Genomic DNA, 116,423 nt, shown 5'->3' with positions numbered 1-116,423 from the left:
TGGACATCTAACACTATATACAAGAATGATTTAAAATACACAATATTGGGTTTACCATGTTCACTGGTAACATTAGAACACTTTCACTGGGGATGCTTGCTACGCAACGTTAATGATAGGATATTGGAAGTAACATAGTTAACATAAAGTGATTAAGAAGTGTCATATGTAAGTTCACATCTATTTCATCACCATTCGAGTCTCTTTAGCGTAATCAATCCTTCAGCTGCAAATTATTGTCCTTCACTTTGTTCATTTCGGCAAAACATTTTTTAAACAATCAATTTATAGTTTGTTCATAGGATAGCTCAAGCATGAGTGTGTTGACAAGACAAGCTTTCTCTAACTGTCAACTGGGAAATGATGCTTCCAATTACAGGTGTGGGAATATGCTATCAGAGTTCATTCTCACCTGCTTTTTGACAACTCATAGGATGCCTTATCATTAAGGGGTAGAACATAGGGAGTGAGTTTAGTTTCTTCTCAGTATTTCATTTTTGGAATATTTTAAGGCAAATACAGAATTTATTCTCGTCTAAAATTGTTCATTTATGTCTCTTATAAAATTGTTAGCTCATTGCTTGCGTCTATTAACATTTGCGGTGATTCCTAGGTTAATCACGGGGGACTTGAAGTTTGGTTTTGGAACAGGTAGACATCAAACTATAGTGACTCCTTCAACATATTGTCTTTAACTTGTGGGAGGGGTATATTGTAACTGAGGGGTTGGTCACTGGGGTTAATTTTGGTTTCCAGGTCCATTTTTCAGAAATTATCTCGTAACATTTATGGGATAACAGAGATACGAGGGGATAGGATGGATTCCGAGATATGGTCGAAAGGGATTCGACGCGTGAGTCTGTGACACATAAATAATTTTTGGGGTCATCAAAAATCATAACTATACGGTGATATGGTAAATGGGTCCATAATGATTATCAAAGGCGATATTTATGTACTTATATCTTTTACTGGTCAATGGTGTTCTCAGAATGTATGTGATTATATAGTTCGATACTGCACTGTATACTGAGATTCAAATATAATGTTACCTGATACGTAATATGGTTCATGGTCGAGGAAACAACGATCATAGGTAACTGTTGTTTTCGTAGACGAAGCTGGGATGAAAATCGCCTGGAGTGTATGATGAGTACTCTTCGTTGGTAGAGGTTTGATGAAAATAGATGCTACTAGGTTGTATCTGCATTGGAATACGTATTGCAACAATCAATTTCCAATATGTCAATCCGCTTCCTGTAATAAAAATAACGAGGCATGATCAGACGTTTTATAAAATCAAATAGTCTTAATACATAATAAAAAATGAAATTGGGTGCATTTTGGGTTGAATGTAACCCTACAAGACAACCTTAAATAGATACACTAACCTTACTACATGAATATTGGCTTTAATAAAACGAAATTATTATCATGTTGGTTTCATATACATTTGAGAAAGGAAACAACGATAAAAGGCTTATTTAATTCTTCAATACTTATTAAGTTCTCTCTTAGATTTAAAATAATCCTTTAAACATAAGTTAGTCAACATTATTAAGTTTGAGGTCTAATTTTACAACATATTTCATGCCTGCATTGTTCACGCAGGTCCGTGCTGTTTAAGCAACGCATGTTGCAGCGTCATAACCACACGGTTTTACGTAAACAACCTTACAATGAGGGAAGAAGACATAGCAAGGACGAGTGGAGACCTCTATACTCACTCGTTTTCTAATGTCTTCCCTTTTTCTTGGCTTAGACGTTCTCAAGGGGTTCTGGGTTTAACCTTTGCATTTCCGCCGCTTCTCCATGTTTTTCTTTTGGTCTTTGCTTTGTTAGTCTCAGGGTTTTTCCATAAGTAAAAGTCAATGAGGTTCTTATGGTCAGTGAAATCACAATTACGAAACATACGACCAGTAATATGCTCCACCAGAAATTGGTTGAGAACAATCCGTATCTATTAGCCGCGTACGTTAACCTCTAGTCTTCATTTGTAAATAGGGGAATATGGGAATCTAATACTTCTCTTATTCTTGTAAGCCTTAATGTCTCTTTATTCTTTTCTATTTTGGTCCATATCGAGGTTTTCATTTCCTCGTTTTATAAATTGAGAATAGTGTACGACAGGTTAAATGCCTTGAAGTTGATTATTTTGGGACTTATTATTTTTGTGCTCGTGGTAATTAACGGCGTTCGGACAGTTGACTCTCTAGTTGTGAGTCGACATCCTTGTTTTATGGTTATCATACCCTCTTTTTGTAACAATAATTATGTTTTGTAACTTGGGTCTAATCTTTCTGTATTAGTGTAACAAGACAATGTTCCAACAGTTTCTCTTGGAAGAAAAAATAACCAAAGATCATTTCTAACTTGTATGAATATTTCTCGCTTAGTACTTCCTATCGCGGCTTCTTTCAGTTAGACTGGATGCATCGTACTGGAATGGTACGGGTAGACTTTTTATATTAAAGGAAATTATTCGAATTAATTATAAGCAACTTTTTAATTAGAATTTGTTTTCGGGAACTGATACATGTTGAACAGACGGTATCAGCCGGTTTTGATTCATGCGAAGCCATGATATATGTTGAACAAAATTTCTGTACAGAATTTTTATAATTGTATAATTTTTACTCTTAAATCAAAAGTTTTAAGATTATTTTTTCTTTATGACACCTATCCATTAAAACATCTTAATCATGTGCTGATTAGGTACACGTTCATCTATCGGGTCTTTTAAGATTTCGACCTGATTGTCTCGTTAATTTCTCCTCAACTTCTTGCGGTTCTTTCTTTTTCGGTTTTCTAGCGAAATAAGGTCAAACTTTTTGTATTGTTTTTCAAAAATTCTTGCCCTTTTAATTTTCTTTTTCGCGTGCGCAGCAGCTGAAGTCGGTCTTGATTCCCCTATTTCTTTAACTACTATATGGTCTGATTCGCCGTCAGGCTCTTCGGAACTAGTTTCTGATGATTCTGTATCGTAAGTTTTAAAAGTTGCACCTTGCATTTTTGAGGTATCACCTCCCCTTCCTTCGCAAATTTCTACTCCTCTGGAAGTAGAAGGTTTGTTCCCTAAGTCCTCCCTTGAATTTTCAACTTAGGAGATTTGAAAGACTCTTGAGGGATTTGAGAGGAATGAATAGTTTTCGAGGGGTCCTTCCACTGTTTAAATGTCATATCCTCAGGAGGATGGGATATTCTTGGCTCAAAGGTTTCTTTCCATGAAGTCCACTGAATAGGCTTCATCATGGACACAGTCCTATCATGATATTGTCCTTGCTGATCATCCTTGGGAGTTTTATTCTTGGGCAAAGTACTTTGACTCGTTTTTATTGGGTAATTTATTAAATCCATAGCTTCTCGCAGATTTTTTTTAGTTGAATCTTTGGGAGGAGTTTTTTACAGTAATACCGGGGGTTGCTACAGCTCTGTTTAATTCTTCCTGCAATGACAGGGGCCTTTCTATTGGTGTTGCAGGGGAAACCATATCGTCTGGAAATCTTTTGGGGGGACAAGGGGTCGAAATTCTATCGGGAAAAAAGTGGGTCTTTGGAGATATTGTATAATCCAATTCTCCCGCGCTCTCTGATGATGAACTTTTTCAGCCTTTTGGCGTTTTTATTCTTACTGGTATTAGAGATTTTTTTGGAATAACTAAATTTGTCATTGCAAAACATTCTTCAATATTTTTCTCATCGCTCCTGTCCTTGAAATAGTTTTGCTTGGAATTCAAGGGTTTTAGATCTGCCAATCTTGATTTAGGGGGGCTCATTTCCTGCATCTGACGAATCAGTAGAGGAGGGATGCGGTACCCATCTTTCCGGAAATTTGGCTCTTTTTATTTGGCTAACACGCGCCTTGTAAGTTCTTGCACTATCGGGGTTTAACATTTTAAGAGTGTAATCTTTATTGTAATTTTTGATTATTCTCTATGTTCCGGAATATTTGTTGGAAAGTTTTTTGCCTTCTGTTTTTGCTCTGTTCTTTAGCTAGACGCAATCTCCTAATATTAAATCTACGCTTCCTTTGACTGTGGGTTGGTTTCATAGCTCTTGGTTCATTTTACATTTTTCCAACTCTTGACTAACTATTTTGTAAATTTTCCTCATCCTGTTTATGAATCTTGTTTATAATCCTTCGAGTTATTAAAATACTGCTGAGATTCAATAATCTCATCATACGGGACTCTAAAATCACAACCGAGACGTAAATCAAATGGACTATCTTTAGTTGTTTCTGAATAAGCAGTATTGATCACGTTAAGTTAAATAAGGTAAGAATTGATCCCGATCGTTTCTATTGTCTTTTGTATAAATGCTTAATACGTTCGAAAATATTTTATGCCTATTTTCTATTTTACCATTAGCTTGTGGGTGGTACAGAGTTGTCACCATTTCACTATGTTAAGAAAACTCATTAAATCTTTTGCTACCTCAGAAACAAAATTGCTTCCGTTGTCACTTCAAACTTTATTCGAACCGCCTAATTGCAAAAATAATTTCGCTAACGCCGTATTGGTGGAATAAGCACCTTGACTTTTCAAAGCCTTTGCAAAATTAAATCCTGAAAAGTAATCTTTAACTGAAATATTACAAGTATGACCTCTGCTGGAAAGACGCCCCCCTCGACGTGTTCCATATAGTTCGGATGATATAGACTCGAAAGGGTACGTTGCTACCGAGACCTTTCTAACCTGAGGATAAATATTAGCTTTGGGGATTTTTTAAATTTACATGCTTCGCATGTACTTACAAATTCTTTAAATTTTATTACTGCCGACGGAAAGTAAAAAAATTGTTTTAAATTATGTAAAGTTTTCGTTACTCCTAAGTCTCCCCCTGTATCTGAATGAAAATATTTGAAGGCAGGTATTATTAAGTTCTGTGGCAATACAGGTATTATTTAGGTTTGGTTTCCATTTGTCTCAACAGTTATGATTCTACTTAGTATTTCCTCATCAAGATCATAGTAAAAATTATCTATCTCTTTTCTAAGTGTTTTGAATTTATCCTGTAATGCATCGTCATTCACAAAATAATTGATAAGTGCTACACACATTTCGTCCTTTTTTTGCTTTCCTTTTATATTTTCTAAAGACAGGGGACAATAGTTAACCTTATTTTCTTTTACCGTGTCCTTGACTTTGTTTTTCTTATGTCCATGTTTGCTCTTAGCATTGATAGCGTTAACTTCATTTTCCTCAGCTTCCGACGGAATATTGTCTGGGTATCTACTCAAAAAGTCACAAGCTGCATTTTGTCTACCTTTTAAATATTCAAATTCGTAATCTAGGTCTTGAATTTTCATAATCAATCTAGCTAGAATGCCCGTGGTGTTTTTAAATGTGCGCAGGTACTGCAAGCTCTTATGGTCTGATCGTAGTATAAATTTTCTACCAACTAAATAGTGTCTAAATTTGTCCAAGTGGTGGATTATAGTTGATAATTCTAAGTTTGTGGTGGAATAACTACTTTTGCCTTTTGATAAAGTTCTACTCGAATAGCATATAACTTTTTCTATTTGTTTTTGTTTAGGCGTTCCCTCTAGAGGATTAGGGTTTTCTACCGGGATTATTTGCGAAAGAATAGCGCCAATTACCTTTGAACTAGCATCGGTTCTGACCACAAATTGTCCGTTTTCTAAATCAGGCAGTCATAATATTGGTTCAGAAGTGAGCACCTTTTTGAGACGGTCTAGGGAAGTTTGAGCTTCCTGGGACCAGGTAACATTTTGGGAGTTCCCTTTAGTTAATTCCGTGAGGGGTTTTGCAATTTGGGCGTAATAGCACACGAATTTTATAAAGTAGCCAATTAAGACCTAAAATTCATTTTAATTCTCTCATAGTTCTAGGGGGCTTGAGGTTTTCAACACATTTTATTTTGTCGGGGTCTGGGGATATCTCTCCTTGTGTCACTACTACTCCTAACAATTTAATTTTTGGTTGAAATAAATTTACTTTTTCGGGCCGGCATTTTAAATTGCCCTGTCTGAACTTCTCGAATACCTTAGCTAATGTTGCTAAGTGTTGTTCAGCGTTTTCTCCCACGCATATAACATCATCAACAAAATGAATGATATTCTTTAATCCTCTTAACAGGTGTAATAAGGGCCTACATAGCGCGCTCGAACTTGTTTTAAGTCCAAAAGGTACTCTTAAGTATTCATATGAGCCACATTCAGCCGTTGAAAATGCAGTTTTATGGACATCTTTTTCGGCTTTTTTCACTTGGTGGTAACCTTGGGTAAGGTCTAAAGAAGTAAAAATTTTGTTTTTGCTTGAAATTGAGTCAAGAATTTCATCTATTCTTGGTAAAGGAAATTTATCACTAACTACGTGTTTGTTAAGTGCTCTATAATCTACTGCAAGTCTAAGATCACCATTCTTTTTTGGTACCAAGGTCACTGGTGCGCTATACGGACTTATACTTGGACGTTTAATTTCATTTTTTTTTCTTATTCATGAATCTTGTTTTTTAGCCACTCTTTGTGCTTATACGGCACACGATATGGCTGTTTCGCGACAGGACCACCCATCGTTAAAATTGAATGTTCATAAAATGGTATCAGTCCGATGTCATCTTCAGATGCGGAAAATACATCTTTAAAATTCCATAATAATTCGCATAATTTTTTCTTAAGTTTTAAGTCCGTAATATGATCCATATTAAATTTGTTTAAGAATTACGATTTAGTTAAAAAATATTTGTTATTAGAGGATTTAATGCCGTTAACTAGGTTTATTTTAGAGTTTACCCATCTATTTAAATCATTCTCCGATAAAACTTAGATTTAAACTAAACACATCCCCTTTTTTATTGTAATTGTATCATTTTCGTGGTTATTAGTTACCCAAATAAAACCTTCTCCTTTGTCGTAAGATATAATCTGTTCCTCACATAGCAGATTTTCAGGAATTTCATTTGACGGGGTCGCAAACCATATTTCGGATTTGCTAACCACTGGTTCAATCATCTGTGATATTTGAATTTTTGCATCGTTTTGGGAGGGACTTTTGTTTTCCTTATCGCGAATCCGTAATATTTCTCTTTATTTTCATTGTTTTTTAGATTCATACTGGCGCAATGCTGCGCCATTGCGGCGTCACGTTGGATTTACTATGTTTTTCCATAATTCCGCTATTTTCTTGATTTCGTTTGACCTGTACTGTCGCATATCTCCTATTTTTATTTTTGCGGATTCAATACTTTTATTTTTTAAATTTACTTCATCTCTGCAATGTCTCTCAGAATAATTGAAAAAATTGATAACTATTCCATGTCCTTTTTGCGAGACATGAGGCTCAAAACATTGAGACATTATACCACCAGAAATTTTGTTTACTGTTACGTTGTCTTCGTGACCGCTGTTACAATTTCTTAAGGTAGAAATTTCTCCCCCTACCTTAGCCGGGTAGACAAGTCTTTCTTTCGCTACGTCTAATAGTATTCTATTAGACCTTAAGAAATTTGCACATATAATTGCTTCATAAGGAAAGTTATCGCATATTATAAAACTTGTCGAAAAGATTCAATTATCCCTTTTTATGTTTAGGCGAATTGAACCTCTTGCATCTAATTTATGCCCTGTCACACTAGTTAAATTGGGAATATTAAAATTACTCGTTATCCTAATAAGCAGAGTCAGTATATTAAAAACGTCTGAATTTATGAAACTAACTGTAGCTCCGTTGCCACCTACAGTCTTAAAAAAGACGTTTGCTACCCAAAAATCATTCGATATAGCTAGTTTGTTATAACTATCCCTATAAGGCGAATATAATTTAAGTTTGGATCTATTAAATATTCTGGGCGTCCTTTGGGTAAAATTTATGTTTCTGAGGTGCCTGAAACGTTTCCCTGAGGATTTATTATATGCGTCAGTGCCTATAATAGATATTCAGACATATGAGACTCCGTAGGCATATCTAATTGATTTACAACTGTCTGTCTTCACCATATATTATTATAGTAACTTGGATGTCTGGCGTCGGTGCTGCTTGCTGGTGCTGATTGCTAATGCCGTCGGCTTGCAAAATTTTTATTTCCCGTCGGCAAATTTTCGTGATTTCTATATACCATTCTCGCATTATATTGGCTTTGGCGATTATTTGGGTTGTCAAATCGGTAATTAATTTGTCTATTGGGTTATACAATTTGGTTGGTACGCGTTGTAAGGTACTGATTGGCGCAATCTTCCCTGGCTATATTCTAGTGCACCACCGGCGCTAAAATTTGTTCTTCCGAACAAATGGTTGCCATAATTTTGCGTACTACCGACAGCAATTCTTGGTGTGCTATTGGGGACATAACGGCACTCCCTCGCGATGTGCCCAGGTCGATTACAAATATAGCACCTTATTATTGTAGGGTTATTTTCGTAACTACATTGTTTGATGGGCTAAAAACGTACTGTTTTCTGCCAAGCGGGTTCTTGCGTTTTATTTATTTGTGGTACTGGGGAGTTATCCCTTGAAAAGAAATTGGTAGACGCTTGATCGCCCTTGAAGATTAGGTTCGCGTTTGAATCGCCTAGGCTGTTTGTTTTTGTTTTACTGTGATATGCGACCATCGTTTCGACTTCGATCAATCGATCTACCTCCTGAACTGCAAGATTCAACTTCTGAATATTTTTTGATATTACCATTCTATATACGGTTGGGGACAGCCCTTGCAAAAAGGTATGTAGTATGACTTTTTTATAAAGTTGTCCTTAAACGGTTCCGCATCTTTCCTTTACCAAATTGTGTATATTATCGAAATATTCTCTTAAATTTTTTAAACAGTCGAAGCACACCATTCCGTGTTTTAATTTATTTATGGAACTGGTTTCAATGAATTTTTCTTTAAATGCCGTTAACATTTTCTCAACCGTATTTATTGAAAAGCTGGCGTCGTCACCTATAGTATGTTCAATCTACTATAGAAAGGTTAAGGCCTGGCCTTTTAATCGTAATAGAAGCGTGTCGACTAACGTTTCTAGCTCTGTTTTTGTTAGTTCTACAAACTGGGCCAATTGGATATTAAATTCGTCAATATCTGATTGAACACTGTACTGCGGGATAGACTTTGCTATTTCTATATTTTTCGCGACCAACTTTTGCGCCATTAATAAATCGCTTAGATCTTCCGACATTTTTTTTTGCGTTTGAATTAACTCAAAATAAATTTATTATTTCACTTAACCTATTTTGGGGGAGGCTATTGTCTCCTATGAGATATTCTAAAGGGTTTTTCTGTAATAGCTTAGCGGCAATAGGTTTAATCACTATTCTTATATGTCTGTATCTTTCCAATGATTAAATTTAAATTACAAGGCTTATAGCCTAACTAATTCGCAATTTTTCCTCCAATTTCCGGCTGCGCCATATGTAGCGATAGAAAGAAATCCGCGCCATATGTAGCGACAAAAGAAATTTGTAGCGGTAAAAGAAATGACTGAGACAATTGCGGTAATGAAGATTGACGGGGTCAAGTCCAAAATTGTACTTTGAAACTGTGAACTTACACCTTATAAGTTCTCCGATAGCGCCGCTTATAGCGCAAAAGATTGTGCCATCAAGGCCTGCGCCACTGGTGTTCCCTCTAGAGGATTTGTAGCGATAAAAAGAAATTTGTAGCGATAAAAGAAAATGACGGAGACAAATGTTGTAATTAATATTAATCGTGTCAAGCCTGAAATTGTACTTTGAAGCTGTGAACTTACACCTAACAAGTTTTCTGACGGTCCCGCTTACAGCGCCACGTATTGTGCCATCAACGCCTGCGCCACAGCAATGGGGAGTGAAGTAAATGTATGACCGCGCCACCCTCAATTATTGAGAGAAAATAAAATGTGTAGCCATATAAATGTGACCTCTTTTCCTCGAGCTATCTGGAGATCAGTTTCCCTGGGAACGTACCTTGGAGACATACGAACTAATTACCTGTCGTGTGACTAGATACAGACATATAAAATAAAATAAGCATATAATATAAAAAGAGAGGTTTTTTAAAGACCTAAGTTCGTAGGTGTACAGCAGCTTGTCACTTCAAATAACTGCAAATAATCACCAAGTCTCTGCAATAACCTTATAATAACTTGAATCACAATGTCTGAACGCCAAAATAATTCTGTCATCAATAATGAGAGCAAGAAAAACACTTTTCTTCACTATATATCCTAAGTCCTGATCAAGTGCCTTGGGAGCTACCCCACGATTGGCCTAAGTCCTGAGGCGGGCCAAACCCTCCGCCCAATAATCTGTCTTAAATTTTTCTGATGATTCAAACGTTCACACGGCTCTTATAGTTTAAACTTCCTTAGAAATATTGTGTGTAGCATCTTTTTATTGCCCACTATCTTAGCGAAATCCAAAGCAGGATAGCGCCGTGTTTTGTCTGAGGCTAACTGCAATTTTTCTCTTTGCTGATTAAGGACTTTTCTTTTTTTTGAAACTAGATTTAAACTTAATTAGAGGAAGTCGGAATTATCGTTAGAAAGAAGGAACTTTAGTTTTGTATTTTAAATATATCACATTTTACTCACGGTACACGTCTAGGGCTAAATGGAAAGAAGGTCGTCCTCGTCTGGGGTGGGAGAATGTCATCAGATTTAAAAGAAATGTGAACTTCCTGGGAGGGAGTAAAGAGGGAGACTTTGAATAAATTGGGATAGAGGAGGAGCGTGTGTAGCTGTGTTGGCCTCAGGTAGTTTGATGCTACAGTGAGTTCTTAGTAGTAGCAGTAGTAGTTTTTTTTTAACATCGGATGATAGGGTGCTTACACATGTGGATCATAAACATTTTGTCTATGGCCTTAATGTTCAGAAGAAAGCATATTTTCTCAGGATTGTCGATCGAAGCCAACACTGTTTCTTCTGTTTTCAAAAATCTACTTTTTTCTTTTTAAGAAATGCTTGTTAGAAACGTAGTCCGACAGCTTGGAAATAATCCTATTTCTAGGTTAAGTTTTTCAAGAGTATTATCAACTTCTCAATCTAAAAATGATACAATTGCTGCAGGCTCGGTAGGTGCTCCCCAAAGCCAAGCCAAAAGTAATGAGGAAGAAAATGAAAACAAGGTTAGTTTAGGCCTTATCTCACTATTTTGTGAAGATAATAGTCCATATTGAATTGGTTAAATTTCTAGACTAGCTAATTTTTTCTATCTAGAAAAGGTGTTAGGTTAGGAAAATGAAATTTCCTGGGATGGATCTATAGATTAAAGTAACCTATTGCTTTCAATGGCAGATCCTTGGGGGGAGGGGTTAAGGGGGTGGGCCCGGTAATTTTTTTGTTATCTATATTGTTGACTTATAAATAAAGTGAATATACCACTTGATGCCTTTTTTTATGTTCTTTACAAATATAGCCTAATAATCATTTTTGTTGGAAATGAATTTTAGCCCCCACCCCTATATATACCAGTTCAGGGTATATATTTGCAGATTAGGGTAAATTTCTACCAAATCATATTATTGAGTTAGAAATAAAGTGAAAACACCATTTGATGCCTTTTTTTATGCTGATTACGAATATAATAATCATTTCTATTGGAAATGAATTTCAGCCCCCCCCCCTATATATGCCAATTTAGGGTTAGGTTTTAGAAATATATACCCTGAATTGGCATATATAGGGGGGGCTGACATTTGTTTAAACTTTACCCCCCCTAATGTAGAAATATATACCCTGAATTGGCATATATAGCCTAGGGGGGGGGGGCTAAAATTCATTTCCGATAGAAATGATTATTATATTTGTAATCAGCATAAAAAAAGGCATCAAGTGCTAGGATATATTCACTTTAGTCATAACTCAATAATATGATTAGGTATATATTTACCAAAATTTCTTCCAACAAAAATGATTATTATATTTGGAAAGAGCATAAAAAAGGCATCAAGTGGTAGGCTATGTTTACTTTATTTGTAATTCAATAATATGAATAACAAAAAAAATACCATGCCCCCCCTAACATAGTCTAAAGTAGTGTAATTTACTTAATTAATTCAAATTTGTGTGAGTTAAACTTGCTCCTAACGCAAGCTTATTGAATTAACTTCTTTTGCCTCCCCCCCCCCCTAAAAAAATCCTGGATCTGCCCTTGGTGTCTTTTAAGGATCTACAGACTAAAGTATAGAAGGTTTTTTAATGTACTTACCTTCACTACTTCTCCCTCTAGAGGGTGCTTGGTAAATTTTTCATAGTTCATATCAGTGGCTTACAAATAAAGTAAACATACTACTTATTGCATTTTTTTATGCTCTTTCCAGAAATAACAATAATTTTTGTTGCAAATGAATTTTACCCTGCCCCTACATATGTGGACATTGGGGGGGGGGGTAAATTTTATTTCTGATGTAAATGAGAGGTAAGTTCAAACTCTACCCCCCCCCCCCCAACATGCAAATATATACCTTAAATTGGTATGTATAGGGGTGGGGATAAAATTCATTTGCAGCAAAAATGATTATTATATTCATAAATAGCATAAAAAAAGGGATCAAGTGGTCTACAGACTAAAGTATGTTCTGGGAAAATATTTTGAAGTACTTATCTCTACTCCTCCCTTTAGAGGGCAGTGACCTTTGATTACCTTTAAAAATATTTGTGTTGGGCTATAAAAGTTATACCTTGCAAAACAGATTTTCTGCTTAAATGTAGCACAAGAAAAGTGTTTTCTACCTCGCAACTTTGATCAATCCAAATTTATAAAGTTTGATAGATCTGCAAATTCATTTCCTAAATTTAGAAAACAAACCATTTATATGCCTTCAAATTTTACTCAAATAGAGGAATTACATTTTCAAAACTAAAACCAGAGAAACTGAAACTGAGAGAAACTGAATATTAAGGTATAATGTTGTTTTGTTGAAATTCCAATAGAAATATACCTTAAATCTTAAATCACAGCTTGGAGCAAAATTAAGGATTTTCATCTTGTAATGCTCTGTCTATGACTTCAATGGGTTTGAGGTTGAGGACTAAATTTGTGTTGAGGACTCAGCAGCTTCCCAGTCATACAGGAACTCTTGCTGTAGCCATTCTTTATCCAAATTTTTCTTGAATGCACCTGTTTAGTCAGCAGCCACTGTATTTTCAGAGAGTAGATTCCACAAGTTTGTTACTTATTGGCTGAAAAAATGGCTTCTTTCTTGGACTAAGGAGCGTTGCTTGAAGATCTTTTGGAATGACTTCTAGTGACAGAATATTCTGGGGGAGGGGTAAGGAGACAAGGGAGAGCATTTTTGGAAATAATTTTGTAGGTCATTATCATGTCACCATGTTTCCTCCTGTATGCAAGAGTAGGAAGTTTCAAGTGATGTAAAGGCTCTTTGTATGGCATTTGTTTGAGGCCTTCAACCATTTTGGTTGCTCTTCATTGAACTCTATCTAGAATTTCTTTGTCCTTCTTGAAATAGGGTGATGCCAGGGACATTCCAACCTTTAGGCGCAGGCAAACTAGTGCCTTATAGAGCTTCATAAGCAACCTTGGGCATCTGCTAGAGATAATCCTTTTGATCATTCCAAGAGATTGGAGGGCAGACAATGATACAGATTAAGCATGGGTGCTGAACTTTAGTTGATGATCAACAATTACTCCAAGATCTCTTTCTTCAGAGACTGCAGAAAGGGGGTAACCTTTGAGATGGTATTGCTGATGTGTTGTATAATTACCAAAGTGGATTACATGGCATTTGTCAATATTGAACTAGATGAGCCATGTATCAGCCCAAGTTCCAATAATATTAAGGTTATTTCTAATAGATTGCCAGTCAGAGGTCATGGCTGCTTTACCAACAAGTTTTGAATCATCAGCATAAAGAGTGAGGAGGTTTGAGAGGAGATTGGGTGCATCATTTATATATAAGTTGAAGAGACTTGGCCCAAGAAGCGTCCCCTGGGAAGTAGTGCTTAAAACAGTTGTAGACAAGGAGCAATGAGGGACACCTTGAGAGTCATGAACTTTTACAACTTGTGTTCGTTCTGAAAGGAAAATCTGTATCCACTGGACAATAACGTCATCAACAGCTGCTGCTTTTAGTTTGGTAATGAAGAACTCATGGCAAACCCTGTCAAATAGGTAAAAATCCAAAGAGGGTTAACATAGAAGCTTGGCAATACCTTCCCAGAGTATGTTTTTGGCCCTAGATTCATTACTAAAAGTCTTATTTTCCTAACCTAACCCCTTTTCAAGATAGCAAAAAGTAGCTTGTCTAAAATTTCACCTTGAATTGTTGAACTCTAGGGTTAACCAATGCACACCTAGTACATTAAAAGCCTCAATCTGGAAGGCAGATGTGTCTTCTTGGTAACAGCCCAAAAGAGCAGGTCTTTTGAAGGGTTGTAATAACAAAGAAAAATATAAACTAGTGTAGTTGTTGGCTCACTCAGAAGGAAACACTGTAAAATTCTGAGAACTAGCCTCCTTTATAAATTTTAAAATTATTTGTGTCATTCATAAAATTGTTTCACTTTACCCCCCAAGAAAATATATGCATATTCATATAATTTAGATAGGGAGAAAATAAATAAATCATTGATGCCTTTTTTATACTCTTTCCAAATTTAATTATCATTTCTGGTCTTAAACCAAGAGGGGTAGTTGGGTGGGGTGGGGTGCTTCTTGAACTCCATCACTATTGACTTAAAACTATTGACTATAAACTTTCTTAAACCAACAGTTTAAGAGCACAACTGTGTAGTGAGAAAATATTGCTGTTAATATCTGGTGACTGGTAATTATTATTTTTATTAGGCTTAATAATAAAATGTTATTTTGAAAACAATTTTCAGGGGTTAAAAAAAAGCCCAAAACACCTCAAAAAAGGCTCACAACAAAATAAAAGCATGTCATTGGAATCAGGGGCATAGCTCCAGTTCTTTTATTTGGGGGCAAGAGGGGTCTATGTCCAGAGAGTCATGGGGAAAGGGCTATATACTAATTTTTACTCCAAATTATTAGAGGGACAATTGCCATCCCTTGCCCCCCCCTAAATGATGCCACTGATTGGAATAACCATTGCTGAAAACCCTTAATAGAAAATTTACAGCTCCCACCTTAAACAAAAAGGACAATCACATTTTTGTTTTTGTAGGTAGTAATACATCCTTTTTGTCTGTATTTTTCTTTTTTACTAAAAGGGCATTAAAACTCCTTGGGAGTTGTAATTTTGTAGCTAGTTAGTTTTTAACTAATTTTGAAATTTTGCATCAGAGCCTAAAAACTATAGACAACATAATAAGTTACTTTTGGGGACCCATTAAGGGCTCCCAAATGAAAATTGCCCCAGAAGTGATTCCAGAATTTGGAAAAAGCATAAACAATGCATAATCCAAAGGCACCAACCACTAGTACTAAGCAGTACTGTCAAACAGGTTACTTTGAACTAAAAGTACCTTTTTTTCTCCTTTTTGTCACAATAACTATTGCAATAGTAACATAACAGCTAGAAAAACATTTCCACATGTATTTCTGACTGTTGAAGAGGGTGAGTATTGCAAATTTTTCCTATCCCTTCACAAATGGCCATATATTTTTTTTTTCCAAAATCGTGTTCAAAGTTAACCACACTTCATCCAACTTTGAAAGATGTTATTTTATGCACTGTTTGTGTGAGCTCCTAACTAATTCACAGTTTTCCATGTTTTGAGTAAGTTTGATCAACCTCTTATTTATAGATTTTTTTCTTTTAGATTCAACATAAAAAAAAAGGTAGCATTTTTTGAAAAAAATAAAAAAAAACATGGACATTTAGACTAAAATCATGTTTTAAAAAACAGGACTTGTAGAAAAATCCAGGAAAACTCCAGGCTAGAATTTGTATTCTTAGCAAAGTTTTATGTATGACTTTATATCTTCATGGTGCCCTGTAATTTGGAAGGAGTGTTGTCCATTTTTAACTAGTAGTCCAGAATTTTTTTTTTTCAACAGTACTGACATCATCTTTCTTGTGCCAGTTGTAACTGAAGTCAGCATTTATCTCACATTTCAAAAATTTGAACATCACTATCTCCTCTTGAAAGTCTTCTGCTTGCCCAATGAAGAAAATTTTTCTTATAGAACACAGCATAGGAGTCACACGGTTTGCTTGGGAGACCTGAGTCCTTCTTACAAGCATAATAGTTGTCACTCTCATGTTGACTGTTCTAGCTGGGATAAGTTCACAGGAATCATCTTGCAGTTTTTCTGGCAAGTTTACTGATGTGTTGTCAGATGAGTGGTCTAGATTCAGGGAGTCTTGTATTTTTTTTCTAGCCCTATTTCTTTTATTTGGATTCATTTTAGTTTTGCCAGGTTTCACTTAAATTGTCCCTGAATTCTCCAGATCTTTACCTTCTTCAGTGTTTGATTCAGATGGGGATTTTCCAGGAGCCTTGTTAGGCTTTCTTTGTTTAAATGATATAGTACCCACAATGACAAACCACCTTTTTTAAGAAAATAATGATAGAATCACCAACTGCCTCACAGATTTAAGCATTTGATTGCCTATTGGGAATTTTTTTTTAATGCAATTCTCCCTGTCAAAGCATGCTGTAAACTCATTTCAAAGGTTGATATTGTCATCCTTTGCCAGCTCATCCTAGAGGAGCATCAATGGTTTTGGAAACACTTCTAGTCAGCCCAAGGAATACAACATCAAGATTTTTCAAGAAACAGGGGCAATTTGCTCGTAAAAAAACAAAAGCAATATCTTCTTCTTTGCAGATGATGATGATCTTGTAAAAAGTAAATAAATGAAATTAAAGTTTTAAAGCAATGAATTGGGACTAGATAATCAATAATTTTTCAGATGCTAAAGTAAGAAAAATCAGATTTGGATAATGCTGTTAATAAAGAAAAATTTCATTAAAATTTGGCTTGAAAATTTTTGGGAGGCATGGAAGAAGGGTGCTAATCTATATTTTGCCCTGTGCCCAAGAAAGACCAGAACCATCAAGTAAGTCAAGCTTCCTCAGTGCCATCTCTGAATTAACATCTACCCTGCCTTTGTCAAACTCAGTTGCAGCTATGGGACCTCTGCTGCTGGACAACATGTCACAAAAGTCTCAAAATGATAATACCCTGTGTTCCATCTCCAGCAATGTTGATTCTCTTACAAACAAGCTTTTAAATATCCAAGTGCACTCAAAAGATGAAGAAGCAGATATTGCTGGGTTAGTGAAAATTCTGCCAAAATCTACTACAATACCTGTTACTGAAAGTTTGTTGCAGATATCTGGTTTTCAGTGCTTCACTAATGTTGATTCATTGATTAATGTTGATTGGCAGCCAAACTGCAGAAGAGGAGTTGGTATCTATGCCAGAGAAGGTTTCCAGGTCAGTCTTATTAACCATCCAATTTTCAATGTACCCTGCGTGGAAAGTATATGGCTTGATATTACTCTTCAAGAAAATAAAAAATTGGAATTGGTTGTATATATAGAAGCCCTAGTGCACCCAGTCTTGATGACTGTGAAATATATCTCAAAACTGTCATTGATGAAATTGCGTCAATTGTATCACCAAAGTTTGTATCTGATTTGATAATTATTGGTGATTTCAGCTTCCCATTATTCAAGTGGGTTGATGGTCTTGGTCATGCAGTATCTAGTAATGGAGATTCACCATTTGTGTCTTGCTTATCTGACAACTTTCTTTATCAAATGGTTGTCAGTGACAATGGGGAGCCATTGGTTTGGCAGTGTCCCACTCTGTTTTCCATGGTTTGGTGGACCAATTCTTATCAACAGCAATATTGAATGCATCAACAGAGGTAGCGGTGACAGCTGCATTGGGAAGACTGTTCCAGGGGGCCACCACTCTATTGGAGAAATAGTGGTTGCAGAGTCTGTTGTGAGCTCTCTTCTGGAGCAGCCTCTTACTATGTCCTCTTGAGTTGGAAAGGCTTCTGAGAAGAGGAATTGTCATGTAGTAGCTTGTAAGCCATAATGACATCGCCCCTCCATTGTCTGTAGATGAGTGTTCTGAGCTTTAGTGTGTTTAGGCAAGATGGATGGTTGAGGTTCTTGCATCCATCAACAACTTTGATTGTGCACCTTTGAAAAGAGTCTATTTTCTGTTGGTGACCCTTATTTAGGGGCATGGCAACACACATCACAAATTCCAGCAATGGTCACATGAGGCCCTTGTGCAGCTTTGTCATGACTTTGGAAGATCTGCTATCTACTGTATGCTTAATTATTCTAAGGGTCTGAGATGCTTTGACAACTGCTGTTTGTGTGTATTTGTGGAATTTTAATTCTTCATTGACAACTATTCCCAAATCTCTTTCAGCTGTCAAAGAACCATTCAATTGCCTGGAGCCATCCCCTCCACTCACATGGTAAAGCCACTTCTCATTCTTTTTCCCAAAATGTACTGTCTTGCATTTCTGGACGTCAAACTCGAGCTTCCATTGGTGGGTCCAAAGGGAAAGTGAATCCAGATCTTTCTGTATGGTGGCTTTTGTCACTGTTGACTCCATGGGCCCAATAAGCTTTGAATTATCAGCATAAAGGCTCATCTTTTTTCTTACAGCCCATGGAGCATCATTAATGTAAATATTGCAAAGTTTTGGGCCCAAGATCATTCCCTGGGATATACCACTATCAACTCTAGCAACTTCTCAGAGGAATTTAATCATAATGCGTAAATTATATAACTGTGGGGGGTTGACCCAAGGGCGGATCCAGGATTTTTTTAGGGGGGGCAAAATAGGTTGATCTGATAAACTTGTGTTAGGAGCAAGTTTAATTAACGCAAACTTGCGTTAATTAAGTAAATTACGCTACTTTAGACTATGTTAAAGGGGGGGGGGTGCACGCCCCCCTCGCCCCTCCCCTGGATCTGCCACTGGGTTGGCCTATCCAATAACCCTAAAGATATAGTTACTAGACCATTCAGCTATGCTGAACAAAATGGTTGTCTTAAAATTTTGATTAGAAGTGCCTGGAAAATTGGGAGCTAAAGAGGAGGGCTGATTGCCCTCCAATCAATTTTGACTCTTAAGAGGGTTCTAGAACTTTTAATTTTCAATCAAGTTAGCAACTTTAAATATCAATGATACTACTAGCTATGATAGAGCATTGCTGCCTATGTCCTCATATGCCCTATAGTGCTTGTATGCCCTTTTAATACCTGTGTGCATATAGGTTTTTCGTTTAATTGAAACCCTTCCTAAATGTTCCCTAAATGTTTCAACTTAATGCCATTATTGTTGTTAGTTACAGTAACCATAGAAGTGGCATTAAATGAATACACACAGTGTCTTCTGGCTAGCTCAAAATCCACAACCTATGAAGGTATGAAGGTGACATTTTCAGAGAATACGGATGACAACCTACCATCCATATGCAGGTTGTCAAAAGGGCATATCAGCAATATCTTAGGAACAGTTTCATGTGTAAAATTAAAACTTACAGCACTTGTTCTGGTGGATGTTGAACTAAGCAAAAGACAATATTTGTACATAATACTAATGCTTCTACTCCTATAACTGCTGCTACTGTTACTATTACTGCAACTACTGCTACTAAAATTAAAACTATTACTATTAACTGTACTCCTACTGCTACTTCTACATTTATGGGTGCTACTAACACAACTAATTTAACCCGAGGGTGTTAAGGCAAAAGTTTTGGGTAATATTGTAACTGTATTTAAATAAATCAAAACACACTATACCCATATAGGTTGATGAGAGGACATATTAGCAGTGCTTCAGGACTGGTTGATGGTATTAAGTTAATAATTTAATTGTGTGTTGTTCATTTTATTGTGTGAATCATTTCATGGGATATGATGGGCGTGGGGGGGGGTTCTCTCTAATCACTATGACTCATAAAAAGGGCACTATAACTTCCAATTTAAAATCAAATGAGACCCACCTGAATTTAATACGACAACCCATTCCATAAAACCTTGTATGCCCCCAGGGCATAACTTAAAGCCCTTGCCTCAGAGGTCTGGGGGGCTCTGCCAACCCTAGAAGCATTTTTGTATGTTTTTGGAATATTTTAAACAAAATCGCCATCACACAATTTCAATCAGATGCATTTGGTGAAGTGAGGGGTAGTTGGGTGGGGTGGGGGGTGCTTCTTGACCTCCATCACTATTGACTCTTAAAAGGGAACTAGAACTTCCAATTTCAACCAAATGAGCCACTTCTAAAGCTTATACAACCATCCCTTTCATAAAAACCTTAAACGCCCCTGGGGCATAACATACAATCCTCGCCCTCAGGCTCTGGTGGTTTTTATCAACCTCAAAAGCCTTGTTATATGGTATTTGAAATATTTTGAATAAAAGGACTCTCTCAAAATATCTTTTGGATATATCTCAGGACACAACATGTTTGTGTGTGTGTGGCGGGAGGGGGGCGGGGTAGCTGTGCTCTAATCACTTTGCCTGTCAAAAAGGGCACTAGAACTTATGATTACCAATCCATTGAGTCCCTCCAATGCATATACAACCACCCTTTTTATAAGTATCTTATATGCCCCAAGGGCATAACTTACAACCCTTTCCCTGAGAGCTGTAGGGGGAGGGTTGTCTTCCTCACAGACATAATTTTCAAAACCTTCTACTACAATGAAGGTATCCAACTTCCTTGCTTAGCATCCAACTTTTTCTAAAAATGTCAATATATCAGTAGCACCAAACATCCTAATAATCTTTCAGTTCCTATACCAACAAGGCAGATTTAAAAGGAATTTACGGTAATGGAAATACAATGCTCTATTGTCCTGCATATCACTAGTATGAAAAAATCGCCAGAAACCTGACAGAAAAGAATGGAATAGTCACAATATGTTGTGTAAAGTCTAGTTAAGGCGTTACAAGACAGTCAGACACAATTTGGGACAATTTTAGCATAATCTGCTTTAAGTTTAATTTTAATGTCTAAAAGTGAACAAGACCAGACAGTTGAAACAGAGGAGCAAATACCAATCCCAAGTCAAGGCAACACAAGAACTAGCTTAAAAGAAAAAAAAATAATGTCAAACATTGCTTCAATGTTTGGCATTAACAAACCATTATTCATACTTTTAAGCATTAAGTCCAATTTTTCAAACAGATTATAAACAAACTGGGTCGAATTGATCAGGCTAAACTTTAAATGATTAATAAGTAACAGATCATCTGTATATTCGTAAAGAAGAAAAAACAGGGATATTTCAAGCCAGTATAAATGAAAAAAACTGCAAATATTCCAGCTGAGATTTCTGCTCAACCGTGCTCAGTGTAGAAATGGAAAAATAAAAACTACCCTAAAACCATTAAAATAAAAGAAGACCCTCTTCATACAACGGTGAAAGGGAAACTGAATAAGAATTCATTTCTGTTCATTTTATTTAATGCTTTATAAAAAGTTGATTGCTTACCAGGTGCGGTACCATCTGAAATTTTATTAGGTTGTGAAATGTTATAATGTAAAAGAGAAAAACATGAATTAATAAGTTCATTAAAAATGAGGATCAGACCAGATTAAAAATAAGGACTAGTTTTTTGTATATATTATGTATATATTTCTTAATTTCGACTGTCTTTCTGAAAACCTGCACAAGACCTTTAATAGACAATAATGGAGATGTTTTCAAACAAAATGAAGTGATGTGGGTTAATGTACCCAAGCTAGACCAAAACGGAATCACAATTGCCAGGCCTTTGGCATAGCTTCATGGCTTTTCAATTGAAGATTCGTCTTCCAACATCCTCTCTCCCAATCGTTGGTGAGTCCTTCCAAGATAGAAAAAAACACAAGAACAGGAATTGCTATAAACACCACTGCCCAGAATGGGGCTGGTTTGATCTTTGTCATGGTTGAAAAACTCTGTATTTATTTGAATTTTTGAATGCAACGTTTAGGTTTTGTCTTAAAGAATAAAAATGCAAATATCTATTGCTATGTGTTGGTTTCCCATAAATCAAAAACTCAAGGCTAGGAGACTTCTTGAAAATTAAACGTCTAAACAAAGCAGGTTATAATTTTCTTCTAGTTCAAAGGTGAACTGAAAATTCGAATCTGATGTGTTCAAGATATGTCAAAAACTGTTATGTGAAGCCTCTCCATGATCCCAAGCAAAAAAATGTCATCCACAAGCCCAGTGATTTGCGGTTATTATTTATTTTAGTGGTTGTTTTTTTCTACCACATCCAGAAGGGAAAACTATTACAGCAGTAGCAGTCTACACTATCCAGACTACCAGAAAACGCTGAATGTAAATACACTCTTAGCAAAATGCAGTTTGTTATGACCTCCACTGCTTCAGGCTGAAGTAAGGATGTTTGGGACAGTTTTGAAAAATTTCATTTCAGTTTTAATGTTTTTATGTTATTGTAAGTTTCTTTTCGTTTATATATCTATGTTTTGCTGAGAACAGCTCTTGGACATAGGGTCGAAATATTCACTCAAATATAGAATTCCACTCTCTTGTGAAAAGAATTCCCTATTGTTCTTTGTGTTGTTGATGTTAATTATAGTTAGTTCCATCTGGACCATAGCTCCATCTGTCGTGAACATAGAAAAATTTAAAACATCTCTTACCTAGACCAAATAAAGAGAATAGTCTTTGCTTTTCAGGGTTACTACTCATGGGGTTTTGATGAAGAAAAGTTTTATGATCAAACCCTTGGCCATACACTGTTTTTTAGCCTTTTCACCGTGGGTTTAATTGTCTATCCTCTACTATATATGAACAGACCGGACTATAGGTAATGTATTTTACATTGATGAAGGTAATTTGCTTTAATCCTTTTTAGAAAACAGTAATGTATTCAGAGGTGTACAACAAAGAAAGGAAAAACCACGCAACAAGAAAACAAAAACGCAAAGAACTCAATCCATTTTTGAAGCTCTGATGTCTCAATATATCTGACTCTCAATATGTTTGTTTTTTTATATTAATGAACTGAATTTGGATTTGGGCATCTATTTAAAAGGAACTTGAGCATTGACAGGGATATATCGGAAGTTGCTTTGATGCGTTAATAATGTCCGATTTCCTTTGATAATGAACCAGGTTGTTATGGTTCTATTTGAATTTGTTGATCTTGAGTTTTGCCAGAAACGTGTTATACTTGGCAGTGCTTGTTCTTGTACTTGCAGCAGGACCTGGCATTTCCTGCTTCATCTGGTATCTGAGATTAAGATGTTATGTGGGAAATTATTTAACCATAAGATCCCCAGACTCCAGGTATTATGCTGGCAATCCAGATTTGAATTGCGTACTATTTCAGTGCAAAGAATATTCTCATTATTTGCTCTGATGTGAGATAAAGTGATAAAGTGAACTATTGGTTTCTTATCTTGAAAAAGAATATTTTCTAGCTATATTTGCCTTTATCTAAATTAATTCTACGCCAAATTGGAGATTAATGTTAGTCGTTTTCGGATGTGTTATTTATACTATTAATGTGCTATAAATATACTATAAATGTTTACTTAGGGTGAGGCTTCTCTTCTGATTTTGAATTCAAGGAACTTTTTTCAGATTCAGTTTCTTCAGATTCAGTTTATAAGGATCAATAGTTGCTACTGTACATAAGCTCATATGAACTTATTATTCAAACATTACCAGCACTGTAACAAATGAATTCCCAAAAATTCTTACTTTTGTTTTGTTATAAGTTTCTACTTTTGTTTATGAATATTTTCGTGACATACATCTGCAGGCTCAACTTTTGGTTTGTTGCTAATTAATTGTTTGTATTTTGATTTAAAACTAATTATTAAAATAGATATACTGGGCAATCCAGACTTAAATTGCTTACTATTTGAGTTCAGTAGCCTGTATTGCTGAAGTTGCTTTTTCTGGACTTACAATTTTACTATCTATCCGCCCTTATTAGCAATGACCTAGGCATAAAACAGGTTGTTCGAGAAGCAATTGAAATCAGACTCTTCTTAATCCCATCTTTGGTCGTTTTTTTTTTAGTTTCCTTGGTATTCCTCTAATAACTTTTATAATATTAGGAATAATTCTTTAAACAATTTTTCACAAATGAAGTAGTCTGATAAGCCTTTGGCTCAATTTGGTCCTCATTATAAATTTTGATCTCTGTCACATGATTTATGGTTGATTCCTACTTTTAGTATTTTTAGAAGGAAAACTGCAAAAAGAGGCAAATGGTCTTGAGTTACAAACTATTTGTGTACTGACGACCTCACTTTTTTTTCTTTTTTTCTCTCTTTGTGACTTTTTTATTTGTCTTTTTTCTGTTCTTTTACTGCGTGTGCAAATTAGAAAGTATTGTTGAAGTTAATTGTTATCTGGCTATTTCACGTTTTTCCTTTGGTAAACTTATTGAGTTTTCGGTGACAGCTCATTTTTCAATAAATCTTACCTATTATGTTAATTTTCTCTTTTTCAGTTTGGAAAATTGGGCCCATAGAGAAGCATATCTTGAGCTGAACAGAAGGGAAAGTGAGGGGCTTCCTTTAGTGGATCCCAATTACATTGACCCAGCTAAGGTTGTTATCCCATCCGATGAGGACCTCAAAGAACAAGGAATTCGTATTATCATTTAGATTGCTGTTCTCAATTTTAATTGGATTAAATGCACATATTCGTTTATTACTTTCTACGTTTATATTGCTACTGTATTTGTCTTTTGTGTCTACACCTTTCTGAATTCCCTCATAGTAAGACAAATAGCAACACTCAATTGAGATGGAGCCCCCCTCCTCCACACACACACACACACATGAAATTGGATAGGAAACTTAGTATGTGCATCTAATAAAACAATTTTCGGAATGCGTCCAAAATAGTAAGGATGAAGTTTGAGTTTGGCTGCAATAATTTAGCAGTAATAAAAAACATCAATTGAAAATCGTGTCAAAAATAATTGGAAAGTCATATTCAAGGCCGTACCCAGGATTTTTTTTTTGGAGGGGTTTTTACTCTCCAATTTTTTTTTTTTTGGTGGGGGGGTTACACAAAACAAAAACGCATACAAAATTTGTTAATGTTCATTTTTGTTAAGTTTTTACGAGTCAGACAAACATTGCGGGGGGGGGGGGAGTTCAAACCCCCTAACCGCCCCTGGATACGGCCTTGGTCATATTCATACTTAATAGTATTTTTCATATCATCCCAAAGCTGATTTGACCTAGTCCATAAAACACTGTTGAGATAATTCCGAAAGAAAACATTGGCTGGTTTTATTTTTGATGCATCAACCATCTTGCGGTTAAAAATTACAGGTCTTTTTGGTATGGTATGCGTAGAGAATGTTTCTGGAATATTCTTGATTGACTCTTAACATAACAGTCACAAGAATAATCCTTAGGAGTAGAAATTAATACTTACAAATATCTAAAAGCTAGCTGAATAGAACACAAAGTCGTGTTCCTGTTGCACGATTATCGAGGGAGAAGGAGGTGTCAGAAAGTTATGTCAGATTTTTTTTCAAAATGTAACAAATAATTTTTATCTTCAACCCTTCTTCTCCACCATACTCCCACCTCCCCTTCTCTTCTCAGAATATTGAATAGGGAAACATCATGTTCAGGTATCTTGTAGATTTAGCGTCACTTCTTGCTCTTGAGGTATATGCTTGTGACTGTCTTAAGAGTCAATCAGGCATAAGCTTGATTCCAGTCACAGAAAAAAAAAAATGGAAATTTATTAATTGAAAGCTCTAGTTGAAACTTTATAATCTCTATCATAATCCTTGCTGAAATTAATCTTTAAAAATCACGTCATCTTCCATAATCGAGTTTCTGGTGGTAGTGATAGTTATTTCTCTGATTTTCACTAACATAACAACCGCCTGTACATCATGGTTTCCGCTTACTTTTTCTCTGTATTTCTCTTTTCTTTAGTTTTTGGGTCTTTACTGATTTGCTTTAGATTCATAAAAATATTCATTTTTCTTTTTTCTACACATTTGCTTTTTTTCTTCCTTTGTCTTTTCTCTTTTTTTTAATACCTGACTACATTGTCTCCTACCAAAATTTAGTGGAATATTGGTCGTGTGTTCATTTAATTTACATATTTAGCTTTTGAGTAGACAAGAATTAAAACGAGCATATTAGCGAATTGTTTTCTTTTAGATGAAGGTAAAGAAAAAACACCTAGGAAATGATCACAGCCACACCGTACCAGTAACTTTAAAGTAAAATATGACTAGTTTAGAAAAGATACTTGAGATATACTGAATTCTAGTAGACATTATTAGAGCGACCTTGCAAATGAATGCTAAAAATAGGGTTCCTGAGTGAAGTCCAACTCGCTTATCAAGGACAACAAAGTCTTAGACTAATCGAATTAAAAACGAATATTTACGCCAGAAAGCACTTGAATAAGATGTTTTATTTTCATTCTCTTTTAACTTGAACATAGCGTAATTCCGTTAGAAATTTATCAGAAAAAATTAAATTTAATTCCAATCAGAATGTTCAAATGTTTGTTATTCACATAATTTTGCGTCTCTACTACCACTTAAGGCTACTGTAAGAATGGAAGATTACAGAAAAATAGGGTCAATTTTATTTCAGAAGCTTCTCAGCTGTTTCAGTTTTCGTAGCAACATTAAAACAGTAAAAGCTGTCTATCCCGAGTCTCAAAATTCTCCGCTCCGAGTCTGGCATAGGTGCATGCTATGCCAGGGAACCACCTCTGTTGCTAAGGATGAATATAGGATGCTTTGGCTCCGTTCCCCATTCGAGGAGTTCACTGGCCCTTAGAGTATGTCGTCAATACTTTTGCTAGTCTAATTACAACACAAAGCTTTCTTTTTACTTGATTCCGAAACCAAAACAAGTAGATTTGCGTTGCCTAGGCAAAGTGAAGTATTGTAGAAATCCTTTGTCGGCTTCCCAAACATAAATGTTGCAGCAGTAACCCTTTTGTCAGGAACCCAAGGAAGTAATTTAAAGATATTATGTTGACTTTGCAGCCAGTTGAACCTTAAATGTAAATGTGCAAGGTAACCTTAAATGTGTCAGAAACAATAAAATGTATATGAATAGCATCACCCAATTCTTTGGTTATTTATTCGCATGTGAATCCAAGATAATTCAGTTCCCCGTTTTGCATACAAGTCCAGTAGACATTGTCCGTCATGAGTTAAACCAAAATCAATGCGATCATCCATTCCTTAGTTCTATGACTATCTACCTTAGTTATGCCCTAGGATGGAATGGATGGATGGATGGCTGATAGACTTTTATACAATCCTAAAAAAAATTGCCTCTAATTCAGACTATCTGTCTTGGCTTGTTCTCCATTTTGCTATGGCTTGTATTCAATTGAATTAAAATCAAGTTGCTGACATCAAGCCATGGCTAATTGGAAAACAAGCCAAGAAAGATAGTCTGAGTGAGAGGCAAATCTGGTATAAGCCTTTTTTAGGATTGTATTCAGGAACTGAATATTTTGATAATTTTCTCTGCCAAAAAAGAATTGTCGCAGTTGTTCTTTGTTTCATTCGGAAGTTAGGCAGCTCAGGGTTTACTCCGCTTTTGAAAATTATTTAATAAATTCGTAGGTCAGGTTTTTTTTTCCAAATACATGGATTGCATGATTCGATGTCTACGATCCTAGCTATTCTAGGTAGACCCCGGTGCCGCACTGGCGCATCTGTCAAACGCAGCCGACGAGAGACCCGGTCGACCGCAGCCGGCAGAGGTTGCGGCGATCCGCTGACTTTTAATTAATTTGAGCCAATTCTTTATTGCATCAACCGTAATGATAGAGTTTTTCTTTTCTCATGTGTTTAAGGATTTCGATTTTCCTGCTTAGAAATCAAGTGTGGTTTTCAAAATTAATCGAACAAGTGCGGACACAAATAGTTTGCAAGAATTCTTTGTGCTTCCAGGATAAGTTTTTATTCAGCACTAGTTCTTGTAGCGGTTCCCGTGAATAGAAAATTGTCTTTCGATCATACACCAGACATAGCAAAGAATCAATATTTGTTGAGTAATTGACATAGATAGGTGTTTATAAATGCTGAGGTTTTGATTCCGTGATATAGGAGCATTCCTTGAAACGGGATGTTCTGAAAATTCTCAATGTTCCTAATTGTTACATTCTGAATTTTACATCGAGGGCAATTAACGTGTTTCCTTATCATAGGCAGATCTGGGCACAATGTATTATTTTTTTTCTTTCTTAGACCAGGGCACTTCCTATCGAAAGAGTTGTCGTAGAAACTTGGAAAAGGGTTCATTCGATTGAAAATTGAAAGGGCTATTGTCCTTTTTACTAGTCGAAAACGATTGGAGGGTTAATAACCCCCTCCCATCTAATCAAAATTTTCAGATAGCCATTTACTCAGAAATAGTCCAAAGATCATATAATAAGGCCTTTGGGGTTTACGGAATCCTCCATATTCAGGGGGTAAGGTTTGTTAGTTATGTCCCAGGGGCATATAAGGTTTTTACGGAAGGGGTGGTCGTGTGAACTTTAGATGGGTCTTATTTGATTGAAAATGTGTAGTTCTAGTTCCCTTTTAAGATTCAAACATGATGGAGAGCAACTAGACCTCCTCCCCTCCCACTGACATCTTCTTTTCCCGAAACGCATTCAATTGAAATTGTGAGATAGCCATTATGTCACAAATAGTCCAAAAATCATATGAACAATGTCTTTAGGGTGGACACAATCCCCCCAGAGCCCATGGACAAGGGTTGTAAGTTATGCCCCGGGGCATTTAAGGTTTTTATGGAACGTGTGGTCTTACAAACTTTGAATCGGATGGAGCTCATTTGATTGGAAGTCGGAAGTTATGATGCCCTTATAAGAGTGAAAAATGAATGGAGGACAATCCCCCCCCCAAAGCCTATCATTCCCCAAAACATATCTGATCGATATTTTAAGAGATAAATTTAAAAAACTTTTTCCACAAAATAAGTTTTTCAAAGAAAAGTAAAGAACTCCATTAAACAAAAAATGAACAAAAATAAAATCAAATAATCTACCAAGCGTGAAACTACCACAAATCAGCATCGATAAATAAATGAAACACAAAACGAATAGAAATTACAATAATTAAACGAGTCAAACTCAAAACGAGCAGAAATTAACATAAGTTGGGTGCAAAACCCCTATGCATTCCCAAGGCCAGAACAAAATTTGCACTTTACTGAAAAGATGTTTCTACTTTTATAACTTTAATAAATCAAATAATGTTAACAATGTGATTACTAAATATCAGTATATGTATATTAAACTGACAATGCACATTCATTTGTATACCGCTATTACTCCATTTACAATATTGAGGGAAAATTTGAACAAAATCAAAAGACTAATACTGTAACTGCTATTACAACTATGCCTAAGGCTATGAAGTTGAAATTTTCAAAGAATTTTGAGGGGGGTGGGTAATCCGAATCACAACACGCCGTTTGTATGCGGGTTGTCAAAAGGGTGTGACAGCAATGTCTTAGAAACAGTTTGTGGAGTGAAGTTGAAAATAACAGGGCTTTTTTTGCGAGGGATGTTGAACTAACCAAAAGAAAATATTTGCATCCTACTGCTACTGCTTCTACTCATACTACTACTACTGTTAATATTATTACCACTTCTATAACTACTACTGCCACTAAAGCTTAGGCTACTACAATTAATTCAAATGCAAAAATATAATTAGAGCTCAACTTACCGGACCCGAAAACCAACGAACCTCCAAACAACACCCAACAAAATTACAATAATTATAATCATATTCAGCTGCAACTAAACCCTCCTCAAAAACTTAACTTAACTGGCACAGAATAATCCATCCAAAATATACACATCAAAACAATGGTTCTTTGGCAACTTACGAAATTCCTGCAAACCCCCAACATTCCTCAAATCCTCTGGCAAACTCTCCCAAACTAATGGAGCAACATGGCGAATTGAAGACCTAGACCTGACCATAGCTGGTCTTCGCACCAACTGAGAAGATCGTGTCAAATGATCGTGAATAGTAGACGCAAGACTAAACATTCCTGAAAAACATGAACTCCGAAGCTAAATATTTAAACATAAACAAAGCATTATAGAATACGCATATTCCTGCCAACGGTAGAATTTTATACTTGCGGTGAAGATGCCTCATCGATACAGATAGGTCAACTTGATTACCATACAAAACTCTAATTGCCATATTCTGCGTTACACGGAGCGAATGGAAGCTAGTTACGAATGTTTTCGACCAAACCATACAACAGTAAATGAGATATGGGTGAACCATAGAAAAATACAACATTCTCAGGATTTCACACGGAAAAAGATACCTAAGTTTACGCATAATACCAATATTACGAGATAGTTTGCTGCTAACAGATGCAATATGGTCTTTAAAACTAAGGCTTTCATCAATAATAACACCTAGGTATCTAGTACTAGTAGATCTTACAATAGTATGGTGCCCTACTTCTATCCTATTAATCCATGGAGAATGTCCAGTAATTCTACCATAAATCAAAAAATTCGACTTATTATGATTCAGTTTCAATTTTTTACTCGCATCCACTTTTCAATCGAAGAAATACCTTGTTTCAATATAGTCCCAACTCATTTTCAGTTCTAGCAGCTACAGTAAAATGGGCATCATCAGCAAAACATGGTAGAATTCCTTTAGTACCGTAAGTATAAAGGTCTAAAGAACAAGACACATCACTTGAAGCTCTACAAAGGTCATTTATATAAACCAAAAACAACAAAGGACCCAAAATGGAACCCTGGGGTACTCCAATCGAAATGTGTTCAATTTTAGATGTAACTCCGTCCATCACGACACACTGAGTCCTTTCACTAAGAAAACCAACTATCACATTTAAAAAATCATCACGTATACCACTACTATATAACTTTTGAACTAGTATATCATGATCAACAGAGTCAAATGCTTTAATAATATCCAAAAATATTGAAGCTATCTTCAGACCCTTGTCTAAAGCATCATGAATAAAAGTTGTTAAAAACAAAACTGCATGCTCTGTAGAATGTTGACTTCTAAACCCAAACTGACTAGAACTAAAAAAATTGTCTTGTCTCGAAACAACTTATCATCCTACTATGAATCAACTTTTCAAACACTCTAGAAATAAGTCGCAGTAAAAAAATCGGTCTATAATCACTAAAACAATTCTTATCCCCTCCTTTAAATATCGGGATAACATTTGCGCACTTTAGACAATCGGGAAATATTCCAGCTTTTAAACAATTATTTATCAGTCCTATAAAATGACTGGATATAATAGGTAAAATCGACTTCAAAACCTTCAGTGAAATGAAAACGCCTCCTGATGCACCATTTTTCATATTTTTTATAACATCAAATAATTCATCAATAGTTACAGATTTAAGGTACGCAGACACATCCAATCTTCAGGTAGGAACTGACGAAAATCTCCACCTGGATTAATTACTGGCACCGATGATGACACACGCTGCCCAATAGTAGCGAAGTGATTACACATCTCATCTACAACATTATTATTCATTCCTATATTATCTGGACGGATCAAGACGCTATCAGAGCTAGTCACCGACTTAATCAATTTCCAAGTCTTACTCGGGTTACCCTCAACATTTTTAAACTTAACCTTATAATATTCTACCTTAGCCTGTCGGGGTACAGCATTTAACCTACTATTATAAACTCTATATATTTATTTATCATGAGGATCATTGCTCCTCGTTGAAAACTTTTTATAAAAAACGTCTTCTATTAATTGACTGTAACAAACTCTTTGTAATCCAAGGTTTATTCGGAGACACCAGTCTCTTCTTTATTCCTGACACTTCACAACATTCCAACAATGTATCCTTAATCTAACCGTACCAAAGCTCAAACTTCAAATTTAGACATATTTCTTCTTGCAAAAATTTAAAATCTAATTGTTCTATCTTAATCTTAAATCTTGAAATAGTATTTGAATCAACTAATAATTTCTTAGGCCTTGGGCGAGCATCACTGTTAATATTGATATTCTTCAATATACCTGGAACTAATACTGCCAAACCAAGGTGATCTGAAACATCATTTAACACAACACTCGACGAATCATGGGGAACATTCAAAAATACATTATCAATAGAGATGAAGATGACTCCGTCACTCTAGTACAAATATTTACAGCAGGATGTATCTCATAACCTAACATTAAATTCAAAAAATTCCGAGCTTTTAAGTTAGATACTAACAAATTCAAATCAATGTTAAAATCTCCACACACAAAACACGCCATATTCTTACGAGTTAGAAGGTCTAATAATTCTAAAAAAAAACAATCTACACTAGCTGAAGGGGGCGGTAACAAACAGCAATAAAAAATGGGTCACCATTCTTATTAACCTCCGCAACAAAACACTCAAAAATAATCTCTCTATTAACGGACAAATCATCTCTAACCACATTCAAATCAGTTCTAATATACAGGGCAAATCCTCCATGCTGATGGTGAGTACGGTTCTTAACATACATATTATAATTTAAAATATCAAAAAGTCCAGAATTATTATTCATTAACCATGTTTCAGTAAGTGCAAGAATATGAAAATCAGATAGCATACACAGATCCGACAAATAATCCAATGTACTATTTAACCCCTGACAATCCAGATGAAAAATGCCAAGTTTATCCGGTGCCAGTCTAGCATGTAAATCAACTGGGCACTTATAATTAACCTTCGAAAAAACATCATCTACCCCCATATCAAAATCCCTCTGAAGTACCCCTAATCCTAAATCCGAAACACTCAATAGATTATTTTCAAGCCAATCCAAACGATAATTACGAACAATTACCATTTTTTTTATAAATATACATATAAAAAAAAGAAAAGGAGGGTAGTTGCAACCAAACCTAACCAACTGAATAACTTACTATAACTCGGAGGATCCGTGGTCCCGCATCCAACGTAAGTGAAGCTCCGGAAAAAAAACAGGATATAACCTAAAAATAAATAAAAGTTCAAATAGGGATAAAATCCTTTTAATAGACAGTGTTTTTTATAATAGTGATAGAAATTCACAAAAATACCAGATATTTCGGTCACATATACAGTGACCATCATCAGTAGTAAAACTCTCACTTTGTGAATTTCTATCACTGTTATAAAAAACACTGTCTATTAAAAGGATTTTATCCCTATTTGAACTTTTATTTATTATCATGGAAAGGCAGTGTGGTCTCCAAAATTATCTAAACCTAAAAATAATTAGAAATATATTAACAAAATGGTATAAATAAACAAACGAATGCAAATAAAGTGAAAAAATTCTCTAGCCTGTCACAATACAGGCTTACTGGTTTTATTACTGAATTCCGGAAAATAATAATTGAAGAAAACACAATACTCTACAGGTGTCTACAACTTACCCATTCTAAATTCTAACAAAAACTAAATAAATGGAACAAATTTTATTTTCTTTTCCATAAACACAAATACAAAAATAAAAAAATATCTTAACAAAATCTTAATTCACCATTCATGATATAACCATCTATTGGTCACATAACTCAGGGATAGGCTCATCGTAGGCAAACTTTGCGACCACACTACCGTGGTCGATTTTTATACATGGTGGAACTGTTTTAGAAGCCCTTAATGAAACTCAATTAGCACTTAATATAGATTTATTTACGTACAAGTTCCTTCAAGTTTCACGAACTGATATTGCTGCATCATCGCTAACAGATACATTTCTATGGTATCCAATAACTTTACCTTCTAATTTCTTTTCGTTCTTAAGCACACTGACCTTCGCATCTTGAGAACTAATATCAACTTTAAAATACTTTTGCTCCTTACGGACATTACCAACAACTCGAAACCGCGGGACCATGGACAGACTTAAACCCTCCAAACACAACTGGTCAAAAAACGATTCGGCTTGGGTGGTATTTTCACAGGGAACATTCCAATCGATTAAATTCGTCTCTGTATGTCGATACTCAGATGCCATAAGCCGACGAGACAGATCTGCACACCCAATTTCATACTTTTTCGTTTCACTACTCATAATTGACATTTTATTTCTTAAGCTTTCAACATCAGATTCAAGCTGTGTAACACGCGAGCTCGTAGTATTAACTTCTGATTTTAGCTCAGACTGTGTACTTTCAACTGATACCATGCGATTTTCTAACACTTTTATGCTATCGTTTATAGAGTCTAGTTTTTTACCATTTTCAGTAAGTATTGTTAGCATCTTAGCAAAATCATCCGCCAGAGTCTTCAGTGAAGCGACATCGCTATTTCCTTCGGATGAAACGGTCAAATGCTACAAACTGTTCTCAACAGACTGAGATCGTAATTGGGCAGTTTTAGCAATCTTCCTTTTTCACCCCATAGCAAGTTAAAATAAAAAAAAATATATAATCTTTTTTACCTATTCTGGCACCTATTATTTATTCACGCCAATGCAGACATGCAGTTCGCTAAGCCGCTGTTAATTAAGGCACGGCTAACACCCCTATCTCCTGCACCGACGACTTCCAACAGCGTTTGAATACCGACGCTACCTCAGGAATCACAGCCAACTTTCAGGAATACTCTGTAGCGTTTGCAAAATTCAACTAATCAAATATTCAAATACTTGCATTTCATTCCACCCCTCAGGGCAAGCGGTAAAGAAACCTGAACTACAACTCAATCAGAGCTTGATTCATTGGCTTTGGGGTATTTTCTTTTTTTGTCATAGTTAAATGACGTAATCCAAGGTGTATAATCCCAAGCCAATTCAATGTTTCGCAATATCTTACTATCTAACAAATACACTTTTTCAAACCAATTAAATTCAAAGTTAAATCCAATTTGTGTCCTCACAGTTCAAAGGCTAATTCAGAAATGAAAAATGATTAAGGTGAAATTAAGGTGAATTAAGGTGAAGATTTTAAGGAATATTTAGGTGGATGTTGGAATAAATCAAAACAAACCATGAGCATGTGGACTTTCAAGAAGGTGACAAAGCAACACATGAAGAACAACTTATATTATGAAGTTAGACCTTTAAGGGTAATTTGTGGGGGATCTTTAACTAGCCAGAAGGTACTATGTGTATACTTTTAATGCTATCACTACAGTTACTGTAACTAATGATGTTAAGGGCATTAAAGTGGAACTTTTAGGGGACGTTTATGAGGAGTTTCAATTAAACGAAAAAATTGTACGCATGCAGATTTTCAAAAGATCATATAAGGAATATCATAGGTAGCACCACTCTAAAGCTACTAGACATATCATTGAAAACTTCAAAGGAGCTAATTCGATTCAAAATTAAAAGTTCTAATGCATTATCATAGGCAGCGAGCTAGCGCTGCCTAAGTAAAGAACGATGTGGGCACAATGTGTTTTTTCTCTACCCGGGCACTTCGTATCGAAGGAGTTGTCGTAGAAACTTCGAAAGGTGCTGATTCGATTGGAAATTGGAGTGGATAGTGCCCTTTTTAATAGTCGAAAGTGATTGAAGGGCAACTAGCCCCCCCCCCTGGGGGCATATAAGGTTTTTATAGAAGGCGTTGTCGTAGAAACTTCAAAACAGGCTCATTCGATTGGAAATTCAAAGGGCTAGGGACCTTTTCAAAAGTCGAAAGTGATTGGACGGCAACTCACCCCCCCCCCCTCGCCCATCATTCCCCCAAACACATCCAATCAAAATTTTGAGAGAGCCATTTTGTTCAGAGTAGTTGATTTCCAGATAGAAAATATGTTTTTGAGGAGGACACTCCCCCACAACCCTCCGGGCACGGGTGTTAAGTTATGCCCTGGGGGCATATAAGGTTTTTATAGAAAGCGTTGTCATAAAAGCTTCAAAACAGGCTCATTCGATTGGAAACTCGATGGGCTAGTACCCTTTTTAATTGTTGAAAGTTATCGGAGAGCACCTAGCCCCCCATGTCCATAATTTCCCCAAACACATCACATCAGAATTTTGAGCTTGCCAGTTTATTGAGCGTAGTTGATTTCCTCATAGAAAATATGTTTTTGAGGAGGACACTCCCCCACAGCCCTCAGAACAAGGGTTTTAAGTTATGCCTTGGGGGCATATAAGGTTTTTATAGAAGGCGTTGTCGTAGAAACTTCAAAACTGGCTCATTCGATTGGAAATTCAAAGGGCTAGTGCCCTTTTTAATAGTCTAAAGTGATTGGAGGGTAAATAGACCCCCCCACGTCCATCATTCCCCCAAACACATCCAATCAAAATTTTGAGACATCCATTTTGTTCAGCGTAGTTGATTTCCCGATAGAAAATATGTTTTTGAGGAGGACACTCCCCCAAAACCCTCAGGGCAAGGGTTTTAAGTTATGCCCTGGGGGCATTTAAGGTTTTTATAGAAGGCGTTGCAACATAATTTGCACTTTACTGAAAAAAATATAAATGTTTTTACTTTTATAACTTTAATAAATAAATAATATTAAGATTTTGATTACTAAATATCAGTAAATGTATATTAAACTGACAATGCACATTCATTTGTATTTTTTTCAGTAAAGTGTAAATTATGTTCTGGCGTTGGGAAAGTATAGGGGTTTTGAGCCCAACTTATGTTAATTTCTGCTCGTTTTGAGTTTGACTCGATTATTTATTGTAATTTCTGCTAGTTTTGGGTTTCATTTATTTATCGGTGCTGATTTGTGGTAGTTTCACGCTTGATAGATTATTTGATTTTATTTTTACTCTTTTTTTGTTTAATGGAGTTCTTTATGTTTCTTTGAAAAACTTATTTTGTGGAAAAAGTTTTTTTAATTAATTTAAAAGTAAAAAGAGATTGGATGATAAGCAGTCTTTCTCTCAAGTCCATTTATTTTCCAAACGCATCCAGTCAAAATTTTGAGGCAACCATTTTTTTCAGCATAGTAGAACGGTCCAGCAACTATGTCATTAGTGATACTGGGTATGTCAACCCCCCACAAGTATGTAATTTGCCCATTATGCTTTAAAAATAAATGTTGCTTTAAACTAAACCAAAAGGCATTGTGTTTATGGTTGTCAATAAGACACCTCAGGAACATACAGAGAACGACTGGGATAATAAATTGTAACTTTTAGGGCTACAAATATTACTGCTTCTGCTCTTAAAATAAATAAAAAGAGTGTAAGTGTATCCAGGTTTTCACAGAGCATAGATAGAATAATTTGGGAGTGATAGTAAGTTTTATTTCTCATGTCAGCTTCAGGAGTTATAAAATTAAAAATACTGTTCGAGTCATGATTAAAAATTGAAGAAGTTTCTCCAACATAGAAATAGCAACCCAAGCTGTTCTTATAGAAACAAAACTGAAAAGATGTAAAATATTATTTTTTACGTGAAAAAGACTATGTCAATAAAAAACGAACAGAAATTAATTTCAAAAACTTTTCCCACTAAACATGTTTTGAAGAAAAACTTGTTTGTTGGTATGTATTTAAGAGCGCAGACCATATTGTATGTTGGTCTCTACTTAAGAGCACAGATCTTCATTATCCAAACAATTGGGATTGAAAAGGGTATACCTTCGAAATATTACTAATTATAAAAAAAAGCTACTAATTTTGATAATTAGTTCTGATAGGAATACATAGCTGTTAGATGTTTCAAGTAGTATGCAAGAGTTCTGAAATACCATTTCGTTTCTACCAGAGTTCTACTTCTCTTGATGAATAACGAAGAAGACCAGCGTCCAGCCAGTGACTCGCTAAGTTTCTAACTCGTGAACATGCTGAAATCTGATGTAAATTATAGCTGGGATTTAAGGGAAACTGGTCAAAACATAAATGTTTGCGGTCAACAATGATCGAGCCGGTGGCTTTCCGCCGACATCTCACCGGTGGTAATGCGACAAAATGTCAGCAGGGTGGCAGTGCTGCTTCGCCACTGCTAGTTTTTGCCCAAGCCCCAACTACAGACCAATTAGCATGACAAACCAACCGGCAAAGATCCTCACAAAAATCCTACTTGGCCGACAAAAATGACTGACAGACCTCACTTTAGATGAATATCAGGCTGGCTACCGAAGAGATCTATCTACTATAGTTCATATATTTTCCACCCGGCAACTGATGGAGAACTATATAGCAAGTGTTAAAGAGCAGGTGCTCTTAATATTTATTGACTTTAAACAGGCCTTCAATTTAATATTGTGCAACGGGCTTTGCCACATATTTCTGCATTATGGAGTTTCCAAAAACATTATAACCTTGATCAGATACATGTACTTGAATCTCTGTTGCCAGGTTCTGACACATGAGGTATTAACAGCAGAGTTCCAGACATCAGCAGGTGTTCTCCAAGGCTGCCTCCTATCCCCTTATCTGTTTAATCTGTGTCTTAATGCAGCTTTATCACTCGCTAAAATCATAGACGGTCCATCCATTGGAGGGAAAGTTGTTGACAAATTGGCGTACGCAGACGAGATCGTGAAAATAAACAATCATGAACATTTCCTCCAAACAGACACAAACGAGATAGTGCCAGCAACCGAAGCCTTTGGGTTGGTTGTCAACACAGCAACAATGATTTGATGCGGGTATCTGAAGACTCTGCACCCATAGCCATACAGCTAACCATAAAAAGAGAGCAAGTTGAAAATGCCGAATGTTTTGTCTACCTCGTCAGTCTTTTCACCTTTGACAACGATTGCTCAAAATCTATTATATGTAGACTGGGCCTTGCAACTAGCAGCTTCAAGAGACTACTATCTATTTGGAAAAGTAAATTACTATCAAACTCACTGAAGGTCTGACTTTAACTCTCTCATAATCCCCATTGCTATGTATGCAAATAAAACTTGGTCAATTAAAACTGACTTCGAACGTTGCATCTCCACATTTGAAACAAAATGTCTCCGTTACATAAAAGGGATCACCTACATAGACTGAGCTCTGCTGGCTTGGTCATATCCAACGAATGTCACCAAATCATTTCCCAAAAATCGCGTTTGAAGGGTGGGTACATGGCACACGACCTCGCTGCCGACCCCGCAAGAGATGGTACGACAACTTCAATGGCCAGAACTTCCCCCAACTCCTGCGTCTAGCACTAGATAGAACCAAATACCGTCACCATATTCAGCGACTAGTGAGAAGAGAAGAAGCCCCAATACAGGGACAAAGGTCAGATGGGATATAAGTCAGTCAAGTCAGTCAAAAGGTTAAATGATCCGATTCTGATTGAAAGTTTTGTATAAAAAACCTGTTTATCGTCCGTTTGAGACAGAGTGGTCAAATGTTTCTTAAATGGGTTTTTAGCACTGTTGGCTGTCAATACATGGGTTGCCCTGAATACGGTAACCTGTCCGTCGATTTCCTTGAATGCGGTAACTTGTCAATCGGTTTACCCGAACACAGCAGCTTCTTCGTTTGTTTTTCCCGGGCGTGGTAGCCCTAGTTCGTATTCTCATTAAATGCTGAACCAAGATTTATAAAGGGGAAAAGTTTCTTGGCTCATTTTCGAAGCAACAACAAGCCAATCCTCTTTGCTTATAACAAGGACGGTTGACACTTTCATATGCCCTTTCGTAGTTGTCCTCCTAAAGAACAATATTCCACGACGGTATTCTACAGCTCCATGAAATTTAATCAATTTGTGGGAGAAGGTTTTGAAGCAGACGGAACGTGTCCACACCCTGGTGAACCCAGCTCAGTCTGCTTCAGAGGGTCCTTCTTCTTCCCCAACCTTTATTTATGGCCCCGGGTGAGGGTGCCTCAGCTTTAATTTATGGACCTGCAGGGAATCGGTTCCCTCTTGATTCGCGCCTCTTATTCAATTGAGGTATCCCACATGTCTGTAGGGCATTCTCCTATCCGCCGCCTGGGGATGCGCTGAGGAACCTAAGGGAGGCCCACTATTTATATATCTATGGCTTTCAAGAAGAACTTATCAATAATCCTGCAGAAGGTTTAAATTATAAAAACCTGGGAAGCTATATCACAGAAAGTAAAAATTAAGGAAAATATTTACTTGTTACTGTTTTTAATAAAGGATTCTATGGGTTGAAAGAAACCTAAAAAAGTGCAGTGTAGGCTAAATAAGAGGTAAATTTCTACCAAATCATATTGACTTACGCATAAAGTGAATAGCCTATACCACTTTATGCCTTTTTTTATGCTGATTACAAATATAGTAATCATTTCTATCGGAAATGAATTTCAGCCCCCCTCCCTATATATGCAAATTCAGGGTATGTTTTTCTACAACCTACCCAACCCCTTAATTGAAATATATAGGCTAGGGGGGGGGGGGCTGAAATTCATTAAAGTGAATACACCATTCAATGCCTTTTTTTCTGCTGATTATGAATCTAATAGGCCTAATCATTTCTATGGGAAATGAGTTTCAGCCCCCCCCCCTATATCTGCCAATTCAAGGGGAGGTTAGGTTGAGTTAGGTTAGGTATAGCCTATATAGGGGGGGGGGGGCTGTAAATCATTTACAATATAAAAGCTTATCATATTTTGAATCAGCATAAAAAAAGGCAGTCAATATCTACCAAATCATATTAGGCCTATTGAGTTAGGAATAAAGTGAATACACCATTTGATGCCTTTTTTATGCTGATTACAAATATAATAAGCATTTCTATTGGAAATGAATTTTAGCCCCCCCCCTATTTAGAATGTACCTAACCTAACCCTGAATTGACCTAGCTCGGGGGGAGGGGGCGGAAATAAATTTCCAATTGAAATTATTCTTATATTTGTAATCAGCATAAAAAAAGGCATCAAATGGTGTATTCACTTTATTCCTAACTCAATAATATGATTTCGTAGATATTGACCAAAAAGGCATCAAATGGTGTATTCACTTTATTCCTAACTCAATAATATGATTTCATAGAACTTTACCAAAAAGGCATTGAATGGTGTATTCACTTTATTCCTAACTCAATAATAATGGTTTGGTAGAAATTTACTAATTAAGATTCTTCAAACTAGCCTAGTTAGGCCTATAGGGAAAAGGAAAGCTTCCCTCTACTAAAGAAGAGTATACTTAGCCTAATAGTTTTTTAAGTTGATAAGCTTGACCTACATGAATTTTAGCCAAGATGAAAGTGGACATGTCATTTGATGCCTTTTCTTTAAGTCTTTCATAATTCAAGAATTGCCTCTTGGGCTAATTCCATCTTGAGCCCTTAAAGGTGCCCCAAAGGTATTTTACATGAATAATGAAAGAGCATAAAAAAGCATAAAATATGTTTTCACTTTCATCCTAGCTATGTTATATGGCCCATTGCAAATTTACCCACCCCCACCCCCTAATGTGCAAATATATACACTGAATTGTTGATGGCAAAGTTTTGAATTGCAAAATTCAGTAGCCTCCTTTTTTTGGTAATTTTTTTGCAAATCATATTATTGACTTACAAAGAAAGTAAACATACCACTTGATGCTTTTTTGTATGATCTTTCTAAATATAATGATCATTTTTGTTGGAAATGGGTTTTACCCCCACCCCTATATATCCCAATTCAGGGTATATATTTGCTCATTAGGGGGGTGGGGGTAAGAATTAAACTTACTTCCCATTTACATCAGAAATAAAATTTACCCCCCCCCCCCTAATTTGCAAATACATACCCTGAATTGGTATGTATAGGGGTGGGGGTAAAATTCATTTCCAACAAAAATGGTTATTATATTTGGGAAGAGCATAAAAAAGGCATCAAGTGGTATGTTAACTTTCTTGTTAGTGAATATGATTTGCAAATAATTTACCCTATTTATGTCAAAAGAATTAAAAAAAAATTGAAACAGTAGGAAAACAGTTTATATTTGAGTTGCCTAATAAATGAGGTTTGTATTGTTATAAATAAGTGTTTTTGGAATATATTACTCTTGAACAACTTATTTATAAACTAATTATATGTTTTCAACCACTTTTTGATAGGCCTAATGTAACTAGTGTTGATAACTTCTTTGTGTGGTTATACACATGAAATACCTTTGGGGCCCCTATAAGGGCTCAAGATGCAACTAGCCCCAGAAGCAATTCTTGAAATATGAAAGAGCATAAAAAAAGCAACAAATGATGTTTTTACTTTCATCTTAGCTAAATTACATGGCCCACTGCAAATTTACCATTATTTTGGTATTATTCTAGCTTAACTACTTTTTGCTGTCTTAGAAAAGGATTAGGCTTGAAAAATTAAACTTTCTGGGATTGGTCTACAGACTAAAGTATAGTGTGTTCTGTAATATATGGTCCACACTCAAGAAGTGATATTAGTTAATCCTAGTGAAATATAGCCTACCAAAATATAATGAAAATATAATACAGTGCAGTAGCCTACTTTATTAACAAAATTATAGAAATTACAACAAAGAATAGGCTAATGGAAAGGGGGCCATGCAGACACATTAAATTAAATACATAACCTAACCTAAACCAAAATACCAACTAAATATTTAATTAAAATATAGCTACAAAGTAGCTTTCCACCAAGCTAAAGTTAATTGTCTGGTAAAAAGACCATCAAAACTGGTTATTGTCTCATATTCCCAATCCAAATTCTAAAGGGTGTACCATATAATACAGAAGTACCAAAGTATGTCCTGGTTAGTGTTGGGCAATATTAGATGTCAATATATTGATATATTATACCAAATATTGATATTGGATATAGAAATGTAAGTATTGATATTGAAAAATAATATCATTTTGGCTTTTTCTGGTATCTTCCAGTGAATATCCAGCAGAAAGGATCTAACATAGAAGATAGTTTTACAAATAGAAGAGAAGAAGAATAATCTATTCAATATACTGCCTTATATATGTTGATACAACGCATGCACAGCTGTATTATGCCTGCCCCAATATCCTTTCTGAGAGTAGATTTCAAGCCTGATTAGTTAATAATAAAATAGCATGTCATAACAAACTGTAAGTAAGGAGCAACTTGGCCAGATAGCAACCAAAACTCTGAAAAATAGAATTTTTATGACAGTATATAATGAAATGAATTGGTTTTTCATGCAGACTTCAGGTATATAAAATGTATATTCATCAAGTTTCATGTATCCATTGAAAGCTACAAGCCTAAGAAAATTTGTATATTTTTTTTAGAAAGGGGCAGGAATACCCCTAAACCATTAATGCATCTTAATAAGAATCACATGATCAGATTCAACATATCAAAGAACCATACTGTAAGGTTCTCTAGCTTTGTTCTGGAAAAATGTGAGATTTTATACAATTCACTGGAAGAAAGATCATGTATTTGTGTTAATTTATTCTGTTTTTTTTTGTGTCTGTGTGTGCGTGTTTTTTCTTTGCCAGGGTGATCGTATCACATAATAGTCATGTAACATTGGGAGAGGGTTTGTTTGAACAGAAATTGCAGTTCTAGCTCCCAATTTTCGTGACCAGACGATTGGAGGGCAACTGGATTCCCCCTCTCCCTCCCATGCTCCTTTTTTCTTGAAGTCATCCGATCAAAATTTTGGGATACCCATTTTGATCAGCATAGTTGAAAGAATGTTGAATGAATTCTAGTATCATGCCTCTGGGGATGACATGACACTGAAAGTCCCTGGAGAAAAGAGTTTTAAGTTATGAAGTATGTCTATTGTTTATGTATAGTATTTGTTATTGGGAAGTAAACAAACATTTTTAGGGAAGAGTGAATTTTGTTTGTGGGGGGGATTTTCCAAGGGAATAATTTTCCATGGCAAGGGAAGTTTTGGGGGAAGAACTTTAAAAGGGAAACTATGCACAGGAACAGGGGAATTTACCAGAATTCTTATACAAATTTTTTTTTTGTTTGATTTATTTTCCTTGCCAATTCAATTTTACATGTGGAGATGTTCAGGAAAATTGCCCAAGGAAAATTTTCAAAGGAGTTCAGATTATCTAGCTTTCTGTTACTTTCTGTTGGGGAACTTTAGACTTCTCTGTTGGGAAATTTTCTGCAGGGGAGGTTCTCCATATGGAGAATTTTACATGGGAGAAAGTTTCCATTGAGACATTGTGAGGAGAGAATTTTGAGGAAAATTTTTCCACAAAGGGAGGATTAACAGTATGATTCAAAAAACAATTAGAAATTAAAAGGAAAACAAGTCTTTTTCCAAACAAAAGTGGACTTAAAAATAATTTCCCAGGTAGAATTGTCTTCAAGATTTTTTTTTTTTTGGGGGGGGGGGGAACTTTCAGCAGAGATGAAATTGCCTGGGGATGGGAGATCTTATATGGAAGGAACTTACCCAGGAGAAATATTTTAGGGAAGGGTTTTCCATGGAGCAAAAAGGCTGGTGTTTTGGCATTATCTTAGAAACAAACAGGACTTGAATAATAAACTAATTCTTTCATTCAAAAGTAATGAGCAATACTAAAACTTAAAACAAACAGAAATTATCCCATATATGAGGGCAAATCCCCCTATTCAATACCTTGCTCTTTATGCTAATTTTAACATTTTGTCCTAATTATTTATGAATTGTTTTTTAATTGTTTAAGAAGAGCTGTTTAAATAGACTAATGACATTGTTAAAATTCAAAAAGAAACTTTTGCATAAAGAGCAAGGTATTGAGGAGGGGTTAATTTAAGTTTTAGTGTTGCTCCTTACTTTCAGTTGAAAAAAAACGATTTTTAATTTAATCAATGAAAGGCTGAACCAATTTCCTTGGGAAAATATTGACACGTTGCTGACTTGAATAGCCAAAAATAGTCAGTGTAGTTTATTTGGCTTTGCACTCAGCCCTAGTAATTCCAAATCATGTTTTTTTAATATTTGTTCATGTAATAGAAGTTTTTTTGTATTTTATTCAAAATTGGAAAAAAGTAGTGCAAAATACTCTTTAATTACAAATTTTGTCATTGAATTTGGCTAAAACCTAAAATTAATCTGAACAAAAAACCTGACTATATATATTGAAATCAATTATTGAATATTGATAGTAAAGATATAAATATATTGTTTAATCAAATTATTGCCCAACACTAGTTCTGGGAAGGTCTTTTGATGTACCTACCTCCACTCCTTCTCTCTCTAGAGGGCTTTGACCTTTGATGACCTTGACAAATTTTTGGGTTATAAAAGTAAAACCATGCAGAATAGATATTCTGCTTAAATGAAGTTCAACAAAACTGTTTTCAGCTTCACAACTTTGTTTAAATCCAATTTATAAGGTTTCAATGATGTATAAATACATCTCCTAAATTTAGAAAAAAAACCATTAAGCTAATATGGCTTAAAATTGTACTCAAATAACAGAAATTACATTTTTAGAACTAAAACCAAAAAAAAAATCTGGAAAATTAGGGTAAAATATTCTTTTGTCAAAATTTCAATAGGTCAAGTAAGCAAATTTCTAAGACTTAGAAACCAGGAGAGGATTAACATAGAAGCTTGGTAATACCTTCCCAGAGTAGGTTTTTGGCCCTTGATTCATTACTGAAAGTTTCATTTTCCTAACCTAATGCTTTTCTAAGATAGCAAAAAGTATCTAAACTAGAATTTTACAAATTATTTCTCTTAGGCATATGATCAACATCTAAATAGATAGATAATGCTTTACTTGGTAGTTGTATGAAATAGCCCCTACCTAATATTCTTCTAATATGTTTTTCTGATGCTTAATCCTAATGAAATATACATAAGTGTGATAAAAATATAATACTTTAGAAACAAATTTGGGCTATATATTTGCACATTAGGGGGGGGGGGTAAAGTGTAGCAGGTCTGCATGCCTAATGTGCTAGGTACAATTATTCTACATATTATGTAATAAGAATTGTTTCCTAACTTCACAGCGTCCAAATACTTCGCCCCCTCCCCTTAATATGTGAATATATAGCCCAAATTATATATTTTTCATTTATTTTGTCACTTCTCTTTGTCTTGTCTCATGCTAAGCAGAAAGAAACTAACAAAAAAACCAGTTCTTCAATGCATAAATGAATGAATAACTTGAGCAGTAGGCTATGTGGTATTTCATATAAGTACCCTTTGCTTTAACCCCTCTGATATATATATCCAACTAGGCAAACAATAAATTCCCAAAGCCAAATATCTAACTACCAGGATAATTAATTGTGTTAGCAGTTATTTTAAAATATCCAACTAGCTGGCTAGAAGCTTTATTCAGGCAACATAGCAAGCATAGCTTATGTCTGGCTAGGCAGATACTAAATTCCTTTAAAACATGAGTTGCTGCCTGGGAAGGTAGATATCAATGCTTTGCCTAAGAGAATTAATTATCTGGTTAGTTGGATATTGTCATCTGATTACATTGAGATTTTACCGTTCTGCCTAGTTGAATATATATCAGCAGGGCTAAGACAAAGTATTATCCACCTAGTTAGAAGTTCATGCTGTGACCTTGTTTTAATCCTTATCCACCTAGGTAGTTAAAGGTCTGAGATTCTTAGAAATAGTTATTTTCTGTCTAGCTTGATATTTTATCTTGATACTAAGTGTAGTTGGATATTATTATTACACTGTATAGAATATAAATTTTTAAGAATATCCATTGGGCAGATTCCAAATTTTTGCTCACTAGCCAGATATAATAAAGCATAAGAGCTGACTCAGCCTCTCTAAGTAGGTGAATAACATTTTATCTTAATCATTCTGATATTTATCCAACTAGAATTTAATTATCTGCATAGTTGGATAATATAAGACAGGCTAGGATAAAGTATTATCCACCTAGTTAGATGTTCATGCTATGACTAAGTGAAATAATTGTTTGGCTAGTTAGATATTATAACTAATTTGCTTTGAGAATTTACTTGTCTGCCTAGTTGGATATATATCAGAAGGGCTAAGATAAAGCATTCTCCATCCAGTTGGATGTTCATGCAACACCTAAGAAAAATAATTATCTAGTTAGTTGAATATTATTTATTTATTCGTTTTTTATTTAAACAAAAATGAAGTAAACCATAGGCTTATCTGTGGTACCACATTGGTACCACAATTAACTAATAAACTGCTTTGGCTGAACCCATTACAAAAAAATAAGCAAATACACCAGAATGCACAAAGAGAAAAATTCATTAAACTATGGGCACTGAATTAAACAAATCATACAAATGCCATAAATATTATGGCTCTATATACCGCCCTTCATAAAAAAGGTTCCAACCAAAGCTGTTTTAGAAGCTGTTACATTATTTCTTGAACCAACATGATCAGGTAACATGATCCAATGGACCAGTTTGCAAAAGAACCCTGCCCAACCTTTCTTAAAACTCTTTTCTGATACAATTTTCATGAATTTTGTTGTATGGGTGAATAGAAACTAATAGAAATATCTAAAAGAAAAATTATCAACACCTTTAATAATTCAAAATGCTTAGGAACAGCTGAGAGTATTCAGTTTAAACTTCCAGGGCATGATCAGTGGGATGTTGAAATGAAAAAGGAAATATATGCTTACTATTACTGCTACTACTGTTAGCACTACTACTAATCCTACTACTATTAATGTTCCTACTGCTACCACTACCACTGTGACTACTATTACTACTAGGGCCAAGGGTATGAAGCCCAAAATTTCACGGAATATTGAGGGGGAAGTTTAACCAATCAAAACACACTGTGTGAATGCAGGTTGTCAAAAGAATGTATCTCAGGAATGGCTCAGGGTTAAGTTGGAACTTTCATTGAATGATTAGGGGGACGATTAATTGACCAAAAGGCAATATGTTCTTCATCCTACTACAAATACTACTTCTGTTGCAACTACTACTAAGGCTAAGAGTATTAAGGTGAAAATTTTAAGAAATGTTAAGGGGCAAGTTGAACTAAATTAAACACACTATGGGCATATCAGTTGTCAAACAGGTATATAAGTAATATCTTAGGAGAACCTTAGAGTATATAGGTTGTCAAAAGGACAAATCAGTTATAAGCTAGGAAGTGCTTAGGGTATTAAATTGAAACTTCCAGTGTATGTTGAGGGGGATGTTGTAAAAAAGTTGTTATGTACACACTGCTATTACTGCTACTACAACTATTGCTACTACTGAAACTAAGAGTTTTAAGGTAAAGCTTTAGGGAAGATTCAGGAACCATAAAACCACCATAAAAGGGACACTTTTTTGTGTTTTTTGTTAATTTCTCGTCAACTGTTCATTGTAGAACAATGAAACTTATACCATTGAATACATCTCAATGAGAGGTAAACTAGAGCAGAATCCGCGATTTTTTTATCATATCAATTTTTTTTTATAAGAGGTGTCCCTTTATTGAGCCCTGTTTCCAATCTAGGGACATTAACTTGAATCACATTGTTAGACCTTGTTTTTGCTGTTCAAATTATCAAGGGACACTCAATATGTTTTAGAAAAAAGGTTTATTTTCATTTACAGGAGCAATATGGCACTATTACTTATAGATTACACTTTTAGACTACGAGGTTCTTCCAAAACAACTTCAAGTTTCTTCCAAAACAACTTTTAAAAAAATCAGTTTAATGCAGTGAATCACATAAATTACAGTATCTTATGCACTTTGAATCACATAAATTATCTTAGGCACTGATGTAGTTAATTGGAAAATTTCCAATATCTTGGAACTGCAGAGCCCCTCTATGAGTCAACTCTGGAGGCTGGAGAAATTTCATAAAGTCAAACTTTCTGAACGTGGCCTTGTCCTCCTCTGCCGGGAATGCAAAGTAAGGCAAGGTGGTCTTCCTTACAAATTCAGCTGTTACTTTCCCATGCTCCACTTCACTTACTCTCCCAGCCCCTCTGAGTCAACTCTGGAGGCTGGAGAAATTGTATAATGTCAGACTTTCTGAATGTGGCCTTGTCCTCCTCTGCCGGGAATGCAAAGTAAGGCGAGGTGGTCTTCCTTACAAATTCAGCTGTGACTTTCCCATGCTCCACTTCACTTACTCTCCCAATGTAAAGCTTCTGGCTTTTGTTCTTCCGTTTGTCACTGGGGTCCCGGAAGCTCACTATAACCCAGGATCCAATAGTCAATTTGGCGTCTCTTTCTGGTTCTTCTCTGTAAACTTCTGGTTTGGTGCCTGAGTCAGAAGAACTTGAGCCTTGCAATTTGTAATCCTCAAGTGCAGCACTGGTGCTGCTGTCTTTGTTAAAATAGGCCACTAGGTCGTCATCACTTTCTTTGCTTGAAGTGCTTGCCTTTATAACTTTGTTTCTGATTTGTACCAAACTTCTTTAGTTGACTTTCTGACTACGTGCACCAGTTTTCTTTTTTCAATGATGAGCCATATTCTTCTTTTTGGCAGAATGTGGCTATGTGTTAGGTGGAAGATCGACTGGTTTGTCTACCTGCATTGAGCCCTCGGAGTTTGATTCTTCAGAAGACTGTTCCCCAGTTGTGCCAGTATCCCTTCCTCTGACACTCCGGCCGGCAGGCACCGTTAGCCTTTTTTTCTGCCATGACCCGCTTCGTTATTGTTTCCATTTGCCAAACCCAAGGGCTCCTCAGGACCAAACCTGATTTCTCTGAGATAAGAAATAAGACTGTCTTGAAGTTCACTGCAGTTTTCGTCAGTTTGAGGCCATTCTCTCTGACAGTTCACCACTGTTTCTTTCTAGAAATTTTTTCGCCCACAGTATGCCAGGAATATTGTCCTTGAATCTGCCAGATGATCTCCTTTGGCGATCTATGTGATACTTCACAAAACACATCAAGTCAAAAGCTGTCATGGGATAGCCCATCTGTCCCCATGTCACCAAGCTTTTCACAAGTTCTTCCTCTTGAAACTCGTCAATCTCGGGAGGTCTTCCCATCTTTAAGATTTTATTACCCCTTTTTCTTGCACTATGATGTCTATAGAGGACACATTTTGGGATGCCAAATTTATCACCAGCTTCTCTATAAGAAATTCCGTCGTCAACAGCGGCTAGAGCACGTTCTAGGGCATTTTGCCCACCTGCTTTCTTCTTACAATCATGTCCCTTGATTAAGCCCTTTACAACCTGAAAAAGACAGATTTTAGTAAAAAAAAAAAGAAGAAAATTAGAAACTAAACATTTTCTTTAGAAAATTGGTTACAGTCATCCTCGACAATATAGCTATCCGTCTAGCTAGCTCTCAGCTCTGCTTCAGTCGTCCAGTTGTAGCACCAGACAACACTTCCAGACCTAAAAAATAAATCAAAATTACCCACTCTTGCTTTTTTTTTTTTTTTAAGCACAAAAATCATTAAATTAAACAAAATATGGCACAATTCTATGTAAAAATGAAAAGACTTACTGACAGTAATTTTAGTTTGGCAGTATCCTTAAAACTTCTCCAGATATCTTGGCCTAAGCAACTTTTCTGGGAAAATGTCCCTAGATTGGGCTGTGTCCCTTGTTAGGTGGTTTTACAGAATTACTTTTTATACCCTTAGGCTTACTTGTGCTTCTGTAATAAGCTCTGAAATTTAGGCTCATACAGAATACTAAAAACTGCTCAAAGGCATTAAAGTAACCAGGTTGCCCCCCCGGTGAGCAAAAAAATCACTAGATTATTGAAAAAAAAATCACTAAATCAACACATAAGTCACTAGATTATTGACCAGAACTCACTAGAATTATAATACTCTTTATCATTGTAATTAATTATTGTTTTGTTTCTTTACCATGTTCTACACAGGCACACACAGGCATACAGGAAGGGGGTAAAATTACCCCCTGGATGTGGAAAAATACCTTTAGTTTGGTTTTTTGCTTTTTCTCAAGCAAAAAATACCCTTGAAATTTTGAGAAATGCCTTTTTACATCTTTATGCAGAGAATGGAACAAAATCCTTGCTTCCTCCCTCTTCCTGAATTGGTACCCTAGGCTTATACTCTAATCACTGAAAATTGGTTATTGGTGATCTAATCAAAGTATTTGCTTCTTCTCTTTAACTTTTTTTCTTGTCAATCCAAAACCTAAATTCAAATTCATTTATTCAAATTCATTTAATTGAAAAACAAGAGAAAGCTTTCGTGGGCAAAGCCCAAATATGATGTCTCTTAGTCATAATTAGCAAAATAAAGTTGTCTGATAAAACTTTGTCAGGATAAATAAACTAAAGGATGAAAACACTTGAGATTGAGAATAAAATTATCTGATAAAACTTCATTAGGACAAAATAAACTAAAGAATAAAAACACTAGAGATCATTGTAATATTTCACAAAGCTTGGCACAAACTCAAAACGAGTTTACTTCATACACCTAAGTAAACTCAAAACGAGCAGAAATTAATATGAATAGGGTTCTGAACCCCATGCTTTCTAAAAGCCAGAATATAATTTGTACTTTACTGAAACGAATTTCCTGAAAAAAAAATGTGCATTGTCAGTTTAATATAAATATGCTGATATTTATTCCTTAAAATCTTAATTAATTTTTGATTTCTTAAAGGTATAAAAGTGAAAACATTTAAAAGAAAATTTTTTCAGTAAAGTATAAGTTATATTCTGGCTTTTAGAAAGCATGGCTTTTAGAACCCTACTCTTATTAATTTCTGCTCGTTTTAAGTTTGACTCTTGTTATTTATTTTAATTTCTGTTTGTTTAGGGTTTCATTTATTTATTGATACTGATTCGTGGTAGTTGTATGCTTGGTAGACTATTTGATTCTATTGTTCATTTTGGTTTAATGGAGTTCTTTACTTTTTTTTGAAACTTTTTTTGTTGGAAGAATTTTCTAAATTAATTTCTGTTCGTTTTATGTTATCATAGTCTTTTTCATGGAGAAAGACTGAGCCTCTTCTAAAGTTAAACAACCATCTCTTCCATAAAAACCTTAAATACCCCCCTGGGCATAACTTACAACCCTTGTCCCTAATCTCTGGGGTGTGTTTAAATCCCAAAAGCCTTGTTATATGATATTTAGACTATTTTGAATAGAATGGCTATCTCAAAATTTCTTTTGGATGCATTTTGGGACAATACGAGGTGTGGGGGGGGGGGGAGGGGTGTAGCTGCCCTCCAATTACTTTGACTCTTAAAAAGAGCACTAGAGTGTCTGATTAACAATCCAATGAGCTTCCTCCGACATTTATATGACCATGCTTTCTATAAAAACCTTATATGTCCCCAGGGCATAACTTACAACCCTTCCCCTGAGAGCTAGGGTTGTAAGTTGTAAAATGTAGGGTTGTAAGTTGTAAAACGTTGGAAAAATGGCTGTCTCAAAATTTTGGTTGAATGTGTTTGGGAAAATGGTGGGCGTGAGAGGATGTCAGTTGCCCTCCAATCACTTTCAACTATTAAAAAGGGCACTAGCTCTTTCAATTTGCAATCGAATGAGCCCTTTTTGAAGTTTCTACTACAACACTTTGTATAAAAGCCTTATATGCCCCAAGAGCATAACGTACAACCCTTGTTCTGAGGGGTGTGCAGGGGGGGGTATCATCCTCAAAGACCTAAGTTCCAAAACTTTCAACTGCTTTGAACAAAATGGATATCTCAAAATTTTGTGTTCATGCATTGGGAGAATTGATGAGCGTGAGAGGGGGGTTAGTTGCCCTCCAGTCACTTTAAACTATCAAAAACGGCACTAGCCCTTTCAATTTCCAATTGAATGAGCCCTTTTTGAAGTTTCAATGTCAATGCTTTCTATAAAAACCTTATATGCCCCAATGGCATAACTTACAAACCTTGCCCTGAGGGGTGTGGGGGGGGGGGGGGGTTGTCGTCCTCAAAGACATAATTTTCAGAACTTTCAACTACATTGCACAAAATGGCGACCTCAGAATTATGATTGGATGTGTTTGGGAGAATGGTGGGCGTGAGAGGGGGGTTAGCTGACCTCCAATCACTTTTGACTATTAAAAAGGGTACTAACCCTTTCAATTCCCTATCAAATGAGCCCTTTTTGAAGTTTCTACAACAATGCTTTCTATTAAAACCTTATATGCCCCAAGGGCATAACTTACAACCCTGGTCCTGAGCGCTCTGAGGGGGTTATCATCCTCAGAGACCTAATTTCTAAAACTTTCAACTGCATTGAATAAAATGGATATTTCAAAATTTTGATTGCATGTTTTGTGGAAATTGGGGGCGTGAGAGGGGGGTTAGTTGCCCTCCAGTCACTTTCAGCTATTAAAAGGGGCACTAGCCATTTCAATTTTCAACTGTATGAGCCCTTTTTGAAGTTTTTACGACAATGCTTTCTATAAAAACCTTATATGCCCCCAGGGCATAACTTACAACCCTCACCCTGAGGGCTGTGGAGAGGTTTGTCATCCTCAATGACCTAATTTCCGGAACTTTCAAGTACGTTGAACAAAATGGCTATCTCAAAACTTTGATTGGATGTGTTTTGGGAAATGTTGGGCGTGAGAGGGGGGTTACTTGCCCTCCAATCACTTTTGACTATTAAAAAGGGCACTAGTCCTTTAAATGAACCCTTTTTGAATTTTTTACGACAACGGTATCAATAAAAACCTTATATGCCCCCAGGGCATAAATTACAACCCTCGCCCTGAGGACTGTGTGGTGAGTGTTCTCCTCATTGACATAATTTCTAGATCTTTCAACTACGTTGAACAAAATGGCTATCTCAAAATTTTGATTGGATGTGTTTGGTGAAATGGTGGGCGTGGAAGGGGTGTTAGTTGCCTTCCAATCACTATCGATTATTAGAAACAGCACAAGCCCTTCCAATTTTCCAATCGAATGAGCCCTTTTCCAAGTTTTTACGAGAGCTTCTTCGATACGAAGTGCCCTGCAAAATAGACCTTTATTTATTAGTATCATTGACATTTAGCCTATTGAGATAATCTAGAAACTTTAAAGAAGCTTTTGTTTTCTTAGGCCTTCCTGTGCAAGGAGAATGTAGGCAATTCTTCCAAGATTGGGAATAACCTAAAGTTGAAGGCTTGAAATCTTGTGTCAAGTAAATTAAGTAAAAAAAAAGTAGATCAAGCTAGACTTGGAATCCTCTGTGTGTGGGGACTGGGGTTTAAATCCTGGTGTTGCTGGTTATTTTGTTTTTCTAAAAAATCAGTTCAAACCAATGATTAAAAGAAAATGAGATGAGCCTTATTTAAAGGGCTAAAAATCTTTTAGAAAAATATAAGTGCAATGTTTAGATAAATATATCATTTTTCTTACAAGAAGCTTTTTCAAGACTTTGCACTCTGAAAAACTTTTTACAGGTCAGTCTCCCTCTCTTTCTGTCGAAAATTTCAAATGGACACCATTGCATCAAATTATAGTCTTGTGTTTTTGTGTAATATTTCTGAAAAGTCATTTTGTGTGCAAGTGTTGTAGTCGAAGGGGGACTTCAACCCCCTTACAAGTACCCAAATAGCTAACAAGTAATGGCAAATGACGATACAATTTTTTCAAGGAATGGCTAATCTGTTCAATTGTCTAAGAATCTGTGTTGTGCTACATTCCGTATAAATATGCTTAAAATCCTGTCTATTAAGAAGAATGCATTTTGTTGGCCTTTTTGCATCATTCAGCTTTCTCATAAGTACTTCATGGGCTGTTCCATTTTATACCTGTGATAAACAGAAATCCATCCTCAGAAATTCTACCTATGGAAGAATTAGCAACGGACCCTATAATTATCTTGAAGATTCATACTGCATATGGCTCATTATTGGTGAGTGTTTTTAAGATTGGTTCTCTTTTAATGATTTTTATAATTTAATTTATTTTCATTTACTGAAAATGAAATTGAAACACTTTTATTTATTCATGTTCTCAAGAGCCTTCAAATGCTTTTTATATAGCTTGATGACCATACACAGAATGTGTGCTGCTTTGTATTTTCCATCTAGAAATCCCAATAGCATCTAACTTTGAATCAACTCAAATTTCTATTTTATAGCATTTTGCTATAAGAGCTGCAGTTATGCTGCATTGTTGTTTTCAGTTAAACCTTATTTGTTTTTTTACTTGCTCATCTTTTTAATAGTTTTGTTATTTCTGTACATTTTATTCGTTTCTCCTTTTTATTCGTTTTTTGGATGGCAATAAAAATCTATGGAAAATTATTGCTTCAAATTTTTATATTCCTTTTGAATCTTCCGCCCTGGGCAAGGAACTCTAAAGTAATAATTAAATACGGCTCCACAAACCCTTTTATTGCTGTTACAGAAAGGACGAAATAATTTAGTGGTTCAGTGGATTTAAACCTTGAATTTTTCTTTTCACACTTTTTCATTGGGTCTCCTGTGTTTTTTTTGTTACTTCATCCTGCGAAGGTAAACTTAGCCAATTATTTTTTATGTTCTTTTAAACTTGTTTGAAACAAGGTCGTGGCCAAATTGAAGGCTGATCATAAAAATAAAAGATTTTTTTCACACTTGTTAGATAGTTGGTACTAATTATTATCAACTCTTAAAAATAAGATTATGCAAACCAATGCTGTATGAAAACAGGTCTTTAATAATCCTCCATGACATAGCTAATTGTTTTTTTTGTTTTACCATTTAGGCCTTGTCAAAAAGAGGAAGATTTCGAAAGTAATGAGTTATCAGTATTTTATCTAGCTGTTTCTAGTCTTCAACCTGTAGTACATACAAAAGAAAGTTCTCAAAGCCTAGCCAAAGGGCTTAAAAAAAACAAGAATATTTGGCTTAATAACAGCAAATGTGTTATGGTCTTGTTTATTTCAATTCCATGTACAAAATTAGCAAATTGTATATGTTCATAAACTAAACCTTGGTGTTCACTGTTCTTTTAAGCCTTTGTTTCCATGGTTTTTAATTTGTGTTATTCTTGACCAATTTAAACGCTTTGGATGTCTTGACCAACGTTTTGTGTATTTTGAAAAATGTTTAAGGACATGTTTGGTTTAACTTTGACAATGTCTCTAAGGGCTGACAATAGAAATCCCCCCTCAGAAAAAAAACGACATGAAAATTCTGGTATAACATTTCTTCTCTGTACCTTGAAATTCACTCTTCATTTTCGTTTGGTGCAGAGAAAGGGCCAAGACCCTATAATTTTTTTTGGGGGGGGGGCTAAGGGATTAAAAAAATATCTTGGACCATTTTCAGGTAATTTTTGTAAGCATTTTAATAAATTTTGGCCTTTAGCACCCCACAATTTATGTCCGTGTGCCCTGCTCTGACCTGGTATTGCTTATTTGGATGGGGCAATTTGTATCATAAAATTCAGATTGAAATTGGAGTTTACCAAAGTACAAGCTCCAAATTTCAGGGAATGGTAGAGTGTAAATGGGGGATTAAAAAGACCCATAGGAATATCATAAATACTAAATAATCAGAATTGGGACCCCGCCTGTAGCAATGACTGTTGGCTGATTTTTTCATTGTTTTACTGATATCTGATTTAACAAATAGGTTTAATTGTTCACAGTTTAAATTGTTGTTCTGGGTATGGGTTGCAAAGTAAGAAAAGAAACTCCCGTCTTGAAATCGCTTTTAGATCCGTAATGAACAACAGAATCATAATATTTCTCTAGGATTTGGGACTAAGCTTGATTGCAGGTTGAGCTTCTTTGCCTAATTTTAGATCAACCATTTTCTTTTGTCTTATTTACTACAAAGCTTAGAGTTTATAATTTTTCATCAGAAGATTCTAGGCTGCTTAAATATTACTGAATTATTTTGGCAAGACAATGTTTTTCTTCAATGCTCTTTATTCTTTTTTATAGCCTTTAAGGAAACAAAAGAGGGAACTGCAAAGTTAAAAAAAAGCAATAAAGCCCATAGGAATCATCTCTTATCAGTTGTGAAATCGTTAGCTGCTGAGGTTCAGCCATAATTTTATGGCTGCAGCCTATCCCAACAGAAATGAAAATCTAAATGCCCCATATGGAAGATTAAATGCATCCAACTCCCCTGTAGCAATGACTGTTGAATAACTCTCCTTTCAGACCCTAGCAAATTCTTTGCAATGCTTCTACAAAAGCTATCTAGCAACATTCTATTGCGACGATGAAGGCACTAAGAAGCTGGACTAAAATTAGATATACAATGGAATTCAATAAAAAAAAAAAAACTCTTATTGCCTTAATGGATTTCATAGCTGCTTTTGACTCTGTTAATTACCAATCACCGTGGCTCATTTTGCTAGCGGTTGGAGGGATCTTTGGTCTTGCCTGAGCCCTCTATGAAGGCACTAAAAGCTGCGTTCTTTTGATGGAAGAAACAGTAATGGCTTCTTCATGACTAGAGGACACCAAGGGTGTGCTGCAGCACCAGAATTATTTAATGACTTCCTAGATCTCATGACGGAGAAGACCCCCTAGAAAACTTTTGAACTATTTTTCCAGGAAGAATCCTTCCTGATGAAAACTTTAGAGTCAATGTAAAAACTTTATAGCGTCAATGGGACTCCCTCAACTGATCGTTGTGCTGATGTCTTTGTCTTACAAGGCTTTGACGGCAATATTCAAATCAGACAACACAAAAATTATGATTATTGACAGAGACTGAACATCAGGCCTCCATTACTGGAAACTTTGCCTCCTATGATGTTGAAATCGTCCTTAACTTCTCTTAGCTTGGATCAATTGTTTGCTCTAATGGTTAGCTCAGCTCAAAGAGTTTGGTTTGTATTTTCAATGTGTAAGTATATTTGCTCACCTCTGCAAGGGTTTTCTATCAGCAATGTATTGCTCGAGCGACTCAAAAACTAATATATAATGCCTTTGTTGCCTCTTTGATGCTCTATGCATTTAAAATTTGGCTCCTAATGCAGGCCCTTGCCAGCAAAGTAAAGACCCTTGTGCAGAATAATCACATTACAAGGGTTGGACGGTCTTGGTAGTACAATCAAGTTAAGAATTCTGAAGTCATGTTCCCTGCCAATGCAGTGCACTTTATGTAGGCCATTTCAAGACGCTGTCTTTTTTTTATATGCTCATCTCATATGTCTACCCTAATACGTTATTGCCTGGCTGACGTATGACGTTAACCCAGTCCTTCAGAGTTTGAGATTCTGAAAAACACTCCAAGTAGAACACATGTTGAGAAAGCAAGGGGAAAAAAACAAGAAAATAAAACCATGGCAGCCATCATGTAGAAATGCTAATCTTGTTCCATGATCGAGCTCACTGGAGACATCAGATGATACTGAGATCCCTCTTCCCTAATGGTTCTCTATAACAAGCAGCACATTATTTTAACTAAATTATGGTTTTCAGGACTTTTATTCAGTTTGTTATCCAGAAAACTGTAATTCTTTTCGTACTACTTCGTAGGATATAATATCATAATGAGTATATCATAAAGATTATTTTTTAGCATAGCTGCAGTACGTATCCAAAAATCAAGTCTCTTATCCTGAGCGCTTATCCCCATGCCCCCATTGGCTGTAGACACTCTTGCTTAAGACCCCTGTTCTCGATTTTTTTATGTTTCACTCTTTATAATATTTTGTTTCCACTTTAGGTGAGACTGGTCAATACATCTATGTAAAATTCGAATACATAGACCTTCATTGTAGCGACCGATTGGTTCTTTACAATGGAAACTCAACAGAAGCTCCCATTATTGGCTCTTACAGCGGCAGTCTTCAACCACAAGCTGTATTTGCTTCATCAGGATCAGTATGTCTGTCATTCTATTTGTGTTTATAAGAAAAACTAGCAAAACTGAACAAACTGAATGGATTATCATTAATGAAGATAATAACGCCTTTTTAAACATCAGTGGGCCAATACGAAATTCGGTTATAAACCAAGCTTATGTATATAAACCAAATGTATGTATAAGATTATACTATATAATCCCATACATACGTGCACACAATGGGGGGGGTACCCTTCCCTCAGATTGGTTCATAGAACCTCCCTTCCTGCAAAGTCCAAAATTAGTGGCTTATGAATGCACTATTTTCTGATTTAACTCACCCCCTCCATAAAACTGCTGAATTTCTGTGTCTGCATGGTTTGAAAACTTAAAAATAGTTCAGTGTCCTACATATAGATTAAAATGTTTCAGACCACTTTACGACCAAAAGAATGTAATTTCCTTCAAAATTCTTGGGTATGATGTAGGTAAGGCTTGGAGGCTGCTACTGCTTTGGATTAAGGCATTTACTCATGATTTTATACCTACGCTTATTTTAGTAAACCTTAATAATGTATTTTCATTGTCAGGTTCTTCATGTTGTCAAATGTCATTGAAAGTGTCTGTTTTTTCCAGATTAATTTAAGAAAAAACTTTCTCCGAAAAAGAAATATTTATTCAACCTAAAAATGAATAGAAATCAGTATTCATGAATATATGAAACCTCAAAACAACAGAAATTAGAATATACAATCAAAAAGAAAGATAACGGATACTGTAATGATATAGACGAATAAGTAAATCCTTAGACTAGTAGAAACTAAAATAAATGGTCAAGTCAAGCTCAAAACAAACATAAATTACTACGAACAAGAGTAGGTCTTCTTGCTCCCCCCACCATACCCCTAAACTTCCTAAAGACCGTTGCGTAATTTTTGTCTTATTGGAAGCTAAATATATTTCAAATAGTGTGGTTTAATTTTTAAAATATTGAAGAAAAATAAAATCACCGTAATATTAAAGATGAGTGGAAAATATTAATGAAATAAACTGAATATTTAATGTATGATTGTACTTATGTCTGGAAATCTAAGCAATCCAAGACTCAAGAATTAATGTAACATAAATTTTCGATTTTTTAGTATTACAATTGGAAAAGAAAAATGTTTGAAACATATTTGAGTTTCGGTAAAGTGCAAATGACACTTCACGTTTAGAAACACGTTAAATAAATAAGATTAGAGTCATTAGATGGCCATGTATTAGCACTGTGGATTGATGCTCTGCTTGGCAATACGTGGCTCAGGATTCGTTTCCTGCTACTGCAATGTTGGACGACATACCTGCTATGTGTGCCTGTAAAAAGGATCTAGCAAATGAAACGTCGATGCGACACCCTTTGTGCCATCAATGGCTCTGGAGGATCTATATATTTTTTAATACTAGACCTACCGTTAGATTCCTAATTGTACGCTCTTTCCAAATATTATGGTTGCTTTTCTGGCAATGCACCCTCACCCCCATCCCAATGGTTCTAGGTTTAGACCTTGGATGCATAATTATATAAAAAAAGCACAAAACAATGAAATTCTTACTTTATAATATGCAATATGCTTCTGTTAATCAGATTATCATGTTTGATAACCATGACCAGTTGTGTCACCTCATTCAATTCCCTGGGCTTTTTTTAAGCACATCAGGCAATTAAAGCTTGTCTAAAAGTAAGTCTTAAGAAGTTTTTCACAGCAACTTTTCTAGTAGTAAAGCTTGTTAAAACTTTCTTAAAACTATGTTCCAAACTTATTGACCTTTTGTATGCATAATTTACAATCAATTTTGCCTTATCATCATACGTCTATTGAATTGCTATTATTTTTCAGATGTTGATTTATCTGTTCAGTGATCTTAAAGAAGTCAGTGGAGGTTTCTCATTGGTATATAGCATAGCTTTCCCTTTCAACTGTCAAAGTGGAGATCAGACTGAATGTGGAGATTGTGCAGCATCATCCATGTTTTGTTTTGGTGCCCAAAATTTATTCCCACAAAATAGTGCTTGGCAACTACTAGATTTTGCTTTACCAAAATCGGACTTATTACGGTTAGGCCACCAAGCCATATATTCTGAAATGGATGATGAGCTTTACTTGTTTGGTGGTACAAACTTGAATACTAGTTTTGGTGATTTGTTAGTGTACAATTTTGATAATGGGAAGTGGACAAATTTTAGTGAAAAATTTGATATAAAAGGCTTCAAAAGCACAGTGTTTGAAAGTCTGTCAGTACCAGGCACAAGTACAGACTTGCCAAATATCAATGTAGAATCTCAAGAAAATGGAAATACTCATTTTAGTAGTGATAAAATTTCAGAACCTAATTTTCATAATGGATCTCGTTTATTTGTAAAGCGTGCAGTTAGTGATAACGTCGAAATGTTCAAAAATATGCATTCCCCAAAGGCCAGATATTTTCATAAAATTTGTGAATTTAGGAATGGATTTCTGCTATTTGGTGGCATTTTAGATGATGGCTATGTGAAAGATGATCTGTGGTTTTACAATTTTGAAACAGCCCAATGGAAATTAATTCAAAGTAAATGGGCACCAAAATTGCACAAACATACATTAACTACTATCAATGACACTGTGTATCTAATTGGTGGTGTCAATGAATATGGGCTCTACTCTGGAAAAATTTATTCAATAAAAATAGATGAAAACTTAACAGTTCACAAAGATTGGTCGGAAGTGAGAGTTAAAGGAGCTCGTATGCCTGCACTGGCTGGACATTCTAGTGTTTATGATCACCAATCTAATTTGGTGGTAATTTACGGAGGATTAATTAGTAACACAGCAAAAGAGTCCAAGCTTAGTAACAAAATGTTCTTACTAGATTTACAGGAAGGATTCCTAAGTGAGATTAACCAAAAATTGAGTGGACTAGAAAGTCACGTCCCTATTGGGAGAGTTTTTCATACTACGGTCATTGTAGGTAATATTTCTTGACTATACTGTTTCATCTTTTAGTTTATTTGTAATAGGTCCTAATTAACGTAGTCGTTGATACTCTGCGATCATGTTGAAATATTTGCTTCGGATTTTATGGGGAGATCTTTAAAATATTTGAATTTTTAAACATGTAAAGATAAAGCAAACATTAAGCTAAAAGATAAAAATGTTAAGAGTTAACTTTATTTCATTTTTGAGAATTTTTTTTTTGATTAATGAAGCGGTTTCTCTTGGGCGAGAAAAAGGAAGGTAATTGGCATTTTTAAAGTGGGAGGTGAGATTGTACCTAAGATTGGGATCGGTGATCACACTGCATATTATGCAGAAAAGATGTGATTGAGGTTCTTAGCTCCCTCATTTGGAATGTGTGCTTTTCTTTAAACCTAAGTTATTTTTTGGTTTATTAAATCTGCCTACTGAACTGAACTGAACTAGATATAAGGATTTCTTATTGTGCTTACATTTTTTTTTGTGACTTGCAAAAATAGGACTTGTTAGAACTTTGCAGGTGGCTTTCAGCCATAGGCTAAGTACTGTCAAGGGAATTAGTTATTTATTCGTCTTACAGGTTTTATTAGAAACCAACCTGGTCATAACCAGAAAATCACATTTAGATTTGGCTTGTGCAATTTTTGATTTCATCCGCATAGTCACGACAGGCACATTGTTTTTACATGGTATTAAGGGGAAGCCCAATTTTTATACGACAAATAGGATGCATTGATCTAATGCAGTCAAGAATCAAGTTTGACTTCACCCTTAAAGCTATGCTAGCTTGGGGCTTAAGATAGGACTCTCAGGTTTTTTTTTTTATGTTTGAGATTTGGATTCGAAGGAAAGAATCACTTCGGGAAACAATTTATGAATTTATTACCAAGTAAGTGCAAACTGCAAAAATATTTGAATTCTTTTATGTCTCTTTTGTTAACTGCTCATTTTCTATTTTAGGTCGATATATGGTGGTAATGGGAGGCCTTACAAACATAGGTGCATCTTCTTCATCCTGTATGGATTCTAAAATATATTTCTATAACCTGGACTGCCATGTTTGGGTAGCTCATAGTGTTCTTGATCCTGCTCTTACCGGTAAGAATTCACTCTTGCTAAATTTTGGCTTGATGTCATGGTTTTTGTTTAAGGTTTCTCTGATTTCTTATTCTGTTAGCCAAATGAATCTCTTCTTTCAAAAGCGAAGCTGTGAATAAGCTAATACAGAAGTATTCAAATATTGTTTGTACAATGTATGTTTTCTAGTTAAATGAAACAATTTACATAATTGAAAAATTCGTATTTCTAAGACAACTTTGTTATAATCTACTGGTTTTAATGGTGACGTAATGCTTACGTGCACATCAGTCATCTTATTAGAAAAAAAAAAAAAAAAAATCCAGTTACAAGAAATATTAAAAATCGAAGAAAAAACTAAAGAATAAACCTTGTAAATTTCTTGATTGCCAGCTTGTTTCTAATTGGGAAACCGTGACAACTATAAGCTCAGGGGCGCCAAAATGGGGAGAGGAAGAGAGGGGAAGGTTTTAGGTGGCCTCCTCCTTTTTTTTGAAAAACTTTTTGTATCATCAATGAAAAAGCCCCCCCCCTTAAACTGTCGGTAACACCACAGCATGAACTTTGTCCATTAAAAGTCTGAAAGATTACAGCAATGTATACATTAGTATTATGTCGAAGTTAAAGAGGTTCAGTTTTTCGACCAGACCAGTTTTCTAAGGAGATGGACTCAGAGGGTCAGAATCTGTTCAGTTTCTTTGTCATCTGTGGTAGCAAGACATTTACATGCTGTCAAAATGATGCATTAAATTACAGTAATGTCAGAATTTCAAAACCCTATCCTTAGAGAACCTTGGACTGAACAATAAGTCCTTAAAATGATATATAATTGTGTTATTAAAATAGTACCATAAACTATCGCTTCAAATTGAAGCTCCACTCAATGTGAATCTTACTGCTTGATATGTTGAAAGAAATACTTTGGCCTAAACAATTTTAGGTTCCTGTACAAACTGGAGGTTCTGTTTGTGGATAATTATTTAAGTGTATTTTATTTTACAAGATTGATGAAGTTTGCCTATTTTTTCAGGAGACTAACAGTTTGCTTTCGTTTTTTTTTTTTCAATCCAATGTTACTTTTTGCGAGTCTTTTGTAGGGCCTATGACAGGTATAGGATCAATTTGTTTACTTACTCTTTTTTATTTCATTTTCGATAACTTTTTTGAGATAGAATGTAGTTTTCATGACATTGTCGAGAACTTGTTAAGATCTAATACCATCTCATTGTAGCAGTAATAGTAGTATTCTTATGACATTTGGGTAAATAGCGGACATGGATACGACTGTGTTCACTTTGCAAAGTAAATATTTTTTATGGTGCTCAGTAAAGCTGTATAGATCTGACCTGACTTAGGAATTGGTCCTTTGAGCACCAGGAGAGTTTAGATGGAAGGGTGATTGAATATGGAATATAAAAACATCAAAGCTGTAAGAAAGAGAATACCCCTTTTCAGCAATAAACGATTCAATTAATGCTCACGTCAGTTATTGATGTAACTTGTGAGCCTATGATTTTCTTCTTCTCCCTTTGTCTTTTATTTAATAATTTTGAAAGTATTACGTATATAAGTTACGTCCGTAAGTACTTTTTTTTACGTTAGTCAAAAAATCGTCCCAATTGGATTTATACCTCTCTTTGTAGTCTATAACCTGTCTTATGAAAAATTTTACCTCTTTGGAACTAAATGAACTAAACCTATTTTGATAATAATGCAAGTCCTTTTAGCTCTTGTCATTTCTTACAAGACCTCTGATGTTTTTATAGTGAAGAGTTCTTCGTTCGCAATCATCTTTGCATGCAAATTTCTATCCAAGTAAAAAATAAAATAAAAAAAAACCCTTTCAATCTAATCTCTTATATCATACCTGTGGATTGTGTCCGGTAGTAGGACCCCCTTCAATTTTAGTCTGAAGGAATCTCCCTCTGAAAAATTGCTGACCAGAAGGGTACTTTTTTGTGTTTTTGATCTTCTACTTATAAAAAATCCTGTTAAACTCTCAAAATGTCAATGGATCTTCCAGATGTTGAAAGCGCGATTATAATTTTTTTAAGGGACATTGCATTACGGAGTTTTTTCTTTGCTCACATCAAGACGGGGACGGCTCAGAAATAAAATGTCAAATATTAAATTGTTGTGCATAAATTCAGTTCCCCTTTTCCAATCACTGGCAGAAACTATCAGGCTTCAACCCTTAAGAATTTCCACGGATTGAGATTAGATCAATAACAAGTATTTAATTTATTGTACCTTTAATATGCTTTGATACTATTATTTTTTGTGTGTATTAGCTTCGACTGGTCCGTGAAATGTATTTCTGAATATTTGCCAATTCACCGAAAAAAGATAGACAGCGCTACTGCATATTATTTTTACATTTGTTCTGTTTTAGATTTTAGTAATGGGCCTGGCCCTGGATATGCCCAAGCTGCTACTGTTCGCAATGGGTCTGAAGTTGTTGTTCATGGTGGATATAGTGGTTCACCCGAAGGATCTCTCTGGTCTTATCGTGTTCCCTATGAACTTGTAGGATCAGAAAAAGACGGTTATGATTTTTGCTATAGGTACAATTGTCTTTACTTATTTTAGCTTTTTGCTTGTTTCCATTGATGATATTATACTAGCTTGAAAAGCATAATACTTTGCTCAGTCTTTCAGTAGTGGACCTACAAAAGCGTTTGATCTGATTAACGGTAGGTAGTTTAACGGTTCGATTGAAAGTCAGTTTCACTCGAATTTGAAGTTGACATTTATTTAATTAGAATAATTGCATGCTTTCTTTCTAACTAAGCCAAAACAGCTTTTTCATGCCCTCTTTCAATGTACAATAGCCCCCCATGGACATTGTTGTACCCTGTTTTATTTCTAGCTATCTAAAAAATGAAAATATCCATATCTCTTCCTTCTTTGCAGAGCCATTCTCACTACTTTGTAGTATCATTATTATCCCTGGCATTATATCTAAAGAACAAAAAAAAAAAAAAAAAAAAAATTCTGATCAAACATTTTGAAGAAAAATTAGAAGAAAGTGGAACTAAAAATCCGACAAACACGTGAGGATTGATGATCCCCTTAAATATATACTCAAAGAACCAAATATCGAATGTTTATTTTTGCAAAAGAACATAAATAGGACAAAATTGCTTTTGTAGTTTTTTTCTTGGGGGGGGGGGGGCTTATTGTAAGCAGTAGTTTTTAGGCCAGAAACGATAACAAATAAATTTGAAGTCGAGTTGTGAAATGAAGAAGAAAAGGTTTTCGGGACTTTTCAAAATTTTGGACAGTTGTCGAAAAAAAAGTTTTTTTCAGTCCTACTTCATAGTACATGCTAAATAAGAAGTAGGGGGAAAGGGGGAGGGGTGGAAATTTACTAGAAAGAGTTGTCGGATTTAAGTAAAAGCGTATTTCCTAGTTGTGTCTTTTAGTGGGCCACGGCAAAATTCAACATCATTAGGGAGGGTCCCTAAACTCCCGCCATAAGAACACCCAGCAGAAGAGGGTGTTGGATATCGACCTAACTTGGTCAAATGACCGAAATTTAAGAATCTTTCCCCTGGAAGGCTGGATTGTGTCTTGACCCCCTGAAAGATCTATCTAGAACACAAGCTTTCACTTTCTAGAAGTTTGGTTGAAGTCAGACTTCTCTTTCTAGTTTATATGCAAAAGGCAAGATTTCAGAATTGCCCTGCTCCTTGGCAAAATCTAGCCAATCTCAATTATTTCGAATAATTAGTTGTTTATTACACTTTTCTATCTGTACTACATTGAAAGATAGTAAATTTTATTCAAATTTCAGGACTAGTTGCTGTGAAAAATTGTTTGTAGGCTTTTCTGCATAAAACAAAAATTGTAGTCGTGAAGTCAGGGGAACATTGTCACCAGTTTCCCCCCTACTTCCAATCTAATGGTGTCCAATCCAATCTAGCAATATCTAGCTAGCCTCGTTTAATTGTTGTATAATAGGCAGGAGCACAATCCCAACAACACGCCCCTTCCCCCCCCCCCCTACTCCCAATATTTTACTTTGTGCTGTAGCTTTGTGAACCCAGAGTAAACGTTATTTTCATATCTAAGTTTCTTTTCCTGTTTGTTTTTTACTCTTATTATTCCATATCTTTATCATTCTGCTCAAATCATTATGAATTCTTATAATTTAGATACAAAGCTCAGGTGAGTTGCACTGGAAACCCGATATGTGGCTGGTGTCCAACTGATGGCTCTTGCACTCGGCGTAATAATGGCGCAAATTGTTCGACAAATTTACAAACCACACCGTGCCCTGGTGTCTGCTCTTCTTTAAGCAGCTGTGAAGCTTGTGTTAGGGGTAAATGTGTCTGGTGTGTTCAGTCTGCCAAGTGCCAAAAGAGAGAAGGTATGTAAAAATTTGTGTAGAAATATCCTAATACTATAAACATCCAAAGTAAATGTATTCATGCCTAGAGAATGACTCGGCTGGAGAATAAAAGTGCATTTGGTTCATTTTATTTTGTACTTTTTACATAAATACTTATCTCCTTTTTCCCTCTGCTACGTGGTTTGGCTAAATTATAAAAAGATAAAAACTGTTAAATTATAAAATCAAATTTTTCCCCCGAAAATTAAAGAGCAAAATAAAATCTTAAAATGAACCAAAACTATTATGGATAAAATTACTTTGCACAAATATGGGTGGTAGTACCGCCCCTCAAACCCTCCAAAATACCGGACTGTCACTAGAATTTTATTTTAGACTAAATATTTTTCTGAAATTGAGAGATACAATTAGCCAATCGATTTTTTAAACATTTGAAAGTAGTAAGTTTAAACAGATGAAACTCACTTACTTAGAAATTAGTTCCATCTTTGCAGCTGAGGGCATTGGTGAAGCCTCTTTAGACATCTTCTCACAATGTTCGAGCGACATATGCACACATCACAGGTCACGGTCTAGGTGCATCTTGGCGGATTTCTCGGTTTCCCTAACTGTCGACGCCCAAATGGCTGTTATTGCTCTATTTGACACCGAATTCTTGACTATAGGACTGCCACAAAGTCCCTAAAATCGAGTTAAGGTTCCTATTGGTCCCTTAATTGACAAAGGTCCCTAAAGCCCCTTTTCCTGCTTTGATTTAAAGTTCCGTGTCTTGAAGGCTACCAATACCTGTGAGTATGCGGTTTTCAGTATTTCTGTTTCGATTGAGATTCTTGGAACCTGTTTTGGCTTGTCTAAGAAAGACAAAACTTGTTGTTAAACACAGGCTACAGCGTTACTGTCTGGACAGAGCAGACAGGACAGGTCACGAAAAGGAGTGACCCCCTTTGCCTCTGGAGTTTCGAAAACACTGTTCTGGTTGTCACTTTGTTGCACATAGAGAGAAAAAAATAAGAGAATAGCTCGAAGTACAAAGTATGAAGGAGGCGGTGTTAAAACCAGGTTTCTTGCGGGATTTTGAGCTTTCATACGTTTCTTGAACCATTAGACTACTTACTAGTGCCCTTTTTTATTTGAATACATTTATGGTAATAGCCTATATATTTTTCTACTAACTTTTTTTTTTTAAGTTTAAGATCTGAAGTCTCAACAATGCCCGTGCCACATCGTAGTCACATCTATCCATAAATAAAGCCAAATATCATGTATGACAAGGCAATTTTCTTGATTTTAGCGTCACACTTGTATTTAAAAAGCAAAAAAATTAAAATTGCAAGAAATTAGTTTAAAGAGTTTTCCCCAACAGTGATTTGTGTCCAACTGTTCTCTATTAATGTTAAGCCTTCTTAACTTTTGTCAGATTCCTCTCCCAAATAGAAAAACCGCTGTTCTAAGTTTCCGTCTTTTCCAGTTTTAAAAATTATGCCTTAAACTTTGACTCTGATTGATCAGTCAAGAAATTTATGCTTGAAAGTTGAATAATGTTCAACTCGAGACTTTACGAATGGCGAACGTAATTGGTGGTGTAGTCGTGCGTAATTTTGATTTTATCGACAAGTGTGACTATAATTTGGCACGGACATTAGAATTAGAATGGGAAAGTACAAATGCTGGGAGACTTGGTTGGAAGAGGAAGATGCGACGGGACACCAAATGAAAGAGTGGTGTAGAGCCATTCCGGGAGATTTGTTCTCTTTCTATTGTTCTATCTGCAATACATTGCTTGTCTACCATAAGGGCTCATACGCTTTACTGCAGAACGCCAGAACTGCTGAATATAAGAAGAATGTTATCATAAAGCTAACGCCGAATCAGCTTCATCTCTCGGCAGCATCTTCCATGGAGAGCGGTGAACCGGCAAAACTGCCCATTCACCTAGGTGTTTACGTAGTGCGGGATGAAAAAACCGTTTCAGGAATTACATGGGCTCTGAAGATGATTGAATCTGACTATTCTGGGAAATCCGCAGACTGAATAGCCAATGTTTATGGAAAAATGGTCCGTGATACAGTGGTCAAGAACTTTTCCTTCGAGTGAGCTAAGTTCGCGTATTTTTTAACCGAAGCTCTTGGACCCTATTTCCGGAAGATGACCGTTGATGAAGTGGGCAGAAAGCAGTTGTTGAAAGCGTTAACTTTTCTGCATCCTAATGAAGTTTCAAAGCCAGTTTCTGCTCACAGTTTATCATATATTGCCAGGAAGGTACCCATCGTGACCTAAAAAGACATGTTAGTTGACGAGTTTAAACTAGTCTAGTTATCAGGACTTCCATCGGAGCCAGGAAGGATCGAGGACAAGTGGAACAACATGATCCAAGAAGGAAAATATCCAAACTTGTCCGAAGTCGTAAAAAATGCTCTGACCATTTCCCACGGGTCAGCCAGCATTGAACGGTGTTTCCCCATTTCCGGGCGAGTTCTCAGCGAAGAAAGAGTTTTGATGAATGAGCGAACTTTGAATGCAAAACTGTTTGTTATAGATAGGTGGGGCAAATTTGGAGGACGTGCGCAAAATGTTGCTGTCACTGAAGACTTGATAAAACTAGCCAAATCCGCTAGAAAGAGCCAGACGAGCTACTGAAGGAAGCTCATAACCGGCTCAAAAAAGGCACTGAAAAGAAGGACATGGTCGAGATACAGTTAGCGCAGGCTATGATAGATGGGACTCAAAGAACCAGCAACAGTTAGACTCAAAGAAACAGTTACGTATCACATCTCTGTTCCAGTAGAAGGCAGTGCAACAAAAGGGAAACACATATGTTGTGTGTTCTAGCTACCGTACTCTTATCTCTTTCATCGTATTCTGTATCTGATTTTTGTATTCGAAGGTAATGCGTTCAGGAAAAAAGAAGGCAAAAACTCCTCCCATGACGATTCTCAGGTGATCGGTTTCTTAATTATCACTTGGCCTCTGATCATGTAAAGATGTCTGCAAATGGTCATTCCCGTTTTTTTTCTTAGTCAAGGGTCATTTGGTGTTGTGTCACTCACTGCTTTTTCTTTCAAAACCTTTCTGAAAACTGAGTTTCGGGGTCCATTTTGTGCCCAGAATGGTCCCTAGTGAGGTCCCTTTTTCGACTAAAAGAGTCCCTATTTTTCACCACTTGAACCTGTGACTACTCCATCTTAAAGACGTTTCCAAGATTACTTCATCCTTTCTGCTTCACTGGTTCAGAAATAAGTAGCTGTCGAGTTCTCAAGTAATCTCAGCTGACTAAATTTGTGTCGCCTGTTGACGTTTAATATGTGCCTGAAGCGCATGTTTTCGAGTGCGGCTAGTCTTGGTCTTTGTATTTGGTTTCTAGGACTCGCTAGCCTACAACAGAGCTGACCTGACATTGTTGTTGAGTAGTCGCAGTTTTGAGGAATGAACGTACTTTTTTTTAGACAGATAGTCCGAGTAATTGAGAGGCAAAAATGTTTAAATGGCACGGGTAAATGGCAGGAGTAAGTATGACTCTCTTATTGGACAAGTACTTGTGTGTTAGGTCTTTGAAGACAAGCCTGCCTAGAGTTCCACTCAGGTTGACCAAGAATTTAAAATTGACATAGGACCATTAGATTGCCAGGAATGAGAGGCAAATAAGGCACGTCCGCCTATGGTCTTAGGAAGGTTGAGCAAGAATTTAGGATTGACACAGGACGTTTTTAATCTCATTTTGTACCCTTGAGAATGCACCTCTTTCTATTTGAACCAGCTTCAGAAGTATTAAATTTATAAACTCTCTCTATTCTGTGATTTCTACATACCAGTTCAAGTGAGAAGTCTGACGTTATCATAGATTCTGTTTTGTCAATTTTGATGTTCAATCCAACCATCTCTGCTTTAGCGCTTACTTTGTCAAGGAGCTCATGGAACCGCTGTTTCAGACAAAATTTTGTTTGTGACTGTAGCTTCAAAGCCAGTCGCTTCCTTTGAAGTAGGCTATAGTTCATTCAAACAGCAAGCAATAAAAGGCATCCGTGCTACTAAAATTGTTTGAGATATCTCGTAGTTCTGATCGCTGTCTTAATGCAGGACTGTTTTAGAAGGCTGTGATAAGAGTTGTTATTTTCTTGGAATAACACAAAACAGCAGAATTTTTCAGTGTTTCACGGTCTACTGAATCAAAAGCCTTTTCAGAGACAAGGAGGAGTATATTAATCTTAATGTACCACTGATTTGATTCTTCTATAAGGGTTTAGAACTTAAGTATAAGATCTGAGCAAGATTTACTTGAAAGAAAACAATTTTTTCTTCTCTCATACATGGTTCGGGTGTTTTTTTTTCAATCCCTCAAGTATTATGATAGCCTCTACCTTACTTAGTGGAAATGTCAGATTTCTTATTACGCGTGAAAATGGCCTTTTTTGAAAATCTATGCAACTATCCATTTGGTTGTATCCCTGGCATGGGCGGCCATAAGAGGGGGGGGGGCAAGGGGGCGCCAGCCCCCCCTGGCTGAATGACGGCGTCATATATTTGTATTAATTTAAAAATTTTTTCCACAGAATGAGTTTTCAAAGAGAATTAAAGAGCTCTATTAAGGCAAAAATGGGCAGACATAAAGTCAAATAATCTTCCAAGCGTAAAACTACCACAAATCACTATCAACAATTAAATGAAACTCAAAACAAACAGAAACTATAATAAATGGCCGAGTCAAACTCAAAACGAGTAAAAATTAACATTACTAGGGTTGATAAAACCCCCTGCCTTCTCAAGACCAGAATATAACTTAGGCTTTACTGAAAAAAAAAAAAAAAAAAAACCGTGGATTGTCAGTTTAATATAACTATACTGATATTTATTCCTTAAAATAAAAAAAGGGTAAAAAAAGTGACTAAAAAAAGTTTTTTACTTTTTTAAGTAAAAAAAGTGAAAATATTTAAATATATTTTGCTTTCAGTAAAGCACAAATCATGCTCTGGTCTTGAGAAGGCATGGGGGCTATCAACTAATGTTAATTTTTGCTCGTTTTGAGTTTGAATCGGCAATTTATTCCAATTTCTGTTCATTTTGAGTCGCATTTATTTATTGATAGTGATTTGTCGTAGTTTTACGCTTTGGTGATTACTTGATTTCATTTCTGCCCATTTTTGGCTTAATGGAACTCTTTACTTTTCTTTGAAAAACTTGTTTTGTGGGAAATTTTTTTTTAGATTGATTTCTGTTCGTTTTTTATTGACGAAGTCATTTTCATGAAAAAAAAAAATTTTTTATATCTTTTCGGTTTTTTTTTCTATAAGAATACATAGTTTGGCTTGGTATTTGTATGTTGGGAGAAACTTTTTAATTTTATTTTGTACCTCCTTAAGTTGACCTGAAAAAATAGAACCTAATATCATTCCCAAAAAATCCTTTCTATGCTCCTTGATAACCCAGATAAATTTATAATATATTTATTTATTTAAACTATAAGAGCCGAAGTAGTAATATGGTCGCCGCAACAGCTCCAACTTATTGCCCCAGTCGTTCTCGCTACATTTCTGGATTATCTTATTGGAAAACCCAGACTCAATGCCTTTTGTTTTAGTTTTAAAGTATCATTTAGTTATATAGCATAATTGGCCAATTGCATAATTGTGGGGGTTTGACATGTCCAATATTTTTAAATTTGCTAGATGTTTTGACTAGATGTGTTTTGGAAATAAATCGACAAGAGAGACGGGCTGATTATCCTCCAATCTCTTTTTACTCTTAGAAAGTACAGGATAACATTTAATATTGAATCGAACTAGGCCGCTTAAATGTTTCAATGATATTTCTAGCTATTATAGAGTGATATTGCCTATGATATTGCTTATATGCTATTTTGAAAATCTGCATGTTCAATATCCAAATCCAATATACTTAAAACGTTTGACCTTTCAACTGCGCTGAACAAAATGGCTATCTAAAAAATTATGATTGAATGTGTTTTGGGAAATAATTGGTGTACGGAGGGGGGTCTGGTTGACCTCCAATCACTTTTGACTGTTAAAAAGGCCAGTAGAACCAACCAAATGAGCCCCCCCTCTGAGGTTTATATGACCATCCTTTATATAAACACCTTATTTCCCTCAGGGCATACCTACGACCCTTGCTCTGAGGGTTCGGGGGAGGGGGTTGGTTGTCATTCTCAAAGTTATAATTTCTGGACCTTTAAACTACGCTGAACAAAATGGCTATCTCAAATTTTTGATTGGATGTGTTTGAGAAATTGATTTACGTGGGGGAGGCGGAGCTGTTTGCCCTCCATGACCTCTTTTTGAAATTCCTATGGCATTTCTTTCTATAAGGAGGGCCCTGGTCTATAAAACAAACAATCTATTGTGTCCACATTGCTCTTTACTTAGGCAGCGATATCGCGCTGCCTATGATATTTTGTCTTGAGATTTCAATTATACAGCACTGGAAGTGCCGATAGGACCAGGTAAGCCCCCCTAAAATTCAGCCGATGGGCACCCATGATCCCTAGGATATTCCAGAGTGATAAAATCAGTGTTATTAGCACTGAAAGACCTGTCATCACTCACGCTTTTACCATTGCTGAAGCTATGCAGTCTTTACTGGGCAATCTGCCATTCTTGAGCCTCTTTGTGGTCAAGGGCATTTCTGCCGATGTGAGGAAACTCATCGATATTCAGGTTCAGGAACAGTGTCGCAGGTACACTTCCTCGGTCCATTGGTCTTGGTCTATTTAAAACTTTTCACTGGGGGAAAACCCAACTCTCATTAGTTTTGTCACCATTTGGGATAATCTTTTCATTTCTCACGTCCTATAATTCTCAGCTGTCCTATAATTTCATCAGTGAGTCTGTACACCATTTCTGTGTCTCCTTTTCGTGCTGTTCCTCTGCTAGACTTACCTTAGTTTCTGTAGATTTCCCTTTGTCTTGTATCCTAGACTTTTTGACTCTCTCCAGAATGTCTCAGTAAAGAGTAATGATTGATCGCCACCAGTGCAGAGGATCTTCTGTCTTTGGTTTTTGTGCTCATCTATTAATTTCCAGGATTCTTGCGATGTCCAGCTTTTCTTTGGCTTCTTCTTGTATCCAAACACATCTTTGGCCACATCATTGTAATTATTCTTTATATGTGACCAGACTGTTTTTTGACCCTCTGCACAGTTTTTCGGCATCAAGGAAAGGTAAAAAGTTTTCAGCCCCGCAGAAATTTTTTTTCAAGCATCTTCGCCATTTAGTTTATTCACGTCCCACTATCCATGGTATTAGAATTGGCCTTGTTGTAGGTATTGGCTTGATTTTTATTTCGCCATCACTAGAATGTGCTCCGAATGAACATGCGGTCCTCCAAGACCTCACACGTCAAGTAGACATGTCCGCCATCTGCTTGATATCACAAACAGATCAATCAGATTTTTGTTCTGCTATCTGGCAAGATACATAACTGTTTGTAGTTTGTGTTCTGTGCTGAAACTGGACTGCGTCGATAATAAGCTCATTGCTCAGACTGTAATCTTGCAAAAGGGCTCCGTTTCTTTCTTTTCACCAATACCGTGACTTCATACTTCTCGTGAACAATAGTTTCTTTCTGCTTCTACCTTTGCATTGAAGTATCAAACACCACAAAGGAGGTCATTGAATGGGACGTCCAGTGACTGAAGGAATTTTGTTTAAACCGCTCTTTGTTGGCTTAATTGGCTTTTTTTATTTGGGCATAGCATGTTATGACTGAGGGATTTAGATGACTAGTTACAAATCTTGTAAGTTGATATCGTTCACTTACAGGCTTCCTTTTAACCAGGGCTTTAGCGGCAAAGAGCATAATCCCCATTCCAGCCGGAAGACGGGATTCATTTCGGTCGAAAAAATGGATTGTTTAAAAATCGTAAACTAAATTTTTGGTAAGAAATTGTTCGTTTCGGGATATCTTTACAACAAATAAGTGGTATTCCCACTGTTCAAATCCCATGACAGACTAGAATGTCATTTGTGTTGGATTGAAAATTGAATAAAACGCTTAAATTGAAAGTTCATTTTACCAAGTCAGTTTTCATTTTTTTATTCATTTGAAAGGAATCGGAGTTAAGAAAAAAAATAATAATTGAAATGAAATAGTAAATATTAACATATGTACTTAGTATGTTTTGATTTGGAGAGTCACGTATCGATTATAATTGCTTTAGTGATTGATCTTTTGTCATTTTGGATTGTTTCCGTAAATCATTTCTGAATGATTATGAGACAGAGCATCATGCTGATATTCAATATTCAGGTGTGTGGTCACTTGATGGTTCAATGGACCCAAGGGAATTACTTTTCTGGCTCTTTGAATGACTTAGTATGTACTTAGTATGTTTTGATTTGGAGAGTCACGCATCGATTATTATTACTTTAGTGATTAATCTTTAGTCATTTTTGATTGTTTCCGTAAATCTTTTCTGAATGATTATGAGACAGAGCATCATGCTGATATACAATATTCAGGTGTGTGGTCACTTGATGGTTCAACAGACCCAAGGGAATCACTTTTCTGGCTCTTTGAATGACTCTGAATTTAAGAAGGTGTAACATTATCTTGTTTCTATTAAGATGTATGTATGCAGCTTCTGTTTTATACGGAGTATCTTCATAATTTTTTTGGCCCTTCCCTTTGGAGCTGTATGTATCATGTCTCATGTCACCTCCAGAGGTTAATTTTTGAACTTTTTAGCTGTTCTCATTAAAATGGTTATTTTGACATTTTGATCTGGAGCCATCTTGGGTTTTTGGGCACCGAGGGGCAGGGAAAGCGTCAGGTTGGCTTCAAATCGGTTTGGTTCTAAATAAAGTAGTAGTACTTTGTCTGTGGGATCGAAAGCATCCTCCTCTATGTTTTTACGGCCTATCTTTTCCAAATGATGAGACCAAAAAAATATTGGAGATAAATCACTTTTTGCTAAGATTCTACATGAATTTTCAACAAAAAAGTAATTTCGTTTGTAATCCTTTTAAATATGTGAAATATTTCGTTAAATAGAAACTTAAGTGGAAGACTGTATAATTTACATAAAATCTAAGGAAAAAATGGTTTTCTGTCACAAACGATATAATAGCAAAGAAAAAAAAGAAGAATTCAATAAAACTTTTGGTGTTTAGAATGATTTTGTAAAGGAACAAAAGCGTTCAAGAACACGTAGTCAATGGTTGGGATCAAGGAACCTGAACGTTTTTGTCAAAGACAATCTTGGGATCATTTGGCCGTTCAGAATCAAGACTAATTCTATACTAAAAAGAAGTTTTGAACAAATACTGTTTGACGTTAATAGGTTTTGTTGAGAATAATGGCAGATTTTGGTTTTCATTGACGAATTCAAAGAAAGATGTGTCTGGATTCAGCCAATCGTTACAACAGGGTTGATGGCAATACATAAGTTGTGTTTTTAGGCCCCGGTTTTGAAGCGTGTTTTGAGCGGGTTCGACGAAAATCGTTTTCAGGGTCTCCATGTTCAACCCAGCAATACTTTAAAGCGTTTTCATCGTACGGGTTCCAAGCGTATTGGACACGGGTTTTTCAAAATTGTGACGCGCTAGAATAGCATGGTTCAACACGGGTTCCGAGAAGACATTCGCCGTGTTGAACGCGACACTCAAAACGATAATCTGCACAACCCATTCGAACTCCATGTTTGATGTGGTTGGCCTGAAAACAAGGCTTTAAAGTGTTCCTAGATGAAAACAGTTAAAAATGTAACTGAGATTTTGAATGGTTGCCGTCTAAAAGTATTTCTTCAGGAGCTTTGGGACTGGGAAGGAGCGCCCCTGAAAATCTAATAAATAGCTATTTTCTGAATGTAATGAAATAAAAATTTTGCCATCGTAGTGTTTATTCCAGAAAATGCTATAAATTAGACTGGTACCAACATTTGTATATAGTGTAGAGTGGCTTTGTTGAATTATTGAGATATATTTATTGCACTATGAATAGATGTTTGTCTGCTTCAAACCTATCAAGCAATTCTTGGCTATTTTAAATTTAGATAACAATTTTTGTGGAACTGGCTTTGAGACACCGTCTGGTAACCATGGATTTTGGGGCGGAGAGGGTGTTCACATTTCAACGCCTCACCAATGCCGAACTCTGGATTTTCGTCCTGGTGTCACTTTTATGGTTTATGAACATCCGGCAAATTTTTTCCAGCCAGATTATGTAAGTTTCTTCTTTGCCCCTCTGTTTTGTGTATTTTTTCCCAGTTACTTCTATATTACTGACTTGCGTTTTTCTAGCAAAACGGTGTTAGCAAATAATGATCCTATTGGTACCCATCAGATTTATGTAGGCCTACCACCATATTACGTAGATTACTTTACGGATTCATCATTAGGATCTAAAAATTAACAATCGGCATCCCTGATTTTAGATACCTTTAATTTTCTTGGGCACATAAAGGCTAAGCCTGGGCATCAAAGAATCGGCCGTGCCAAATGCTCCTCGCCGAAGCCTAGTAGCCTTGATCCATACAAATAGAGGGCATAACTCATTTTTAATCCAAGGCGTCATCACATCTCTAGGGACAGATTATTTGTCGTATTTTCTTTGTTATCCATTTTGTGTCATTTTGTTTTATTTAATACATTTCTCTCTGTCTCTCAATACAGCACGCATCAAACCTTTGTTTTTTTGGAAGGGGTAGTATTTAAGTATTTAAATATGTTTCAATTTTAAGTTTTTGTGTAGTCTTAGGGTCAAGTATATTAGGGTCAAGTTACCATACGCGTATACGTTACCATATATGCCTAACATGTGTTACATATAGCAAAGTTTGAATTGTATTTATGTATTTATAAATTTATTGCCCATCATAAATGTAAAATACAACATTGATGGAGTATAAAGAAAGAAAATGGAAAGAAACAAATAAATTCTGACAAATACAAACAAAACCAAAGCAAAGAAGAACTGACAGGAAAAAAAGAATACAAATAAGGGCGATTATATGTAAGAACAAACACATTATCAACGACGGACAATTTCAGAGGTGCTTTCACCAATAATCTGCCTCCGATATCTCTCATTTCTTTTATGCACCGCGGACACTGGACTAGCAACTCCATGCCGCGAGGATAGGGAGCTGTTATTAGTCCAGAGAGGCAGCCTCAGAAAATATTTCGCATGCTTGTATAAACATTCGATATATCCTTAATATTTGAAGCAGTGAGAAGAGAACAAAATGATGCAAAGTCAAGTAGATACGGAACAGAAAAATTATTATAAATACTAGCTCAAATACGGTGGTTAAATTTAAACTTTAACGCAACTAGTAAACCGTACGCGTTCCTAGCTTTTCTGACAAAAATACTTTCAAAAGTTGACGCCTGGCGTGAAGATTTGACCCAATCGGTACACCAAGATACGTAAGTGTATCTTGTGCTTTAATAACATGTTCACCTAACTGAACATTTGTCGGGGAATCTGAACGGTGATTGAGCACCAGGAACTCAGTCTTACTCACATTAAATCGAAGACCAATAGGTTTATATCCCTATCGAGAATTCCAAAATTTTCCTCAATTCCAAAGGCTGTTCTATTAATATCAAGGATGTTATCAGCATAGTTAGCTAGTGAAACATCAATACCATTAAATATACATGTGGTTAGAACTTTCTGTTGTGGCATAACGGCAGTACTATTAAACAGGGGGAGGAGAAGTAACAGTGCCCGGTCTAATACCCTTTTTTACTGGAAATGAAGGAGTGAGTTCCACCGTACCAGGTAAGATGGTGACCTTAATTCTGGCATTTAGCTTTTATACATACTACGTATCAATTTGATGACAGAAATATTAACTCCACGCTTATAAGCAGCCAATAAGATACGCGGATGTATACCGGTGTCGAAAGCTCTAGATACGTTTAACCGGGCACAATATAATACCTCATTATTTTCATGAGCACGTAGAAGGAAATTAGCAATCAAATGGTGAGCATGGTTACGGCCTACTTTCTTGAAGCCGAATTTGGTTATCTGGTGTATAACACTTATCAGGTATCTCGTAAATAATTAGTAACTCAAAAAGTTTGTACAAAACCGGTGACACCATAATTGGCCTAAAAGAAGAATATTGGTCCGAGGGCTTTCCCCCTTTTAATACCGGGGTTAAGAAAATAGGGTTTTATGGGACTCACTTGGTAAGTATTGCATTATTAGTTATTACTAGTAATCATTGCGTAACCACTTGCATGAAGACGAATTTCCCTACCTAAAATCAATCGAATAAAAGGTAGACCAATTAGTTCAAACATTCAGCCCTTCGCCAGTTGAGATTAAAATGCTGCATGATTTTTGCCTACAAATCACTTTCCGTGATTTTCATCTCATGATTTTGATAGTTAATTTTGTTTTAAATTGTCGTGTAGAGTCAAATTACATGGTCAAGCAGATATCAAACCGTGGGTGAAAATACATTATTCCCGGTTTTCATTACTGCAGAGGTGGTCTCTGCCACCTCACCGCCTCTTGCTGCTAACTTTTTAGCAGAGAAGTTGTCTATTGCTCCTCGTTTGAAGTGAACCATATAATAATTTTTAATCAAAGTTGTTAAAAGCATACATTGGATCCGTAGCCCCTCGAAAAACACTTCCATTATTGGACTTTTTTTTTTTTTTAATTCTTCATCGAAATTTTCGGTTTGAGATTTGAGGGGCAAGTACCATGGGCCAGATGGACTATGAAATGATGTTTTAGAGGCGTACTTCCCTTGTACCACTTTTGCACTGAAGAGTTTGGATCTACTTTAAACTAATGATGTAAGTAATTTTGGCCAAAAAGACAAAGGAGATGGGTTTTAAGAGGCGCCGTGCTGACGTGTTCATATTCACTTCAAATTTGACAGGCGGATGCTTACAGCCAAGGAGACGTTAATTAATAAGCTATAGTCTGTTGACCTTGACTGCCGATGCCCTAGAAGGTTTCAAGGTTCTATTGATCCGGAATTTCTTCTCTATCGCAGAAAGTGACTTTAAAGCAAGAATAGTAGAGAATGTTCTTCTTCACTGACGAGAGGTCATGCAATTGATCAACCCTTTATTTGTTTCTAATACATTATATGGTTGAGACATTTCTCTTCATGCAAGTGGTTACGCAGTTATTATGAATAACAATGCAACGCGATGATGTAGCTTCGCAGTTATTTATAAAGCACTTACGTGATAAGTATTTGGTTATAGAAATAGAGTCAAACTGTCCTTACCATCAAACAGGTTGGAAGCACATAAAGTATTATGATTTGCGGCGATTTTACGTAGCCTTAACTTGTGCTTGCTTCGTGCTTATAAATAAATACATAGATTGGATTTACTTTTATGTTTTGGGGTAAAGTTGAACAGCATTAGCTTGTTTGTATGATGTATTTAAAAAAGTACCAATATTGGTAGGGAATAAAAGTTGGTTTTAAGCAGAAATAGTGTACTTGGAGATCACTTTTTAGGACTGCCATCATTTTAAACGAAATTTTTGCCTCGTGAAATTGCATTTTAAAAGGTCTTAGCGGCTGGCAACCACAGCGTTCAATCTATGGCGAAGAAACAAAAAAGTTTTGCTCCTGTGATACTTGGGGCGGCAAAACTGACCGAAGGTTGCTACAGCACTCCGCGTTGCTCAATCAGCGTAAATCTAGTTTTAGCCCGATAGCTACAGGCCGTAGTTGATCTTGAATCTTTTATTGAATCTGACAGTGGTGGGTGCACGTGTAGGCTACTTTTAACAATGGCAGAAAATCGCTTGTCGAAGAAGGGCTTCTGTTAAATTCAAATGGTTTCGATATTTCTGCAATTCCCTTAAAACCGCTTAAATTCGTATTTACTTTCCTTTAAATTCGGAAGCTTAGTACTTAGCTGTATTTGCGTCTTGCACTTCCCTACGTGTTACTTAGTAAAGAATTTATGTAATATCAAGATTAATTGCCTTTCTTCATTCTTGATTTGAAACGTGTTTTGTTTCAATGCAAAAGTTTTGCCACAAATTGCAACAACTGAAAAGAAAAGGGAAAAGTGAATGGACTGTTCGCCTTAGTCTATTCTAAATGCCCTTGTGGACATTTTTCTCTATTTATCTAAAAAAGAAATTTGTAATGTGATGTGTGCGGACGCATTCCAAAACATCCGAATGCTCATTATATATCTGTAGCATACAGTAATTCTCCCATACAAATTTTGGAGAGTCAGATTCATTTAGCAACTTCTTTACTATGACTGAAGTTAGCGTGTGCTTCGTAGTAATAAGCAATTTTATGCATACTATGCACGAAACTAACTCTTCTCACGTCTTTCAATGTAATATTACTGACATTTGAACTCCAGGTTCACCATGGATCTTCGAGTGTAACTTTTAACAGCTGAAACTAACTTAAAACAGTTGACACGAGGCTTGATGTGCTTTTCTGGATTTTTTTTTTAAAGGTTTCTATACTGAATGCAACAGTGGCAAAAATATTTTATAAATCTGATGGAGTGCTAAACCCTATGGTAAATGGCAACATAATAGCTCGAATGGTTGGCTACATCTACCCGTCTGCATGCAAGTCCAGAGGTGACATGGAGAAGAAAATATTTATTGAAACATTCAATGGTTCTTCAACCCTTCTAGTATCAAAAGATGATAGTGTTGCTAATCTGGTAAGATTTTATATGTTAAAGGGGAAAAGTGAACTAATTCGATTTGATAAAAACGCTCCCTGTCGTAAAAAAGCCCTAAATTAAACACATCTTAGATGTTTACTAAATTTTTGAAGAAGCTTTAAACTGTTTAGTGTGAAAGAATAAAATAGAGTCGTTATCTATTATTTTTTTTTTAATATTCTCTCTAAATGACACTTTTTTTTTAAGAAAAACAATTATCAAAAGAAAATTTACTCATATTTATAAAAATAAACAAAACAGCTTTAAACCACCTAGGTCGATATATTATTTCTTGTCGTCAAATAAATCAATGCAACAGAAAGAAAATGAAAGAAATTTTTGAAAATAAAAATCCACACCTAAAAAAAAAAAAAAATCTGCGGTAACCCAGAGAAAAAGGCCAAACAAAGACTTTACCCTTCAGTATTAGAATTATTGTCTTTCTGTGTTTTTTCTTTCCAGTAAATTTGTTTGCTGTTTGAACAAGCTTAGCTTATTTCCTAGTTTTATTATAAAATCTTGAATGAACTCTGCTCTATTGAAGTCATTTGCACATCTACCAGACAGTGCTGACAACACATCTACCAGACGTGCTGTCGTATCTCAGTCGACCTGGACATTAAATAAAATGTAGTGTTCTGGTTGTGCTTTTGGGGTATATGGACGTATTCAAACCTGTTTGTGTGAGGGGGGGGGGATAATCTGTGAATCCTGGTCATTTTGCCATTTACCAGAACGGGGTGTCGGATATCAACCAAATTCGGTGGAAAGTCATAACTAATGTTCCAGCTATGGTTTTAAGGTTCAGGGCCTTATATCTAGTAGAATTGGCTAATGGATATCAACGAAACTATCGAAAGTAATAACAAATGTGCTAGTTGTGTCTTTTGAAGTCTGTATATTTTTTTTTACCTTTTTATGTTGAAGGGGTGAGGAGGGTCCAGATGTTTGACACAAGAGGTTGTGGGATCGCCTCCCCCATAGAGGCCGAATTGATCTCAGCTTTCAAAAAGAAAAGGTGGATCAAATGTTGCTTCTGACTAAGTTTTTTTGTTTTTTTTTAATCCGCAAATCCCCTTGACTATCGTTCTCGTGACATTGATTTTGGAGCTCCTCCCCTCTCCATCCGGCGGGGATCTAGCTAGCATCCTGGGGATCTCCTCGGCACCGGAGGTCTAGTTTTTTCATTTTACCTACTGTTATTATCATTGCCACAGTTCTGTATTATAATTCTTAGTTTAGGTTAACTTAAGGCCTCCTTTTTTACAAAAATTTAAAAACCTTATTATATCACTATCTTTAATTCATAAATACTAGAAAATAGGTATTGGATAGACGAACAATCAAGCAAACTATACTACTGAACTTTAAGGTTCTAATGTAGTGGCTCCCAATCTTTTATGGCCATGACCCTACCCCTTACTTCCCTACGCGTTTTATGGTAAAGTCTTGGTGCATCTTTCATGGTGGAATATATACACTGGTCAGAGGACAAATCGATTGACTCTATAAAAGGTTTAACAGAGAAAAGTCTGGAGCAAGATACTCGTATGTTCTTAGTTTTAATTTTGTTCTAGTCATTATATTAATTACGCATTTGAGAGCACAGATATGGCTTTAAGTACATTTTGCAATTGCCTAAGTGATTAACAAATAATGTTTAGCATTAGTGTTATTTTTTTCTTGTTAGGGATCTGGACACTAATTGTTTCCCTATTCTTAAATTACAGGAGCCTGTTGGAACATCATCTGACTCTGATCGATCTTCAAAAACGGAAATAAATCATCCAAACCAGACGTCAGTTTTTCCAGAAACTAATCGGAGTCAACGCTATCTAATGGAGCTGGTCGCAACAATACCTATTAAGCAACAAGATGGCAGTGCTACCATGATGCTTTCTTTCAGTAAATCCGGAAATCAAAGGGTTAGTTCCCACTGTCAATTTATCTACAGCACCTAAAGATTTCAAAACAATTTGGATACCAAATTATCTAATTTTAACCGATATCCATGGGCATTTTCTATGCGGGAAGAAGACATATAGTCCGTATAATCTCTGGCTTATAGTTATACCCACATCTATTGGCACTACCAGTCATACATGTTTTGCCCATTGGAATTCCATGTCATCTCGAGATTCTCAGTGTAATTCTTTCGACACTTGGAGTTTAGCAATATAAAATTTTTGATATCATCAAGTTAAACATGTGATTCTCCCGTCCTATTTTGTTAGTATGATTATTTGTATCAATATTTCCAGTATGCAGAAATCAATAATTTGCTAGTTGAGAATTACCTAGATGTATAGTTTGGCATAAATATGAAATATGAATCCTTTTGATGTGTATAAAGGTTTTGAACAGCCTATGAAGGCTCAAAATATGTATTAAAACAACACGTTAACCTTAAAGCCTAGAATTACTCAACTGTAGTTTATCGAAGGAAGAAAGTTGCTAGTTTTGCTTTTTATGCTTCGATTTTTCAGTCTTACCCCCAAGACCTGTATTCAAGTTACGATTAACATTTTTTTTTTTGTGGAAAAGGGGGAGGGGGAGCTAGAAAAACATTGACTTAGACTGCCGGAACTTTGGAGAAGGAAGGAGGTTGGTATATGTTTCCAGAAAAAAAGGTGCTAGAAAACAAAATTTCGATGATTTTTTTTTTTTATGGAGAGGGAGGGGGGGGGGGATAGAAAAACATTTTAGACTGCTGGACATTGGGAGAAGGAAGGAGGTTGATACATCTTTCCAGAAAAAAAAGTGCTAAAAAAGTTTTTTTTTTTACTTAGAGGAGGTAAAGAAGTTTTTCCAGGTGTATTTGGTTCTGTGAGGCTGAGTCGTGGATTGTAAAGATGACTGTAATCCAAGTAGTATCTGCATTGATAGCGAAATCTTGCTATCTCCAAAACAGCTTTCGTCCTGCCTTCCCAAAAAAGCTGTCTTTGTAACTTATTTTCTTAGAAAAAAACAAAAAAAAAGGAGAAAAAAAAACAATAGCCTTTGAAATACATCAAAGGCAAGATTAAAGGCAACGAGTTCAAATGCAAAAGGAAATGTTTTTTTCCAATTGTAAAATAAATAGCTGTCAATAATTCGTATCAGTATTTAATATTATCAATCTTTTTGAAATTTCAGTGTCAGTTTTGCTTATTAAGCCAAAGAAAAAAAAAAAAAATGAACGCAAACCACACCCCTTCCAAATACCGGGTATGGTATGGAGAAGGGAGAAGCAAATAAATCGAAAAAAGAAATCCTTTTGCCTAAAAGGGTGTTGTAAAAAGACCCAAGAACAACAGCTTATACCATTATCAAAATACTCAATATTCAACTCCTTTTCTTGAATTTTCTAAGCAATATAAAAAAAGAAGAAAAAAGGACGTAATTTTTAACGATTTAATAACCAATCAATCTGACCCTCTGAATCATTGTTAGAAAGCATTTTAATTTTCAAGAAGCTTTTAAATTTGATTATATTGGTTAAATAGTCAAATTTAACTATTTTGAAGTCCTCACCTAATGAATTTCATAATATGTCCCCACTATAAATCAGGGAAATCCCGATCTCGACCTAACAAAATTATTAGCATAATTTCTATTTCGGGATCGTATCATGGAAATGAACATCATTAACATGTATAAAAACACTTATAAAAGTTACGGACTTACTTTTGACGCAATTGTACATGAAAATACCAGTAAAAATTCATGGAGACTAACCACTGGAAATACACTCAACTTAAAGTAGGCCTTTCGACGCGATTTGGAAGGGCTAATATCAGCAAGTATTCTAATAAAAATACCTTGAAAACACTGACTGGGTGAGGAATTAAGGAGAAAATCCCTAACCATATTGATATGCAATATTAAATATAGAGGTGGATTAAACCAAAATATAATATACGGATTTTTCGAATGACACCATTTCTAACTAATATATTTGGAATCTTCCCGTTTTATCCTTTAAATGATAGTAGTTCATCCATAATAATACCAAGATAATGAATGCTTAAGGTTTTCCTTATTGAATGTCCACCAGCTACTACTTAACATATCAAACAGTTCGTGGTAACGAACTGTAAGTAAGGAGCGACCCGGCTCAATGGTAACCGAAACTGTAGAAAACGGAATTTTGATACCAATAGATAAATCAAAAGAATCAGATTTTAATGCTGATTTCAAATATATAAGTTTCATCAAGTTTAGTCCTACCTATCAAAAGTTATGCGCCTGAGAAAAGTTGGCTGATTTTGGAAAAAAGGGGGAAAGACCCCCTAAAAGTTATAGAACCTTAATGAAAATCACACCATCATATTCAGCGTATCGGAGAATCCCACTGCGGAGGTTTCAAGCTCCTATCTACAAAAATGTGGAATTTTGCATTTTTGCCAGAAGAAAGATCACGGATGCGTGTTTATTTGTTTTTGTTTTTTTTTTCCCAGGGGTGATCGTATCGACCCAGTGGTCCTAGAATATCGGGAGAGGGCTAATTCGAACGTAAATTAAAAGTTATTGTGCACTGTCTAAGCGAAAAAAGAAATAGCGGACAACCAGGCCCCCTTTTACACTCATTTTTTTCCCAAGAGAACCCTATCAAAATTATGTGATAATAATTTGGGCTAGAATCGTTAAAATTACAAAGACTATGTCTTGCAAGATGACTTAGTTCCCCGAAGTCCCCGGGGGGAGCGATAAGAGTTATGAAATTTACCCAATGTTAACATATAGGTTATTGGGAAGTATACAGACGTTTTCAGAGGGGATTTTTTCTGGTAGTGGGGGGGGGGCGGGGGTCAGGGGATATGTGGGAGGATCTTACCATGAAGGAAGTTGGGAGAAGGGACATTGCTATGAAGGGGGCACCGGATTTCCCAACATTATTTAAATAAAGATCAGAAATTATATATAAAAAAAACAAGTTTTTTAACTGAAAGTAAAGAGTAACATCAAAACTTAAAACGACAGAAAACATTACGTATATTATTGGGTTCATCCCCTAGTCAATACCTCGCTCTTTAAGCCAAAGATTTTTTAGTACTTTCATAAGAGCTATTTATTCTAATTAATGGCCTTTGTGATTAAGCGGTCATTTTTAAAGAATTTGAACAAAATTCGAACTTTAGCTTAAAGAGCAAGGTATTGACTAGGGGGCGAACCCTCTAATATACGTATTAAAAATATAGGAATATAGAGGTTCGTTACGAAAGTTAATTCGTAAGTTACGTATATTTATTACTAATAAAAACGTTCATAAATAAAATTAAACGGGTTTCGAGAAAGCCATTTAACCAAATAAAAGTAAAATTAATATTCTAATTTTTTTTAATTATTCATGTACGGTGAGCCAAAATCAAAACCTGCATTAATTCAAAAACGTTCAAAAATTAAATAAAAAAAAACAATTTTTTTTAACTGCAAGTAAGGAACGACGTTAAAACTTAAAACGAACAAAAATTATTCCGTATATGAAAGGGGCTGTCCCCTCCATACCACCTCGCTCTTTACGCTAAATTTTGACTTTAACACAACACTATTTTTTTTTTAAACAATGAAAAACTTTAGCGTAAAGAGCGAGGCGTTGAGGAGGGGACAGCCTCTTTCATATACGGAATAATTTCTGTTCGTTTTAAGTTTTAACGTCGTTCCTTACTTTCAGTTAAAAAAACTTGTTTTTTTTTATTTAATCCATGGATAAGGATTACCAGACCTCACAAAAACTACAAAATTGGCTTATTATAGTTAGTTGTATTCCTGTTACAACTCATCCAAATAGATATCCCTCAAATATAAATAGTCAATGAATTAACCAACAATTCAATCTTTTTTGCACATACAACCTGAGCTGTGTCATCAACAGGCACCGAGACAGAAACAACTATCTTCTTTTTCGTAAACTCTAACACCTTGTTAACGATTAGTTGAAGAAACGAATGAAGATGATTTACATGAATCAAAAATAAAAGAGGCCCTAAAATAGACCCTTGTAGTATACCCCATTTGGCATTGTCTGAGATGTTAAACCAGGTGTTCCTATCCTTTGTAAACAACCCCCCCCCCCCAAAAAAAAATACAAACCGAAAAAACAAGCAAAACAACTAACAATCAAATTAAGAAGTCCATTGAATTATCTCTGTCATTATCAGTAACTAGGTTTAGGTATTAATAGTTAGCTCAATAACCAGCAATTAAAATAAAATAGCTCTATTTTACTTTATTTAAGTTTAGAATAAAGCTGCAAATGCTTTTTATCTCCCCCTCCCCTCGCTTTAAGAAGAATTTCCTAACCCATACAAGGAATTTTAGTATTAGATGTCTACTAGGTATTACTTTTTCTTCTTGCAAAGAAGAAAAACTTTTTCTTCTATGGGCAGTAAGGAAGTGAGTATGATATCTATATCTATCTATCTATCTACCTTCTATTTTTTCCATCTATCATAGACAAACAATCAAAACCTTTATTCATGTTTTTTTTTGCAGAGAAAAATTGGACGTTTTAATTTAAGTAAGAAATAGATTGAGGCCTAGTAGAGTAAACCTGACAACGAAACCCCTTCCTTTAAAACCCAATCTTTTAAAAATTGTGCTAGGGGAACTATTGGAAATATTTCACAATAAAGACCCCTCTTCCCCACTCTTCCTGCCCCTTTCAGATCTAAGGATTTTTCAAGGAAATCAGATTATTGAGAAACTTTGTTTGGCTTAAAAGTATTCAATTATCGTATATTTTCCTGGGGACTGAGAATATCTGGAATAATTCTCCAGAGGCAAAGGGGGATTATGTTGCACCCTCTCTCTCTTTCTGTATGCCTATTCTGTAACCTATTTCAGTAATTCATCGCTGAATACGTTTTTATTCATATGCAAATTACTTTGTACTTGTTTATCAATACAGGAGATTAATTTGCTATGTTTATATACATTTACGCACACGTATATATATTTATATACATGTATGTATGTTCATTCCAGTAACTTATAACGCATATACATGTTTAGCTCAATACAGTTTAAGATCATTGTATAATGTAAACAAGTTATATTTCATGTAATAAAACATATTTGTATTTTCGGAATTTACTGATATATGCTATCCCGCCAACATCCTGTCCTGTTGACAACTTTTACACTCAGTCAAATTATTTATATGTTAAGTTAACTTATTTTTGGAATAACATTTATCCTTTTTGTAATTATAATATTCAATTTAGAATAACCTATATACACTTTTTCTTTTAGCCTTTCACATTTGAATGTGTTGAACCCTATGTCAACGGCTCTTGCTTTTATACTAACTGTCTCCATTGCCTCACCGATGCCCAATGCATTTGGTGCGAGAGTCAACAACGCTGCCAACGACGAGAATCTGAAGCTTGTAATTCGACATCCGACTATGCTATTTTAGCCCCTTCTCAGTGCCAACTATGTTCTGAAATAATATATTGCGAAGAATGTACTCAGAGTACTTTGTGCGAGTGGATTCCACAGCAAGCTGTTTGTATAAGGAGAGGAAGGTAAATTTTCATAAAAATGGAACAATTGAAAGATCGGTTTTAACAAAATTGTTCAAGTTTTAATTTTGTCAAAAATAAGTCATTAGTTAGGTATTGTGCTGCTTTCCTTTTGCCAGGGGTATCTATGTTGGCGAGTTATTTGTACCTTATTAAATTACCAGAAACTAAATTTATGTTGCATGGTCAGCGTGAAGTGTTGTAGCAACCTTTTGTCAGCCTGGCCGATGAAAGTATTGCAGGGGCAACACTTTGGCTCTATTTCTTTGTTATTGATTTAAGTACAATTTATTGATTTAGAACAATTTTATTATTGATTAAACACTGTGGCTATAAACCTCTTGACGTTCTAATATGGCATGTGCCAATAAGACTTTTTCCTTCAAGAAAGTAATTACAAATTGCTTAAGAATGTTCTCAAAATGCACTGTTTCTGCTTAAAAAGAACTTCTTTCTTTATTTTCTGATACCCAATCAAGGTTCAACATGTGCTTAATATGCAAGCCAGCTATGATGCTTTGCCACAAAACATAATTTTTCTATAATCGTGTTCAATTTATTTGATAGTTTGGCAATTTCTTTCTGGAAACAAATTTTTTAAGCCTCAAATGTGCATAACAAATCGATTGCAGACATTGGGCGCAAGTATATAACTTATCTTGTTCTTCAGCTTGCTTTACTGTTCTTGCGTACAAGAAACTCCATGATAGAGATAAAGAAAAAAAATTTTTTCGCTTCAAATTTATTTTGGAAGATGAATTTTGGAGCAAAAAACGAAAAGCACACACACAAAAAAAAAAAAAAAAAAAAAGAAAAAAAAAAAAAAAAAAAAAAAAAAAAAAAATTGTAATAGGTATACTAACCAGAAAAAGTTGCATATGTATCGTTGCCATTATGACCGTGGTATAACAGCTGATTGCTACCTCAAAACACAAGCATTATTCGAATACTGATGTTTTAAAACTTCAGAGTGCCCATATCCATGGAGCATAAATTTAGACCTCCTGAATCTAGACCTCACGTTCTCTTGTTTTAAAACTTCAGAATGATGTATGAAAAAGTGAACATGCAATAGGAAAAATTCCGACGAAGTAGTATAACAAGGTTGGAAAATCACTGCAATACCCCAAATTCAAAAAGCTTTCACTTTAATGTTTTCAGTTGGCGTTTTCAGCTTCTCTTTTTCAGCTTTCAGCCCTAAATGATGAAGCCAAACTTCCTATTTAATAAACAATGTCTCTGTTTTCCAATGGCAAGCTTCGCTTTAGTGGAGAACTTGTCTGGTGAGCCCGATGTTTTTTTTAATGCAGATCCTCAAAGCTCCTTAAAAAAAGCAGATCCTCATTTAAGGATCTTCTTCGACTGATAATAAATCAATTTTGAAAAATAGTACTTTAGAGATCTTGGAAAAGGTTGGCATCTTCACCACTAGATTAAAGCTGGTCATTTAAAAACCTGGACATGTTTTTAGTAATATAAGTTCGGCTATATTTTATATTTGAAGGGGCCGAAGGCCCAACAGGGTTCCCTAATCATAGCTGTCGACAATCTCTAAATAATTTCGGTTCAAAAAAGACGTAATATTTCTAGATCTCGTTTAAATAGTTAAAACTTGGGGATTGCTGTTAGAAGGGCCACAGGCCCTCTTTGGTCCCCAATTATGCAGATTGAGAAATCCTTGCATAATTTCGCTGAAAATGTGGTGTGTTGTGCCTACTTTTCTGCTACAAAGTTTGTGCTGGATTGGTTATGGGCCCACATTATGGCTGAAATCCTGCAGTAAAATCGTAGGCAGATCTGATCGATCATAAGGACACGACGAAGAGACATATTTGCGGTGAGAGACAGCAAAGCTGCTGAGCCAACAGGTCGTAGACTAGACCCCGGCGCCGCGCCCATGAGGGAAGAGTGGCCGTGGCGGGGCCAAAAACAGCGCGCCGCGCCGCCGATAAGATGTCGATATCGGATATCAGCGATATCCGATATCGGTGGCGCGCCGCCGGTGCGATCAATGTTGACCGCAGACTTTAATGTTTTCATCAGTCTTTCTCAAATCACAGCTTAAATTTACAATAGATTCGAGCCTATTCAAGAGTTCAAAACTTCACAAGTCGCTGGCTGGAAACTGGTCTTCTTTGTTTTTCATGAAGAGAAGTAGAAATCTGGTAGAAACGAAATGACTGTGGTGTTTCAGAACCCTTGCATTATAGTTGAAGTATCTATTAGCTATGTATTCTTAACATAAATAATTATCTAAATTAGTGTTTTTTCATTGAGCATTACTGCATACAAAACTTCAAATACCGTATCACAAAATTCGTCAGTTATCTTGGCAAAAACTTTGAATATAAGTTTGAACTTAGAAGCTTAATTTTTTCATAATGCCCTTTGCCTTTAGCTGTTTTGTCACCTTTAAAACAGTTGAAATGGGCGACTCTGATATTGATTGTTTTTTTTTGCTCTTTTGGATTCCTAAAAAACCTTCCTTGTATTAAAAATTGGTTTTTAATAAAAAAAAAAAATATACATTTTAAATTTTTTTTTTGGTTCTTTATATAATATGTCATATTGGTTAAGGCTGAACTGCTGCTTTTTTTATTGCTTTTGGCTGCTCTTTTGGATATTATTCATTTTTATTTTGGGAATTCATTCCAAATTATAAACTCATAAATACCTAATATCAGCTAAATTATAAACTACATCTAAAAGGAGTAAATTTATCACATTGAAAAATACATGATGAACACTTCACATGGGTACATTTCAATTACACTGAAACATAAAACACTTAATGGTTTATTTGGTATGAAGAAAAATGAAGTGCCAACTATTTTCTTAGGTAAAAAAAAGCTCATCCGTTTTAAATGTAATTAAATGAAATAATATGCAGACTAAAGTAGCTCCAAGAAGATGTTAAGATTTTCTTCCTAGTTTGTCACTTTTAATCCAAGCAAAATGTTAGGAGACTTAGTATCAGTTGTTGAGTTTAAGCCTTGATTTTTCACAAAAATTGCCAAATTTAAGAAAGTCGCAACAGTAAGTCACCTGTGGTCAAAATACTCAAAGCTCCTCTTTGACCCCCACCTAGCCTCAAAGCTTCTGCTATGGTGATATCAATCGAAATATCCAAAGAGTTTCTTTTTAAAATAGCTTTCAGGCGTAGTTAGGGGTATTTAGCCTTTTTTGCTTTTCTCTAAAGCTTTGAAAAAAGTGTTCTAATGTTCCAAATGTTACATTTGTTATATTTGTGCATATTTTTGTTCATCATTTGTGGGGTGATCGAATTTTATAAACCACTGTAGATACGTAAGAACGTTGCAACATCTAGTACCCTGAGGTCATAAGACTGTCGAAGGCTTTTAATGTAACTTGGGCACTAGACAAAGGGTACCATTGTCGCTCGAGCGCAACGTTAGGTGGGATATCGATATCTCTTTCTTCACACCAATTCGTTTTAGTGTGAATCTGCCTGGTACTTATGAATGAATGTTTTCAAAGTGAACTCGCTTCATCAATAAGAAAAAAAAACGGGTTGGATGCATGTGTCCCTTTCCCTTTGGACGATAAAACTATACAAGTGCTGTATTAAGTATAACTGACGGAAATCTTGTTAATTTTTGTCAACTTCAACTTTTTGGTATTTCTGCTTTCAATAAAAAAAGAACACGGTACTATCACTTAAATATAATAACTCCCTATGCCCCCCCCCTCTGGATACCGTCTTTATAGGATACCCTCTCTGCTTTAAATAACAAAAAATAATTAACTTATTGGCATCCCTTCTTTCAAAAAAAAAAAAAAAAATCAAAAAAAAATCGAGGTATTATCATTTAAATATGATAGCTCCCCCCCCCCTCCTTTGGATACCACCTTCATTGGATGCCGTCTCTGCTTTAAATTTAGAAAAAAAATAACTTTTTGGCATCCCTGCTTTCAATAAAAAAGATTTCGAGATATTATCATTTAAATGTAATGCCTCCCCCCCCCCTGGATACCACCTTGATAGGATACCGTTTCAGCTTTACATTAAAAAAAAATTACTTAATAATTAACTAGGTCACTATATGGTTCAAACAAACACGCGAAATAACGTTAAACAGCCTAGTGTTCCTTGAAAAATTTAAGGGTATGAGTAAAGGGGTACAAAGACAACAACAAAAATGTCGAAATTATTCAGATATAGCTCAAATTATGGAAAAGGAGTCATAGATTCGCCGTGGCATTCAATAAAATCCAAAGAATCTTATTACAAGGGAGCACGCACAAATGCCAAATTATGCCAGTAGCCTATGAGAAATCGCAAAATACCCAAGACAATGAACAAGTCCCAATGGGGGGCCCTGGTCTATCAAAATATTTCAATGGTTTCTCAGGGAATTTGATATCATTTTCTTCCGTCTCCACTTGAAATGAAAAAAATAATTATATTTTTGTCATCCCTGCTTTCAATAAAAAAAAATGAGGTATTATCATATAGAAATGATAGCCCCCTATCCCCCCCCCTATATGCAATAATTTACAATTTTTTTTATGAACCATATTTTTGAAGTGACTTCCATTTGAATCTTTAATTCCTCAACCCTGTACATAGCCTAGTCTATAGCTAAATTTTGTCTCAAAAGAAGTTTTTTTTTTTCGGGGGGGGGGGGGGTAAAATTTTTCACAAAGAAGATTATATTTTCTTTAATCTATTAGGTGTTCAACAATTGAATATTAAACATTAAGAAAATCTTATATAAAAACAGCAAAAGAAAAAAAAAATGCAAACTTACAATTCAGCTGTAGAAACAATCTGTCGGCTATCAATTTCAAGATCCAACTAAAGGCTGAAGCTGTATAGTAGTGAATACGTTCTATAATTCTATTCAACTTGAAAACAAAATTCTTGACTGCGAATGATGTAAAAAATAGCAATTGGGAAACTGCATTCGAAATTATTTAAGCTCATTCCATAAAGACGTTACTTTTTTTGTCAACATATGAAGAATTGTGTATATTGCAATATTTGTAATAACATATTGTATCTGTCTTGTTATTATGGAAAGTAACAAAAGAAATGAAAATTAACGAACAAGAGAGTAGTGAAGAATTATGGTATGCAAAGTTATCTTTGGCAGGGAAAGTCACTGGTGATAAATAGGTCGGGGTGGCACCGTGATTGTGTGATTTTCGGCGATTCGGGGAACCAAATTTTTTTTCGGGGAGACGCATAGATTTTCGGGGAAATACCCGAAAATTTGGGGATAGTACAAGCCCTGCTTGATTTCTAATCAGGAAAATCAAAATACTAAACCACAGGAGAAAGAAAAGCTCCGACTTTGCGGTTGACGCAATAAAGAATTGCCGCAAAATTACTTTAAAGTTAACCGAACCTATTTAACCATCTATATAGTAACCTATTTAAACATCTATATAGCGCCTACTCATAATAGGCATTAGGTTTTTAGTCAAAGGTGTCACGAGAAACAATAGCTAAGGTTTTTGTAGCTTTTATGTTTCAGTACAAATTAATATCAGCTTGAATAGATTGTGTATTTCAAAAGCAACAACGTTGATTCAGTATAGAGGAATAGAGAATAAAGTTTGTTAAAGCAGAAGCAGCGAATTTTGAGATAGTCGTTAAGGAATGTGTCATCATTTTCCAGAAAAAAAAATGCTTCTGAGGACTTACTATTTTAAAAGTCTTGACGGGTCAGCTACTACGATTTTTAATCAGAGGCGAAGAAACAGAATCAAAGCGTTGCTTTTGTCGGTAAAGCCGACCAATTGTGGTAACCTTAGTTTGCTGCTTTATGCTGCCCACCATCTACGGTACCTAAACAACGTAATTGTTATTTCCTATTCAAGTTTTGTAGAGATCTGACAAGTCTCTTTGGTAAATATGCAAATGTCAAGATTCAGGATACCCTCCCTTCTTCCTCTGTCATCTACCTGTTGCTTGGATAGAACCTGGACTTGTTTCAGTAAACTTCTTGGCCCATATTTTATATGTATTTGAAATTTCAGAAAGTTTTCTTCGAAAGCGAAACTCTTATAAAAAAAAAAAAAATGAAATTTGGGATCGACAGATTGACTTTTATAAAATTTATACCCACAAACTAGAACTAGTACAGAACTTTGTATCTGACACGCCGAAGAAATAATTTTATGTTCTACACGAATCCGACGCAATCAGATCCCTAGTGAATTTACTTTTGGATTTTGGACAGTCTCCGATTCTTCCCGTTAATGCTCCTGCCTGCCACATTAGCTTATACAGGATGTCAAAATAAAAACTCAGAAATTACTCTTACAGTATATTTAGTAGTAGGAGCTAATATTAAGGTACTATTCATTATAATAATATATAACTACTTTTTGCTGAAGTTACAATACGGATAAACAAGTTGCATTATCTTTTAAAATGCTATATTGAATTATTAATGGAGGTACCTTTTTTGTGCGTGCTAAAATTTCGAATGTTTTTTTCCGAAGTCGTACTAATTCTGCTCTCCCGTTTTTATTTTTTATTGTTTTGTTTCAGAGTTCCAGGGGCAATAATATCTCGGGATAGCTGTCCCATTCCGTGTCATCAAAGAAATACTTGTGGTCTTTGTCTTGATGGGCCTGGTGATTGTACTTGGTGTGATTCTTCACAAGTAAGTAGCTTTCCCCGTATTGTTACACAGGAATGAGCTATCCTAAGTTTAAGATTAGGTCCAATCCAAGTTCCTGTTCAATAGGGGTTTAATTAAAAAAACAATATAAAACACAACAACATATGCGTTTTGGTGCATGGTGCATGCTTTGGCGTATGCTTGAACCCATAATAATTGTGGTAATTTTGATTTATGTCGGAACTCAGTCAGCTGGATCGAGGCTCAGGCCTCAAAAGCCCATTGCCTACATAACTCAGGCTGCTGAGCTTGCTGAGTCACACCACTGACCCTCATCCCACGCCAAGACTCGGGATTGGCCGGGCACATGGTAACAACGGGCTCTAAAAACATCACGTTCTTACGTTACATTTAACATAACTTCTTCACTCACATTCCCTGAAGTATGAAGTAAAATAAGATAAATAAAAAACATTGACAGTATTATTTTGCAAAAGTAAAAGTACTAGTAATAAATGTAAATAAAGGTGTTAGTTATTATCATTTAGATATCGTTTTGTATTCTTTTTGTTGGAGCCGAGGAACTGAGATGATCGGAGCTTCTGCGGAAGTGCGTTCCCAATCTTTAGCGCACATAGTTCTACCGAAAATTTCGATAGAGCTGTTGGTGTTGATGAATATCTCATAACAACCATTGTTAATGGGAAAATTATTTTAAGTGGTGATGGTAGAAGACCTGGAAATTATGTTAGATGGCGCATAAAATTTTTGTAAAGTGATGACGTTGATAGCTTTCGCAGTGTCCGAAAAATTCCAGAGCTGCACTAGAGATCTATCCGATTTTTCAGCAAGAATTATTTCTTTGATACTCTATTATCTCAAATGTCACTTTTTTTTAATCCTGTGTTGTCTGTTCGCTATTTCGAGAACTTTAACTGCCAACTATACTTCTTCTTATAAATTTGCAAGCTTCTCCTAAAGAGTGACGGAAAATTTCAGTCTACACAAATTTGGAGATAAGTTATCCTTCCAGCACTGCTATGTAAAATTAAATTTGTCACAAGTTTATAGCTTTACCCAATCGACTTTTTGGAGCGTTGAATATTTGATACCTTGTGAAATGTTTTTGGTGCTAAGACTTAAAACAAGCACAAACTAGAAGCTGCTTAATACAACTATAAAATTCAGTATAAACTGAATTCAGTATAAACTGTATTCAGTATAAAAATACTTTTTATACTGAATACAGACCTTTTTATACACTTACAAACTTCACTTGCGAACTATTTTGACTTGCGAAATGGTAATTAGATTGTAAGTACCATTGGGTGAACTAGCCAACGACCACAGCTAACTATACCTGTAATAAGAAGAAAAGCTGACAACGGACACCGAAAACCATAACTGTAGCTGTTGAAAATGTTTAGTTAAATTACTTCTGGCAGCTCACCAAGTAATTTCAACATAAGATATGATAAATTTTGAAAAATAAAACCATACACACATACAAAAAGCAGTAAAAGAGAAAAAAAAGAGTCGAAGGATAAAAGAAATAAGTTAAAATAGGACATATCAATGAAACAAGGGTGGAAAAGGGAGAAGAGTCTAGGGAAGGAAAACTGGCCAAACTGAGTTCGGGTTCTAAATTGAAAATTTGTATAACTCAAACTGAACGGGGATAAAAGGGGTAAAAAAAAGAAATACAATTTAAAATGGGATAAGACTTTCCAGTTCAAATATGACAGTAAATGACAGTATATCTTCTATTTTAACTATTTCATTTTAAATTCTTTTGAACCAAATTTTCTGCCAACTATCTCTGATTCTCTTAAAGTCAGGAAGATTAAACTATTGGGAGTTATTATTACCAGTGATTTAAAATGGGAAGCAAACACTTCTAGTCTAGTAAAAAGGAGTAATGCTGGACCGAAGATGCTCAAGCTTATCTCGAAACATAGCTCCCTTCCAGATCACCTCCTCTGAATATTTACATCTTTTATTCGCCCAGTTCTAGAATATGCAGCTCCTGTGTGACATTTTGGACTGACGGCTGAGCAAAGTGCCAAGCTCGAAAAAGTTCAGAAAACAGCTCTAATGATAGTATCGAAGCAGCCAGAAATGTTGTATGAAGCTGCTGACAAAGTTTAAAATGTAAACTCTGAAAAAAGAAGAGAGAAACTCTGCATGGATATTTGAGGAAAATCTCTGATCCACCCAATCCACAAAACCCCTTTTCCCCCCTCAAACCACAACAAAACGATTACCGCGAAGGGTTGCAGTGCCTGTTGAGAAACTTCAGCCGGTACGCTGTGCCCATCAGCGGTTAGCGAAAAGTTTTATACCTAGTTTTGCAAAAATGTATAACGAAAATCGAGAGGATTGATTAGTGTTCGTATTTGTATTACAAATGTGTTTGTAAATACATTTGCTTTTTAATGTGACTATACTGAAGAAATTCGGCAGTGCCATGAAAATTTTGATGAAAATAAAAGTTTATCTATCTTATCCATCAGACCTAAACTGGAATAAAAGGAGGCTTAAACCCGGAAAAAAGAAGTGGACTTCTTTTAGAAGAAAGGGCTTTTACTGAGAACTTCTCCATAGTTCTCAGTAACATACGGTTCCTTTTGTTCTGATATATTTTATGTAGCATAGATTGGATTAAATGAGGGCTTTTGAGGAAATTAAGTAAAAAAAAACTTTTTCCAAAAAATAAGTTTTCAAAGAAAAGTAAAGAACTCCATTAAACAAAAAATTAGCAAAAATAAAATCAAATAATCTACCAAGCGTGAAACTGCCACAAATCAGCATCCATAAATAAATGAAACCCAAAACAAACAGAAATTACAATAAATAACCAAGTCAAACTCAAAACGAGCAGAAATTTACATAAGTTGGGCTCAAAACCCCTATGCCTTCCCAAGGCCAGAACATAATTTTCGGCTTTTACTGAAAAAATACTACAAAATTTACTAAAAAATGAGCAAAAATAAAATCAAATAATCTACAAAGCTTGAAACTACGACAAATCAGCATCGATAAATAAATGAAACCCAAAACGAACAGAAATTACAATAAATAACCATGTCAAACTCAAAACGAGCAGAAATTAACATAAGTTGAGCTCAAAACCCCTATGCCCTCCCAAGACCAGAACATAATTTTCAATTTACTGAAAAAATATAAATGTTTTTACTTTTATAAATTTAATAAATCAAATAATATTAACATTTTGACTATTAAATATCAGTATATGTATATTAAACTGACAATGCACATTCACTTTTCTGAAGTTTTGAAGTTTCTACAACATCGCTTTTAAAGACTTAATGTCCAGAGCTTTCAACTAAGTTCAACAAAATGGCTGTCTTAAAATTACGATTGTATGACTTTAGGGAAATCATACGGTTGGGAGAGGGGTGAGTTGCCTTCCCATTACATCAGACTGTTAAAAACGGCACTAGTCCTTTTAATTTCAAATTGAAGTAGCCTTTTTTGTAGTTTCTACGACAACGCTTTCTATAAAAAACCTTAAATGCCCCCAGTATATAACTTACAACCCTTGCCCTGAGGGCTATAGGAGAGTGTCCTCCTCAAAAACATAATTTCTATGTGGTAATCAACTACACTGAACATAATGTCTATCTTAAAATTTTGATTGGATGTGTTTGGGGAAAAGGTATGCGTGAGAGGGGGTTAGTTGCACTCAAAGCAGTTTTGACTATGAAAAAGGGCACTAGACCTTTGAATTTCCAATCGAATGAGCCCTTTTCGAGTTTCTACGACAAAGATTTTAATACAAACTTATATGCCCTCAGCGTATAACTTATAACCCTTGCCCTGAAGACTGTGGGGGGAGTGTCCTGCTCAGAGGTATAATTTCCTGAACTTTAAACTACGTGGAACAAAAAGGCTATCTCGAAATTTTGATTGGATGAGTTTGGGAAAATGGTGGGTGTGGAAGGGGTGTTAGTTGCCTTCCAATCTCTTTCGACTATTGAAAAGGGTACTAGCCATTTCAATTTCCAATTAAATGAGCCCGTTTTCTAATTTCTACAACAGGGCTTTCTATAAGAACTGTGTATGCCACACGGACATAATTTACGACCCTTGCCCTGACGGCTATGAGGGAGTGTCCTCCCCAAAAACATATATTCTATTTGGAAATCAACAACGCTGAACAAAATGGCTATCTAAAAATTTTGATTGGATGTGTTTGGGGAAAAGGTGGGTGTGAGAGGGGGGTTAGTTGCCCTCAAATCAATTTCGACTATTAAAAACGGCACTAGACCTTTGAATTTCCAATCGAATGAGCCCTTTTTCAAGTTTCTACAACAAAGATTTTAATAAAAACTTATATGCCCCCAGGGCGTAACTTATAACCCTTGCCCCGTAGACTCTGGGGGGAGTGTCCTGCTCAAAGGTATAATTTCCTGAACTTAAAAACTGCGTGAAACAAAATGGCTATCTCAAAATTTTGATTGGATGTGTTTGGGAAAATGATGGGCGTGGAAGGGGTGTTAGTTGCCTTCCAATAACTTTCGTCTATTAAAAAGGACACAATTTCCAATCGAATGAGTCCTTTTTGAAGTTTCTACGACAAAGCGTTCTATAAAAACCTTATATGCCCCCAGGGCATAACTTACAACCCTTGCCCTGAGGGCTGTGATGGGGTTGTCATCCTCAAAGACCTAATTTCCAGAACTTAAAACTACGTTGAAGAAAATGGCTATCTCAAAATTTTGATTGGATATGTTTGGGGAAAAGGTGGGCGCGAGAGGGGGGTTAGTTGCCCTCTAATCACTTTTGACTATTAAAAAGCCTACTAGCCCTTTTGAATTTCCAATCGAATGAGTCTTTTTTTTCTTTTTTTTTCAGGAGCATAATTTTATTTATACATAAATTACAAAAAACAAACGCCAAGGAACCTTTCGGTTCGTTAGGCCAACTCCAACTTCCAACACATAATTCAATATAAATAAACAAAAACAAAACATTATCCCCCGCCGACGGGCAAACAAAACAACGCAACTAAAAATTCCATTATGGCACTACTAAAAAAATCAAAAATAAAACAAAAAATAAAAAAAATCAAACAAACTGATAAATATTATTACAAAAATCCCTCAATTTTCCCTGGAAAATACTTCGGTCATGCTCGCGCACAACCCCAATTGGTAAATGACTTCAGGAGCTCAGCAAAACATGCGGAGCAGAGAGCTTTGACCGGGTTGTTTTACACTGCGAGCGGCGGAATGCATCTGCATTTCTTGTATTATAATTGTGAAGATCCACACCAGTTATAAACATGCCATTAAAACATTCTGAGGTAAAGTTATTAATAATATGAAACATTAGCATGGATCGATAGAAAAGGAATATACCTGCTAGAGGAAGAATATTCTGTTTCAAATACACATTTCTCACTGAATCTCTCGGTCCATAATTTGCTAAAATCCTAATGGCAGAATTCTGCAAAGCTCTAAGTCGTTTCAGATGGGATTGAAAAGTTGAAGACCATACCGAACAGCAATATAAAAGGTAACAATGGACAAGTGAAAAATACAAAAGTCTAAGGACAATTTTCGGACATATGTGCATCAATTTCCTAATAATTCCAACATTTCGGGCAATTTTAGATGTTATACAATTTATATGATCTGAAAAACTAAGTGTCTCATCCACAATAATGCCTAAATAACTAGTCGAGTGTACTCTATTAATAAATGAATTCCCACACCTCAACTTATCTATCCAAGGATAATACTTTTGAGAACAAGCAAACAACACAAAATTACACTTCTTAAAATTTATTTTCAGCTTATTCAACCTAGTCCACTTTTCAATCAAACTTATATCATGTTCAACTGCTCGGATCAACTCTTTTTCAGTTCTTACGCATACCGTTAAATTAGTATCATCAGCAAATAGAACTAACGCTTTTACAGGGATCACATTTGGGTCTCCACTGTTTATTGAATCAACAATATTAGATAAAACTCCACATAGATCATTAATATATACTGCAAATAATAGTGCACCAAGGGGAGATCCCTGTGGGACTCCAGACTCGACATCATATTCACATGTAGCTTGTTTTCCATCATTCAAATATAATTTTCTATCACTTAGGTAAGACTTCAACAGATTCCGAGGTCGTCCTCTGATACCAGCATTATCTAATTTACTCAATAGAATTTCATGGCTCACAGAATCGAACGCTTTTAAAATATCTAAAAATACAGTTATGACTTTAAGATGTTTATCAAGGCCATCATTGACCAACGTTGTAAGAAACTGAACTGCATGCTCTGTATAATATTTTTTTCTGAACCTAAATTGGTTCTTAAAGAAAAATCCTTTCTTCTCTTTTGACGTTTCTACGACAACGCCTTCTATAAAACCTTATATGCCCCCAGGGCATAACTTACAACCTTTGCCCTGAAGGCTGTGGGGGAGTGTCGTTTTCAAAACATACTTTCTATCTGGAAATCAACCACGCTGAACCAAATGGCTATCTTGAAACTTTGATTGGATGTGTTTCGGGAAATGGCGGGTGTGGAAGGGGCGTTAGTTGCCCTCCAATCACTTTCGACTATTAAAAAGGGCACAAGCCACTCCAAATTCCAATTGAATGAGTCCTTTTTGAAATTTCTACGACAACTTCTTCGATACGAAGTGCCCTGCTCTAAAGGAAAAAAAAATAATACATTGTGCCAACATCGTTCTTATATGCCCTCAGGGCATAACTTAAAACCCTTGCCCCGAGGTTTGTGGAGGAGTGTCCTCCTCAAAAACATATTTTCTATCTTAAAATCACCTACGCTGAACAAAATGGCTATCTCAAAATTTTGATTGGATGTGTTTGGGGGAATGATGGGCGTGGGGGGGGGGGGGGCTAGGTGCTCTCCAATCACTTTCGACTATTAAAAAGGGCACTAGCCACACTCATTTCCAATCGAATGAGCCCTTTTCGAAGTTTGTACGACAATTCCTTTGATACGAAGTGCCCGGGTATGGAAAAAAAATAAATAAATAGTACATTGTGCCAACATCGTTCTTTACTTAGGCAGCGCTAGTGCGCTGCCTATGACTAGTCAAGGATGCAATTATTGCAGACAGCCTTTGAGAATTATAACACAAGATTGGCCCTGTTTTCATTAAAAGATATTAATTCAACCTTTCTTAAAAGACAAGAGCAAGGTAGCTTGCCCTCTTTATAGATGTGTAGCGGTGAATGAATTTTGTAGCTATAAAGGGAATTGTTGCGGTGGAAGAAAAGGACTGGGCTTAATTGTGGTCATAAATATTGACCGCGTCAAATCTAATATCGTACATTGAAGCCGTGAACTTACACCTTATAAGTTCTCCGACAGCGCCACTTATAGCGCTAAAGATCGTGCCAATAAGGCCTATGCCACCCTCAATTAATGAGAGAAAATGAAATGTGTAGCCATATAAATGTGACCTCTTCTCTTCGAGCTATCTGGAAATCAGATTCCCTGGGAACGTGCCTTTGGAGACATGCGAACTAATTAGCTATCATTAGGCTAGATATGGACATATAAAATGAAATAAACACAGGTGAATAGCGATGGATTTATTGGGACTTACATATTTAGGTGAACAGCAATAGGTCACTTCAAATGACACAACGGTGACTGAGATACAACAATGAGAGAATTTCTAAGCTTGAACATCGAAAAGTTCTATCTAAATGGTCCTGAATCTCTTTTACGAATCATCCAAAAAGCACTTTTACCCCACTATCAAACGTAGTTTTTTTGTCTTGTGCTGTGAGAACTGGCTCACAATTGGCTCAGGTGGCCCAAGGATGCGAACCCTTCGTCCGATAAATTCTCTTAAATATTTCTGATGATTCAAACGTTCACACGGCTTTTATAATTTAAACTTCCTTAGAAATATTGTGCGTAGCATCTTTTTTTTATTGCCCGCTGTCTTAGCGAAATCGGAGCATGGTGACGAGTCTCTGGGTTCTTTTCTTCACTTGCTCAACTCCTTGGATCCAAAACTGAAATTTACTCAGGAATCAGAGATAGAGAGGCGTCTTTCTTTCTTAGATGTGCTGGTGCACCGAAATGATTCATGTTTCGAGTTTAGTGTATATAGAAAACCCACACATAATGACCGTTACTTAAGTTATTCCTCCAATCATTCTCCTGCTGTGAAAAGAGGAGTTGTCACTTCTCTAGTTGATAGAGCATTGAAAGTTTGTTCAACACGTTTCTTAGATTTAGAACTCAACCACCTTAGAGATATTTTATTTGGGAATGGTTATCCAATTAGTCTAATAAATTCTGTAATTACAAAACGCATTAAAAGATTATCAGATAGTTCCACAGAAAACACAAATCAAAGGGAAAATTCAGTTTATCTTGGTCTCCCATACATTAAAGGGATTTCAGACCACATTTCAAAAAATCTAAGGAAAAATAACATTTACACTTATTATAGACCCTGAAAAACTATCAGGTCCCAAATTTATCAAGGTAAAGACCCTATCCCGATAGGTGAAAACTCCGGTGTCTACAGAATTCCTTGTTCGTGTGGTCTTTGGTATATCGGAAGAACTAATCAGCGACTAACAGATAGATTAACTCAGCATTCTAGTTCAATTAATAATACACTTAAAAAGCGGAAAAAACCAGTAAGTTTTGACTCTGCCCTTGCAGAGCACATTTTTGAAAAACCAGACCATACTATTTTGTTTAATCAAGCTAGTCTTATTTCCCATGATAAAGGTATTGTCCAGCACTATAGAGAAGCTGTTGAAATTTATAAATACCAACATTTAGGTCTAGCTTAAAACAGAGATTCCGGTGATTTAAGAATAAACGAGTCATATTTCGGTTTTCTCAAAAGAGAAGCCGATACGTTAGTAATCCCTGTAATAAACCTTGAACCACTTTCCCAGTCATCTAATCAAACACGTGAACAACCCCTTAGGTCTCAAAGGGTGTCTGCAAGAAATGCCTTAATTAAAATCCGAAATAAAATGACATAGTTTTACAACTTATTTAATTGCTGGTTCGTTTTGTTTTTTCGAGCGAATGAATTGATTCCTTTGCTTTTTCAGTTGTTAGCTAGTATCCGTCGATGGGAGTTCATTTTTTTTTTTGGATTTTGTGCAAATCGCGGATATTGGCGAATAAATCGCTTTTATGGTTGTTAGTTAGTTGGTTTTAATTCTTTTAATTTTTGGCTTTTATTGATACATCGTTTCGTTTCGCGCTGAAGAAGAGAGGCGTTTGTCCTCTCGAAATATTCGCTTTGTTTTTTCAGTATCTTCATTTGGCCTATAAAAACCCTATTTTTGCTTGTTTTTTCTTTCTTTATGTTTCGAGTTATCAAAGTTATTAAGAAGTCACATCTATTTCATCACCATTTGAGTCCTTAACGTACTCAATGCTTCTGTTGTAAATTATTGTCCTTCACTCTTTTCGTCTTGGCAAAATTTTCAAAGCACTTACGTTATGGTTTCTTCATGGGACAGTTCAAGCACGGTTGTGTTCAAATGACAAGATGTCTCTGGTTGTGAACTGGGAAATGATCCTTCCAATTTCAGGTGTGGGAATATTCTATCAAAGTTCATTCTCACCTGCTTTTTGACAGTTCATAGGGTGCCTTATCATTAAGGGGTCGAACACTGGGAGTGCGTTTATTTTCTTCAGAGCATATCATTTTTGCGATATTTTTAGGAACATAAAGAATGTATTCTCGCATAAAATTTTTCATTTGTGTCTCTTATAGAATTGTTAGCTCATGGCTTGCATCTATTAACCATTTGCGGTGATTCCTAGGTTAATCACGGGGGAATTGAAGTTTGGATTTGGAACAGGTCGACATCAAACTATAGTGACTCCTTCAACATATTGTCTTTAACTTGTGGGAGGAGTATATTGTCACTGAGGGGTTGGTCACTGGGGTTAATTTTGGTTTCGAGGTCCATTTTTCAGAAATTATCTCGTAACATTTATGGGGTAACAGAGATATGAACTTTCCACAAAGAGGGGATAGGATGGATTTCGAGAGATGGCCGATGGATTTCAAGGGATTCGACGCGTAAGTCTGTGACACATAAACAGTTTTTGGGGTCATCAAATATCATAACTATACGGTCACATGGTATATGGGTTCATAATGATTATCAGAGGCGATATTTATGTACTTATATCTTGTACTGATCGATGGGGTTCTCAGAATTTATGTGATTATATAGTTCGATACTGCAATGGATACTGAGATTCAAATATAATGTTACCTGATACGTAATATGGTTCATGGTCGAGGAAACAGCGATCAAAAGGTAACTGTAATTTTCGTAGACGTAGCTGGGATGGAAGTTGGCTGGAGTCTATGGTGAGTACACTTAGTTGGTTGAGGTATGATGAAAATAGATGCTACTAGGTTGTATCTGCACTGGGCAACTCATTGTAATGATCGATATCCAATATGTCGATCCACTTCCTGTAATAAAAATAACGAGGCAGAATCACCCGTTCTTTAAAGTAAATACTCATAGTACAAATACGTATCGATTGGGTACATGAATTTTACACTGCGAGACAGAGTTAAATAAATACACTAATAAGAGGACACAAAACGAAATTTTTATCATATTGGTTGAAATATATATGTAAAGTTCCCATTGGGAAATTCAATACATAGAAGTTTCTTCTAAGTTGTTATAGCCTACGACGATATAAAAGATTAATTCTTTAACTTTAAGTGTGGTCTCTTATTATGCTCTCTAATATACAGTACTACATACACTTTATTTTAACTTCTTTCAACGCTTATCTAATTTTACATTAGATTTAAAATAATCATTTAAACAGAGTTTATGCTACATGGTTAATTTTTGAGGTCTAATTTTACAACATGTTTCATGCCTGCATTGTTCACGCACGTCCGTGCTGTTTAAGAAACGCATGTTGCAGCGTCATAACCACACGGTTTTACGGAAACGATACTACAATGAGGGAACAAGACATAGAAACTACGAGTGGAGATCTATATACCCACTCGTTTTCTAATGTCTTCCCTTTTTCTTGGCTTAGACGTTCTCATGGGGTTCCGGGTTTAACCTCTGCATTTCAGCCGTTTCCCCGTGTTCTTCCCTTGGTTTTCTCCTTCTTGGTCTCAGGATTTTTCCGTAATTAAAAGTCAATAGGGTTCTTATCGTCAGGGAAGTTGCGAATACGAAACATACGGCCAATAGTATGTTCCACCAGAAATTGGTCGATTCTTTGAGTTCATTTGTGTTTCTTTCTAGTCTTGTTACTTGTTGAAACAAGGTCTCGAAGGGTTTGGGGTCCAATTTCATAAAGATTTTTCTTGCGTCATGGCTAGCTAGCAATGAATTTTCGTGCTTGAATATACTCCATGTTTTACAATATCTTGGGCCACTGCGTGAACAACGAGGATTAGGATGATATTCTTAGGCCTCATCTTATTGTTTGTTTCTAGAATTAATTTTCATTAATTTTACCTGTTTTTTGCAAAATTCGTTTGTTTAATTTTTTGTTATTATTATATTTTTTTTTCAAAGGCACTTTAATTTTCAAATTAGGTTATTTTTTATTATATAATCATTTTGTGGCATTGGCCAAAGAAAACTGATTTGTAGACGTAAAACAGAATAATTATATTAGGATTAGATAGGTTAGGAAAGTAAAGTTAGGACTTCCGAGCTTTATTCTGGTCGTGATATACCTCTGAGATATAACTTTAAAGCGTAGCTAGTAATCGTTATACATTTTAATTTTACATTATATTTCTCGAGTAAGAAACACATGAATAAGCAAGCGTGCAGCACATAATTACACTGGTATCCTATTTTATGTGTAGGCCTAAAATAATTATAATATGCACTAAGACAAAATATTTCGTATATATGGGATTAATTTCTTGTTTTGGATAATATCCATCTTGGTTAGGACATGGGTCGCTTTTCTCATAGAAAATACGAGGGGACCGCCAAAACTCAACAAATTAAACGCTGCCTGGGTTTTGAGTTTCTCCCCAGGCTTCCCACGAAACGTGGTCCAACACCGCTTGTCGTGGTCCGTCGATCACGAGCTTTCCACATCAGATCTTTCTCGTTAGCCACTTATCTCTAGAATTAAACTATATTGCTTTACGGTTGATCATACTGCCTTGGGGGTATAATTTAGGAGTGCAATATGAGACATTGATATTTTTATGAAAACTCTTAGTCCGACCTTTGGGTTGTTCCTTATTGTTAACAGTGCCTCTACAAATTTTCGATTTAACTTTACTCAAAATGTTTTTTTTTTTGGAATGGGGAATTGTTCTGGAACTTGGAGATTTGGGAGCTACTTGTGGCTCGAAGTCTGGCCGGGGTATGATAACGATAATATCGCTACCCGCCACACTCCGAACCACCAGCCAACGCTCCGGTTTCTTTCAGTTGGACTGGACACATTGTATTGGAATGGTACTTGTAGCTTTTTGTATCAAAGGAAATTATTCGAATTAATCATATCCATTATTACTTTTTAATTAGAATTTGTTTTCGGGAACTGATATATGTTGAACAGAATTTCTCTACAGCATTGTTATAATCATATGATTTTTACTCGTGAGCTAAAAGTTATTTTTAAGTTATTATTCCTTTATGACGCCTATCCATTAAAGTCACTTAGTCCTATGCTGATGAAGTGTAATTGCATAGATCGGGTTTTGTAACCGTTCTATCCGAGTGCGTTATTACTTTCTCCTTGACTTCTTGTGGTTTTTTCCTTGTCGGTTTTTATTGTGAAATAAGATGAAAATTTTTGTATTGTTTTTTCAAAAATTCTTGTCTTGTAATTTCGTTTGTTTCCCGTGTGCGGCGGGTGAAGTCGGTTTTGATTTCCCTATTCCTTTAATTATCATATGGTCTGATTTGCCGTCAGGCTCTTCGGAACTAGTTTCCGATGATTCTCTATCATAAGTTTTAGGAGTTGCACCTTGCATTTTTGAGGTATCACCTCCCCTTCCTTCATAAATTTCTACTCCTCTGGAAGTAGAAGGTTTATTCTCTAAGTCCTCGCCTTGAGTTTTCAACTCGGGAGATTTGAAAGATTCTTGAGAGCTTTGGGAGGAATCAATAGTTTTTGCGGGGTTCCTCCACTGTTTGAATGCCATGTCTTCAGGGGGGTGGGGCATTTTTTGCACTAGGGTTTCTCTCCATGAAGTCCACTGTTTAGGCTTGACCTTGGACACAGTTATATCATGATATTGTCCTTGCTGGTCATCCTTGGGAGTTTTATTCTCGGGCAATGTACTTTGACTCGTTTTTATGGGGAAATTTCCTGCCTAGCTATTTTATAAGTTTTCCTCATCCTATTTATGAATTCTTGTTTGTAATCCTCCGAGTTATTATAATACTGCCGAGACTCAATAATCTCATCATACGGGATTCTAAAATCACGACCAAAGAGTAAATAAAATGGATTATCTTTAGTTGTTTCTGAATAAGCAGTGTTGATTACGTTAGTTAATTAAGGTAAGAATTGATCCCAGACGCTCCTATTGTCTTATGTATAAATACTTAATACGTTCGAGAATATTTTATGCCTATTTTCTATTTTACCATTAGCTTGTGGGTGGTACGGAGCTTACACCATTTTTTGTTTATTAAGAAAACTCATTAAGTCCTTTGTTACTTTTGAAAAAAAATTACCCCCGTTGTCACTCAAAACTTTATTAGGAATACCAAATTTAAAAAATAATTTCGCTAACGCCTGACTTGTGGCTTAAGCACCTTGATTTTTCAATGCTTTTGCAAAAGTAAATCCTGAGAAGTGATCTATAACCGAAAGAATACAAGTATGGCCTCTGCTGGAAACAGGCACGGCTCCGCTCGTTCCTTATAAGTCAAATGAGATAATATCGAAGGGATACTTTGCTATCGGGACTCTTCCCATTGGAGGATTAGGATAAGCCTGGGGAATTTTTCTTAAGTTACATGCTTCGCATGTACTTACAAATTCTTTAAGTTTTGTCATTGCTGACGGCACGTAAAAATATTGTTTTAATTTATGGAAAGTTTTCATTACTCCTAAATGTCCACCTATATCTGAATGAAAACATTCAAATGCAGGTGATATTAAGTTTTGTGGTTATACAGGTATTATTGAAGTTTTGTTTCTATTTGTCTCAGCAGTCACGATTCTACATAGTATTTCTTCATCAAGATCATAGTAAAAATTATCTATCTATTTTCTAAGAGTTTTGAATTTATCCGGTAACGCATCGTCATTCACAAAATAATTAATAAGCGCTGAACACATTTCGTCCTTTTTTTGCTTTCTTTTTATATTTTCTATACGACAAGGGACAATAGTTACCCTTATTTTCCTTTACTGTGTCTTTGACTTTATTTTTCTTACATTTATGTTTGCTCTTAGCATTGATGGCGTTAACTTCATTTTCCTCAGTTTCCGACGGAATATTTTCTGGGTATGTACTCAAAAAGTCACAAGCTGCATTTTCTTTACCTTTCAAGTGTTCAAATTCGTAATCTAGGTCTTTGGGTTTTCATAATCCATCTGGCTAGAATTCCCGTGGGGTTTTTAAATGTGCGCAGGTACTGCAAGCTTTTATGGTCTGATCGTAGCATAAATTTTCTACCAATCAAATAGTGTCTAAATTTGTCACACACAGGTATTATCGAGGTTTGGTTTCTATTTGTCTCAGCAGTCACAATCCTACACAGTATTTCTTCATCAAGGTCGTAGTAAAAATTATCTATCTCTTTTCTAAGAGTTTTGAATTTATCCGGTAACGCATCATCATTCACAACATAAACACCTGGTTCTGTGCATAGTTTGTACTTTTTGTGCTTTCTTCTTATATTTTCCACAGACGGACGACCATAGTGAACCGTATTTTCCTTTATTGAGTTCTTGACTTGTATTTTCTCGCGTCCATGTTTACTTGTGGAATTAACAGCGTTGACTTCATTTTCTTCAGTTTCCGACGGAATATTTTCTGGGTATCTACTCAAAAAGTCACAAGCTGCATTTTGTTTACCTTTTAAATATTCAAATTCATAATCTAGGTCTTTGGGTTTGCATAATCCATCTGGCTAGAATGCCCGTGGGGTTTTTAAATTTGCGCAGGTGCTGCAAGCTTTCATGGTTTGATCGTAGGATAAATTTTCTACCAATTAATAGTGTCTAAATTGTCCAAGTGGTGGATTATAGATAATAATTCTAAGTTTCTGGCGGAATAAACACTTTCGCCTTTTGATAAAGTTCTACTCGAATAGCATATAACTTTTTCTATTTTTTTTTATTAGGAGGTCCTTGTAAAGTATAAGGGTTTCCTTTGGGAATAATTTGCGAAAGAATAGCACCGATGCCTTCTGAACTAGCATCGGTTGTGACCACAAATTGTCCGTTTTCAAAATCAGGCAGTGATAATATTGGTTCAGAAGTGAGCGCTTGTATGTGACGGTCTAGGGAAGTTTGAGCTTCCTGGGACCAGGTAACATTTTGGGAGTTCCCTTTAGTTAATTCCGTGAGGGGTTTCGCAATTTGGGCGTAATTGCGTACGAATTTTCTAAAGTAGCCAGTAAGACCTAAAATTCCCCTTAATTCTTTCATGGTTCTAGGGGGTTTGAGGTTTTCAACACATTTTATTTTATCAGGGTCTGGGGATATTTCTCCTTGTGTCACTACTACTCCTAAAAATTTAATTTTAGGTTGAAATAAATTTACTTTCTCAGGCTGACATTTTAAATTGCCCTGTCTGAACTTCTCGAAGACCTTAGCTAATGTTGCTAAGTGTTGTTCAGTGTTTTCTCCCACGCATATAATATCATCAACAAAATGAATTATATTCTTTAATCCTCTTAACAGGTGTAATATGGGGTCTACTTCGCGCGCGTGAACTTGTATTAAGTCCAAAACTCACCCTTAAGTATTTATATGAACCACATTCATATTTTAAAAATTCAGTTTTGCGGACATCTTTTTTGGATATTTTCACTTGGTCGTAGCCTTGGGCGAGCTCAAAAGAACTAAAAAATTTTGTTTTTCCTTGAAATAGAGTCAAGAGTTTCATCTATTCTTGGTAAAGGGAATTTATCGCGAACTACTTGTTTGTTGAGGGCTCTGTAGTCTACTACAAGCCTAAGGTCACCATTCTTCTTTGGTACTAAGATCACTGGTACACTATACGGACTTATACTTGGACGTATAATTTCATTCTTTTCTAATTCATGAATTTTATTTTTTAACCATTCTTTGTGCTTATATGGCACACGATATGGCTGTTTTGCTACGGGATTACCAGTCTTTAAAATTTATTGTTAAAAAAATTGTATAAGTCCGATGTCATATTAAGATGCGGAAAATACATCCTTAAAATTCAATAATAAATCGCATAATTTTTTCTTAAGTTCCAGGTCCGTAATATGATCCATATTAAATTTGTTTAGAAATTGCGATTTAGTTAAGGGATATTTGTTATTTGAGGTTTTAATGCCGTTAACTAGGTTTGTTTTAGAATTTTCCCGTCTATTTAAGTCATTATCCGTTAAAACCTGGATTTGAACTAAACACGTCCCCTTTTTTATTGTAATTGTATCATTTTCGTGGTTATTAGTTACCCAAATAAAACCTTCTCCTCTGTCGTAAGATATAATCTGTTCCTCACGTAGTAGATTTTCAGGAATTTCATTTGATGGTGTCGCAAACCATATTTCAGATTTGCTAACCACTGGTTCAATCATCTGTGATATTTGAATTTTTTGCACCGTTTTGGGAGGGACTTTTGTTTTCCTTATCGCGAATCCGTAATATTTCTCTTTATTTTCATTGTTTATTAGATTCATACTGGCGCTATGCGGCGCCATTGCGGCATCTTGTGGCGTCACGTCGAGTTTTACTATGTTTTTCCATAATTCCACTATTTTCTTGATTTCGTTTGACCTTTACTGTCGCATATCTCCTATTTTTATTTTTGCGAATTCAATACTTTTATTATTTAAATTTACTTCATCTCTGCAATGTCTTCCAGCATAATTGAACGAGTTTCTTATTATTCCTTTTCCTCCTTTTGAGACCTGAGGTTCAAAAGATTGCGACGTTATACAGTCAGAAATTTTGTTTACTGTTAGGTTGTCTTCGTAACCTCTGTTACGATTTCTTAAGGTAGAAATTGTTTCCCCTACCTTAGCTGGGTAGACAAGCCTCTCGTTTGCTACGTCTAAGAGTACTCTATTAGACCTTAAAAAACTTGTACCTATAATTGCTTCATACGGAAAGTTATCGCATATTATAAAATTTGTCGAAAATATCCTATTGTCCCTTTTTACGTTTAGGCAAATTGAACCTCTTGCATCCAATTTATGTCCTGTCACACTAGTTAAATTGGGATTATTAAAATTTCTTTGTTGTCTAATATTGGGAGGCAACATATTAAATACGCAGGAGCTTATGATGTTGACTGTAGCTCCGCTGTCAACTAAGGCTTTAAAGTAAATGTTTTCTACACAAAAATCATTAAATATAGGCAACCTATTATTATTATCACTACAAGACGGCACTACCATTGTTTTGGACCTATTAAATATTCTGGGCACCCTCTGGGTCCAATTTACATTTCTGAGGGGCCTGAAACGGTTCCCTGAGGATTTATTTCATGTGTCGGTGCCTGTAATAGATATTCAGGCATATGAGGTTCCGTAGGCATATCTAATTGATTTACATCTGTCTGCCTTCGCCATATATTATTATTGTAACTTGGATGTCTTGTGTCAGTACCGCTTGCTGGCTCTGACTGCCAATGCCGTTGGCTTGCAAAATTTTCATGTCCCATCGGCAAGTTTTCGTGATTTCTATATAGCATTCTCGCATTATATTGGCTTTGTCGATTATTTGGGTTTTCAAATCGGTAATTTAGTTGTCTATTGGGGGGAGGGTTATAAAAATTTGGTTTGTACGCGTTGTAAGGTACTGATTGGCGCAATCTTCCCTGGGTATAGCCTAGCGCACCACCGGCGCTAAAATTTGTTCTTCCGAACAAATGGTTGCCATAGTTTTGCGTACTACCGTCAGCAATTTTTGGTATGTGATTGGGGACATAACGGCACTCTATCGCGATATTTCCAGGTCTATTATAAACATAGCACCTTATTATTGTATGGTTATTTTCATCATTAGATTATTTGACAGGCTGAAAGCGTACTGTTTTTTTGCCAAGCGGGTTCTTGCGTTTTGTTTCTTTGTGGTACTGGGGATGTATCCCTTGAAAAGAAATTGGGAGACGCCTGATCGCCCTTGAAGATTGGGTTCGCGTTTGAATCGCCTAGGCTATTTATTTTTCCTTTACTATGAATTGTCACCCTCGTGTAAACGTCGATCAATCGCTCTACTTCCTGAACTGCAAGATCCAATGCCTGAATACTTTTTGATATTACCACTCTATATAGTTTTTGGGGCAGCCGTTGCAAAAAGATATTTTGTATGACTTTTTCATATAGTTCTCTTGAGCATCTTCCATATTTCGCCTCTACTGAAATACGTACATTATCAAGATATTCTCTTATATTTTGTGAATAATCAAAGCTCACTATTCCGTGTTTTAATTTATTTATAGAACAGGTTTCGATAAATCTATCTTTAAATGCTTTTAATAATTTTTCCACCGTATTTATTGGCAAGTTAGCGTCATTGCCTATGTTATGTTCAATTTGTTTTAGAAAGGTTAAGGCCTGGCCTTTTAGTCGTAATAGGAGCATGTCGACTAACGCTTCTAGTTTTGTTTTTGTTAGTTGTACAAACTGGGCCAATTGGATATTAAATTCGTCAATATCTGATTGACCATTGTACTCTGGGATAGATTTTGCTATTTCTATATTTTTCGTGACTAACTTCTGCACTATTAATAAGTCATTAATGTCTTCCGCCATTATTTTTTTTTTTAATCAATTCAAAATAAATTTGTTTTTTCACTTAGCCTACTTTGGGCGAGGCTATTATCTCCTGTGAGATATCTAAAGGGTTTCCCTGTAGTAGCTTAGCGTCGATAGGCCTAATCACTTTACTTATATGTCTGTATCTCTCCAATAATTAAATTTAAATTACAAAGTTTTATAGCCTAATTAGTTCGCAAGTTTTTCTCCAATTTCCGACTTGCGCCATTTGTAGCGGTGAATGAATTTTGTAGCTATAAAGGGAATTGTTGCGGTGGAAGAAAAGGACTGGGCTTAATTGTGGTCATAAATATTGACCGCGTCAAATCTAATATCGCACCTTGAAGCCGTGAACTTATACCTTATAAGTTCCCCGATAGCGCCGCTTATAGCGCTAAAGATCGTGCCAATAAGGCCTATGCCACCCTCAATTAATGAGAGAAAATGAAATGTGTAGCCATATAAATGTGACCTCTTCTCTTCGAGCTATCTGGAGATCAGATTCCTTGGGAACGTGCCTTTGGAGACATGCGAACTAATTAGCTATCATTAGGCTAGTTACAGACATATAAAATGAAATAAACACAGGTGAATAGCGATAGATTTATTGAGACTTACATATTTAGGTGAACAGCATTAGGTCACTTCAAATGACACAACGGTGACTGAGATACAACAATGAGAGAATTGCAAAGCTTGAACACCGAAAAAGTTCTGTCTAAATGGTCCTGAATCTGATTTACGAATCCTCCAAAAAGCACTTTTGCCCCACTGTCAAACGTAGTTTTTTTGTCTTGTACTGTGAGAACTGGCTCACAATTGGCTCAGGTGGCCCAAGGATGCGAACCCTTCGTCCGATAAATTGTCTTAAATATTTCTGATGATTCAAACGTTCACACGGCTTTTATAATTTAAACTTCCTTAGAAATATTGTGCTTAGCATCTTTTTTATTGCCCACTGTCTTAGAGAAATCCAAAGCTTGGATAACGCCGTTCTTTGTCTTAGGTTAACTACAGTTTTTTCTCTTTCCTTATTAAGGAATTTTGATTTTTGACACTAGATTTAACCGAATTATAGGAAGTCGGAATTATCTTTAGAAAGAAGGAATTTGTATTTTGAATATATCGCGTTTTGCTCACGGTACAGATGGTTTTATGGCATGATTTTGAATTGATTCCATTTTATCTGAAACTTCGTTAGAAAAGTCACGCTACTACACAAGGCAGGCTTGTTCTAACAGTGGTTTTATAAAACATATATAAAGGCTGAGTGACTAGGAAAAGGGATAAATGAATTTATCAAAGAGATTAAGGAGAGCGAGGGACGAATTAGTCTCTCTCAGGAATGTTTGGAATACGAAGACGCCATTTACGGTCACGAGATATAGTAATTCCAAAGAGTCGTATACTATAACAGTTGTCTCTTGTGGATATTTAATATAAAAAAAAACAAGTTTCTTTTAACTGAAAGTAAGGAGCGACATTAAAACTTAAAACGAATAGAAATTATTCCGTAAGTAGTAAGCGTATAATGCATTGAAAACCTACACGCACTTTCACAAGCCTGAGGCATGGATATGTGGTTGTAGGTTTTCAAGTAATTGGGTTACCAGGGTCATTTGCCTATTACAATGAACTCTACATGGCTTGGCAGACATGTTTTTTTTATTATGACACTGACACAATTTACCGGATTATAGGCATGCAAATAGCATGTAGTTTCAAAACGTGTTTAATCACTTTTCTTGAATGAAGCATCTGTACTATAAATACAAGAGGTGAAATCAATAAAGAGCTTTGAATTGAGTTTTATGGATGATATGGAAAATTGGCACATGTTAAATATTCGGGTAAACATACGACTATAAATAAGGCTATTGTGTCTTTCTGAACTTTCTGTGTGAGGCAGGGGTTACTATTTAGTTTAAATAATTCTAGGAGGAATTTAGTTTTGTGGCTGGTGTGGAAAAATGGTACTTGTTAAATATTCGGGTAAACATAAGACTAAGAAACGCTTCA

At 35.7% G+C, this 116,423-nt stretch overlaps 2 protein-coding genes across 2 annotated transcripts; both read left to right on the top strand.

Annotated features, from left to right (window-relative positions):
• The first annotated feature begins 10,832 nt into the window (after positions 1–10,832).
• NP15.6 (NADH dehydrogenase [ubiquinone] 1 beta subcomplex subunit NP15.6) lies at positions 10,833–24,543 on the top strand. Its single transcript, XM_089106601.1, has 3 exons — positions 10,833–11,060; positions 22,548–22,678; positions 24,338–24,543. Exons 1-3 carry the CDS (start codon positions 10,893–10,895, stop codon positions 24,492–24,494), a joined length of 456 nt encoding a protein of 151 aa, XP_088962727.1. The 5' UTR covers positions 10,833–10,892; the 3' UTR covers positions 24,495–24,543.
• Positions 24,544–39,800: 15,257 nt separating this feature from the next.
• Positions 39,801–95,530, top strand: LOC148939395 (multiple epidermal growth factor-like domains protein 8). The gene is made up of 12 exons (XM_089106865.1): positions 39,801–39,830; positions 54,148–54,408; positions 58,172–58,329; positions 60,172–61,279; positions 62,245–62,382; positions 64,754–64,925; positions 66,519–66,733; positions 76,716–76,885; positions 81,133–81,348; positions 83,082–83,276; positions 88,585–88,859; positions 95,380–95,530. The coding sequence occupies exons 2-12, from the start codon at positions 54,234–54,236 to the stop codon at positions 95,528–95,530; spliced, it is 2,973 nt and encodes a 990-aa protein (XP_088962991.1). The 5' UTR covers positions 39,801–39,830; positions 54,148–54,233.
• The last annotated feature ends 20,893 nt before the right edge of the window (positions 95,531–116,423 follow it).

Source organism: Artemia sp. Qi Xiang Cuo, chromosome 21 (genome assembly GCF_049724085.1).
Source record: "Artemia sp. Qi Xiang Cuo chromosome 21, ASM4972408v1, whole genome shotgun sequence".
Classification (NCBI taxonomy): Eukaryota; Metazoa; Arthropoda; class Branchiopoda; order Anostraca; family Artemiidae; genus Artemia; species Artemia sp. Qi Xiang Cuo.
Note: the sequence above shows the minus strand (reverse complement) of the source record. Positions and strands in the feature narration are given on the sequence as shown.

Excerpts from the sequence above, each read along its gene's own strand:
- NP15.6 (XM_089106601.1), top strand. The coding sequence starts at position 10,893 with ATGCTTGTTAGAAACGTAGTCCGACAGCTTGGAAATAATCCTATTTCT. Across the intron at positions 11,061-22,547 it reads AGGAAGAAAATGAAAACAAG|GGTTACTACTCATGGGGTTT; the intron begins GTTAGTTTAGGC and ends TTTGCTTTTCAG. Across the intron at positions 22,679-24,337 it reads ATGAACAGACCGGACTATAG|TTTGGAAAATTGGGCCCATA; the intron begins GTAATGTATTTT and ends TCTCTTTTTCAG.
- LOC148939395 (XM_089106865.1), top strand. The coding sequence starts at position 54,234 with ATGCATTTTGTTGGCCTTTTTGCATCATTCAGCTTTCTCATAAGTACT. Across the intron at positions 58,330-60,171 it reads TATTTGCTTCATCAGGATCA|ATGTTGATTTATCTGTTCAG; the intron begins GTATGTCTGTCA and ends ATTATTTTTCAG. Across the intron at positions 66,734-76,715 it reads CAAGTGCCAAAAGAGAGAAG|ATAACAATTTTTGTGGAACT; the intron begins GTATGTAAAAAT and ends TTTTAAATTTAG.